General features: G+C 38.5%; 9 protein-coding genes, 2 long non-coding RNA genes, 2 other non-coding genes and 4 pseudogenes across 17 annotated transcripts in view; 8 read left to right on the forward strand and 9 right to left on the reverse strand.

The window, feature by feature from the left end:
* The window catches only part of LOC104092405 (E3 ubiquitin-protein ligase SGR9, amyloplastic-like), a 1613-nt gene extending 1446 nt beyond the window's left edge, over nucleotides 1-167 (reverse strand). Inside the window, exon 1 of one of the 2 annotated variants that reach the window (XM_009598000.4) lies at nucleotides 1-167. This exon is cut by the window's left edge and continues 466 nt beyond it. In XM_009598000.4, the coding sequence (XP_009596295.1) occupies nucleotides 1-91 (91 nt within the window). In that variant the 5' untranslated portion in view covers nucleotides 92-167. The other variant, XM_009597998.4, reaches the window with a different exon arrangement.
* Nucleotides 168-2268: 2101 nt separating this feature from the next.
* Nucleotides 2269-5823, forward strand: LOC104092406 (uncharacterized). The gene is made up of 3 exons (XR_011413422.1): nucleotides 2269-4012; nucleotides 4101-4244; nucleotides 5099-5823. It is a non-coding gene; the product is annotated as an uncharacterized lncRNA (long non-coding RNA).
* Nucleotides 5824-17887: 12064 nt separating this feature from the next.
* Nucleotides 17888-20816, forward strand: LOC104092407 (dirigent protein 17-like). Of its 2 annotated transcripts, none has more exons than XM_009598003.4 (2): nucleotides 17888-18047; nucleotides 19256-20816. In XM_009598003.4, exon 2 carries the CDS (start codon nucleotides 19305-19307, stop codon nucleotides 19794-19796), a length of 492 nt encoding a protein of 163 aa, XP_009596298.1. In that variant the 5' UTR covers nucleotides 17888-18047; nucleotides 19256-19304; the 3' UTR covers nucleotides 19797-20816. The 2 variants fall into 2 exon arrangements, with proteins under 2 accessions (XP_009596298.1, XP_009596296.1); XM_009598001.4 differs by having other exon boundaries at nucleotides 17890-18047; nucleotides 19281-20816.
* Nucleotides 20817-21561: 745 nt separating this feature from the next.
* On the forward strand, nucleotides 21562-25121 carry LOC104092408 (uncharacterized). Its single transcript, XM_070195067.1, has 3 exons — nucleotides 21562-21854; nucleotides 23083-23443; nucleotides 23628-25121. Exons 2-3 carry the CDS (start codon nucleotides 23093-23095, stop codon nucleotides 24876-24878), a joined length of 1602 nt encoding a protein of 533 aa, XP_070051168.1. The 5' UTR covers nucleotides 21562-21854; nucleotides 23083-23092; the 3' UTR covers nucleotides 24879-25121.
* Nucleotides 25122-25740: 619 nt separating this feature from the next.
* On the reverse strand, nucleotides 25741-27770 carry LOC104092409 (ABC transporter G family member 20-like; annotated as a pseudogene).
* Nucleotides 27771-30960: 3190 nt separating this feature from the next.
* LOC104092411 (ABC transporter G family member 20-like) lies at nucleotides 30961-34522 on the reverse strand (annotated as a pseudogene).
* Nucleotides 34523-48432: 13910 nt separating this feature from the next.
* Nucleotides 48433-51180, reverse strand: LOC104092412 (uncharacterized). Its single transcript, XM_009598007.3, has 4 exons — nucleotides 51020-51180; nucleotides 50632-50807; nucleotides 49154-49352; nucleotides 48433-48875 (listed from the first exon to the last, which is right to left on the reverse strand). The coding sequence occupies exons 1-4, from the start codon at nucleotides 51093-51095 to the stop codon at nucleotides 48643-48645; spliced, it is 684 nt and encodes a 227-aa protein (XP_009596302.1). The 5' UTR covers nucleotides 51096-51180; the 3' UTR covers nucleotides 48433-48642.
* A 3488-nt stretch (nucleotides 51181-54668) lies between these two features.
* Nucleotides 54669-55103, reverse strand: LOC104092413 (uncharacterized). Its single transcript, XM_009598009.4, has one exon. It carries the CDS (start codon nucleotides 55101-55103, stop codon nucleotides 54669-54671), a length of 435 nt encoding a protein of 144 aa, XP_009596304.1.
* Nucleotides 55104-60247: 5144 nt separating this feature from the next.
* Nucleotides 60248-62260, reverse strand: LOC104092414 (protein CANDIDATE G-PROTEIN COUPLED RECEPTOR 7-like). The gene has a single exon (XM_009598010.4). The coding sequence runs from the start codon at nucleotides 61821-61823 to the stop codon at nucleotides 60519-60521; it is 1305 nt and encodes a 434-aa protein (XP_009596305.1). The 5' UTR covers nucleotides 61824-62260; the 3' UTR covers nucleotides 60248-60518.
* Nucleotides 62261-65513: 3253 nt separating this feature from the next.
* LOC104092415 (phosphatidate phosphatase PAH1-like) lies at nucleotides 65514-73596 on the forward strand. Of its 3 annotated transcripts, none has more exons than XM_009598011.4 (11): nucleotides 65514-65671; nucleotides 65845-67192; nucleotides 67309-67919; nucleotides 68022-68095; nucleotides 69299-69383; nucleotides 70391-70477; nucleotides 70900-70972; nucleotides 71851-71894; nucleotides 71989-72117; nucleotides 72212-72310; nucleotides 73100-73596. In XM_009598011.4, exons 2-11 carry the CDS (start codon nucleotides 65995-65997, stop codon nucleotides 73157-73159), a joined length of 2460 nt encoding a protein of 819 aa, XP_009596306.1. In that variant the 5' UTR covers nucleotides 65514-65671; nucleotides 65845-65994; the 3' UTR covers nucleotides 73160-73596. The 3 variants fall into 3 exon arrangements, with proteins under 3 accessions (XP_009596306.1, XP_009596307.1, XP_070051169.1); XM_009598012.4 differs by having other exon boundaries at nucleotides 67315-67919; XM_070195068.1 differs by lacking the exon at nucleotides 70391-70477.
* Nucleotides 73597-74263: 667 nt separating this feature from the next.
* LOC104092416 (pentatricopeptide repeat-containing protein At1g08070, chloroplastic-like) lies at nucleotides 74264-76306 on the forward strand. The gene has a single exon (XM_009598014.3). The coding sequence runs from the start codon at nucleotides 74264-74266 to the stop codon at nucleotides 76304-76306; it is 2043 nt and encodes a 680-aa protein (XP_009596309.1).
* A 911-nt stretch (nucleotides 76307-77217) lies between these two features.
* LOC104092417 (ankyrin repeat-containing protein ITN1-like) lies at nucleotides 77218-80804 on the reverse strand. The gene is made up of 4 exons (XM_009598015.4): nucleotides 80536-80804; nucleotides 79707-80282; nucleotides 78738-79147; nucleotides 77218-78417 (listed from the first exon to the last, which is right to left on the reverse strand). Exons 2-4 carry the CDS (start codon nucleotides 80275-80277, stop codon nucleotides 77590-77592), a joined length of 1809 nt encoding a protein of 602 aa, XP_009596310.1. The 5' UTR covers nucleotides 80278-80282; nucleotides 80536-80804; the 3' UTR covers nucleotides 77218-77589.
* A 696-nt stretch (nucleotides 80805-81500) lies between these two features.
* TRNAY-GUA (transfer RNA tyrosine (anticodon GUA)) lies at nucleotides 81501-81597 on the reverse strand. The gene is made up of 2 exons: nucleotides 81561-81597; nucleotides 81501-81536 (listed from the first exon to the last, which is right to left on the reverse strand). It is a non-coding gene; the product is annotated as a tRNA-Tyr (tRNA).
* A 1841-nt stretch (nucleotides 81598-83438) lies between these two features.
* Nucleotides 83439-87826, reverse strand: LOC117275827 (uncharacterized). Its single transcript, XR_004506035.2, has 2 exons — nucleotides 87493-87826; nucleotides 83439-84094 (listed from the first exon to the last, which is right to left on the reverse strand). It is a non-coding gene; the product is annotated as an uncharacterized lncRNA (long non-coding RNA).
* LOC104092418 (premnaspirodiene oxygenase-like) lies at nucleotides 83542-86129 on the forward strand (annotated as a pseudogene).
* A 37785-nt stretch (nucleotides 87827-125611) lies between the features above and the next one.
* Nucleotides 125612-130722, forward strand: LOC104090929 (premnaspirodiene oxygenase-like; annotated as a pseudogene).
* Nucleotides 130723-139575: 8853 nt separating this feature from the next.
* TRNAK-UUU (transfer RNA lysine (anticodon UUU)) lies at nucleotides 139576-139648 on the forward strand. Its single transcript has one exon. It is a non-coding gene; the product is annotated as a tRNA-Lys (tRNA).
* The last annotated feature ends 4531 nt before the right edge of the window (nucleotides 139649-144179 follow it).

A 144179-nucleotide genomic window follows, 5' to 3' on the forward strand; every position in this document is an offset into this window, starting at 1 on the left:
AGGAATAGTGAGTTAGATTTGTGAGTTGCAAAGGTGTTAACGTAGAAAGAGCTGTCATGATTATGGCTTCTAAGTGTTTTTGATCTTCCATTTATGGATTGAGTTTTTAGGATGTGTGGGATTAATTTATAGAGGTGTGTATTTTACTTGATGACTATATCATGCATGAAATCATTACAAAGTGATTGCTATCGGTATATATTTCCCAGTCGCTCAATAATTAAATCTTTAATTTGCTAGGTGAGTTAATTCTATCCACATGAGAAAAAAGGGCAAAGAAAAGTCTAACAAAATTATGGCCATGTGATAGTGACACGAAAGGAGGAAAAACAAGACAACTGTATATAGTTCAAAACTATATAAGCAACGCCAGTTGTTTACAAACTATGGTTTACAAACTATCTCATGGCAAATTTGGTGAAATATTGGTATATTATTCGTAACCATAAGGATGAAATCTTGGCTCCGTATTCCTAGTGATTGCGGTAAACCAGTAATTAACAATTTCATGCAAAGCAGAAGAAGAAAAAGAAGGAAAAGTGTTACGTAAATGTTGCATGGTAGGGTATATATTGGGTATAACCGATAGTCCGAACCGATAAAATACTATTGGATTATGGATATCGGATTATTAGGTAAATAGTTTGATAACGGTTTAATATTATTTGACTATTGAGTTATCGGTTAGGATCAGTTTGCCTAATTTTATTAACGGTTTAACCGATAGCCCAATAACAACAACAAACAACAACAACAACCCAGTATAATCCCACTTGTGGGGTCTGGAGAGGGTAATGTGTACGCAGACCTTACCCCTACCCTGAGGTAGAGAGGCTGTTTCCGATAGACCCTCGGCTCCCTCCATCCAAGAACTCCCCACCTTGCTCTTAGGATAACTCGAACTCACAACCTCTTGGTTGGAAGTGGAGGGTGCCTACCACTAGAGCAACCCACTAGACCGATAGCCTAATAAGCTTTAACAAAATTATAATTTTACCCACTAAATATATAAAGCACCTTATGGTTTCATTCTCTCAATTCTCTCGGCAGTTACTCTTCATGTTCAGACCTTATTCTTTAGAGTATGAAACTTTTGGGTATTTTTTATTCTTATCGGGTAAACCGATAGGGATCGATAACCGATAAACTGATACCCGATAACCGATATTTTATCGGTTCGGTTATCGGTTTAGCATATTCATAAACCGATAATCGATATGCCGAACCGATAACATTCACAACCGAACCGAACCGACTGATGCTCACCCCTATTGCATGGTCCATTCTGGGTTAGATTAGATAAGTACATCTCTGTTCGTTTCAAAAAGATTGTCCTAGTTTGATTTGAAACAAACTTTAATAAAGAAGGAAAGACTTTCAAAATATGTTGTCTTAAATAAGTCATAACATTAGTTTGATAGTAAAACTTCATTTGTATGGCTATAAATGTTTCCTTTAAAGAAATATTGAAAGATGCCAATCTTTCTAAAGTGGATTAATAAAAAAATAATGTCAATCTTTTTAAAAGAGAGGGGATATTACCTAACAACCCAAAAATAATATGTGACACAGAAATTAAAGATATAAAAAGATAAAGGCCAAATACATAGACAGGCACAGGAACTTGGCACCGATTTTCATATGGACACGTAAAGTTTGGCTCTTTCCTATCAGGCACGCGAACATGCTTCCATGTGTGCCAATTAAACACATACCTCATATCCGGTCTTAAACTTTTGGAGCGTGTATGTAAACGCGGCTGCTGTGTAATATGTATCTAATAAAAATCCTCCACGTGTCTAAATAGTCCACATAAGCTCTGTTTGCCTTAAAACAGATTTACTCACTTCATTTTTACCCAAAATCAAACTCGTTTATCAACTCATCTCCCTTATATACATTTTCCCACTATCCATCTCTTCGTCGTCTCCCACCATACAATCCCAAAAATTATAGGTCGATTAGTGTTAAATTTCAATTTTCTTCCATCCTTACAAGTGTATTTTGTTGTTTAACTGACTATTAAGTGAGGTATTTGTTGAGGGGTCGATGCATGTATATAATCTAGAAGCCCATATTAATGAGCTACTAATATTCAGGAATAATCAATATTTTTAAGTACATGTAAGCTTGTATATTGCTTATATTTATTATTATTATAGTTATAGTGGTGATTTTAAATTTTTGCCTAAAAAGCTAGGGTTTTTCTTTTGTCCGATTGAGAGAATCTAAGCTCGGCTTTTTGTTTTTTATTTTTTTTGCAGTGTAAAATCTTTGTCATATCTTGAGAATTTATTCAAGACCGATTTCACCATGGTGGTAATTTTACCAATGAAGCCAAGCCCAAATACAGAGGTGAAAGAGACGTGGGAATCTACGGTATTGAAAAAGTTCACTTTTCCTTGGTTGAATCACAGTTTTATTCTAAAGATCTTGGTTACAATACTATTGTTGATTAGCTATGTTTTGAACCAAGAGACAAAAGACTTTGTTTTGTTGGAAAATGACACTCAGTTGTATAATATTGTCTCTCCTCTTAAACCTTTACAGTATTTGGACTTATTTATTGAGCATGTTATTAATAACTTTATTATAGTGGAAGGGGTGGTCCCATGTGGTCCTACTAGTGGGGCAGATGTTGAAGACAGCCTTTTAATTATTAGTTCTAGGGAAGCACATATTGGGTCAAACAATATAAATATAAAAGTACCTGCTGAAGATAACCTAAGTATGGTTGAAGGGGCACCAACAATAGAGGGCTTGACACTAGAAGATGTTGTAGTTTTTGAAGACTTAGATGGATTGAAGACGCAACAGATCTTGATCTTCTATCAGATCTGGATAGTGGTGAGTCTGAATTGGATGTCATACCTGATGTAGATAATAGTGAGGTTGATGAAGAGCTAAGAGAACTAAAAATGAAAGGAGGAGTAAAGAATAACAGAAAAAGAATAGAAAATAACCTACTGCAACACATGAAGTATCAATAGGAGAAGCTGGGCTAGATAAAGGATTTAAAAATATTGGAATAAATAAGAGAGACAAATATGCAGGGAACTTAGGTTGAGATGAGGACTATCTTGGTAGTTCAGACCTTGGAAGTAATGATTATAAGGATGAGTTAGATGTTGAAGATGAAAGGGGTGTTGATTTACCAGCTAGAATGAGAAGTAAAAAGGTTAGACGTGATCCTAAATATGAAATTACTATTTTTGAACTTGGGATGGTGTTTGAAAATGCTATAGAGTTTAGGAAGGCACTGACCAATTATGTTATTGAGTACGAGGTGCGGCTGAAATTAAAACCAAATGAGAGCCACAGAGTACTTGTGAAGTGCAGAACTGGAAGATGCAAATGGACACTGTATGCAAGCAAAGACATAGATTCTGGTGATTTCATTATGAAGAGGTAGAATTCATAACACAAATGCAATAAGTACACCAAGAATAGGTTGTGCACACCTAAATATATTGCTCACAAATTAGAAAACAAATCATATCCATACCTGGTATAAAACTGCGGGAGTTACAAGATCATATGCGAGACAAGATTAGTTTGTATATTGGAAGAACTGTTTGTTATAGGGCTATGTGTAGGGTAGTACAAGAGTTCATAGGAGACTGGAATATGGAATTTACAAGGTTGTGTGATTATGCTGATATTATCAGGAGACTAATCGTGGGAGCACTTGCTGGATCAGAACAGATACAAATATTGTACCTGGAAAGAATTTATTTGTATATTTTACATCTGTTTTGATGCTTTGAAGAAGGATTGGTTAGAAGGATGTAGGAAGATTATTGGATTTGATGGTTGCTTTTAAAAAGGAGCATTCAAAGGTGAATTATTGGTGGGAATTAAAAAGAATGGAAATCAACAGATGTTTCTCATAGCATGGTTTGTGGTGGACTAAGAGACGAAGCATTCTTGGACATGGTTCATCAACTTGCTAAAATCATATTTGGATCTGGGAGATGGAATTGGCTTAACATTGATGTCAGACATGCAAAAGGTGATGTATTTATATTTTCAAATTATTGTTTTACTTCATTTATTCCTACTTCATTCATTTTTAGATCTGTTTTTGCGTGTTATTGCAGGGAATTATCCCAACAATTGCAGAGTTACTACCATTTGCTGAACGCATAATGTATGCAAGACTTATTTGGTCCAACTGGGCTCAAAACTAGAGAGGCTAAGAAAGAAGAAACCAATTCTGAAGATGTGCCAAATCAACATATGAGGTAAAGTTCAGGGAAGAGTTACATGCTTTGAGTTTACTTGGTGGTCCTAAACTGTGTGAAGACTTATTGAAGTACAACAAAGAATATTGGTGCAAAGCTTACTTTAGTGAGTATTCTAAATGTGATGTTGTTGAGAACAATATGTGTGAAACTTTTTACTCTTGGCTAGTTGGACCTAGACATAAGTCAATTATAACAATGTTGGAGGGAATCAGACATAAAATAATGAATAGAAATAATGACATGAGGAACTTTGCTGAGACTTGGATAAGTGACATTTTACCAATGGCAGGGATGATTTTAGATGAGAATAAGGAATTGTCTAGGAGAAGTAAAATAAGATTTAATGGATATGATGGTTGTGAGATTGAAGAAGGTGATAAGAGGTTTATTGTTATTATGGTGGCAAAGACTTACACTTGTAGATCCTGGATGTTGAGGGGAATACTATGTCAACATGTTGTTTGTTCATACTATCACTTAGAACAAGAGCCAGAATAACATGTTGAATTTTGGTATAAAAAAGAAACATTCCTAAAGGCTTACAAATATTTTCTTCAACCCATGATCAATATGAAGATGTGGCCAGAATCTAACAGTCCAGTTATTGAGCCTCCAGAGTCAAAACCAATGCCAAGTAGATTAAAAAAATATAGGAGAAAGGCAAAGTATTAGCCCAAAAAGGCAAATTATGGCAAACTATCCAAGAAAGGGGTGAAGATGACATGTTAAAAATGTCATCAAGTAGGACACAACAAGAGAGCCTGCAAAAAAATGGTAATATATTATTCAATTAAGTTTAATAATATTTTACAATTTAATACTCAATCATTTATTTGGTGTTAACATTGCAGCCTGCTATGGGGCAGCCAAATATATGCTTCTAGAGGAAAATGATCTGAAACCAGTCAAGAAGGCACATCATCTAACATTGGACAAAAGAGGCCAAGACTAGTAGGATTTGGGATATATACAAACACTATGAGTGGAGAAACTGTTTTGAATGTAAGCAACAATTATTTGAAGCAAATGTTATTTTATATTTCATATTAACTGTGACTAATATGTGATATTTTTCAGCCTGGTAATCCATCTGAAAAAGTGATATCACATGGGAGACCTCTGAAGAATATAACTGAAACCAATATAGATATTGGATTTAAGCCAACTAATCTAAAATGGAAAGTCAAACAAGCAGTAACAACTAACCAACTCCAGCGGATGAGTGCATCAAGGAATACAAAGACTTCCAGTCAAGAAAGCACATTCTCATCTTTTCTGTCAAGCAAAAGGAGTGGAACCAAGTGACTTCATTATTTAATATGGTTTAGGTGCTTAATTAGTAAAGTATTGGGACATGTAGTAATGACTTCTTGAAAAATAACTTTATTTTGGCATGGCCTTTTGGTATTGTATTGGTGGCTACATGATTAGCCTTTGGTTTAGTTCTTATATTGGCTTCAAGGACAGCATGTGCTTTAGCTCTTGTATTTTGGTCTTGTATTGGCATCATGAACATCCTATTTTCTAGCTCTTTATGAGTTTGGTCTTATATATATAAGTCTTCATTTGGCCAATATTATATGATGTTATTGTCAACCTTCATATGCTTGTATTTTGGTCTTGTGTTGGCATCGTTTATCAATACCATTTATACAAATCTTGTAGCAGTCAAATATAGTATAAGCCATATAAAGTACACCCCAAGTTTGACACTCCCAACCTCGGGAGGCGCGACCGGCGCTCAACTGAGTGAACCCGGTCAAGCAAGCCTGATAGATACTTTCTATCAAACTCACTCATGATCAAGAGAAGCTATGATTTCATTAATTAGACAGAAGAAAGTTCATACATACAATATTAAACTGTTTCATTAGCTATTTCGCCTTTAAGTCTCAAAATATATAACATAACTTATTTAACATTTTCAATACCCATATATAACCTACATAGTGTCTATGGAGCCTCTAAAGATACAAAAGAGAGTAAAGATGGTGCCGGCAATAAGGCCCCGGCTATACCTCAAAAAGTGACCACAATATAAACAAAAGGGACAATATATGACCCCATAATGAAATGGGGCTCAGCGAGTCAGCTGAGAAGAGGATGAAACACTATCTGTGATCAACATTGTCTGCTAAGGAACCATCTGCATCCATTTAAAGATGCAGCGGCCCCGACAAAAGGGACGTTAGTACTGTCGAATAGTACAAGTATGTATAACTAAACACCATCTCAATAGAATGAATAATAATACAAGAGGAACAATCAAGAATTCAATAAGAGCTTCAAATAATAATAAAACATCAAGTTAAGGATCACACAAGTTTTCAAGTCAATTTCCATATTATAAGGTTGGGTGATCTTTAGTGCCAATATTTCATAATTCACAATACCTCTGTATTCTTACACGGAGTACGATCTCGACCCGATCGGCTAGGTCGTCTCATTTGAGACATCAATCTTAACCATAATTTACAATACAGTACCACTATGTGTGCGGCATGGCGCCCGATCACGGCCTGACCGGCTAGGCCGTCTCACCCAAAATGTTACCATTTTCAGTCAATCATCTCACATCATACTTATTTCATATCTTTTCAATTCATTGGCACTAGTGATCACGATTACAAAGTCATTCTTGGAACTTGGCTGTATTTCATAGTTCCAATTCCCTTTTTCCACATTCATCTATCATTATCATTATCAACAACAATAAGGCTTCTCATTCAAGACATTAATTCACATATTAGCACGTTGGGAATCTTAGGCACATAGAAGCTTTTTATACAATTTGGCATAACAACCTTTATTTCGATCTTGACATGAAGTCTTAATATTTATAACACATATTCCACATTTTGAACACATCCTCAAATGGCAAGATAACATGATAAAGTATTTAGAATGAGTATTGAACAAACATCCTTTAACACAAACACATTAGGAATGGTCAGTTTATACCAATTTCATGAACACCATGGGATTCGATTCTAAGAAGAAGGGGGTTTAGCCAACACACCTCAATTGAGCCTCTTAAAACTCTAAGATGTTCCGGAATATTAGCAACTTCGATCTATTTTAGCAATATAGCAAAATTGAAATCAAAATTAGGAAAACGATCAAAATTCTAGCTCACTTGAGCATTCTATCAAACACAATGTGTGTATTAAGGTTTCATGGCCCTTTTTATGAAAGACTCTACCAACCCACACCCCATTCTTTTCTATCTTTAACTTACAACCTCCCCACATACCTTAGGAATACATGCATGCAAGGTAAACACTCACATCCCCATGAATTACCTTACTAATGGCCCACTCTAGTTATATTTTGAAAATAAGAGTTTGGGTGATAGAATCTTACTTCTTATGAAGAAGACCTAGGTGCCTCTCTTGATAATCTTCAAGATAATCTTCAAAATGGTCCAAGGTAAGTGTTTTAACGGAATAGGGTCGGGTTTAAAACCCCAAAAATGAACCTCCTAAAAGGGTTCTGCGGTCGCATATGCGACCGCATAATGATTATGCGGTCTGCAAAATGACCGCGAAATTGAGTGCCAAAACTAGAAAGAAACTGACCTGGTATGCGGTCACTATGTGGCCTGCAGACTTGTTATACGGTCGCATAATGCGTCGCATAATAGTTCTGTGGTAGCATAATGCACCGCAAAATCTCCTTCCGAAAAAGTTTAAGGATGAATATGCGACAAGAGTGCGGCCCGTGAAACAGTTATGCGGTCGCATAATGGCCGTGAAATTGACATCAAAATGCCCCAGAAAACTATCCCACTCTGCGACTAGTCTGCGGTTCGCAGAGTGGTTCTGCGGCCGCAAAATGGGCCAGTAAAAATGCTTACTTCTGCCCAATATTTTCCTTCAACTCACCAACGCACTGTTCAATCCAAAAAGTCCGAAAGAATTTCTACTATTATTAATCTCTATGCCTACTTTGGCATCACGAAATCCGGGTTTTAGCGAAAAACCCTTTTTACGGGGCCTTACATCCTCCCCCACTTAAGATCATTCATCCTCGAATGAGGGTCAAGGTTCACTATTAGCATCTTATACAACTCGGTTTTCATACCACACACCAACAACCTAAAATTTGACTAACTCCCTAAATTTTCAAAACTTTCGCCAGAGTTTCCTTTGTAACTAGGCCTATTCACCTGTCAGAGAGCCCCAAAATCACATCCTAAAATATATACACAATCCAACGATGTAACATAACTCATAACAATACCAACTGTGGCCTCATGTAAACAACATATAATCAAAACGAACACTGTTATATTAACTGAACAAGTGATACAAAATTCATAGGTGACAAGTTTCATAAAACGGATTACACAACTATTCAAATAAATAAGGATACTTCTTCTTCATCTCTTCCTCAGCATCCCAAGTGGCCTCTTCAACCTGCTGGTTTCGCCATAACACTTTTACGGAAGCAGTTTATTTATTTCTCAACTTTCGGACTTGTCTATCAAGAATGGCAATTACAATTTCTTCATATGACAATTCTTCATTAACCTCAATGGTCTCAACCGGCACAATAGTTGACAGATCTCCAACAACCTTCTTCAACATAGACACATGAAATATCGGGTGCACTAATGACATCTCGGGTGGTAGCTCAAGCTTGTACGCCACCTCATCGATCCTCTGGATGATTTTGTATGGCCCGACATACCTCAAACTTAATATCTCTTTCTTTCTGAACCGCATTATTCCCTTTATGGGGGAAACCTTCAGAAATACCCAATCATCTTCTTTGAACTCTAAGTATCTGCGACGAACATCCGAATAGGATTTTTGATGACTCTGAGCAGTTCTCAACCACTCCTTAATGATATTAACTTTTTCCATATCTTGATGCACGAGGTCTGGCAATATCAACTCAGTTTCCCCAATTTTGAACCACCGAATGGGAGATCTACATATCCTACTATATAATGCCTCAAATGGGGCCATATGAATACTAGCATGAAAGTTGTTGTTATAAGCAAACTCTATGAGTGGCAAATGATCATCTCAGCTACCTTTGAAATCAAGATCACAAGCACACAACATGTCCTCAAGTGTCTGAATAGTCCGCTCTAACTACCCATCGGTCTATGGATGGAAGGTTGTACCAAGATTCACCTGAGCACCCAAACCTTGATGAAATGTCTTCCAAAAATTCACTGTGAACTGAGCCCCTCGATCGGAAATGATAGAAACTGGAGTGCCACGTAGCCTGACTGTTTCCTTGATATACAACTGAGCATATTGTTCCGCTGTCTCGGTAGATTCAACTGGCAAAAAATATGCTGATTTCGTGAGACGATCCACAATCACCCAAATTGAGTCAAACTTGCGCGGAGTTCATGGAAATCCTACCACAAAATCCATATTAATCATCTCCTACTTCCACATTGGAATTGCTATGTTTTGTGCCAACCCACCAGGCCGTTGGTGTTCGGCCTAGACCTATTGACAATTCGGACACCTTGCCACAAAGTCCGCCACATTCCTTTTCATGTCATTCCACCAATAGACTTCCTTGAGATCGTGATATATCTTTGTAGAACCTGGATGCACGGAATACCTAGAAGCGTGAGCCTCGATCATGATTCTTTCCGATCATCTACATTTGGAACACATAGCTGCCCTTGGTACCTTTGTGTACCATCATCCATGCCAAGAGCAAAAGCCGTAGTCTTATGTTTTTGAATCCCCTGCTTCAATTTCACCAAAAATGGATCATTGTATTGCTTCTCTTTGACTTCCACAACAAGCGATGATTCAGCCCTATTTTGCACAATTACCCTTCCTTCACTAGAGTCCGCAAGACGAACTCCCAAACTGGCTAGTTGGTGAACCTCCCTGGACAACGGCCTTTAACATGCCTCCAAGTGAGCCAAACTACCTATAGATTTCCGGCTAAGAGCATCCGCCACAACATTGGCTTTCCCCGGGTGATATAGAATATCGATGTCGTAATCCTTGAGTAACTCAAGACATCTTCTCTGCCTCAGATTCAGCTCCTTTTGTTTGAAAATATATTGAAGACTCTTGTGGTCCATGAATATCTCCACATAGACCCCATACAAATAATGACGCCAAATCTTCAATGCAAAAATCACCGCCGCAAGTTCTAAGTCATGAGTTAGATAATTCTTTTCATGATTTTTGAGTTGCCTAGAAGCATATGCTATAACCTTGCCGTGTTGTATTAACATACACCCAAGCCCAATTCTTGAAGCAACACAATATACCACAAACCCCTCTGTACCCTCTGGCAGGGTCAATACCGACGCAACAGTCAATCTTGATTTCAACTCTTGGAAGCTCCTTTCACAAGCATCAGATCATTGGAACTTAACTGCTTCTGAGTCAATTTAGTCAACGGAGAGGCAAGAGTAGAGAACCCCTCCACAAACTTCCTGTAATACCCTGCTAAGCCCAAGAAACTGCGAATATCGATTGGCATAGTAGGCCTAGGCCAATTCTTTACTGCTGAAATCTTTTGAGGATCAACCTTAATTCTTTCTCTAGAGACAACATGACCCAAGAATGTGACAGATTCAAGTCAAAATTCACACTTTGTAAATTTTGCGTACAATTGGTGCTGATAAAGAGTCTGCAACACTGCCCTGAGATGATCGGCATGGTCCTCCCGACCCCGTGAATACACACAAATATCGTCAATAAACACTATCACAAAGGAGTCGAGGAAAGGCTTGAAAACTCAATTCATAAGATCCATTAAAGCCGCTGGGGCATTTGTAGCCCAAAAGACATTACCAGAAATTCAAAGTACCCATACCAGGTTCTAAAAGTTGTTTTCAGAATATCTTGCTCCCTGATCTTCAATTGGTGGTACCCGAACCGTAAATCAATTTTGGAGAAGTACCTAGCACCCTGTAACTGATCAAATAAGTCATCTATTCTTGGTAATGGGTATTTATTTTTGATTGAGACTTTGTTGAGCTTCTGGTAGTCAATACACATCCTCAGTGATTCGTCTTTCTTCTTCACAAAGAGGACCGGTACGCCCTATGGCGACACACTCGGTCAGATGAAACCCTTTTTCTAACAAATCCTTCAATTGCTCCTTCAATTCCTTTAATTCTGTTGGTGCCATCCTGTAGGGCGGAATAGATATAGGCTGCGTGCCTGGCATCACATCAATCCCAAAATCAATCTCCCTATCTGGCGGAATCCCAGGGAGTTCATCACGAAAGACCTCTGGAAATTCATTCACAACTAGTACAAACTCGAGTGTAGGTGCCTCAGCATCGGTGTCCGTAACGCGGACCAAATGATAATTACACCCCTTGTTGATCATCTTCGTGGCCTTAAGGTAAGAAATAAACCCACCTTTTGGCATCATATTATCCCCCTTTCATTCAACAACTGGCTCATTAGGAAATTCAAGCCTCACAGTTCTAGTTCGGCAATCGAGATTGGCAAAACATGAATAAAGCCAATCCATTCCCATAATTAAATCAAAATCAACCATCCCCAATTCAATGAGATCGGCCACGGTATCCCAACCACACACTGTGACAACACAACCCCTATAAACCCGTGCAGCCACAATAGAATCGCCAATCAGAGTAGATACAGAGAACGACTCAGGAAGCTGTTCCGGTTCTATCATAAATTCCATAGCAACATAAGGGGTAACATAGGATAAGGTGGAACTGGGATCAATAAGAGTATATACATCATGAGTTTGGACAGTCAATATACCTGTGACAATATTTGGAGAAGCCTCTACACTCTGGCGACCACTCATAGCATAGAAATGGTTGGGCCCTCTTGAACTCTATGCACCACCCCTAGCTGCACCACGCCCTGTTGGTTCTTGAGGGCCTCGAGCTGGAGGGGGTGCTGAAGATGTAACAGCTATAGAACTAGATGGTTGTGTTGTGCCCCTGCCCGTACCCTGGTGGGATGAACGACATTCCCTCTGAATATGACCCCCCAATCCATACCCGTAACATATAGGTAAGTCCATGTAGCAGATCCCCGAGTTTATCTTCCCACACCTGGGGCATAGGGGCCTCCGCTTCTGCGGGAATCTCCCTCGTGGTCGGCCCTGATGGTGGGGTCCCCTGGTGCCCTGATTGGGCCTGAAGCGACTCCCCTGCTACTGACTGTGCCCCGCTGGCGGTGCACTGGCTAAAGACTAAGCATAAGATTGGGATGGCCATAATGACCCTCTCCTGAAAGCTGATATTCTCCCACCAAATGACTCCCCAAAGTTGCCTGCGGACCGGGCTTTGCTGGTACCCTCTCGCTCCCTTCTGTTCTTCAATTTACGGTCCTCTGTAGCTTGAGGAAATGCTACCATTTTTCCATAGTTCATATCTGAATTCAAGACCTCTGTAGAAACCTCATTGATAACCAAGGGGCTAAGGCCATGCACAAACCGGTGCACTCTAGCCTCCATAGTAGGCAATATGTGAATAGCATATTTTGACAGGCACGCGAACTTTGTGTGATACTCTCACACACTCCTACTCCCTTGCTTAAGATTCTCAAACTCTGTGGCACGGGCTGCCCTAGTCTCGGTATGCAATAAATGGTCTATTAAGGCATCAGTAAACTTGCTCCACCTCGTTGGAGGGCTCCCCTCCTCCCGAGAGTCCTCCCACAGCTCAAACCAAGAATATGCCACCCCTTTCAGGCGGTAGGCAGCCAACTCCACTCCTTCCGTCTTAGTAGTCCGTGGCAATCCTAAGAGCATATGCATCATGAGTTTGGACAGTCAATATACCTGTGACAACATCTGGAGAAGCCTATACACTCTGGCGACCACTCATAGCATAGAAATATTTGGCCTCCTGAACTCTGTGCACTACCCCTAACTGCACCACGCCCTGCTGGTGCCTGAGAGCCTCGAACTGGAGGGGGTGCTGAAGATATAGCAGCTATAGAACTGGATGGTTGTGTTGTGCCCCTACCCGCACCCTGGCGGGATGAACAACACTCCCTCTGAATATGACCCCTCAATTCGTACCTGTAACATATAGGTAAGTCTTTGTAGCAGATCCCGGAGTGCATCTTCCCACACCTGGGGCATGGGGGCCTCCGCTGCTGTAGGAATCTCCCTCCTGATCGGCCGTGATGGTGGGGTCCCCTGCTGCCCTAATTGGGCCTGAAGCGACTCCCCTGCTGATAACTGTGCCCCGCTGGTGGTGCACTGGCTGAAGACTGAGCATAATACTGGGATGGCCCTGATGACACTCCCCTGAAAGCTAATCTTCCCCCACCAAATGACTCCCCAAAATTGCCCGCGGACCGGGCCTTGCCGGTACCCTCTCGCTCCCTTCTGTTCTTCAACTTATGGTCCTCTGTAGCTTGAGCAAATGCTACCATTTTCCCATAGTTCATATTTGAATTCAAGGCAGCTGTAGCGGCCTCATTGATAACCAAGGGGCTAAGGCACTCCACAAACCGGCGCACTCTACCCTCCATAGTAGGCAACATGTGAATAACATATTTTGACAAGTGCGCGAACTCCATGTGATACTTCCACACACTCCTACTCCCTTGCTTAAAATCTGTGACACGGGCTGCCTTAGTCTTGGTAGGCAATAAATGGTCTATAAAGGCATCAGCAAACTCACTCCACCTCAATTGAGCCTCTCTCTCTCTCTCTCTCACTCACTCACTCTAGGACCCTCTCTCTCTCTCACTCTAAAAATATCAGAAAATATGTTCAAAATGGTCCAAGGTAGGTATTTTAATGGAATATGGTCAGGTTTAAAACCCCAAAAATGAAACTCATGAATGGGTTTTGCGATCGTATATACGCCCGCATAATGGTTATGTTGTCCACGAAATGACCGCGAAATTGGGTGGCAAAACTGGAAAGAAACTGACTTGGTCTGCGGTCACTATGCGGCTCGCAGACCTGTTCTGCGGTCGCATAATGCAACGCATAACGGTTCTGCGGTCGCATAGTACAACGCAGAACCTCCCTCCGAAAAAGTCTTAGGATGATTATGCGACAAAAGTGTGGCCCGCAAAACGGTTATGCGGTCGCATAATGGCCGCGAAATTGACATCAAAATGCCCTAGAAAACTGTCCCACTCTGCGACCAGTCTGCGGTCCGCAGAGTTGTTCTGCGGCCGTAAAAATGCTTACTTTTGTCCAACATTTTCCTTCAACTCCCCAACGCACTGTTCAATCTAAAAAGTCCGAAAGAATTTTTACTGTTATTAACCTCTACACCTACTTTGAGATCACGAAATCCGAGTTTTAGGAAAAAAGAATTTATGGGCCTTACACCTAAATACCATTATCATTGATTGAATACATAGTCCAAAATTTGGGTACACTTTATGTCCCAATTACAACCAGTGATACCGAATAAAATGTGTTGTTATCGCACGTTAAACGATCAACCAGTAATACCATTCCAAACCCACAACATAAATATCATAACTATCACCAAGCGATATTGTTTCCACCTTTTAGCATTAAGTGCAGTTGCATCATTCTTTTTGGCCATCTTCAACAACCCTTGTAGCTTGATTTGGAAATTGAGGTTCATACCACATAAACAATTTGCATCCACCTTTCTTCTGCAAAAAACAGACCAAAAAAAGATACAATTTGTAAAATCAACAAATAATGAAGAACAATTCAACAACAACGATAAACTCATGTGCTTACTTCGTCAATTATGTAGTGATAAAATCGACGACTTGGGTTTCTCTCTGGCCATGATGTTTTCAATAGAGCATTGATCCCACAGTGACAAATAATCAGTCCATTTTGTGATTTCATTGTCCTTTGGAAAATCGAACCAGACGAACTGCCAATTACATTTACATCGAGTCACTACAGAAAAAAGAAAGAAAGAAATATAAGAAAAACCCATGCCAATAAAGAGAAAAGGAAGAAAGAAACAGAAGAAAATCATTTACTTGTTCGAGCCTTCAGTTACGGGTTTGAAACAACATAAAGATATTGAGAAATTTCATCTTGGATCTTCGATCTCCTATGTTAGAGACGAATTCGCTTTTTTACCGTTGGAATCCTCCATGTCAGCGAAAAAATCAAACTTTACGCGCCTATTTTTGTTTAAAGTCACGTTATATTACAAGTCAGCAGTCTGTGTTTAATTGACACACATGGGAGGATATTCGCGTCCCTAATAGGAAAGAGCCAAACTTTACGTGTCCATGTGAAAATCGGTGCCAAATTTCGGTCCCTGTCTATGTATTTGGCCAAAGATAAAAGGTTTTGTTAGAAAGATGCACTATTAAGCATTGTATGTATGTGTGGGACAATGTTGTACTTATTGGAGGGCTGCCTATGGATGTGAGGTTGGTGGAGTAGAATGTACGGGAGTTGCTAGGAATGTCGGCCTTTGTCAAGAAGCTTGTGTCCACTTTAATCAACTTCAACAAGATGCTTTATTTTCATTATCTCTGTTAACAATTATAAGGTGAAAAAGAACAAGCAGAAGAGCAACATACATAAATCATCAAAGGGTTTGGTGGGATCAATATGATCTCTACTTTTAAATAAGGGTCTCGAATTCAAGTCCCGTGAATGTTTTCCCCTTAAATGAGTCTTATGCAGTATGAATTTAAATTAGTTAGAACCCCAATACAAGCATTCAGTGGAAGACAAAAAAAAAAAAAAGCAAATATATATATATGAGCATGGCTTACTCTTGGAATATATGTACACCAATTTACCATAAAAATAAAAATAAAATGATTCATTTCAACACACCACTTCTACCACATCAAACCTATATCATTGACTCAATTTTGTTTAATTCCCTTAGAAATGCGTAATGCTAACAATACTATGTTAAAGCAATAATCCTTACTGAATCGTACGTTCTATGTATTTTCTTATAAAAAGATAAGGAATCTGATTTTTCTGAATATTAGGATATATAGGGTGTGTTTGGTATGAAAGAAAATATTTTCCCATTTTTTACTGTTCGGTTGCATAAAATAGTTTGAAAAATATTTTTCTAGATATCACATTTTCCTGAAATTGAAGGAAAAATACTTCCCTAGAAAAAGTTAGGAAAATATTTTTCAAAAACTCCACTCATCCTCACATCTAACCCCCAACCCCATCCAACTTCAATTTTCTGTTTTTTTTTTTCGTTTTTTTGCGTCACCCACCCACCCCAATTTTTTTTGTTACTTCTATTTTTGCATTTTTAATTTTCTGTTTTCTGCACCACCCACCCACCTCAACCCCTCCCCTGAAATTTTTTATTTTATTTTATATTTTCAGTTCTTATTTTTTCATTTTTCAGTTTACAAGTTCAAAATTTTACAAGTTCCAAAATTATGAGTTCGGAAGTTTATGTGGTTGGAAGTTTGCGAGTTTAGAAATTATAAAATTTTCGGGTTCGAAAGTTTGCGGGTTCGAAAGTTTAGCGGTTCAGAAGTTTATGAAATTTGTGGGTTCGGAAGGTTGTTGGTTCAAAAGTTTATGGCTTCATGTTTATTGTATCTAAATTATTTATGAATGCTCTTGAGAAGTTATTTTCCTTAATTTGCGTACCAAACACCAGAAAATGAGTAAGATTACTTCTAATTTTTCAAAACATTCGTTATACCAAACACACATGTAGAGTAATGCAATCACAACCTTTATAATTTGCTTGAAACTCACATTCTTACTTACGCCAGAAGATTTGTCTAATGCTAATTAATTTCCTCGTCAAGATCACCAACATTACATAACCGTCTTTCTCTCATCAAACCGAGCAAAATTTCCAAATATCTTATTAAACTTCTTCATTTTTTCTCAATGATGTAATATAATGTAATAGAATTTTTTTGAACAAGCAATATGATATATTATTGAAGGAGAGCCGGCTTGGAGCAACAGTAAAATTGTCTCTGTATGACATATAAGTCATGAGTTTAAGCCGTACAAACAACAATTAATATTTGTATTGGGACATATTGTCTACATCACACCACTCGGGATGCAACTCTTCCCCAAACCCTACGTAAACGCCATATACTTTATGCATCGAGATGCCCTTTTAATATTTTTTTCCCCTCAATTTTCAACTGCCCTTTTAATATGATATAATATTATAGATGTACACACATTAGCACAAATAGCACTTGGGGTGCACTAGCAAAGTAGGGTGCTCTGCTTCTATTACACCTTATTGAAATCAAATAGCTTGGTGGGCGTTCGGAAGTATTGTGAAATTTCGGGAAAAAGTGAAAACAAAATTCAAGTTAAAAATGAAATTTGAAAATTAAAATTGTGTTTGAATATGAATACAATTTAGAGCCGTTTTTGAATTTTTATGAGTGTTTTGAAGTAAAAATTTTAAAAAATAATTTTTTGAAGTTTTTCAAATTCTAATTTTTTTTTCGAAATTCAACTTTAAGTGAATTTGAAATGGGCAAACACCAATTTCGAAGAAAAGTATTTAAAAAATCGAAAAAAAGAAATCTTTTTTATTGCCAAACGTGCCCTTAGACTCTTTGACTAAAATAACTAAAAAAATGTGGTTAACATTTTTAATCCCTTAAGTTTGTCAAGTTGTCAGTTGGACTAAAAGGTGTTCTACTTTGTAAACAAAAGAGACTAAAGATTATTAAGAGCATACTTAAAGGACAAATATAGACCTAACCCTCACAGATAGGGACAGTTTTGGCTAAAAACTGGGACCTAAATTCTGGTTTTTGGCCCGCCGCCCTCGAAATAGCTCTCCGGCGTCAAAACTCAAGCGTTCTTCTCTCCGTCACTTTCTCCGGCGAACACTTATCCTCTCTCTCTCGCCGGTGAAATCGAATTGTAAGTTCCATCCTTTTCTCTCGTTTTCGCTGTCCACTCTTCAATAATCTTCTCTTTCTCTTATGAAACAAAAACCCTAAACCCCTTTCCCTATGAATTCTAACTGTAGAGTACGAATTGTCATTTTAGTTAAAGTGATTTGCTTTGGATCCGCATAAAGAAAAGGAGTCCGATTTCTCATAGCTTTTGTAATTTACACTAGTTAACTTGCATTTGTATTTTTTCCCGGTGAAATTAACTGCTTCTAAGTTGTGATATTGTACTGATCTTTGAGTTAATTGATCTACCCAATCTGTCTTTTAATTTTAATATGTTTACATTTCTCCCTATAAACGGGGAAGTAATACTATGTTTGGATCATTGTTACCCATAATTTTATAATATATTGTATTGTATCGTTTTATAGATATAATGTTTGAATAGATTATATCGTTTGCTGTTGTTAAATAATATTTTTGTTGTTTGGTTTGAGTGTATCGTACTGTACTATAACCGATAAGTTTACTAAAATACCCCCAATTGTTTTAAATAAAATTTATCAAGAATTACACATAAAAATAATTTAAGACAACCTCTTTCTATTAATTTATCATTAATTACGTAGCTTGAAAACAAGAGCAAAAACCTGAAAAAAAGGTTAACTAATATTAGCAACAAACAAAATTTAAAATGATACAAAAGAGATAAATAATCGAACGGAGACTTGGATAAAAAGAACGGGGCAAACTAACTCTAAAAAAGATGGAAGAAGACAAAGTAGGTCAATAAGTTGGAGATTTGGAGTTAAAATAAAAAATAAATAAATGATAAAATAGAATTATAGAGTAATAAGTAAGGGCATAATTGGAAAAGAAAATAGGAAACGATCCCACCACAACAAATCGGTTATTTCATAAAATGGGGCTTTTGGTTGATCCGGAACAATGGATTTAACAATACAATACAATCAATTTTAAATAAACAATCAAAACAAACATTGTTTTGGGATAACAATACAGTACGATACAATGAGTAACAACCATCCAAACAAGCTCTAAAGGAAGCCACAGAAGAAGAAAAAAATAAATTAATCTAATTGGACATCTCTCTGTTTTTTTTTGCTTTGACAAATATCTGAATTGCTAAATGTTGAGATTAGTGGTCGAATCTAATTGGACGTTTCTTCTACTTCTTGTCATATGAAAGTGATAAGCTTCTTTTAATAACAGAAAATACTTGGTCATCTATTTATAGGGTTGATTAGAAGGATTGCTGGAAATGGATTTTACATGCAAAGAAAGTAATGCGGAGGACTATTTATCACCTGGAGTATTTGAGTTACCTGGAGAGCCGGCTGTCGTTATTAATGGGTTACCTCCCATTTCTTCAAGTGCTGATACCGTTTTACCCTGCCCAACAGTTACAAATGCAGAACCACGTAAGAATTCTGGTTTTGGGCAATGGCTTGAAGGAAGAGAAGTTCGCAAGTTGTTTGGGGACCAGTATTACTTTGGGAAAGTTACTGAATTTGATGAGGAAGTTGGTTGGTTCAAGGTGAAGTATGAAGATGGTGATTTTGAAGATCTTGAGTGGCATGAGTTGGAACAAATTCTTCGGCCTTTGGACATTACTATTCCGTTGAAAACATTAGCCTCAAAGATCATTAAGAGGAAGCAGAGATCTACTCAGAAGTCTGGAAAATCTGGGGGTGGAACTAGAAATCAAGGCATAAAAATGAAAAAGACAGTGTTGAAAAACGCTATTTCTTGAATTTATGTGAGAAACTCCCGTCATGTCAAACGTGGCATGGTATGTTTAGCTCCTATGGATAGAACAGCATATTTTCCATCTTCATGAGCAAGCCATGAGAATTTTGAAACATCATGTAGAGAATGGTTAGTAAGTATAGTCAGGTGAGTTGAGTATCCCTGTAGTTATATCGACTTCATTTAGCACATTCATTCAGTCTAGTCTATATTAGTCCAAAAGCATCATTTTTGAAATTTTTGGTTGAGTATCAAGTGAAGAATTGGTCCCCAATTTGCTTGGTCGCATCATCTCCGGGAGTCATTTCTGGAAAGTCGCATAATATGGATTTCATTGGTTGGATACTGAGTAAAGATCAGGGATGGTGTCTTTAAGATGCTGAGGACTGATGGCTCTACAACAGGGTTACTGTTGGACATTCGCTTATCCGTGGAAGGTTTCTGCCACATCTTCGTCTCTGGCTGATTGTAATAGTTGTTCCTTTTGTTGGGCTTGAACTTCATGTGGTAAATTGCGCAGGACTAATGAGATTCAATGACCTTCATCAGTTGAGTCTCCAAAGCGCTTTCAATGGCATTTCTTTCATAGCCCGATGTGCCAAGAAGAGTAATTAGATGTATAATCACGGAGATCTTGTATTAATGCCCTTCTTACATCGAGTATGTGAGGAAGAAGCCTCTGCTTGCTTAAGTTATGAATTTTAATGACGACGACTTAGAGACTCTCTGTTGGTGACACTTTTGATCGACGAACAAAGTTCCGCGGAATGCCAATGTCTGTGCTGCAGTAGGGCTATGCATGATTTCATGCCTATTGGTGTTTCTTATTTTTACTGCTAGTTGGAATTTGGCGCTCTATTTGCCATTGCTTAGTACATTTAGCTAATTTTTCTAGTTGACAGACGTCTTTTAGAAAGTAGTTTCTGTGGTCACTGGTCAGTCAACCAGATTACATTTGTTCAATAATTTTTATCTTGAAAAAGAGATGATACCAGTACCCCGTTAATTCATGTTTTGAGAATGATATATTGTGTAATTTACTTTGGAGAAAATGAAATACGAATACGTCTTTCAGTTTGATATTCTCATTTTTTGTTGTATAAACCAACTAAAATGAAGCGCCAAAAGAAAGAAGATCATATAAAATAGAAGTAATTTCTTAATAACTCATTTCAATCTAAAACAAACATAAAGTCATTTGCAAAAGAGAGAACTAGGTCAACGGACAATGGGTTTGGCAGACTGCAGCTCAACGGAGTCAAGTTTGGAGTTAAATTCAAAGTTTTTGGGATGCAAATTAGTGAAACTCCTCCAAAAAAAAAGGAGTTGTACTATGACCATGTATCAAACAAATTTTAAATATAATCATTTTAAAGATTTTCTATTGTAGAATTGTGATTCGTAATATTTTTTATGTAGCTCTAAAATTGTAATAATTATCTCAACTAGATACATCGATCCTTGTACTTTGATTGCAAGATTTTATAGGGAGGTTTTAGAGAGGAGATAAGATGAAAATCTTCCTTAGCCTAATCTAGAAAAGCAACTAAATTCCACTTCCCACCTAATTAATACTACTACTATTCTGTCAATGTCAACAAAAAAAAAGATAAAGAAAAAAGGAATAACAAAAACACACACACACTATTATATGTATCTGATTTCCACGACTACATCATCTAACGACTCAAATTATTCCACGTCAGCATCGTCTTCCTCCTCCTTTCCTTGCCTTTTTAACAAACGAAAACGCTTCGTTTTCTTCCTTTCTTGTTCACTCTGCCTCTCAACTCTCTTTCTCTCCATAGCTTCTTGTAGTTTCTCTTTATTTTTCTTTCTCTCTGTTTTTTCTTTTTTATAAGTATTTAATTTTCAGATATTTTAACAGTCAAAAATCAAAAAGGAAAATTTATACGATTTTCCCAATCCAAACAAGGCAGAGAACACGACTAATTTTTGTTCACTAATTTCTGCAGCAAAATGTGGTACCTTTGAATGTTGAAGCGTCGATACCATCACCCCATCACGTCAAAAAAGACTTCCCATTAATAAGTTAGTGAAGGTGAGATTAGCATTATTTTTGTATGTTGGTTTTATTTTCTTTTAAGTTTAATGTGGTAATGATGAGTATTCACGTCATGTTTTATGTGTGTGTACACTGACATACATGTATAGCATGTTGATGTATGCATGTAAGGGTTCTTTATAGGGATGTTTTTTAGAATAATGACACATAAACTTATTATATACTCCCAATTTTATATGCTCACTTTGATTGACAGAGATTAAGAATAGGGTTGGAATAATTTTTGTGGTTTAAGAGGAACCTAAAGTTATATATAAATGTACTTCTCTATTTTGGTGAATATTGAGACTATGATCATTTGGTTTTTTTAAAATAAAAGATTTGGACTTTATAGTACCCGTGTTATCAAAAGCCACCGCTTTGTCGCTTAAAGTGATGAAGCGAGTGAAGTGAGGGGTTCTCGTTTCACTCCCTTCACTTTAGTGTCATTGTTTACATTTCAAACAATGACATGCAAAGTGATCCTAACCAGAAACGGTCGATTATTTGAATCTCAACTTTGTGGAGTTAGATTAATATCAACATATGGTAAATTGGATGCTAAAATTCAATTACAATTTGATTGTTGTAGTACTAAATTCATATATATTTGGTATTTTTTATTTTCCGTAATTTGTGCGCTTCACTTTAAAGAAGTGTGCGCTTCATTTCTCACATTTCACTTCAAGCTCCATGAAATTTGTCGCTTCTTGCTCTTAAAAACACTTAATAGACTGAGTGTGTTTGGTATGACGAAAATCCATCTTCTAGGAAAATGTTTTCCACGGGGTGATACCAGGGGTGGATGCAGCCTAGAGTTACCGGGTTCATCTGAACCCAATACTATCGACGCAGAATATAAATTTGTGTATAAAAATTCATTAAAATTGCAACAAATAGTAGATATGAACCCATAACTTTAAAAATAAAAATGGGTTTAATGATAAGAACCTAAAATATTGAACCCATAAAATTAGAACCCTAGATTCGCCTCTGGGTGATACAGTATCGCATTGAAAGCTACGCAATTATGGACATCAATGAGAGAAAACAAATATAGGTTAGAGTAAGCAGAGAAATGTTCACATCTCAAGTGCATTAGCATACTTTTAATGATTCTGATAAGAAATGTGCTTGCCCTTCACATTGTGTAGTTAGAACCAGATAGATATTACAAGTATCAGGTGTTTAAGCTGATATTGGAGTTTTCTTTTTTTTTTGTCAGGATTTAGAAAATGAAGACCGTGAGTTGCAAAAACTTGACCAAAAAGACATCTGATGACATGCCTCATGACAAGAGAGACGTTCGTGCAGCAAAGATTCTGGTACAAATGGCCAAAGTGAAAGCCAGTTTTGCAAAGGAGTTCCCATCTCTTCATGTTAAAGATGGTGTGGTTAAAGGTGGCTGCCGATTCAGAACAGACAAGCCGATGAAGACAGAAAATGGGAAAAAATTAGACTTACAATCTGAAAGAGCTACTATTGCAGAGAGAAAAAGTAGAAAGAGGACATTCCATTCACTTGAAATATCAGATCATCTTAGTATAACAAGTAGATCATGCAAAAGAAATCTACAGAAAGCAAAGGTTTGTTCTATTTATGATCATAATGCTTTAGCTACAATGTTTTGATAACGATTATAGTTACAATGGATTGATAAGAAACTTCAGCAGCCTTTTAAATCAGATGATCATAATCTTTTAAACTGAACATATTCCAAGTTTATAATCGGTTAATAAAGTTGATAATGGAGGGAAGAAAAAATTGCAGGAAATGGAGGACGAGACTGGTGCTTCTAGGGACTGGATAAATCCCTCATTTCAGGAACCACTAAAGAAGCTGCAGTCAACTTGTATTGTCCCAACTATCCCTGATACATCCTCATTTTCCATTATACATCTTCTCTATGCTGTCCGAACTGCTTTAATTACACCACTTGGAAAAAACAACAGCCTCATTTTTGGCAAGTATGTTGAAACCAACAAGAAGAAACAAAGAAAGCATTCTGAAGGGGTCAGTTGGATTGAGAAGCATGGTGGATGTTTCTCTGGATTGAAAGGATTTGTCCGGAAGAACTTACCTTCTCTTACTACACATGAAATTGTGGAGCGTGTGAGATTGAATCCTTGTGCCTTTCATATTCTAGAAGCTGAGGAGCCGCTTCAGGATTTAGTCACTGGAGTTCTCAAAGTGTTCTCATCAAGAACATTACCAGTCGAAGCAAAATCACGAAAGGCACTTGTAATATATGACAGGCATAGCAAAAGTTGGTCATGGATTGGTCCGCTCCCTTCCTTTTTACTGCATTCTCACCATATTGAGGAAGAAACATCTCCTCAGGCTTGGGGTCTTCCACACAAAACTCTCGTGAAAATGGTTGATTCGTTTGCTTACTGGTTGAAAGAAGGGCAAGAGATGCAACTAAAAATTGGTAGTCTTCCGAAACCCCCACGTGAGTTGATGCAACATATCAACTATAGGGAAAGGTTAAAGGAATCGAGAGCTGTGAAGAGTCTTAGGACCATAAGTCCCTGCTGTGAGGCAGTGAGAGCTTATTTCCGTAGAGAGGAAACTCTAAGGTACACAGTACCTGACAGGGCTTTCTCATATACAGCCATTGATGGTCGGAGGTCTGTCGTTGCACCTCTGAAAAGTTATAGCGGAAAACCATCAACAAAGGTTCGTGATCACCATATTCTTAAACAAAATCGACCACCTCATTTTACTGTCCTTTGTTTAGTAAGAGATGCAGCTGCTAGATTGCCTGGAGGTGTTGGAACCAGAGCTGATATCTGCGTTTTGGTACGGGACTCTCAGTTCATTGTTGAGGACATTTCAGATTTGCAAGTTAACCAAGTTGTTAGTGGAGCTTTGGACCGTTTGCACTATGAAAATGATCCGTGTGTAAAATTTGAGAAGAAATGGCGTCTATGGGCCTATTTACATGGTGATCGACAAGAAGAAGATTTTGAATACGACTCTACATGTTCTGTGAAGAGAAGGAAGAGGGCAAAGAAATGACCTCTGAAATTTAAGGAAATGCTGATAATGTTTCAGAAAGTGCTAAGTTCAACCAATATATTCTTGTCTTTGTTGGAAGTGGTTCATCGGCCCTTTTCAGGAAGATAGTTAATGTAGGGTAACATATTTCAAGATTTCTGAGATCCTGTAAATAAAAGATCAAAGTTTTTCAGCTGTAGTGGATTGAATGCTCACATCTCCTATTTATATGCTTGGGCCAAATAATGTTTTTGTATTGCTGCATCTTCTGGATGCTTTTTGTTTAATATAAGTATCATTACTTCATTTAAAAATGTGCTAGTTGGTTTACTAATAACTGCATAAATGATATGATACTAGTGTTTGTAGCAATGAGAACGTTAACAATATTCGTTTAGTTTTTTCTATAAGTTGTGATTTTGTTTTCCTTGAGCTAAGGGTCTATTGGGAATAACCTCTCTACCTTCACAGTGTAGGGGTAATGTCTGCGTACACACTACCCTGCTCAGACCCCACTTGTGGGATTATATTGGGATACTCGTCATCAATCAAACAATAACAAGAGTATGTTTAGAGAGCAAATCTGCAAAACCTAGTGAGAACCTACAACTTTGGAAATATAAGAAGTCACTATATATATCATCAAATATCAGAAGGTTGATATTTAGCTTTTCGCTGAAAAGACTAAGCAATAACCTCTCCCATGAATTCTGACTATTAACAATGAATATAAATTTTCATATCACTTGAAATATGCATTCTACATGTAGTCAGAAACATTAGACTTAATACAATCCAAGAAAAGATAAAGGAGGAGGAAAGTAGAGAAAAATTAAAAGACAGACATCAAAGATTTTGCCATGATATTCGTCCTCAAAAAAAATACTCAGCGCCTCTTATTTTTGCTTCCAATCAACAAAGCAAAATAGAAGAGAATCCTGTAAAAAATTCTCAAAGCAATGGTGATCCACAAACTAGTCCATTTGTTTAAATCATTCACCCCAGTTTGCTTCAATATATCTGTTCCTGTTGTCAAACAAGTCGAGTTTGTTATGTTCATCTCCAATATCTTGCTCGTGTCTTGCAACAACTAAATCTTTAACGACTCAGTAACATCCTTCAATGGCGAGGCATCAAAAATCTGGATACCCTTTACAAAACACTTGTGTGGATCATCAAATTCATTCGGTAAAACCCCTTGATAAGGGTATTTCACTAGAGACATTTAGTGAAACCAAATCCAATAAGGGGCGATCTCATCTCGTCTTATGAAGAAGCCACTTAACAACAAAAAACAGCCAAAAATCCTGGTAACTAGTGTATAACCCACTATTCCATTGTAAATGAATCCGGAGAGAAATGTGATGAAGGAATTTGCAGTCCAAAATGAGACAAATATGAAGAGCAAGAAGAAAAGAAAACCCGAAAAGCCATGAGCAAGTCCCACAGACCAATAAGTTGTGACAGCAAATGCAAGGGAAAGGACTAATAGGGAAGGAATTGAGGTAATGGCATGGGAGAGAACATAAGAGGAACCGCGATAAGCATTATGCGCTGTCTCTCTCATGAAAATATCCCTTTCTTGGATGAAGACTAGCATGGCTTCAGCACAAATGTAATACATTGTGGAAATGGCAAAGGCAAAGAAACCGAACCTTTCTTGAATCCCTTCTGGGGAATTGTCCAATTTCTTGAAGAGAGTACCAAGAATGATCCCAGTTGCAATAGCACCACCAAAACGACCGTAAAACAGCTCAGGCATTCTCACGGAGTTAAGTATAGATCTTTTTGCTATCACAACCATTTCTATCCAGAATGGATTAGCAAATCTTGCGACATCTAAGGAAGAAAGATTGTGGTCGATATTCGTTCCTCCTGAGACTAATTTTCCCTTTGAAACACTTGCACTTATGGCATCTTTCAATGATGGTTTAGGTCCATTGGAAAAGCTGGTGCAAGTTGGATTCTCTTTGCCATGACCTGTTGAATTCCACCAAATTCTTGGTTCCATTTAGGGTTCCTTCTACTTCTTGTATGAAATCCAGAGCAAACACTGTTTGATTTGCATCTCTTGGAATTGGACTTCCCAATTCAGCAAAGAATTGAGGAAGTTTTGCAGGAGAGCCACTAAACACTAACTGCCCATGTGAAAGAAATATCAAACGGTCTAACAAACAAAGGATTCTATGACTTGGCTGGTGAATTGACATGATCACAATACTTCCACTTTGAGCTATCTTTTGCGAAACCTTAACCACCATATAAGCACTAGTTGAGTCAAGTCCTGAAGTAGGCTCATCAAGAAATAGGAGAATAGGGTCATGAATGATACCTGTTCCAATCGAAACACGCCTTCGCTCTCCGCCTGACACTCCCCTGTGGCCTTCATCTCCAATCATAGTATTAGCAGCATTTTGCAAATCTAGTTGATCGATCAATGCTCGAAATCTTACCTTCTTTCTAGACCAAGATAAAGTCTTCGGAAGATGGAATTCGGCTGAGAACATGAGAGTTTCTTCGACTGTCAACATAGGAAACAAGAGGTCATCTTGCATAACATAAGCTGAGATCAGTTTGAGAAACTTAGACTCCAAAACTTCACTATTCAAAGTTACAGTGCCTTTAAGACTTTCCCTTGCTATACGGTCTGCAAGGGCGTCGATCAACGTGAATTTCCTGAGCCACTAGCACCAAGGACTGCCATGATTTCACCTTCCCTTGCTTCCCCTGAAATGTCATTCAACAATTCCTTAGTGCGAGTCGTGACTTCATCTCTCCTCAAGCACTTAGGAAGTGACATGTAAAGTCGAACATTAACATTATAGCTGAGATTATGGAAGGAAAGAACAAATGGAAATGAAGTAGGATAAGGCAGAATATTGAGATCATGGCCGGGTTCAAGGACTTGTTCTGCATCAGAGTTACAGTTACTATTTTCTCCATGTGCCATAGAGACGCTGTCCTTGAGTTTTCGGCTAAATTCTTGAAGCTCCATTCTTGTAGGAAGCTGTTTTAGTATTGGGCTAAAATTTATGTCATATTGCCGAAGGAGCTAAGGGGTAGTTGGCAGCAAAACTTGCAAATGCAGAGATTAGAAAAAACATTAATACATAGTTGCAGCAAGCTCAAGTCCGGATCTTGTCTACCCTTTATACTCCATACCCTACCTTCCTCGTATGTATAATACAATATACATTAATTTAAACCCTTTAGTAGGTCATTTCATTAGAAGATGGTTATGGCTAAAAAACACTCTATGTAGAAAGTGTGGAGTGGGAGAGTTTTAGAGGGTTTTTAAGTTTTCTTCGCATTTTTAAACACTCTCTTTGTACAAATTTCCTTCATGTTGGTCATTTTATTACGGGAAAGGGGCCAAATATACTCCTATATTTTCGAATATTGTCTACATTTAACTTCTGTTATATTATCGGGCCAAATTTATCCCTACTGTTATATTATCGGGTCAAATTTACCCCTACCGTTATACTATCAGACCAAATTTACCCCTACAATCAGCAAACTTGAAAAAATTATCCCTCGGTCAATCAGGTGACCCAGAATCTCCCAAATTATTTTAATTAAGTCATTGATTCTTCTTTTTGGTTCACTATTTTCAAAATAATTAACATTTACGTGCTTTCTGAATTAGAGGGAAAAAAACAAGAGAAAAAAATATTAAATAATACAACAGAATAAACAAAGTATAGTAAATTAAAAAATTTAAATTATGTAACTTTTCTAAATTCTAAAAGTATTTACAGCATCTCAATTTTAATGAATTCGTTGCACCAAATGTATGGAGACTTTGCAAGTGATTGAAGTTGAAATTCCTCTGAGACTGTACATTGTCGAATTCAACTTTGCTTTAATTAAATGGCTAAACATTGTGCACTCTTAAGTTAGTTGATCGAACTCTATACTAACCCGACAATGACAAAATATATTTGAATATATATGTACATACATGATGCTTAGCTGCATATAATACACAATAAATAGACCTACTGAATTTTACATTGTGTATATGATTGAAAAATAAATAAAATTTTAAATCAATTCCAAAACCCATTATTACAAGAAAAGAAGTGAGTGCATTGGTAATTAAAAAAAATTATGAATAGTCTAGTAACTTTAGCATTCACATCAACAGTAATTTCTGAAAATAATGGAGCAAGCAGAACAACAAGTGATTTAAATAAAATGAATTTGGGTGATTTTGGATTACTTAACAGATCAAGGGCTAATTTTTAAATGCTTGCTGATGATACGGGTAAATTTGGCCAGATAGTATAACGGTAGGGGTAAATTTGGCCCGATAGTATAACGGAGGTTAAATGTAGACAATATTTGAAAGTAGAGATATATTTGGCCATTTCCCCTTTTAATACCCCTATTTGCCATTATACAACCATATACTGTATGTCTAAAACTAAACTTCAATGGCTCCGTAACCTCACAAAATTTTCTCCTTTTCTTGGGTTGTGGAGAAGCGCTCTTGAGTTAGCATCTTTGAGTTAAATTGCTCAAAAGACATATTTGAAACAACAAACCGTTGTTCGTCTAACCTTGCAAATAAATTCCTGTGTGTTTCAAGCAAACACAACAATAGGATAAACTTTGCTGGCACTAGGGCAGCAGGGTGCACAAAGCATCCCACATTCACACAGGGTCCGGGGAAGGGTCGCATCCCAAGAGGTGTGATGTATACCGCCTAACTTAATGCAAGTATTAATGGCTTCTTCTACGACTCGAGCCCGTGACCTGTAGGTCACGTGGAGACAACTTTACCGCTGCTGCACTAGATTCAGTACATATATAATTCAATTTTATACATTGACATCATTAAAAGTATTTTACACTATCATATGACCTAAGAAATAATTAGAATTATCGTCTATAAGAAGTGGAGATAGTAACCTGAAAAATAATGCATGTTACCTTGATATTGTTGATTGTGTAGAATTTTTTACAGTCGCCGTATATAAGTCAAACCATCTTATCATAGCACAGCCAATACAACTACAAGCTAGTATTAAGTAGGTAAATAGGTGCCCCTGCAGATAAAACTTCCCCTTTATTCTCCTCTTTGCAGTGTTCAGTTTATTTACAAACATTGAAATTACTAACATAAAGTTTTTATGAAAACTTTTAGTGTAGATTTTGGGTTTCCATAGCTCAAGAGATCTACTAACTCTCATATAAGTGCATATCTTGCTAATTGCCATCAAAAGCTCAAAATGCAGAGACTCAAGTTTGGGTATTTAGAATGAGCCTAAGTTTTTCATGAGATAAAAAGGAGTACATTAGTCAATTAAATGTCTAATACGGTTACCAACGCATTACTAATCTTTCTTGCACATGCCTTATCATTTCTTCAAGAAATCCTTCTTTTTTTCTAATATGCAGTTCATGTTTTCAGTCGATGCATCACATGGACTAGCAGGATAAAGTTATAAGAAAACTAGCATTGACCCATAAGTATGATTATCAACTATAAAAAGATAAAAGAGGTTAAGCTTTGGGAGAAGCCAAAAAAAAAAAAAAAAAAAATGGTGAATGTCAAGTTTGGGGGAGAATGGTGTGAATATATATATTAAGCAAAAGAGTGACTTACAAGTCACAAGTATGAGATGAGAGAGCAGACCTTTGGGATATAGTGCTGACATTATACACATGTTTTGATATATATTATGAAGATCGAAAAGTTTAGTTTTAGTATATGAAATTTGGGTGAACTACTTTGGTATGCTGGAAGCATATATAGACAAAGTCAAGACTTGAACTTTATGGGTTCTAAATTCTAGGATAGCGACATCAAGTGTTAGTAACTGAGTTCTTAACTTAATTTTCGTACATATTCAGTGGATTTCTTCATACAAATATAAAATTTGGATCTGGCCAAACCAATATATCTCCTTCCAGGCAGGCAATGTTTGCTGGGCAGATTAGGTGCCACAGTGCTTTGAAGCTGTGCACTGCAGCGCCAAGTCAGTATTAACAGATAGAAAATGTGCGTCGCAGCGCTCAAAAATGATTGCAGCATTGCACAAAAATGAACATTGCAATGCTAGCTAGCTAGCGACCCTGACTTAAAATTTCTGAATTATGTTAATTGGAGGCAAACATGGTGTTTCAACAAAGAAACATGTCCATAATGGACAAAATTCGTCTCTTGGCCTATAAAAGGTCTACTTTAAAGTTCAAAATTAATGTAGTTACATAGCTATCTCAAATCTTGAGACACAAACATAATGCAAATTTCAAACAAAAAAATCTCCACTTTTCTAGTTCAGTTTGACTACCTTGCTACTGCAAAGATATTGACATGATATTTTTCCTAAAAAAAGTACTCAGCGCCTCTTATTTTTGCTTCCAATCAACAAAGCAAAATAGAAGAGAATCCTGTAGAAAATTCCCAAAGCAATGGTGATCCACAAACTAGACCATTTGTCTAAATCATTCACCGCGGTTAGCTTCAATATATCTGTTCCTCTTGTCAAACAAGTTGAGTTTGTTATGTTCATCCCCAAGATCTTGCTCATGTCTTGAAGCAACTCTATCTTCAACGACTCAGTAACATCCTTCAACGGCCAGGCATCAAAAATCTTGATACCCTTTACAAGACACTTGTATGGATCATCAAATTCATTCTGTAAAACACCTTGATAAGGGTATTTTGGTGGAGATAAATAGTGAAATCATATCCAATAAGGGGGGATCCGATCTCGGTCAATGAACAAGCCACTTAACAACATAAACCAACCCAAAATTAAGGTGACTACTGTGTAAGAAACCATTTCAGAGTAAATGACTCCAGAGAGGAATGTGATAAAGGAAGTAGCAGCCCAAAATGTGGAAAACATGAAGAGGTAGAAAAAAACAAACCCCGAAAAGCCACCTGCTAGACCGACTAACCAATAAGTTGTTACAGCCTAAGTAAGGGAGAGGACAAATAGCAAAGGAAGTGAGATGATGGTATGGGAGAGAACATAAGAGGAACAGCGATAAGATTATATGCTGTTTCTCTCATGAAAATGTACCTTTCTTGGAGGAAGACTGGCATGGCATAAAGACATATGTAAAAGATTGAACCCACGGCAAAGGCAATAAAACCTAGCTTTTCTTGAATCCCTTTTGGGGAATTGTCCAGTTTCCTAAAGAGTGTGGCTAGAATGATCCCAGTTGCAACAACAGCACCAAAACAAACGTAAAACAGCTCAGGCATTCTCATGGAGTTAAGTATGGATCTTTTTGCTATCACAACCATTTCCATCCAGAATGGATTAGCAAATTTTGGGACGTCTAGCGAAGAAATATTGTGGCCGATATTTGTTGCTCCTGAGACTAATTTTCCCCTTGAAACACTTGCACTTATGGCATCTTGCAACGATGGTTTAGGTCCACTGAAAAAGCTGGTGCAAGTTGGATTTTCTCTTTGCCATGATCTATTGAATTCCACCAAATTCTTGGTTCCATTTGGAGTTTCTTCTAGCTCTTGTATGAAATCTAAAGCCACCTCTGCCCAATTTTCATTTTCTGGAATTGGAATCCAAAATTCAGCAAAGAACTGGGGAATGCTTGTAGGTGAACCACCAAAAACTATTTGACCACATGAAAGAAAGATCAAGCGGTCCAACAAACAGAGGATTCTGTAACTTGGCTGGTGAATTGACATGATCACAATGCTTCCACTTTGAGCTATTTTTTGCAAGACCTTGACCACCATATAAGCACTAGTAGAATCAAGTCCTGAAGTAGGTTCATCAAGAAATAGGAAAATAGGGTCATGAATGATACCTATTCCAATTGAAACACGCCTTCGCTCTCCGCCTGACACTCCCCTGGCCTTCATCTCCAATCATAGTATTAGCAGCATTTTGCAAGTCTAGTTGATCGATTAATGCTCGAACTCTTGCCTTCTTTCTAGACCAAGATAAAGTCCTTGGGAGATGGAATTCGGCTGAGAACATGAGGGTCTCTTCCACTGTTAGCAAGGGAAATAAGAGGTCATCTTTCATGACATAAGCTGAGATCATTTTGAGAAACTTGGACTCCAAAACTTCACCATTCAAAGTTACAGTACCTTTAAGACTTTCCCTTGCTATACGGTCCGCAAGGGCGTCGATCAACATGGATTTTCCCGAGCCACTAGCACCAAGGACCGCCATGATTTCGCCTTCCCTTGCTTCCCCGGATATGTCATTCAGCAATACCTTCGTGCGAGTCATGTCCTCATCTGTTCCTTCCCCTGGCAACTTGCCATCCCAGCTAGCTCTCTTCAAGCACCTAGGAAGTACTGTCAGTTTGCGTCGAACTTTAACACTATAGCTGAGGTTATGGAAGGAAAGAACAAAGGGAAATGAAGTAGGATTAGGAAAAAGAGAATCATGGCAATTGCTATTTTCCTCGATGGAGTCACCAAATTCTTGAAGCTCCATGCGTTTGCTTCTAGGCCTAAAAATGGCAGTGATGGATAGAGTCAAAACTTGTTGACTATGGGTGTTTTGTTTGGGCTCAAGACATGTGCACTGAGCTCATTTCACCGCATCTTGCCTGCCCATAATATGTATAATACATTCTACATAATCTCCTCCACCAAGAGACATTGTAAAGAGTGCTTATTGCTGTATAAAAAACAATACTATCTATAGAACGGGAAGTGTGGAGTGGGAGTAAGTGAGTCTGGAAGGGCTTTGAACATCAAGTTTTCTTCACATTTTCAATTAGATACTTTATGTGCACTCTTCAATGTAGTACGCCTATTTGCAGCACTATTCGGCCAACTTAATGCTTGTCGAAAACTAAACTTCAATGATTCCAGATCTCACAAACTTTTCTTCTTTTCTACGCTAGGAGATAAGCATTCTTGGGTACTACTTCAGAGAAAGTCAACATGCCCAATAAGGCATATTTTTGGGACAAAAGATCATTGTACTTCTAACTTAGCCAACAAATTCCTCTATCTATAATGCAAGTAATTACAACAATTTGAACTGTAGGGAACTTCAGCACTCCTTAGTCTCATGTCTCATCAGTCACTTCTCAATGGCTAATTCGGTAATGAACACATTCTTAAAGCTCTCCTGCACATGCCTTAATTGCTTCAACAAATGGATTTCTTGAATGTAGTGGATGTATTCAGTCGATGCAATCACATGGCCCAAGTGGACTAGCAGATAGCTTTGATTTTCAGATGAGTGCATTGTAAGCAAAAAGAACCAAAAAAGAGGGGGACTTCAAGCTTTGGGAGAAGCAAATGAGTGCATTTTAAGCAAAAAGAACCAAAAAAACAAGGGACAGTTAAGAGCTTTCATTAATACGTTTAATTTTATTAATTTAAATTTTGAATTTGATATCTGAAAATTTTAAGTGTCTGTTTACAGAGGGTTATGTCTGAAGGAATTCGTCTAAACACTAACGGGGGCATAAATTCCTTAAGAAGACTAATTAAACAATCAACACCTGTTTTCCTTCTGTGAGTTTCACATCAAAAGCAAGGAAAAAACGCGAGAGCAAGGAGTTGTGATTCAAAGCTAACATTAGTTCCCCGTTTTAAGCTTTCACAGAAACTTCAAGAGAAATGAGGAGTGTCCTAAAATTACCTCCCTTTTTCTTCTTCTCCTTTTCAGAATAATCTTATAAATTCTTTTGTTAATTATCTGAACATATTAAAGTGAAGTATACGTGGTCGTCAAGAGAAATGCGTCGCATCCAGTGCAAATACACTCACGCAAGTATACGTGGTCGTCAAGTAATAAAGTAGTGAATAAAGTATCGTTCCCACGAAGACTTATGATTAACTTTTGACTAATTTAAACTCGAATAGCTTATTGATTCAAGATATTCTTAACAAAACATATAATTTTCTAAATTACTAACTACAGACTATCAAATAATGAACTGCTAAGAAGGAAACACAACACTTAAATAGTTTTTGAATAACAATCAATAAGATATAATATTCCAGGGTCACGGGTCATCTAACATTCATGTTGCATTCTTAGTTTAAAATAACTAAATGATTTATCGGAATTGTTGATTCACAGAGTTAATTTCACTTGTAAGAATCTGTCGAGTTCTGACAAACCTATTCAAGTTAGCTTAATACCTATATGTCTATGGAATTAAGTTTAACAAAGAACGCATTTACAATTTCTATATTACAACCGAGCAAGGCAATTAGGTATATCTCTATCCTAATCGCGAATCCGTTCCCCGATGCCCGGATATGAGAACTTACTCTATTTACTCCTATATGCAATCTAGGGTTCCCACTTTCGAGTTCAACTCTAGATTCATAGATAGTATTTCACTGTTAGCTACTCAGCAAAATAATTAAAAATAGAATTAAATAAACAACCCAATATGATAAACTCAATGTAGTCAAATTAAACTTCAAAAATCAACATTCATGTATACCCATGACCCTAGAACAATAGGATTCTTAGCCACTCATATTCAGGCAATCATCCAAAATTTCATAAGAGTGCATAAAAATCAATAAAAGAAAGAGAGAATAAGAACTCCAGACGAATTCCTTGGTTTTTCTTCAACTTGGTCGTAGCTTCTGTCTTTTTCAATCTTGCTCTCCTCTCCCCGCCAAAAGAAGCGTTTTTAAGCTTATATATTGCGTCCAAAAGTCGTGGGCTAGAGTTCTCCTAACCCTAGCCCAAATCGGCTTCAGAGGTTGATGCTAAGGTGGATGCGACGCATCCACCTCGTCCTCCATTTCTTAACTTAGCATGTGAGGATGGATGCGACGCATCCACCTTCTCTTCAACTTCCGAATTTTGCATGCGAGGGTGGATGCGACGCATCCACCCTTTTCTTCTACTTTCCAGTTTTGGATGCTATGGTGGACGCTATGGTCCAACTTCACTGCTCAGGGTGTATGCACGATGATGTTTTTTTTTTCTAGATTGGATGCGACGCATCCAATCTCTCTTCTTCTACCTAGGACACCTTTTCTTCATATTTTTGCACTCCAAAAACCTTAAATAGTCAAACATAACTTAATTAGTCATCAAACCAATAATTAAACCATGTTGGGCATTTTAAAGATCAAATAACAACAAGAAGCGGTTAAAACATGGGTAAAGTAACATAGACATATATCGAAATATGCCAAACATCACTACCCCACACTTAAACCTTTGTTCGTCCTCGAACAACCATCATGTAGTAGACGAAACAGAATTAAGCTCTTATCATTCAAAGCACACTGCACCTATGATCATGGTAATTTGCAGCAATTAGGCTCTAGACTATGCATTACATATACTTCCCTTTAATTATGCCCTTCTTTAAACATATTCGAACAAAGACAACATGCTCACAATAACCCTAACCTCAAAGAACGACTCAATGTCACTATGCACTCATGGCTTGAACACCCAACATCATAGAGAAGTCTAATAACGTTACCTATCCCTCGTGAAATCATGTGCCCTCACAACAAGAACAAGAGAGCGAGTTCAATCCACACATTCGAATCTCATGATCAAATATATTTTAATGACTCACATATATCAAAGAAAATCGCTCACTCTCACAAAGAAGTCACATGCATGCAATTAGTACCATAGGCTTGCCCTTAATGTAAATATCTACTAATGTACGCTCGCTCGATCTAAAATCAATTAGGACTTTTTCATGGTTGTAATGTGGGCTAAGGGAAAGGTAGGATATATTTTAGGAATAGTGACTCAACCTCCTAAGCACTTTAACACATCATCAAATAACTTAAGCGCAAATTCTTCAACACCACATCAATTTCACAAATAATATCACCCCAACAATATTTCCTCTTTCTTTAAGCACTACTTTAATTCATACCCACTAGCAAGAACAAGACAACAATTTATTCATCTATATTTTTTTTATTTTATTTTTTTCGCTAGTGGTGTATTATTTTACGAAATAAGTGCACCCTTCTTTCTTGCATTGGTTCCACTCAAAAGTCACCCCACACTTAGTCCCTTCTTACTTCTTTTAGCGCTCATCTAACAATTAAAGTGCTTTAAGAGGTAAAAGGATCAACACAATGTCAATTAAGAATAAAAAGAGTATAGGCTTGTAATGTGGGTGCCAAATAACAGGTCTACAGGCTCAAAAGGGTTAAGTAGGGATAGATTTTATTTGTGATAAGCAATAAGCTCAAAAATATCAAAGAAAGCCAAAAATCATTTTTCAAACCGAGCATCACCTAAAATTTCGCTTCAACTCACATACCGGGCAAGTTCTAGACACAAGTACAATACATGGACAACACAAAAACCTCACCACACATGGCACATGACTCATTAAGGACAGTCACATTTCGACTCTCAAACAATGCACGCATTCACGAAGCCACGAGATATTAAACATTAAGCGCAAAGTGAACATAAGTCATGTAAACGAGACATAGGTATCACGAACATGCTATCCAATACATGAAGGCTTCATATAGATGAATTTAGTATTCACTGGTTTAATACATTCATCCATACAACAAAATATGAATAGTCCCCCACCCCACACTTAGGATTATGCGTTGTCCCCAATGCACACAAACAAGGTAGAGTAGGGTGAGAAGAACTCCCTCAAGTCATGGTGGAGGGCTCTTTCGCAGTTTGTGGAAGAGCATCTGCATCCATAGCTTCCATCAGGATCCCCTCCGGCCTTTCAACATCATCTTCACGCATAGGGAGGGCTGACATTGTCCTATCATCAACAGCTTAAGCTGATTCTGTAGCAGGTGTTATAGGGACCTCAGTAGGCCTGTTGTGTGGAGCCTCAGTGACTATAGGAGGAACAAGAGTGGAAGGTCCGGCAGTGGATGATGCAATCAGCTGTGAGATGTCTGTACCTGCACATTGAACCAGGGCTCTGAGAAGTAATGATATCTCCTTCATCATCGTGGCCTGCTCGGTCTGAACTCGGCTTAGATCCGCACGAGTCTGTCTCAACTCATCCCTGGTGACACTCAACTCGACACGAGTCGCTATCAGCTCAGCTCTGTTCTCTTGCATGTCTGCTTGCATCTGCTCAAATAATTGTTGAACGGTGAGCTTAGAAGACCTTCCCTTGCTTGGCTCTAGAACATGAGTGACATCGTATGGTCCTGGAGCTTTAGCCTCAATGTCATCATGCTCCTTGTCCCATAGTACTCCCATCTCTGTCAAGAAGGCTGATAGAGTATTAGCAAAGAACAACCTCCACTTGTAATTCAACCTGGTGCGCTGCATTTGATCATGCATGATGGCTCCTAGGTTGAGCGGTATCCCCTCTAATAAAGCATATAGTACTAGTGCGCGGTGACGAGGGACATCAGTTTTATGTTGGCATGGCATCAGGCGGTTACATATGAAGTTTAGAGCCACACGTGCTAACGCACTCATGAATTCCTTGGCTATAGAATGGTACTCCATGCTCCCATGCTTCCATTCTGCATCCTTCCTGGTAGGGCATAGGACAGACTTAATGTGTGCATAATCGGGTGTTTTGCATATGGAGTCAAACCTATCTGTAAGTGTGTGTGGCACCCTTAAGAAGTTATTCAGAGCTTCAGCTAACACATTAATATCGACCCCTCTTACTCGCACACTGTTGCCCTTGGTGTGACGCCAATTGGCGTAAAGCTCTCTAACAATGATGAGGTTGGCCTTGCCGTGACCTTTCAAGATGGGCCCCCATTGTTGCACCTCTCGAATTGAGTTTAGAAACTCTGAGTATTTTTTCTTAAGTGCTCCAATGTTGATCGGCTTTTCCGGAATATACTTCTTTGAAAATAGTATCTTCTTATAGGCACGGAATGCCTTCTCATTAACAAAGTTTTTCTCCCAATCAACTCGGTCTATGGGTTCACCCTCGTCTTCATCACTCATGTCGACAGGTAAGAGGTCATTATCCGAATTGGATTCAGACTCAGATTCTGTAGTAATCTTCTCCTTCCCTTTATCAGTCGGAGCTCTCTTTTTGGAGGCTTTTCTTTGGTATGTCACAGGCTCTCTTATCTCTATTCTTTTGCTTGGTGTAATACCCTTCTTCACTGTTCTCCTGACTAATGTATCCTCTTCCTCTTGCTCCGACTCATCACTTAACTGCCTAGGCAGCAGTTCCATTTCCTTCTCCGTCCGCTTCCTTTTTCTCTGTGGATTTGGGCCGCCTGCAGCCCTTCCGGTAGGCTTTTTGGGTGGTTGCTTGTTACCATCTTTGTCTTGTTGCTTTGACGGTTTACTTGTTGCTGTCATTTTACAACTCTAAGTACCTGCAATGCAAAGAAATCAACAATTAGCATATGAAATAGTGAAGTTCAGCTTTAAAGCCGTTGCAACAGCTTGCACTTCCAACTATTCGTAAAGTCATGCCATTCAATACTGTATGGAATTATAGCTCATGGTTTTCAGCAAGTATGTGATAATTCTCTGCAATTTTTTTTTATTTTTTTTTTTTTTTTTTTACAGAGAAGCATTGCGCTATATAGATATCGTTATGCCCAATATGAAGTCTATCCTAGCGATACTCACTAACCACGGTCAATTTCACATAGCACCTCACTCGACCCCACACTTATTATCAAGCATATACTAATGTTGCTCGGTTACTCAGACTTCACCGACGCCTAAATTTTCCTCATAGACAATTCGTCGAACATGTGATATGCAACAAGTGTGCCTAGAGCATTCTATCAGTTGGGTATTCGACTACCCTCCCAAAATTTGACGAGATGAAAGGAATTATAGTTTATCATCTCGCAACCATTACAACAACCAAGAACGACAGCCCTAAACCCCAGGCTTTTTCAGTTCCTTTCTTAATACATGTGATATTTGAAATTGTAAAACCTAATTGTTGCTATCATTGAAAGAGAGAAGAGAGAAGAATTCGGAGAGAAGCCAAAGAAAGAACGAAGGAGATGATGCGTACCTGTTGCGTTTGTATGCTTGCAAGTTGAATTAAAGGGATGTGTATGCGTCGCAAGTTCGCTGAACGACTTTGTGTGCGTTTGTATGCCTCAGTTTATTCTTAAGATATGTTAAAATATATAGTACTTACCTGTGCGTGCGAGCTTAGACGCGACGCATCCACCTTCTTTCTTCAAAATTTGTTGGACGCGACACGGACGCGATAGGCAGACTTCACTGCCTTGAGCAATTGGCCCGTCAATTTTTTCATGCTGAGAGGGATGCGACGCATCCGCCCTTTTTTCTTCAAAAATTGTTGGACGCGACACGGACGCGATAGGCAGACTTCACTGCCTTGAGCAATTGGCCCGTCAATTTTATCATGCTGAGAGGGATGCGACGCATCCGCCCTTTTTTTCTTCAAAAATTGTTGGACGCGACACGGACGCGATAGGCAGACTTCACTGCCTTCCGACTTTTTTTTTTTTAGTATAATCAGCTTCATATTGAAGCTGATTATTATTTATTTTTATTATTATTATTTTTTTTTTTTACACATAAGATCTAGTTCCTACAAAACAATGAACTAACTAACTTGGGTGGCCTCCCAAGAAGCGCCTGATTTAACGTCGCGGCACGACGCAACATGTTCTTCATGCCTCCACTAAATCCATCGTGGTTTTGTGACGTGAAATGTCACCACCCCAATAGTGTTTTACTCTTTGGCCATTTACCAAGAATGTCGCATTGGACCCCTTATCACACAATTCTATCGCACCATGAGGTTTCACGCTAACCACTTCAAACGGACCCGACCATCGAGATTTTAGCTTTCCTGGAAAAAGCTTTAGCCTTGAATTAAACAGTAGAACTTCTTGACCTGGTTCAAACTCACGATGTTGGATATGCTTATCGTGCCATCTTTTGGTCTTTTCTTTATACAATTTGGCATTTTCATACGCATGCAATCGAAACTCATCAAGCTCGTTGAGTTGTAGCAATCTCTTCTCACCGGCCAAGTCCATTTCCATATTTAGCTTTTTAATCGCCCAATATGCTTTGTGTTCAAGCTCGACGGGAAGATGGCAGGCCTTCCCATAAACCAACCTGTACGGAGAAGTACCTATTGGGGTCTTGTATGCAGTGCGATATGCCCATAATGCGTCATCCAGCTTTCCGGCCCAGTCCTTTCGATTCATACTTACTGTCTTTTCCAAAATCTGCTTTACCTCTCTGTTGGAAACTTCTACTTGACCACTCGTTTGGGGATGATAGGCAGTGGAAACTTTGTGCTTAACTCCGTATTTTGCAAGAATATTATTCAGCAATTTGTTACAAAAGTGAGTGCCCCCGTCGCTTATCAACACTCTTGGAGTCCCAAAACGTGTGAAGATGTGCTTCTTTACAAAGCTTACCACTACTTTTGCGTCATTAGTAGGAAGAGCAATGGCTTCCACCCACTTAGAAACATAGTCGACCGTCACCAAGATGTATCTGTGCCCGTTAGAATATGGGAATGGTCCCATGAAGTCAACCCCCCAAACATCAAAAAGTTCTACTGCCAGAATATTTTACAAGGGCATCTCGTGCTTCCTCGTGATAGTTCCAGTTCTTTGGCATCTATCACAATTTTTAACGAAGGCATGTGCATCCTTAAACAATTTTGGCCAATAGAAACCTGATTGTAGCACTTTTTGGGCGGTTCTATCCCCGCCGTGATGACCTCCATACGGCGAAGCATGACAATCATGCAGTATAGCCTTCATCTCTTCCTCAGGAACACACCTTCTCACCAACTGATCTACACACTGCCTATATAAGAATGGCTCATCCCACACGTAGAACCTTACATCATGTAAGAATCTTCTTCTATTGTCAGGTGTCCATTCTAGTGGCGTCACCCCACTTGCAATAAAATTCACATAATCTGCATACCATGGGGCTTCACCCGAGGAGACTGCCAATATTTGCTCATCCGGAAATGTTTCTTTGATTGGCCCTCCTTCAGCTACATGGTCCCGACTTTCTAATCTGGACAAATGATCGGCCACTTGATTTTCTGTCCCTTTTCGATCTCGGATCTCTAAGTCAAATTCTTGCAAGAGGAGGACCCAACGAATCAGCCTTGGCTTGGCGTCTTTCTTTTCGAATAAGTATCTGATAGCTGAATGATCTGTGTAGACGATGACTTTGGTTCCCACTAGATAGGATCTGAACTTGTCAAACGCCCACACCACTGCAAGCAACTCCTTTTCAGTGACTGTGTAGTTCATCTGAGCTGGATTCATAGTCTTGCTCGCATAATAAATGGAGTGAAAGATTTTATCCCTCATTTGCCCCAAAACCGCTCCGATTGCTATGTCACTTGCATCGCACATCAACTCAAATGGTTGTGCCCAATCGGGGCCAATGATAATTGGTGAAGTCACCAATCGTCCCTTCAGCTCCTCAAATGCTTTCAGACATGCATTATCAAACTTGAAGGTGACATCTTTCTCTAGAAGCCTGCACAAAGGAGAAGAAATTTTTGAAAAATCTTTAATGAAACGACGATAAAAACCTGCATGGCCCAAGAAACTGCGAATGCCTTTTACGGATGTCGGTGGGGGCAATTTTTCAATCGTCTCCACCTTTGCTTTATCCACCTGTAGACCATCTTTTGAAACCTTGTGCCCCAAAACTATACCTTCACGTACCATGAAATGGCACTTTTCCCAGTTTAGCACCAGGTTCGTCTCTTCACACCTAGCAAGCACTTTATCAAGGTTCATCAAACAACTATCAAAAGAAAATCCAAACACAGAAAAATCGTCCATGAATACTTCTACGAATCTTTCAACCATGTCAGTAAAAATAGCCATCATACACCTTTGAAAAGTCGCAGGTGCATTACAAAGACCGAAGGGCATTCTCTTGAACGCATACGTGCCATAAGGACATGTAAATGTAGTTTTCTCTTGGTCTTCTGGGGCTATAGCAATCTGATTATACCCCGAATAACCGTCCAGGAAACAGTAGTATTCCTGGCCAGCTAATCTATCAAGCATTTGGTCAATAAAAGGAAGGGGAAAGTGGTCTTTCCGGGTGGCATTGTTCAGTTTTCTGTAATCTATGCAAATTCTCCATCCAGTGACAGTTCTTGTAGGGATTAAGTCATTATTTTCATTAGCTACTACAGTTATCCCCCTTTCTTCGGCACACATTGAACGGGGCTTACCCATTTACTATCAGAGATTGGAAATACAATACCTGCATCAAGCCACTTAATCACTTCTTTTCTTACCACTTCTTTCATGATTGGATTTAGTCGGCGTTGGTGCTCTACACTTGGTTTGTGTCTGTCCTCCATGAGGATTTTGTGCATGCAGAATGCTGGACTAATGCCTTTAATGTCAGACATTGTCCACCCAATTGCTCGCTTGTGCTCACGTAGCACCCTTAATAGCTTTTCTTCCTGTAATTTGGACAAGTGAGAAGAAATAATAACAGGTAAAGTGTCAGAACTTCCCAAATAAGCATATTGAAGGTGAGGGGTAGGGGTTTAAGTTCCAATTTTGGAGCTTCTTCAATTGACGGCTTTGATGGGGGGCCACTTGGCCTGTTCAGGGGCTCAAACGGGATTATTCCTTGCATGTAAGCACATGATGCATCTAGGATATGCATCATCTCCTCAAACTCATCATCCATCTCCAAGCTATCAAACATCATGATTGCTTTTTCTAGAGAATCGTCTAGATATACACTCGTGTCAAGAAGATTCTCATGCACCTCCACTACAGATATCATAGAGAGCTCCTCATAGTGGCTGGGAAGTTGGATTGCCTTATAGACATTGAAGATTGCTTCCTCGTTGTCCACCCTCATAATCATTTTCCCTTCTCTCACTTTAATTATTGCATCACCAGTAGCCAAGAGAGGTCGTCCCAATATGATTGGGACTTGTTCATCAGCTTCGAAGTCTAGAATAATGAAGTCAGCTGGGAAGATGAATTTTCCAATTTGCAGCAGCACATCTTCAATCACTCCTTCGGGGTAGGCTATGGACCTATCAGCTAATTGCAACATCACCGTAGTTGGTCTCGGAGCTCCCAGACCCAATTGCTTAAACAAGGATAAAGGCATCAGATTTATGCTTGCACCCAGATCACAAAGAGCACGTCCCACGTCGATATTACCGATTCGCACTGGAATGGTGAAGCTTCCAGGATCCTTAAGCTTTTGGGGAAGCTTGTTTTGGACTCTTGATGTGCACTCCTCAGTAAGTGCAACCGTCTCGAACTCAGTCAATTTCCTCTTGTGAGCCACTATGTCTTTTATGTACTTAGCATACTTTGGAATTTCACGAAGTACATCCACTAATGGAATATTTAATTGAACCTGACTCAACATAGAGAGAAATTTGTTGAACATGCGATCGTCATTCTTTTTCTGCAACCTTTGGGGGAAAGGTGGTGGTGGCCTTGTAACCTCCATTCGCTCTGAACTTGCATCATTTTCCTTTGACTCTTGTATTGCCTTAGGTGTCAGCTCTCCCTCAGGTATGGGTTTTTCCTTTATCTTCTTTGGCACTTCCTCTAGCTCCCTCCCGTTTCTAAGTGTAACTGCATTAACTTGAGGGTTCTTTTCTGTATCACTGGGGAGTGAGCCTGTAGGTCTAGTATTTTGGTTTGCTGCTAACTGCCCCATTTGCCTCTCAAGATTTCTGAAATCGGTCCTGAGCTGTTGATTGTCTAGCAACAACTTTTTCAGCAAGTCATTCGTACTTTCTTCCATTTGTTGGGGTGGCTTCTGAGGTTGAGTAAAATTCCCTTGAGGCCTATACTGATTCTGTTGACTTCCGCCCCATGAGAAGTTAGGATGATTCCTCCAGTTTGGGTTGTAAGTGTTCCCATATTGCGCATGTTGATTCATAGGACCTCTGTTTTGTTGCCCCACATAGTATATAGATTCAGGATTCGTGGGGCACATGTCAATCATATGACTGTCTCCGCATAGGTCGCAACCAATAGACATCTGCTGTACATGTTGAATTTGTTGTGTTGTCATTCTGTTCATCTGATTTGCCAGTTTTGCTACATCGGCTCTCATGGCGGAAAAATCATCAAGCTCAATCAATCCGGCTGCCCTCTGTTTAATTCCCCTTCTTGAATCCCCCTCTCCTTGCCAATTATGGTCATTAGCAGTGAAGTTGTTTAGCAAGAGTTGTATTTCACTATACGGCTTTGCCATGCAACTACCCCCACAAGCTGAGTCAAGATTCATTTTTGATGCTTCATCTAACCCATCAACAAAAGTGTGACCCAATACCTCATCAGTTTGACAATGATGCGGGCAGTCTCTGAGTAGCTTCTTGTATCTTTCCCAAGCTTGACGAAGTGTCTCGCCATCCCGTTGTTGGAACCCAAGAATTTGGCTCCTCAGCGACTTTGTCTTCTTAGTTGGGAAAAACTTGATCAGGAATTTCCTTGCTAGATCATCCCAAGTGTGGATAGAGTTCGCGGGCTCCTTTTGCAACCATTCCTTAGCTTCCCCCAACAGTGAAAAAGGAAACAGTGTCAGCCTGACATAGTCCTTGGAAACGTTCGGATAATTGTAAGTGTCCGTAATTTCCAAGAAGTTCTGAATATGCCTCTGCGGGTCCTCATGAGATAGACCCACATACTGTCCTGTGGACTGAATCAGCTGTACCATGTACTGTTTGAGTTCAAAATGCCCAGTGATATCAGGCTTCACAATAGCCTGAGTCATATTCGCAAGATTGGGCCTTGCGGCTTCAATCACCGGACGCTCTCCATTGCCTGCCATCTCTATTGGTTGTGGCTGAACGGCGATGTCCAACTCTCTTTCTATTCTCGTTCTAGCTTCAAGTTCCCTTCTCACTCTATGTAGTGTTCGTTCGATTTCTGGATCAAGAGGAATGAGGTTGTTTGCACTTATACTCCTCTGCATTCGAGAGAAGATCCTGCGTTGATACAAACAAGGCAAACTGAAAATTAAAACTTGAACAAATATCTAATAAAAGCTTAACTTAGTCAAGTAGCTAATTTCTAAGTCCCCGGCAACGGCGCCAAAAACTTGTCCAGTGCAAATACACTCACGCAAGTATACGTGGTCGTCAAGTAATAAAGTAGTGAATAAAGTATCGTTCCCACGAAGACTTATGATTAACTTTTGACTAATTTAAACTCGAATAGCTTATTGATTCAAGATATTCTTAACAAAACATATAATTTTCTAAATTACTAACTACAGACTATCAAATAATGAACTGCTAAGAAGGAAACACAACACTTAAATAGTTTTTGAATAACAATCAATAAGATATAATATTCCAGGGTCACGGGTCATCTAACATTCATGTTGCATTCTTAGTTTAAAATAACTAAATGATTTATCGGAATTGTTAATTCACAGAGTTAATTTCACTTGTAAGAATCTGTCGAGTTCTGACAAACCTATTCAAGTTAGCTTAATACCTATATGTCTATGGAATTAAGTTTAACAAGAACGCATTTACAATTTCTATATTACAACCGAGCAAGGCAATTAGGTATATCTCTATCCTAATCGCGAATCCGTTCCCCGATGCCCGGATATGAGAACTTACTCTATTTACTCCTATATGCAATCTAGGGTTCCCACTTTCGAGTTCAACTCTAGATTCATAGATAGTATTTCACTGTTAGCTACTCAGCAAAATAATTAAAAATAGAATTAAATAAACAACCCAATATGATAAACTCAATGTAGTCAAATTAAACTTCAAAAATCAACATTCATGTATACCCATGACCCTAGAACAATAGGATTCTTAGCCACTCATATTCAGGCAATCATCCAAAATTTCATAAGAGTGCATAAAAATCAATAAAAGAAAGAGAGAATAAGAACTCCAGACGAATTCCTTGGTTTTTCTTCAACTTGGTCGTAGCTTCTGTCTTTTTCAATCTTGCTCTCCTCTCCCCGCCAAAAGAAGCGTTTTTAAGCTTATATATTGCGTCCAAAAGTCGTGGGCTAGAGTTCTCCTAACCCTAGCCCAAATCGGCTTCAGAGGTTGATGCTAAGGTGGATGCGACGCATCCACCTCGTCCTCCATTTCTTAACCTAGAATGTGAGGATGGATGCGACGCATCCACCTTCTCTTCAACTTCCGAATTTTGCATGCGAGGGTGGATGCGACGCATCCACCCTTTTCTTCTACTTTCCAGTTTCGGATGCTATGGTGGACGCTATGGTCCAACTTCACTGCTCAGGGTGTATGCACGATGATGTTTTTTTTTCTAGATTGGATGCGACGCATCCAATCTCTCTTCTTCTACCTAGGACACCTTTTCTTCATATTTTTGCACTCCAAAAACCTTAAATAGTCAAACATAACTTAATTAGTCATCAAACCAATAATTAAACCATGTTGGGCATTTTAAAGATCAAATAACAACAAGAAGCGGTTAAAACATGGGTAAAGTAACATAGACATATATCGAAATATGCCAAACATCAAACATATTAGATTAGTTAAGAATGTTACACTACTTAGGACCAAAGAGTCATTATTAACAAATCTACACAAATATTAAGTTTACCAAGACTATCCTCACTGCATTTCACTCAAAATTTGCAAGAGAATTATAGTACTTCCTTTGTTAGTCCACTCTAAACGGAAACAGAACAAACATGACAAGATGCACCAGCACCAGCAAAAAAATCCTGCTTATCAACTTACCATATATAATTAGCTAAGTTGGTAAGCTCAGGCAAAGCAAAAAGAATAATGAAAACAAGGACGACTAGTGGAACGAAGTACCGGAGTCCTGTCAGAAATTCCTGTATATCAACATTGTGATACCCATCAGCATATTGGAGACTCACCTTCAATACTGTAGCTGATGACAGTCCCCGAGAATTAGCCGCATGCAACACAATTGGTATTTACTGATATAGCCAGTTTTTTCTTGTCACATCAAAGATGATATCCTTTTATAGACTGACAAAGGCGATAAATCGATCTGTAGATTGGTCAAGGCAGTAAACGTGCCCCTTCAACGTAACATGACAACTACTCTCCATCATCTTGATGCTCGTTCAACCGAACCGTCTCTTCTGATTGGGCTAAGTAAGCCGTAAATACTCTTTACACCATGTGATAGTCTTCGCTTTGGAGCAAGCTCGCATAGTTTCTCCCAAAAGGTCACACCATTAAGAGTATCCTACACCTTATATGTTGCTTCTTTCTCTTCTCAACTTCCAATACGAGACTTTGTTCGGATACCCAACAATCGAGACATTGGTCATAAAAAAGAACAATAGCCTAATTCTCAATCCTTGGAGTACTTCTTTAGAAACATTACGAAGACACTTCTCCATCTCTTCAAACTTCTTTGGGAACCTTAGGAAGAAGGGAAACGGGTATGTTTTAGAGCTCCTGGAAGGTTGCAGTTTGTAGCAACTGAGCTGCAAGAGGCATGTAAACAAATACAGAGGAGGATATCGAAATGAAGAAGGAACACCTTGAAGAAGATAACAAAGTGAACAGAAAAGTTGGTTATACCATTCCACATGTGTATATTCTCCATTTAACAATTATGTATAGCCATCATGAAACTATAGCTAGATCATTTTGATGATATTAGTCATAACCACTAAGGAACGGTAGTAATAGTGAAATGAAATTACATAGTGAGGCTCAATTGTAAAGAATAATATCTTCTATTCAAAAGGCATACAGTCTCATAACTCCCCAGTGGTCACATACTTCCAAGCTCACGGTACTACCTACATTTGCTACATTCTCTTACAGTAAAATGAAACTAATTTTTTACCCCTTCAAGTTATACTCTACAACTACTTCAAGCATGTACATGTATGTTGGATATGACATAAAAAAAGATGTTATTTTTCTAAATAACATGACTAAGTGGCCCAATGCCTAATTCGTCCTCTATGTCATCGCCCTCTTCAAACAGCTTCAAGAAACGAGCTTGATCTTGCTGCCTCTTCTTTCGCTTCCAATATTTGTAAACAGTGACTGCTCCAAGAACTAAAACCATTGACGCTAAAGCACAGATAAGCAGCACTAGAGCCCAGTGCATTCTCTTTCCCCCTTTTTGTGAGCCAGATGAGTGATTAGAAGCTAGAGAAACAACGCAATAGAACTAACAATTAGTACTGAGCATATAAGTAAACCAACTCCACAAATTCGCGGAAGCAAAAAAATCTTCAATCTATAAATAGAGCCCAGATAAGAAAAATCTTAAGGAATTTCCTTTAACATCTAAAGATTAAAACTGCAGGGTATTAGTGACTTATTCTACATCACCACATCAACAGCCCGACCTCTATTGCATCAGCTAACAAAATGTACCAGAGAGAACTACAAAAAGGAATACCATAAGGAACTAGAAGACTAACCACCACCACGAGGGACACACTCTGGGCACAAAAATGTGGCATTGAGCTCTTTCTTTAAGAAATGAACATACTTCCCATCAAGATCAGTAAAATCAGAAGCACATAACTCCCACTCATCAAAAGTATCATCAGGCTTTATTGTATCCTTCTCATAGATCCCGCATCGTTTGCACTTTTTATCTGTAAGCTCTGTCAAAGGCTAAAACATAAAATGCACTCAACATCAAATTCTGGAAGGAGATATATCTTATGCCATGCACATCATATTAGTATAAACCTGGATAATCTCTACAACAACAGAAATTCACAAGCTCTAGAGCAACACGCATAATTTTTGAAATATACTGATAGAAGTTGAAAATAATGCATAACAACTTCCATGACCCACATGCTAATTTCTAGATGTGATTCCTCCCCATCATGCAACACAAATATCTCAGTCCCTGCTATCTTTTGTTTCTGTTAAATCATTTTCCATTAAAATATTCCCACATGTAGCACTCAACAACCATTAAACAGTTCCCAGCACGACTTTTCAAACCAACCACTAAATAGGAAACTATAATTTCTACACCCAAAAAGAGTAAGACATGACACTCCCTGCCAAATATTAACCCAACTGAAGCAGTTGCAGCCAAAAGTTGAAAAGAAGAGTTATGACTACAGTCCACAGGTGGGAGGGTGCTGCAGGTTTACAACTAAATTTTGTAATTTGCAATAGGTATCGTCTAACTAGGAAGTAAGTTAGCAAAGACCAGCTGTGTAGAAATTCCTTTGAAAATGCAATGAACCAACACTTTGGCAAAATGTAGGTAAAAGGTTCACCAACCTTAGGGAGTAACAGGTCCCCCCCCCCCCCCCAACAAAAGGCAACTCCTACATACAACCTGTTATGTTTTAGCAGGAAAATAAAGGCATATGCATTGCCATATTCATGTTTATTGGCTACATCGCAAATTCTCATCTTTTTCCCAACAAACAACTGCACAAGTTTTTATTTTACACTTAAGTCGTCTCAAGCACAATGCCAACATACTTTGTTAAGAAGAATAGCTTTTTGCAACTACGACTAGAGGCGGACCTATGTGTAATGTTGAAGGGTCACCAAACCCGTAAACTTCGGTAGAAATCTTGTATATGTATAAGTGTATACCTTGAAAAAGGTTAATTCAAATCACTTGGCACCCTAAACACTAAAAGCCTTTAGGGGCACTAGTTGAGTAGAATATTGTGCCCCCGTCGCCTTAAAATCCTGGGTCCGCCTCTAACTAAGACAGTAGTCGAAACTAGCACGCTATAAGCATTTTGATGACAAAATATTGTGACAAATGGTTATTGCTAGTAAATTTTAAATGTTCAAGTTATCCTAAACAATGAAAGGAAAGGGAATTGTAAAAGCGAAAGCTGGAAAAGATAGCAAAGAGAAAGTTCCATCGTAAGTAAATCAAACAATTGAGAGAGATTCAGTCATCATAAACCTGCCAAGACTCTTCGCCCTTGAAAGTATACAAGACATGTTTCTTCTTCACATCTGGCAAAATTGTTTTGTTCTCCCCTTTACACTGAAAAAATACTGTTGGTTTCGATCCGAATAATTCATGTTTCTTATATATTTGGATCGAATCAAGTGTAACAACTGCCGCTATGACTAATCCTGCAGAAATTAACACACATTAAAGAGAAAATATCAATATTTTTTCTCTCTTTATACAAAAATCAAGAAACCTAGTAGAATGCATGCAAAAGGATTCACATAGCCTACCCAATTATTTAGAATCGTGATTGATACAGACCATAAATGACCATTCACATTTATTCTGAATTTAATTAGCTTGAGGTCAACCAATTAATCACAATTAAGATTACCTGGAAGCCATCTGAGAAAAAGTGAGCTACACAAAATAAATACAATGAGAATTCTAGGACTTAAACAATGATGCATCGTTGCCTATACATATTATTCTTTACTTTTGGGTGCGACATAAGCTTAAGAAGGGAATTACACGAGAGGTGAAGAAGAAGGCTGAGGAGCAGTTCGCGCGTTGTTTAACAGTTGCCTTCTTATTTCGTTTACATTTCTGTTCTGACTTCTGAGACCAAAATTACTCCTACACTTGATGATAATATAAAAATATCATTTTGTTGCAAACAATATTGCCAAAGAAAAATAAATTTGTGCTTCATCAATTTGATGTTTACACTGTGATTAACAGCTTGTGTGCATGGTTGTTACCTATTGTATTGCATATGTATACTTTAAATATAATATTTATTTTGATTGTTACTTTAATTTTATTGTATCGTATCGTAAAATTTAAAAAGTATCATTTTATATAACGACAGATTTGGTGTGGTGTCATTGTTATATTATTTTTTCTCTCATTTTGCATTTCTTTGTTATTAAATAATTATTATTTTATCTTTATCATACTTTTTTATATAATAATTCTACTCCGTATTTTATTTTTTCTTAGTAATGTTGCAAGTTTATTATTCATATTTTTGATTTGTGACATCATGAAACTACGGTAAACGGTACAATCTATCCAAACATTATATTCATCGAACAATACAATACGATATATTATGAAACGACATCCGTTGTTTTAAAAAATCATAATATTGTAATAGTAAATACTTACTCGCATCTGTTGTTTACTCTAAATTAATTAACTATGATTAAGTGATAAAATTTTATGTGCAAACACATATTATGCTTCTATTAATTTGGTGTAAACACTCGACGCGAATTAGTTCTTACCCATTGCAATCCATGTTAAAAATACATGTATTATTATTCCCCACATAATTAACAATTTTTGTGTTATTAGAAATTAAATAACCAGTTATATCAGCCCATAAATAAGTTAGTACAAAATTAGTTAATTCATAAATTATTACCAATATTAGCCAATAAGCTATTTGTAGTCAAAAAAATATCAAAGTTTTGCTTTCTTTTGAGTGGGTATTATTGGAATAGATTTGATACATATTAAGAAGCTTAAATCTCAGTTTTGGGGATGATTTGATAGAGTTTTGAGGTGGTTTGAATTGAAAATTCGAAATAGAAGATAAATATGAAAAAAGATGGTAAAAATAGCACAGACTAACCAGTTTTGGACTGATAATTGAAAAATAGCCAATGTTTGTAAAGTCATTGAAAAGTAGCCATTTATTTTGCCGAAACACGAAAAGTTCCAGCATAATATGCGAGATTATGGAGCTCCTGCGTATAAACCTTCAGTATATTATGTTGGAACTCCAGCACACGAAAAGTTCCAGCATAATATGCGGAATTATGGACCTCCTGCATATGAACTTACCGCATATTACATTGGAACTCTAGCAACAACAACAACAACAATAACAACAACCTAGTAAAATTTCACTAATGGGGTTTGGGGAGGGTAGTGTGTACGCAGACCTTACCCCTACCCCGAAGGAGTAGAGAGGCCACATTGGAACTCTAGCATATTATGAAATTCCAGTACATCATGTTGGAAGCTCATATGTAAAAAATTCGAACTAAAGCATATTGTGCTGGAATATTTTCGAATTTTTAAGGGTATTTTTGTTCAGATTTTATCTTTACATGAAAAGTGGCTAAATTTCAATTAGTTTTGAAACTGTAGCTATTTTTCAATTACCAATTGTAAATCTGACTATTTTTTATATTTTCCCAAAAAGATGATATGTGTATCATTTGTGTATCATATATATATATATATGATATTTATATCAAATGTGTATCACATGTATATTCACGTATACATTATGTGTGAGTTATATGCGTGATACATGTATGTGTTGTAGGAAAAAAAAATTGAACTCGATTTTAACTACGAATTTTGATACCAAATCAGTTCAAATCACCTCCAATCTTCCTCAAATTTTATATTTTATCGCCTTGTTTGCTACCTCATCCATGAAATTTATTTTCCGTCTTGAATCTAATGTTGCTGATCACACTTAAAAATATAGAAGAAGATCTTTGCGTGTGATTCTTGGAGAGAACGAATCCTTATTTATTTAGATTTTCAATTTTTGTATGTGCTTGACTAATTTTGATAAGTTTATAATTAATGGCTAGTAGTTAGTAAGTTAGAACTTATTTGGGACATATCCGTAAGATTCCCTTAGATTTGTACAAAAGGAACCATAAGGTACCCTGCCATTTTAGATTTTGTTCAAGTATTGCTATTCCACATTATATTTTGCAAAAATAATATATAAATTTTTACCTAAATTATTATTATTTTTATAAGAATCAAAATACTAAACAAATGTTGTATTACTATGTATAGTTCTATGTCAACTGTTTCACTATAATCGGCTTGCCTGCCTTATAAACACCTTTAAATTTCTTTCGACATATATTCGGACATAACTGTCTTAAATTTTTTTAGATTAAACTTACATAGCCATATAGATGTACTATAATCACAATTCACAAAATCTCATATGTTAAAAAGCACTTAACTCCCCAAATGGTAATAGAATTAAATAAATAAAAAATAAGTAAATAACACCTTATAATATAATATAATATAATAGAATATATTAACTTATGAGTTTTTTTTATTAACTTATGAGTAAAGATTAAAATCATATCGTTATTACTGTGAGCAATTTTTTTCCTTTATTCTTTTACTTTTGTGATTCTGTGTTTCTTTTTTTCTTTTTTTTTTGTGGTTGATGATTTGGAAAAAAAATTGGGTTTTTTTTATGACACACTAATTACTGAAATGAAAAGGCTTATCATGGTCAATAGCCGTTGGAATCTTCAATTTAATCTTGCATTATCATTGCGTCTTTAACCCATTAATTACGGTAACAGCTCTACCTTAACTGGGGTAACTTTAGTCCTTTATTACTTCTTTGACCTTGCAAATTGAACAATGATAAAAATTTATGTGTACCTTATTTTTACATTAAATCAATTAATGCAAGAATTGTAATATTGCATACACATATTTAATAGTTGATTATGCTTAAATGATTTGTATTCTCACTTTAAATCTTAATTCTGTTAAATTGCTTGATTTGGGTAAAAGGTCGGGATTGAAATTCTTGTACTTTGTCATATGGAGAAAAATAAAAGAAAGAAGAATACTGTAAATTAAAAGGACCTAATAAAAAATTGACTAATTGCATAAACTATACTATTAGGTAAATTCTTTTTCATTTGGCTAAGCATTGGCTGACAAAATTGTCTGAATAAAAGTGGGTACAAGCTCAAATAGAAAATCGTCATTAAAAAGAAAAAAGAAAATTAAGCACTACTAAGAATTTTACACTTGCATATTTCCCCACCCTTTTTTTTTCAAAGTTCGAACTAATTCGTGCTCATGCTTTAATATTGGCCAAAGCAAAGGAGAAGATATACGCAGACGCTTTCTTTCTATCTCTCTCTTCTTTTTTTTCAGAACATAAAAAATAATCAGACAAGAAAAGCAAAAAAAAAAAATGAAAGGTGAAAGGAGGAAAAGAGAAAAATACTGTGATTACATTGACTTTAACTTTTATGGTCCACAACATCAACAGTAGCAGTGCATGATAACAGCCTTCGGAAAATACCAGACAACGCCGCACAAGAAACTTTCTTCACTTTCCTCACCACCGCAAACCTCCTCCGTCGCCGCCGTTGACCGGATTTTCCCTGCTTTTTGCCGCCGGAAGCCACCCTTTCTTTGACCTTTCCGAAACATTTCTTAGTTTTTTGAGGGACAGTTTCTTTTCTTGAAAACGTATAGGCGCTCCTTAAGTATAGTTGCCGGCATGACACGGTGTCCACCACCCTAGGCGGCTGCCACAGCTGCCGTCTTCTGCCGTACATCGCCGGAGAATCAGTCTTCAGGAGTTCGACGTGGGATTCTGGCCGGAAGTTGACATAGCTGGTAGCTCTGGCTGGAGTTGTTGTGTCACTGTTTGGTATAAAAACTGTGGCCATTTCAGCTTTTTGCTGGGTTTGGTTTTTCGTTTAGTAAATGGTCTGTGAATTTGTTGTAGTTCTTTTCACTTTGTAGTTTTTATATGTGTGGACAGTGGATTAATAAAAGCAAAGTTTGATATAGTTGATAGATGGAAAAAATGTGTGGCTATTTGCGTGCTGTTTAAATAGTGTAATCTCACACTATTAGCAGTGAAAGTGCATTAATCATGCAATTCTTTTTTACATAATTAGGTTGACTTAAAAATCAATTATGGAGAAATGATCGAGCATAGGGGTGGGTATTATACAACTTGACAAAGTATAGATAAAGTAAGTTGATGAAACCAATAAGTCGTACGAGAGGCGGATCCAGAATTTAAATTTAATGAGTTCAATTTCTAAAACAAGTTAGCATTGATTTATTGTACTGTTAAAATTATGAGTTCAAATATAATATTATTAAGATTTTAGTAAGTTTTTATATATAAATCCATATGACGTATTGAAAGTTATAGATTCAGTTGAACTCGTAGTTGAATCCGCCCTTGAGGTGTACAATGGTAATTCCTCCGGTCCACTTTAATTAATTTTTAGTTATTTTCAGACATATTAATGAATTCACCTTTAAACATTAATTAACAATGAAATTGATCATATTAACCTTAATTTGTTTATTGAAAATATAAAAAATACTCCTAAGCTCTTTACTCTCAAGGCAATGAAAAAAAGAAGTTAATTTTTTCTTGATAACTAAAAAAATAAATATTTTGGACCACAAAAAAAGGCCAAAAAATTAATTAAAATGGACCGGAGAGAATATATATATAATATTTACAATCCCATTGGACATTAATTATATTCGACCTGAATTTAAGATAAAGGGATGAAATGAAAATAACTCATTATTGATGAAAGATGATCAAGGTAGAGTTTTACTTTTTAACAAAACGAGGAATTGACCTTGTCAAGAAAAATGAAATAAATTAGTAAATTTTTAAATGGTGACAATGTAAAATTTAAGTCATTTTAAAGGTCATTATCCATAATTAATACTCACATGAAAAATAAGACAAGTAATATTCAACATCATGTCGTCCAAAAAATAAAAAAGAAAGGAGGAGTAACGCAATGACAGATATCCCAACCTAAACAATATTGCTTTATCCATTTCACGTGTATTTCTTTCTTGTTCTACTAGTAAAGAAACTAATTCAAGTTAACTGCCAAAAAAAAATCATTATCCTTAAATCGTGGGGTTTTATCTAATCCAGCTAAGTACATGTGGAAAACGTGACTAAGAGAAGCTGAGGAAAATAAGTTTTTTCTTTCTTATAAACAATATAATCATGAATTATATCACAAGTTCACAACTCACAAATGAAGACACCCTAGATTTCAACTCTAAAAAAGCGGGCGAGGTGCGCAAAGGGTCATTTTTAGGGTTGTTATTTAGGGATTAACTAGTACTTATTTTATTCTGAATTATTAAACTAAAAATTTTAATTTTAAGACAATTCAGGATATTTGTATCCCAAAAAATTTATCTGGAAAATTAAAATTCAAAACGAGTCTGCTAATTCCTAAATAATAATATTTAGAGTAGTTACCTAGTATCATTTCTACCAAAAAAATCTCATTTCTTCTAGATATTGACGTATGAGTGGCTTTAGCTGCTTATTATTATTATTATTATTATTATTATTATTATTATTGTTATCTAAACGGCCTTAGCAGTCAAAAGTTGCTGCAGCTTTCAGAATGGAAGTTCCATGCGCAATACAACTTAAAATAATTTTCTTTTTTCTTGTGATTTCTTAAACTGTCAATTTACGATAGTGAATGGCAAATAATTTCATATTCAAAAGAAAGTTAAGAACGTATATTACAGCAACAAACAGTTTTCCAAATTTTCCATTACTTTTCACTCGAATTTTATATATGTACGTGAATAACAAGTTAAATGAAATTATGTATTTATTTCATAACCTACTAAGTCTAAATTCTAATTGTGTCGCTGGTGTGTATCAAAATTATATTTCTCTTTAACAATATTACATTACATCAAACTACTTAAATCTTCAGTTGTACCTAAATACACAAGAATAAATAGAGTCAAGAGCTCTTTAAAGTAAAGGAGAATAGACTAAAGATGCAGAGATGGAAAATCCAAAGCAGGCATTTGCTGCTCATGAGTTAAAGATCATTCGAACTGCTAATTCCCCTATGACACTTACATGGGTGGAGGTAGAGTGTTGGGTATTTGTATTAGGAAATCCATCAAATATGTATAAATACTTAATTGCGAACCCAGTAACTAAGACGAGTTATGAGTTCGATGACCAGTTCAGAACCCATAAATTTAAAATCTTGACTCCGCCTCTAGACACTTGTATTCCACAACAATGTTTTCAGAGTTTAGGTTGCTCTCATTTCGCTCGCTGCTACTATGACAACCGCTTTTGCTTTGCTTTTTTTGATGATCCGTCACAACTCATAAGAATGCTGTTGGTCAGAACCTGGTAATCCTCATTATGAGATAGCAAAGGAACTTCTCAAGACATTTTAAAGGTAAAAAATCTATTAGGTGGGCTTTCTTGTTGCTGCTGTTGCTCAGATTTCACTTTCAATGTGCAAGCATCAACTAGTAGAAGAACAAAACTTGCAAATCAAACAGGCAGAAACCTCACTATCATTATCAAAGGAGTATGAGCTGATAGCGAACGTCTTCTCTGATGGAACACCTTATCAGTCTGGACCCCGCCAGTATGTTCATCTTTGATATGCTTCCATGTTTTACTTATCTATCAAGATTATCTTGTAACACCAAACAAAGAGATCTGGTTAAAATTTCATTGTTTTCTGTTCATGGAACCTATACTTGTATATGTGTAACCAATCATTTGCCTTGAGTTAAAGAGCACGGCATGCCCAATATAAAAGTCAGATGATCAATCCCTCGCCCAACAAAGTGGAAAAAAAAGAGAGTGCAAACCATAAAGAACTAAAGAAGTCCTCTATTGTCAGAAGTTAGCTTTATTGTTTAGGAAGTGATTGCTATGATTTAGCTGCTCGTACAAGTGGATCAAAGCAGAGCCCTGAAATATTTGATAGTTGCGCAAGAATAAGTGGATTGTGACAGCCCTAGCCAGCAATTAGACCTTTGAGAATAGCGCTGCGTTTTCATTGGTTATGTTGGAGGACTGTCACATCACCAAAACAATTAATAGGAAAACGGTACTACCTGAATTTCAAAAGAAAAAGAGTGTGTTTATGTCCATCTGTATAAGAACTAAAAACTTGTCACAAAATCAGCAGAGCAACAGAAGGGTAAATTTACTAGCTGCGAGGAAGTGAACACAAGTTTGATGCTAAACTTACCTTTTTTCAGCAGCACAATAGCCGATGAAGATTTCAACTTAAGGTTATGATGAGCCTGAGTTTTAACAGACAGCGAGAGCATCTTTCTGCAAGTTAAACAAGTACTATTTTGTTTATTTTTAAGTTCCTCTGTCACTACTAAGGGATTCATAAATTTGTAAGATGAAGGCAAATGTAGCAGCTTCATTACTTCCCTACACACCGTATTATGAGTTCCCTGACGAGTAGTAGACTAACCATATCAGCATAGGAAAACTGGAAAAGTATGGGAACCAACCAGAAAAGCGAAAGTCAAGCCAGAAGTTCCATGTAATCTTATCTATCATTATGGTCTATGTATGAAAGAGCATCTAGATCTATCGAAAAAAAGACTAGAGAAAGTTGTAGCAGCGTAAACAAGATTGTAATGGTGCTTTCTATTTTGTGTATCTGTTCCATCTTATAGACTATCACTAGATATTTAATGACATTCGTGTTTTGATAAAGATAACAGATAAAGATAGCAAAAAGGAGGTACACCTGCCCTCAGATATGATGGATGATCCCCGATTGTGTCTAACACAAAATGCAGAAAATACCTAATTATATTACCACTCTTGTTTCCGGGTCACATTGTTCAATTTAGCCAGCTTTCTAGTGTAGAAATAAAAAACCTTCAATGTCAGTTAAACTGTTTCTCACTTAAAGGCAGAATTGTCCTGATGAATAGCAGCGTGTCAATTAATGTACCCTATTGTATCGCGGTTCCATAAGCCTCATATCGGGAAGGGGTCTCAGATCTCAGTGATGGGAAAAAAAAAACTATAAGAATTCCCACCAACATACCATCCCTGACCTATTACCTTTCAGGCTTTCATTGATTCTTTGACAATAAGCGTTTTGGCCTATGTCACATAATCTATTACTCCTCATTGTTTCATGTAAAATGCTTTATAAGGTAAAACACGTTCTAAATCATTCTTCTGGGACATTGATGATAAATGTTATGGGCATGTAGTAGTATTGTCGAGTCATTACTGGAGGTGGAAGTGACAAGAGAGTATTGGAAGGTATCAGCAGTATGTAATTATCCATGGGACCAATTCGAGTTTAAAGTCAAGTGGAGATTAACTTACAAGTAATAGCACATTACGCCACAAGCTGTTTTCATTATTTTCTACAGAACATTTTCAACACCAACACTTGAAATATGAAAGCATTGTTATGGAAAAAGGTCAGTGAGTCTACCAAACAGATCCTACAACTTTTAACCAGATGCATAGCCCATAACTATCTTAATCACTAAGACAACCACAAGATATCATGTGCTCAACACCTCAGCAAAGCAATATAATTACCAAGCACAAGAACTATGAAATCCATCGATCAATGAACAATTTTGACATATCTTTGGTGTTGTCCAAATAGACAGACGAGAAGTGAACGAGACCATATCTCTCAGTTCTGGTTCTGATCCTCAATATGCCCATAGGCAGTAACTCCAAAAATGAACTAAGAAGCCATTGGACAACAGATATTATATCATTCAGAGGAAGGTGGATTATTTGGCATCCTAACAGTCATATAAGTGGACATAATTTGGCCAGTCCAGAGTGATGTAAAAGCATGACGCAAACAACAGAACACAGAAAAAGACATACAACAAGCAGTAATTATCATCAACTAAACAGTCTACATTCACAACTATACTAAATTTTTCAATGGAAAACAACACATTTTAACAATTTCATATTCAGATAAACAAACTTCTAGATGGAGGAAAGAAGAGAAAAAGGACCAACAAGGAGGAAACCATGATAAACCACTGTATCATGAAAATGAGGTTTACATGGTAATTTCATCGAAAGAACTTACAATATCCAAAAATGAAACAACTGTTCCATGATACCAGTGCTACTACAATAACCCAAAATATTGTTTAATAACAGTGAAAAAGTAAAAAACAGTAAATGATATATCATCCCAGCAAACCTAACTATAACTTCAGCGAACTCACAGTGTTAGGCTGCAAACCGTATAAAATGACAGGAGGAGACCTTCCACGAGATCTCAACTTCACAACTCAAACTCCTCATCCCGAAGAGCCAACTCTGCAGCCTCTTCTTCCTCGTCATCAAGAACAAAGTACTCATTCTTCTCCACTGGCCTAAACATGTAAAACATCACCATGTAGAACGCCAGACTGGCTATCTCCTCGGCAGCATTTGCCACCCATTGGTACTTATAAGCCGCAATCGTCCTCAACGCAAACACAACAATTCTCGTGAAGTACAAGTATCCTATCACCACAATGTAAAACTGCCTAAACAAAGTCAATTTCGCCAAATTCTTAGCAGCCTTTCCATCAGTTTTCGAAGTCTCCCTCAACGACCTAATTGACCAAACAATAGGGAAGATAATAGCACAACAACAAACAATATCGACAATCAAAAACACCTGATTCCAAGTAACCCAATCCCTAATAAACGGACCCGTTTCCCCAATCACAATCGAAGCCACATTGGCCAAAACCTGAAGAGGGATCACAATCATCAACACCTTCTTCTCCCTCTCTTGCAAAAACGGCTTCAAAAACGACCACCCAGTACCAATCAAAACGATCACAGTGAACAACAGAACAACACGAATCGATTGAAAAATGTAAAACAACACGTCCCAACCATGTGCAGTTCCAGTAACCTTAACATAATGCTTATCCTCCGCCGCGAAAACCAAGTTCAAAGCCTTCATTACAACTAAAGCAGCCATAAGCATATGAATCCGATGCACAGATTTCTTATTATTGAAACACACATACAACCATAACCCTAAAAATCCAAAATAAACAAACGAAAATAGAAAGTACAACGTGGGAAGCTGAGTTAGCCCAGCCGAAAGATAATCTTTCACTTGATTATCAAGGTTATACAATTCTGTACGGACGTCCATTGATACTTTTGATTCAGGGGCACAATTGGCAAAAAAGAGGGAATATTCATTGGGGGAAGTAACGGGGTAAGATCGGTTGAATGAGGAATTTGGTGGAGGCGAGAGATCGCGGAAAGTGAAGAGGTGATTGATGAATTTGGAATCGAGAACGCAGAAATTAGGGTTTTGTTGGAGCTCAAGGAGGACTTGAATTAGGGATTCTTCTGATAAGAGGAAGAACCCGAGACGCGACGGGTCGGGCGTGGCTAAGGTGGAGATAACGGAGACGGAAGAGACTGAGATTGCGGCTTGACCCGTATGTGTGAACCCGAACCGCTCGAAGAGGATCATAGCACGTGGATCGGAGGAGATTTTGAGGTTTTTTATCTCGCCGGTGGTAAATGAGACGAGACAAAGGAGGAGAAGCGGGAGGAGAAGGGGTAATTTCGTCATTTTGAAATGTTGACGCCGGCGAAGGGTAGATTTACGGGTGATCTGTGGAGGAGGAAAACGGCAACGCCGGCGAGGATAGGAGGAAGAGAGAAGTGAGGGGATTTTGGCAGTAGTAAGGGGAGAACGAAAAGAAATGAATAGAGTAAGATTTACAGGAAGATATAAGGAAATGACGGAATTAACCTTTCAGGCCTTAGATCTGGATCTAGTTTGAAGAAAAGTAAACAATAGTCTTGATTCTGAAGTTACCAACCAATGTATTGAAAGGAGATTAAATATTTTGGCATTTTATAAAAAAGGAAATTTAAGTTATTATCCTAATAAGGTAAAACCACATTGTAAATATGAGATATTGAGAAACTACAAATCAGAGTTAAAGTTGAGACACTTACAAAATTTTGATTATTCTCAGCAGGAAATAGTAAGTTTAAATTGGATAATTAGTTCTATCCTAATTAGTTTGTACCTAAATTAACACATGTTAGAAACATTACATATTGTTGGTAACATAAACCTGTAGCATCTTGCTGTATTTCACCTTCTAGAATTATGTCCAGTTGTCCATAGTTAATTGCAAGTTGTCTTAGTTTCACATCTCGAGATTTTTTCAAAGTCCAAATGACGAGACCCAAGGGCATTTAAAGAAAACTTGTTAACAATATGAAACCATATGGAGATTATACTAATGGATAAGTCAATCCCATTCTTTTACACGTTCATCTCTTTTTTATTCTTTCAAAAATCTCAGTCTATTGAATCATCTAAAGTACTTAAACCAAACTTAATTAATTAAGCTTATAGGCCATGTAAACACCAATCGTCTAGTCTAGTGGTTTCCTCAAGGAAGTTTCCCATACCTTAATACTAACACAACAAATCCAGTATAATTCCATAAGTGCGTTTGGAGAAGATAGTATATATGCCGCCTTACCTTACGAAGGCATATATGTTGTTTTCGATAGACTTTCGACTCAAGCAAAATACAACCACATCAATGTTTAAAAGAAATACAGTAGTGAAAAAACTATGAAAAAGAGGCAGTAACAACATCAAGATAATAAGATAATCGAACCAAGAGAAACAACATGTATTAATAAAAATCTAATGATAAGAAATACGACAATAATACTACAACTACTGGTATGGCAAAGAGATACGCTCGACTACCTACTAGCCTTCTACCCTAATTTTCGTTATTTATACCTTCCCATCAAGGGTCATGTCCTTTCTAAGCTGAAGTTGTGCCATATCCTACCTAATCACCTCCCTTAATACTTCTTAGGCCTATTTTTACCTCTCCTTAACCCACCAAGGCCAACCTGTCACACCCCATTACTGGAGCATTTGTGCATTTTTTTTTCATATGCCCAAACCACCTCAGCCTCGCTTCCCACATCTTGTCTGCCACAGAAGCCACTCCCACTTTGCCCCCAATATATCCCTTCATAATCTTGTCTCTCCTAGTATCCCCACATATCCAACTCAATATCTTTATTTTCGTTACTTTCATCATTTGGACATGGGAGTTCTTGACTAGCCAACATTCCGCCTCATACAACATAGCCGGTCTAACAACCACTCTGTAGAACTTACCCTTAAGTCTTGGTAGTACCTTATTGTCACACAAGACACCGGATGCGAGCCTTCATTTCATCCACCCTTCTCCAATACGATGCATGATATCATCATCAATCTCCACATTACTGTAACGACCAACCGACCGTTTCGAGTATTTGTACTTCGCTCGGTAGTTTGAGGGCATGAGTAACTCCGTATGATGTATTATGACTTATGTGAATCGTCGGTTTTGGTTTTCAGGTTATTCGGAATCGATTTGGAAGAATGAATTTCATGATTTAAGTTTTAAGTTGGAAGAGTTGACCAAATTTGACTTTTATGAATTTGACCCCGAAACGAAGTTTTGAGGGCTCCGTTAGGTCCGGATGATGATTTTGGACTTGGGCGTATGCCCGGAGTTGCATTTGGATATTTCTAGAAGGATTCGACGCTAATTGGCGAAAGTTAAAAATTTGAAGGTTTGGAAAGTTCATAAGTTTGACCGAGAGTTGATTTTGATGATATCAGATTCGAATTGTAGTTCCGAAAATTGAAATAATTTTGTTATGTCATTTGGGACTTGTGTGCAAGATTTGGGTTCATTCCGAGTTGATTTATTATGTTTCGGCACGAGTTTTGGAAGTTTAAAAGTTCAAAGTTTATTAAGTTCGATTCGAGGTGCGATTCATCATTTCGATGTTGTTATGTGTGATTTGAGGCCTCGAGTAGGTCTGTATTATGTTACGGGACTTATTGGTATATTCGGACGGGGTCCTGAGGGGCTCGGGTGAGTTTCGGACAAGGTTTAGATCATTTCATCGCATATTGAATTGTTGCTAAGCTGCTAGTTCTGGTGTTCCGCACCTGCGACTGGTTTTGCGCAGGTGCAATGGCCGCAGAAGCAAGCCAGGCGCGTAGAAGTGAGAATGCACTGCTGGGCAGGAGTCAGCAAATGTAGAGGAATTTGCGCAGAAGCGCGACCGCATATGTTGTTCTGAGCATCGAAGAAGTGACCATTGGAGGGTCGAGGTTTTTCTCGCAAATGCGAGCCTTTTTCCGCAAAAGCGAAGGTCGCAGATGCGAGCACTTGTCCGAAAATATGGAATTTGCTGGGCAGAACTATATATCGAGGTTTTTTGTTCTTTCATCATATTTTGAAACGTGGGACTCGGATTAAAACGGTTTTTGAAGCAAATTTCATCTCAAGGATTGGGGTAAGTGTTCTATACTTGGTTTTAATTATATTTCGTGATTCTATTTTTGTTTTTGGTAATTGGATTATGAATGATAAATAGAAATTGGGGGTTTTAACCTAAAGTTTCATAAAGTGAATTTTCGAGTTTTGAACATCAATTTGGAGTCGGATTTGAGTGAAATGTGACACACATGCTAGGTGACGGGTGTGTGGGCGTGCACCGTGTGAATTGTGACTCGGTTATTTCTGTGATACTGTGTAGTTACCTAATCTTATTTGTATCTATGAAATCTCTACGTGCTAGAGTAATTGAGCTGTGATCTATGTTAGAAACCATGTCTAGGCTATATACTTATCATGTTGGGACCCACTATGGTCATTTGTGCTGTTGAGTTATTTGCTTTCATTGCAATTACATACTCAGTCATACGTATTCATTTACATATCATATCTCAGTCTCTGTTACCATTTATTGATACATCACATTATCATTTCGGGCTGATTTTTTATGACATTGTAAGCCCGAAAGACTGGAGAGATTGAAGATTGAGTGAGGCCGAAGGCTTGATGGTGAGGATATTGATGGGATCGGGCTGCACGCCGTAACATATTTTATTGATTTATGTCATGATTGGCTTGTTATAGGGCTCCCCTTCTGAATTTGGAATTGTGATTCTCTATTTTTGTTGGTAAGTAGGAATTTATGACTCTTGGTTGGTTTTCCAAAAATTCATTCAATTCTCATCATCAGTACAAACTTCAAAGCTTTTGCTGAAAATCTTTGACGTGACATTTATATGTGTATCGTCACAACACCCAATAGATATCACAAAAACCATAAGAAAAACTTTACAAAATAGTCTGCTACTTTTCAAAGAGATAAATTAAGACACCGTCATAATAGTCTAGGTATCGACTTATATATATGTACGAAAATAAGAAAAACAAAAAATCAAGAGAGAATTTTCGGTTATCGTTTTTATTTCTCTCTCCAACCCCTCTTCAGCGCTGAGATCAATGTCGAATTGATCCACCTATAATTGAAGTTTGAAGATTTTCTGGGGTACATTTTTGTCACATTGACAATTTTCAATCTGTAAGTCTATTATATTTTCATGAATCCTTTGTTCCCATGCATTTCTATCGAAGGAATTCTCATTTGTGTTTTGTATTTTGAAGCTTATAGATGTTAGATGACCTTAAACATGTAATTTGCGGTAACATATTTATATGATCACACATTATTTTGCTTCTATATGTTGCATGCAGATGTTCTTGTTAAGCTTGGAAGTTATGTTTGTCACGTGGATTCTGGGATCAATATTAATTGGTCCGACTACATTGTAATATATCCTAAGTTTCTTTTGAGTTTTCAACTATTTAGTATCTGGGGTGAAAGTCATTAGGGGGGTGGAGAAAATGAATGTTGTTGGTAAAGTTAGCAGCTTTATAACACAAGGTGTGTACTCAGTTGCCACCCCATTTCATCCTTTTGGTGGAGCAGTTGACATAATTGTTGTGAAGCAGCAGGATGGAACTTTTAGGAGCACACCTTGGCATGTTCGATTCGGTAAATTTCAAGGTGTCCTTAAAGGGGCAGAAAAAGTTGTCCGAATTGAAGTTAACGGTGTAGAAGCTGGTTTTCACATGTATCTTGATAATTCTGGTGAAGCATATTTTATCAGAGAGGTTACCGCTGATAATGAGAGCGAAACAAATGGGGATTCAAAGGAATCTGGTAGTCAAAAAGGGGATAATGTTAACAACAAAGATATTATAAAGGATGGTGCTCTGTCCACACATGATAATAGTGACTCTAATGAAGCTGATTTACCATCGCGAGATGAAGGTGTGACATTGGGTAATGAGCTAGCGGAATTTGGTTCCAGGAGATATGAGAATTTGGATAATGTAGAGGAGGTGTTAGAATCACATGACTCCAGTTCTGAAGTTGTTATGGTGAGTGTGGATGGCCATATATTGACAGCACCAATCTCATCATCGGAAAGGAATGTGGAAGATGTCAAATTAGACACGCCTAGGTTTAATCTAGGCCCTGGTCAGGGGACAGATTTATTTGATGGTAACTCAGAGTTCATCACAGGTGAAGCTACATGGGCTGATGATTATTCGAGTGATCAGGAGACACCAAACGATGCTCCTGCAGATGCTTGCAGTGTGAAGAACGAGAGCAATACGGTTGAGCACCAGTTAAATGTTTCTGAAGTAGACGGTCAATTTAGAGTAAATTTGGATGTGAAGAACCAGGAAAATGGCCATGTGGAGGTTACATCATGTGGCAACAAGAAGGATAAGGTTTCTCCAGTGAAGATTCCGGAAGGGGTTGACGATTTGTTAAATCCTAGTACTGACCGTCCCTGCAGTTCTCCTTCACCAGATTTAAAGCTTCAATGTAACACCCTTCAGAAATGTGAGTCAGAGATTGATTGTAATGGTTCTGACGGCTCAATAGACCATCGTGCTGTTAGTGATAAACACCTAGAGGAACAGAATGATGTATCTTTAGCAGCTGAAAAAATAAAAAGTGACCAGCAAGAACCAGATGAATGTTCTCAATGTGAAAATGTGAAGCGTCTTATAGAAGCTTTTCTCAAAGGTACAAAAGCTGATTCAAACACAAGTAGGGTGTTCCTCTTGTTGTTAATTACAATTATAGCTTCACATTTAGTCTTTGATTTATTGCAACTTCTCATTAATTTCACTCTCTTATAGTAATAGCTACAGGAGTAGAGATATCTCTTTGTGGCAACTTGCTTTATGCTGGAATGGGTTCTAGTGCTGCAAGAGAAGCCTTTGATGCAAATCGCATATCTGAGGATGAATTCAGAAGTTCTTCAGCATCCATAATCAAGAACGAGAATTTAGTTGTCAGAATTCGAGGAAACTATTTTTCGTGGGATAGAGCTACTCCTATCATTCTTGGCATGGCCGAATGTGATATGGAATTGCCTGCTGAATGTGATGATGTCATACCTGTGGAACGGGAGGAGACCTCAAAATCGGGAGAGGATGATAGTGGGATCACTTCGGTTGCTTCTGGACGACAATGGACTCTCTGGCCAAATCCATTTAGAAGGGTTAAGACACTTGAGGACAGTAACTATAATTCATCAAATGAAGAGGTCTTTGTTGATTCTGAATCTAGCCCAATGTACCAGTCTATAGAACAAACAAATATCACCCAAGGAGGCAAGCAATCTCCTCAGGAGCAATTTGTGAGAACAAATATTCCCACTTCCGGTCAAATCACATCTTTGAACCTGAAGGAGGGGCAGAATATGGTAACCTTCATTTTCTTGACCCGAGTCCTAGGAGAGCAAAAGGTTTGTCGTCTTTCTTGCACTCAAAATATTTAGTTCTTATACTGTGGTCTACTGTATTTTTTGCTTTCTTATTTTCGATGCTCAAGCAACTTTCTAAAACAGGTTGAATCCCACCTATATTTGTGGAAGTGGAATGCACAAATAGTAATTTCTGATGTCGATGGGACTATTACCAAGTAAGATTTTGCACTAAAATTTTAACCTTCAAGATTCGTAGCTTTTACATGCTATCTAGGAGATTGTCTTTTGCATACTTGAACTTATAAGCCCTCTGAATTCATTAAAGATTTAATATATAAAAATAGGAGTTCCATCACATAATCGGGATGGGGTTGGTTATTTTTATTTTTTTGAACTGTGGCATAAGTAACAATGGAGTTGATTCTTGTTCTGCTTTTTCAGACAGCATATGGATTGTGCATTGTCTAATTTACTAGATTAGCTGAACATCTGACTGTGGTTGAATATTATTGCTTAATGCAGATTATAATCCTAAGGGGGCACTTGGTTTGGATTTAGGAGATATAATCTCCACATATAAATCAACATAAATTTATACAATGTTTTGGTCGGGATTTGAGGAGATTTAATCGCCGCATAGAAATCAGCATTACTTAATACAACGTTTGATTACTCTTTTTTGTTATCCTCATAGATAATACTTGCATAAGTTGTGCAGGAAGCTATGTATTATTTTATGCGGAATAAAATGTGGAATAAGATTTCGTTATTATTAATACTTGCACTAAAATGCTAAAATGACAGAAGTAACCCTCATAATAGTAATAAAATGTATATCTTGTTTGAAAAGTAAACAATGTTTTAATTATACATTGTAAACTAATATGTAATAATGGATATCAAACTAAACAGTAAACACTCAATAAGAAATAATCCATGCATTGTTCAATCCCTACATTACTAATCCATGCATTAGTAATCCTTACATTACTGTAGTACTAATCACTGCATTAATAATCCCTTTATAACTTGTCCCTAAACCAAACAACCCCTAAGAATCAGCCTATCATTAGCTGAACTACCCAAGAATAGCTATAACCTTAAGTTTATGAGCCTATCAATAAAGTCTGACAAAGTTAGATGCTGTAAAATTATCCGAAATAAGTAGAACTTAACTACCATCGATTTTTATGCATCTGTAGTTGAATTGTATAGCGAGCAGATTATTTGTGGGAGTTCCTATTGAGGAATGCACTGCTTTAAGCTTTATCTGACTATTATGTGAGAAATTTATGCTTAGTGGTCATTCTTTCTTTAGAAGTAAAAATGATAATCCAAATACCGTGTTTCTGTCAAATTTGACTATGGATGTGGATATCTATGATAACATACCTTTGAGGTACATGTTTCATGTCCAGGTCTGATGTTCTTGGTCAGTTTATGCCTTTGGTTGGGAAGGACTGGACACATTTTGGAACTGCCAGACTTTTCTCGGCAATCAAGGTACTTCTTTGTCTGATCCACATTTGAGATTTCGCATCCATATAGTCCATTATTTCTGTAAACCAGTATATGTACTTGTGTGTGTCTGTCTATGCAATGGCGGAGCTAGGATTTTCATTAAGGGGGGTCAAAACATAAATAAATAAACTCACCAAGAAGTCAAGGGGTATCAATACATAGTATATATACATATTTTTTTTATATTTACCTACACAATATAATTTTACGACGAAGGGGTGTCGGTTGACACCCCTTGAGTGCATGTGGCTCCGCCACTGTGTCTACATACATGCATATATATATGTGTATGTATACACATACATGCACACTTATGTATTTATCAATATATTTTCCAAATTGCTTACTTTCCAAGTAGATATAATTGTATGCCGAAGTTGAATGTGGCCTTATTTGAGGACTAAGAATCTGGTTTTTGGATTTATTCATGGACTAAGAATCTGGTTTTCAGAAAAAGTTCTTTATTATGCAAAAGTAGTGAATTTGCTTTTACTTACTGGGAGATGAGCTTCCTTAATTTCGGCTGTGATAACTGTTCCATTAGGAACCAGCTTACTATTCATCAACACCACCATATTATGATAACCGCTGTCTCTGCCTTTCTAAAACTACATTTTTATAATATGTAACAAGTCCCATGCAGTATGCCTCTATGAGATGCCATTCCTCGAGAAAATTAGCAGTTCTTGGGAATTCCTCTCTGAAATTCAGAGTGAATTGTGGTGGAATCTGTTTTATGTCATCTTTTTGAAAACCAATCATCAACATATGTCTAAGTATGATTCTTCTAATATTGTTATTTGTTACCTTCTCCGCTTTTATATTCTTCCATTTTCTTATTGTGCTTAAATGGATTATCATGAGTGGCTGACACAAATGAGGCTCAACATTTATGACCTTCCGCTTCTATTTTCACTTATATTGACCCGATTTCCTTAATAGTTTCTCATGGATACTTATCTTGATATGCATTAGCTTCTTAATCGCAGGAAAATGGGTATGAGCTTCTCTTTCTCAGTGCGCGTGCAATTGTTCAAGCATATCTGACCAAGAATTTCCTGTTTAATCTCAAACAGGTACTAGTATATGCATTCATGAGACATCAGCCACACCAGTTCTAGGCTTCTGAGTTATAGTGACATTTCCCCCAGATTCCCAGGGAAACAGTTAATTGAATTTTCCCCTTAACACATTTTCAAATATCTAGTTGGTCTCACAGTGCATTAGCTTGACCCGTATCTCTCACAACTTGGCCTTTTCTTTTACGTCGCTTATACTTTTTCTCCTACTATTCATTGTTCTCTCCCTGTGTGTGTGTGTTTCTTTTTTTCTCGGAGGAAAAGGAGAGGCATAGAGAATCATTTTGCTCCTGGTACTTGTCGTTCAGCTATATGCCACCTTGAGTTTCTTGGATGTGACCTCTGTTCATCTTGTCATTTCTTTGGGGGTTTGATTGTCCAATGGATCTCTCTGACTGTAAATGTTAAATGCTTTGTAGGACGGAAAGACCCTACCCAATGGACCTGTTGTGATTTCTCCTGACGGTTTATTTCCATCGTTGTACAGAGAAGGTAGGCCGCGTTCTTCTAATGTCTCCTCATGTTTGTAGTCTGAATCAAAGTGCTTGATCAGTGCATAAGAGTTGAACATGTTTCTTGATGTTTGGCTATGATGAATGTATTTCAAAATCTTTGGCTTTCTTTACGGTATAATTTACTGACTTTTGCTGCAGACAATTACATTTTGAACAGCACATATGCTTAAAAAAAGCATATATGTTGCTTTGCCACAAAAAGAAAAAGGGCAAAATACATAAACCAAGCCTATAAAGTTTGCCTCAATTGTCAGTTTGACACTCCAACTTACCCAATGACCAGATAAACACATTTTCTTGGCATAAATGTATCTCATGCACAGTCGTGCTGATATGGCGAGGTGCATGTATTTCACTCAAATTTGAGTGCGTGAACCCCTTAAAACTTTTTGCCTTCTTCTCCACACTCTGACTTTTACATCCATTTCCCTACCTTCTTCAGCCTGCCATTAGCAGTAAAATAGCCATTAAGAACACACCCATACCCAGATATGTACCTAAATTAAAGAGGAGCTTTGTTGGAGTTAAGTTGCTTTCTCTCTGTACTTGTAGTTATCTAACATATACTCTCTTGAAAATTTACTACTCCTATATACTAAGCATATTTTAGGTGTATTTTCTGGTAAGATAATGAATATTTTGAGTACATGTTTTGAGCATAAAAGAATGCTTGTGAGCAATAATTAGCTCCAACATAGGCTCATCTGTTTTTCTGCTTATCACTCTATTTGGTACCATGTCATGGTTTTCAAAATTGAGTTTGAGTGCATGTTGAAGGGAACCACTTTCCTACTTTAAGAAGGAACACGTTTAAACTGATTTAATTTACTACTCCTTCTCTTTTCGTCGTGACAGTTATAAGAAGAGCTCCTCATGAATTCAAGATAGCCTGTTTAGAGGTATGCACCTCAAGCTGACACTTCTTCAGGTGGACTCCAATTCTTTTGAATCTTCCAGCGGTTGCCCTTTCTAATTTTGTTTTGTGCTTTTCAGGATATCAAAGCACTTTTCCCACAAGATTACAATCCATTTTATGCAGGCTTTGGGAATAGGGACACTGATGAATTCAGTTACAGAAAAATTGGGATTCCCAAAGGCAAAATTTTTATAATCAACCCAAAGGTTGGTAATCCCCGCCATATGCTTTTCTGTCGACTACAAGATTTATCGATTTAGTCTACACTGTTTGCCTAACATGTTGAAGTGGACTTTACAGGGGGAGGTATCAATTAATCATCAAATTGATGTGAAATCCTATACTTCATTGCACAGTCTTGTTGATGACATGTTCCCACCGACATCCAAGGTTGAGCAGGTAAGAAAATATTCACTCTGTTCTTGTTATATCGTCCTTGTTAGTTTGCATGTAATTCTAGTGTTAAAAAGACAAGATAATTGATACAATTTAGCTGTGCGATTGCAATGCTGTTTGAGTTAAGATTCATGCTCTAATAATAAATAGAGTTAAGCCATCCGATAAATTTGCTGCTGACATACTTAACATAGTCCGTCTATCGCTAACAACCTCTCTACCCCACCAGGGGAGGGGTAAGGTCTGCATACACACTACCCTTCCCAGACCCCATTTGTGGGATTATACTGGATTGTTGTTGTTGTTGTTGTTGTTGTTGTTGATACTTAACATAGTCCGACGTTGCAATGAATGCATGGCACTCAGACCTTTTATTAAAGGGCAGCCCAATGCACAAAGTATCTCGCGTTCATGCAGCGTCCGAGGAAGGGCCGCACCCCAAGGAGTGTGATGTAGACAGTCTACCTTAATGCAAGTATTAGTGGTTGTTTCCACGGCACGAACCCATGACATATAGGTCACACGAAAATAACTTTACGGTTGCTCCAAGGCCATTCATTCAGACCTTTTATTAGTTACACATATATTTCTGCATTTTCTACATTGTTTTAACACCTATAAAATCAAGTTAGAAAGAACACAATTTACGTGTATAGTTAATCTTTTTCTTTTTCCATTTTCCATTGCGAACCACCTTTTCATTTACTGATTATCTTGGAGATTTGACTAAATTTGTTGTTTACTAAATAGGCATCTTTGTTACATTGCTCTGGATTTTCATTCTGTGTGCAGGAAGATTTTAATGCATGGAACTTTTGGAAAATGCCCCTCTCAGATATAAATTACTTGTAGAGATTTGTTTTCACAAAGATGGATCTATTTTATTGATCTGGAAAGTTGAAAACCTGTAATTAAGCCCAGTATACATCAATCACTTCTAGCTTTGTGAAAAAGAGGGCTGTCATTATTGATTTTTTGGTCTCGTATTCAGTGGCGGAGCCAGGATTTTCATCAGGGAGGGTCAAAAATCAAAATATAAAGAAATAAACTCACCAAGAAGTCAAGGCATGTCAATATATAGTATATATACATATTTTTTTAAAATTACCTAGTTATACAATGTAATTTTCCGACGAAGGGGACAACCCTTGAGTGCTTGTAGCTCCGCCACTGCTCGTATTAAGTGTATAAAAACAGTTTTGTACTCGCAATCAATTAATATTGTTATTTCATTTAAAGAATAAGGTCCTGAGGGAATAAAAATTGGCATTTGATGCCTCTTTCCACTATGCTGTGCTCTGCCCTTTCTGATTTTCTTTCTCAATGTTAGAATGTGCATTTCTGGCCCTATTACAGGGCATGTCACTTTAAACCAAATGAAAAAAAAAAAAAAAAATTTCCTGCAATCTATGGTTAGTAAGGATCCATATAAACAATACCAACTTATTTGGTACAGAGGCGTATCTCATGGTAAACAGCTTGTATATGTTTATTTTTTGGTTCAAGAGGAAAACATTTTCTATATTTCACCTTTTCAAAAAATGACCCTATACTTTCAAATCAAACTTTATTCAAATTTCAAATATTAAAAAATACATGGAATCTATGTCCAAACGCCTATTTAACGGAGAAATGTATAAACAACCATTCTTAGGGCTGCTATTTAGGGATTAGCTAGTAGAGTATTTGTTTTGTACTGTAAATTTAAACTAAAAATCTTGATTTTAAAATAATATGTGATATTTGTATCCAGAAAAAATTAAACCGATAGTAGGTATTGACTAATTTTTAAATAGCAGGCCGGGTATCTAGCGTTGTTTCTACTTAATATTATATGGCGCCGTGTAGCTCTCAAGTTAAAAATTGCTTCGGCTAATATAACATTTTTGGCAATTAACCGAGTTAACAGCTAACGGTCCAGAGCGAGAGCCTGAAATACTGCCTTTGGTCCCGCCAATGAATGATTCTCGGAATGGGCTATGGCAACAGAAAGATATCGCCCTCTCTCTGCTAAAGTCTTCACACAAGCTCACCACATTGAATCATCTAAAGTCTCTCCATGTATACCTCCTCCGCACCGGCCTTCACCACAGCAGTTTCGCCGTCGGCAACTTCATAACCTATTGCGCTTCTCTTGGAATCATGTCATATGCAGCCCAACTGTTCGATCAAATGTCCGAGCCAAATTCCTTTGTCTGGAATACCCTCATCAGAGGCTTCCAACAGAATCATTCCTCGAAAAATACCCTTTATTATTTTGATCAAATGCGGGCGCACGGTGTCCAGCCTGATAAATTCACATACCCTTTTGTCATTCGCGCTTGTTCGGATTTATTGGAGTTTGCCAAAGGACTAAGTCTTCATGGCCAGTTGTTTAAAATTGGAGTCCATTTTGATATCTTTGTGGGTACTAGTTTGATCGAATTTTATACTGCTATGGGGAACATGAGCATGACTAAAAAGGTTTTTGAGGAATTGCCGGTTAAAGATGAGGTAACATGGTATGCCATGTTATCTTGTTATGTTAACAAATTTAACGACATGGAAAAAGCTCGGGATTTGTTCGAGAAGATACCGTGTAAGGATCTTGTAATTTGGCATACCATAATTCTTGGGTATGTCAAAGCCGGGGACTTAGAACTAGCGAAATGGTATTTTGATAGAGCGCCTGTTAAGGATTTACTCATGTACAATACTATTTTAGGTTGCCTTGCCAAGAATGGCGAACTTGATTGTCTCTTGAGATTGTTCCATGAAATGCCTTTTAGGGATTTGGTATCTTGGAATACAGTAATTGGAGGGCTCGTACGTGATGGGAGGATTAATGAAGCTATGAGATTCTTCCATCAAATGGAAAGAGTGAATTTGTCGCCTGATGATGTTACCCTGGCGAGCTTGCTCTCTGCTTGTGCACAAGCTGGAGCTCTGGATACTGGGAAATGGTTGCACTCATATATTGATAGGAGGTATAATGAGTTAAATGCTGTGATTGGAACGGCATTGGTAGATATGTATTGCAAGTGTGGGGATTTGGAGAGTGCTGCATATGTCTTTGATAAGATGCCTGAACGTGATGTGGTAGCTTGGAGTGCAATGATCATGGGGTCCTCAATGAACGGGCAGAGTAGAACTGCATTGAACTTTTTTTACCGTATGAAAGATGAATCTGAAAGGCCAAATGATGCGACAATTTTGGGGGTTCTGTGTGCTTGTGTGCATGCAGGGTTGGTTGATGAGGGAAGGAAATGCTTTTATGGTATGTCTCAGAAGTTTGGTTTAACACCAAAGTTGGAGCATTATGGTTGTATGGTTGATCTCCTTGGTCGAGCTGGTTTGTTAGACGAGGCATATAATTTGATACAATCTATGCCATATGAACCACATACGGGTGCCTGGGGCGCCTTACTAGGTGCATGCAAGATACATGGAAATGTTGAGCTTGCTGAAAAGGCCATAGAACACTTGATCCAACTTGACCTTGAGGATGGGGGCTACCTAGCAATTATGTCAAACATATATGCCAATGCAGGAAGGTGGGAAGATGTCTCAAAAGTCCGAAAATTGATGAAAGTAAAAGGCATTGGTAAGTCGCGAGGGATTAGCTCCATTGAGGTTAATGGGGTAATACATGAATTTGGTGTCCAAGAGAAAAGACACCCTCAAGCCAGAGAAATCTATGATATGATAGATGAAATCTATAGGCGACTCAAGAAGGCTGGCCATGTCGCGAGCACTAGTGAGGTATTTTTTGACGTCGAAGAGGAGGAAAAGGAAAAGGCTTTGTTTTTCCATAGTGAGAAAATGGCTGTTGCTTTTGGACTTATTGCAACTGATAAAAACACTATCATTCGTGTAGTGAAAAACCTTCGCATTTGCGCTGATTGCCATGCAGCTATGAAGCTGATTTCTGCTAGTTTTGAAAGAGAAATAATAATTAGGGACCGCCATCGTTTCCACCACTTCAAGAATGGTTTTTGCTCTTGTGGAGACTATTGGTGAATCTACAAATTCCTCTCCAGTTAACAAACAGTGCTGAAAGTTCGATGGTACAGGCATCCTAGTACCTAGGACAGGCTATGGAGCAAACAAATGTCATGGGTGGTTTTCAAGCCATGCCCCATGAGCCCCATGATCCTGGTTGCACCCCATGGCTCCTTGGCAAGCCTCCCAGATCCTAGTGCATGGACGGCCCCATGGCTCTGGCCGCGCTAATTGACAAGTGCACCTGCGACTATGTCGCACCACCCGTTGTGCACGCCCATTCCCGTAAGCAGGCAATGCCGGAAACGCCCATCAGTAGGCAGCATCCTTAACTCCAGCCTGTGCTTCGCTAGCAATCACTTGCCACATATCCCATGCTGTGTTCCCAGGCCCCACACGAAGTGCATACATGATAAAGTCAAAGACATGGACACAGCCCCTCCAAGTGTCGTAATGGACCAGCTTACTCTTCTGAGTCTGCCTTCGCATGATGCTATACAAGTTGCTCGGAGTCCTTTGAATAGGTCATATGGCCATTTCATACATAGCTTTACCTTCTTACTTTGTATAGCTTATATGGCACATTCTTGATGGTTTTTGTGCCAGCAGCATTACGAGGAATTATTTTGAAATTATCTAAGTGCTACTAAATCATAAGGGAAAAACATTCTCATGTACACAAGATGAAGGTACTTAAGCTTCTTTTTTGAGAGTTTTTTTTTTTGGCTCTAGCTTCTAAAGTACTTGTGCTTCTCTTTCTGTTGAAAATTTGTCAGATTCTTGTAGGATTAGTATTCAGTTAGTTTTCCAATTTTCTGTTTTCCACAATTACCATATTCTATCAAAAAATCAAGAAAAGATTTACAGCATTTTTCCTACAAAAGATGACACTCTGAGATCAAATGGAAAGAAATACACCAACAAACGAATAAGTCAAAATTTTATCGACGAAATTTTTTTTATGAGAAATGAAAAAAGAATACGGGACAATGCATATTTGCTTTAGTAGAAATTCAAATAATATGTACTTCTAACACAAACAAAAACCTTCTGCAGTAGTGCTTGTACTCAAGAATAATCAGAGCCACAATCAATTTTTCTGTGATTGCTTTCTCTTCTCTTCACCTATCATTATATTTCACCCCAAGTGCAAGAAAACAAGCCAGTTTTCAGAGATATATTCATTTACAACACTGCTGAGGTGAAGCTTCAGTATTTCCAGCACACACTTCCTGCAACAGATTACTATTCTTTGTATCTTGTTTGAGATAACAAACACACTCTGAAACCACTAGCTTGAATCAGAGTGCAAACATTGGATTAATTTCTGAATCGGATAATTCCGAGTGATGCCATGAGTTGGTTCTAGTCCTTGCAAACTTATCCCTCTTCCTGTTTTTGCTAGTCCTTTTAGACTTCACAACAAAATAAGTCATGGCGCCTAAAACCCCTGCCATGATAATTCCTGCAAAAACTGTAACAAGAATTGCAGCCCATATATTACGCCGGCCAATAACTACATAAGAGGCAGATACAAAAGCCAGAGTAGTGAAAACCGCGGCCAACCACATTAACTTGTTAATCACCCCAATAACCCTTATATCAGATTTTGTCTCACCCCTGACTACTGTGATTTGTACAACCACAACAGCCAACGATGTGAAGAGTGCAAGAGCATTTGTGATATAGAAGATCTTAAATGATGGGGTGTTAGACGCCACAGCGTACCCAGAGTCAAGGTCACCACCAGGAACTGTGAATATAGCAGCAAAAGCTACTGTTGCAAAAAGAGAAGCTACAATAGTTACAGAATTGGTAGCATTGTTAATTCCTTCCCTGTGCAGCTTCTGAAGTTCCTTTGCAATACCTGTCATGTTTTTGTTAGTCTTTCGCGCTTGTTCAAGCTGGGAGTGTACATTTTTCTTAATTTCTGTCACAGTCTTTCTAAGTTCATCGCGAGGCTGATTCAATTCGTTGGCTCTCGAAGCACCATAACGAGTCAAGCACTCTTTTAGTTCTGTCGATTCTTCAGACATAGGAAGCCCTTCGGCTATGTCTAGAGCTGTTTTATGATCTCTTGTCAGTGCATTGACATTTGTGTCGTCGAGCAGCAAAAGCTCGTGCACTATCTGCATTGATAAAAAGATGGATTAAAATAGCAGATTATGCCATCAGAAGAAGCTACACAATGCAATACTTTCCAGACAGAGGCGAATCCAGGATTTGAAGTTTATGAGTTCCTGTTGTAATCTCAAATTAATATAGAATAATAACTGAGTTCACAGTTAGATATTTATAGATATTTAGTGGATTTTTATTTATTTATATAAATACAGGGTCTATGCAAAAGTTACTGGATTCCCGGGAACCCATATACTATACTCTAAATCCGCTACTGTTTCTAGAGCTAAGGAAAACAAGATGCAAACACCAAAGCAACAACGCTTACCTCTGAACGCTTTTTCCGTGTGGCAATATGCAATGCAGTGTTGCCAAACTTATCAGGCAGCATTACAATGGCTGGATCTGCTTGCAGAAGCAACTTCACTACTTCACTGCTAACACCTTTTACAGCCATGTGTAAAGCAGTCTGTCCTTTTTTATCGGTTCTTCTTGCCAGTTGCGGATCCTTTTCCAGCAATGCTTTAACAATGTTCACATGGCCTTGGCGGGCAGACAAATGTAACGCGTTTTTGCCATTGGATCTTGGTATCTCTAGCAAGCTAGAATCCTTGGAAAGCAATTCATTGACAACCGATATATGCCCTTTTGTGGCTGCAGATACAAGAGGAGTTGCATTTGATTGGCCAACTGTCTTGCTCAACTCTGGCTCATGCTCCAATAGTAACTTAACAATAGCTGCACATACATTTTTCAGTAGTTAGGTTCTTCTCAGGCTTCAATGGACTATCTCCAACCTTCTCAACTACTTGATCAAATACTCAGAGAGACAAAATACGAGCTAAAATATCATTTCTAGGATAATGCCAATCAGGCCAAAATAATGCAGAGCAGTCCGGTGCACAAGACATCCCACATTCACGCAGGATTCGAGAAAGGGCCGCACACAAAGGGGTGTGATGTAGACAGTCTAATCTAATGCAAACATTAGTGGCTGCTTTCACTGCTCGAACCCATAGCCTATAGGTCACACAGAGACAACTTTACCGTTGTTCCAACGCTCCTCTACATGTTAAAAATGATGCATTGAAACTTAAAAACCAACTAATATAAACACCGTCACTGAAATGGACATTGAGCCTAATTTGACCTCAAAAACTAATTATGAGCTAAGAATTGTCTCAGAGAAGATTTTAGATGAGATGATCACACAGTTTTCGCTTGCCTAGTAACAACATCAAGCAATTCAATGCTCTTTAAGGAAAATTCTTCAAAGCCATAAACAAATGTTCATTACCTTGGTGGCCTTGGCTAGCAGCAATATGCAAGGGATCAAAACCAGAACGATTCTTGGTCGTGATCCCCTCCTTTGTACTATAAGGAAGCAACTCCTTAACCACGTCAATATATCCCCGTTCAGCAGCAGTGAACAATGCCGTTTCCCCTAATTCATTTACCTCATTCACCATTGCCTCCCTTATCGCCGCCACCTCTGCATCAAACTCTGCTCCGCTCATTGTTTTCAACATCTGTGCATCAATTTCCTCCAATATCTCCCTCACCGCCCCCACGTCCCCGCGCTGAGCCGCGAGGTGTAGCTCCGTGTCGTTGTGTCGCCCCGTCACCTGCTTCACATACTTTTTTTTACCTGAAGGATCTATCCTTTTCCCTGAATTTGATAAAAGTAATGCTTTCCCTGAATTTGACACAACCAATGCCTTCCCTGAATTTGATGGTATCAGAGACTTGCTTGAATGTGACACCACGAGTGCTGGTGCACGTGGCGATGGCGACGGTGATGGCTCGCCGGTATAATTCATGTTAGAAATTGGATTTGGGGCCGAAGTTAGCCCCATTTCCAAATCCATCTCACCTGAATCACGTAAATTCAAATACCATGCATTACGTACACAATATGTAATAATCTTATATTGTAACAATAATAACAACGTCTAAATCCCAAACTATCTGAATCTACTACTTTTTAAAAGCCTTTCTTGTTTTTTTACCGTCTTGCTTATCAAATTATTATTTAACAATATATAATCGTATCAATCAAATTTTTATATTTTTTTGGGAAAAATAAGTACGTTAAAAAAAGAAGAAAAAAATGTTGGTGCCATTACCTTGTTGGTTGATGGAAGCCAATGTATTTAGAAATTTTTTACGAGTCCATGAATGGATTTTTTAATTGTTTTTTTTTTTTTAAAGAATGGAGAATATTAGGGAGTTTTTGCTAAAGAGAAAGGCGGCAGCGGCTGACGGAAAAAGGGAAGAGGGCGACGCCGCCGGTGGTGATGGTGGTTAAAACGGTTGGAGTGAAATGATGTTGACGCCGCCGTACTGATTACCATATTCTTAACGACCAAAAGGTTCGGATTTTGTTTGTTTGTTTGTTATATTGGCTTCTAACTTTTGCTTGACTTTAGTGGTTTATTAGAAGTACACATTTTAAGTAGTGGACTGTAATTACCAACTCATAATTTAATTTATATAAGAAAAGAAATTATCGTATTATCTTCATTTGAGAAAAAAAGGATGTTTATATAAGTATTAGTATTATAACCGTTTTTATCTTACTAATGAACAGAATATTTGAATAAAAGAAGAAAACTAGTCAAATTCGAAACTGTTTTAATAAGTCATCCTTGTAACAAAATAGGAGTATATTTAAGATTTATATTTGAAACAAAAATATAAAAGAAATTTTGAAAAGCCACTTTTTGAGTGTAATTAATTAGAGCATGCAATTACATACAATCTTATCCTCTTCTTACTTTTGGAAAGTCATATGCAATTGAATTCAGTGTAATTACACAATCTAGATAAGTTTGTTTCCCAAGAGGTACTCAAGAATAATAGAGAAAAATAAAATGTACTCTTGGGGAATTGTCTTCGGATCTTAGCAAAAAACTACTTAAACAAGAATATATAATTGAGTATGTGCAGTTGGTATTGGATCTATTACTTGAAAATTAAAAGAGGGAAGAAAAGGAAATATGAATTAATAAAGCACACGAGAAAGAAAAGAAAAATGGTTTTTCACGTTATGTTGATAGATAAGGAAAAGTATAGCTTATTTAACAAAACATCCGACCTACCGGATTCGAACCAGTGACCTAAGGATTGGCTGTGGGCATTTAAATCCCGTCTACAGTCCTCCGCTCTACCAACTGAGCTAAGGTCGGATTGTGATTGTAATCATCAATGTATCATTTGTTTCTTAATTATCTACAGTTTCAACTTTTTCATGTTAGCAATCAACATTATTTCTTATAAAATTGGATAATCAATATTATCAATTTTCTTCTTTTCTCAGATTCCGTTTGAGAGTAATATTCTACTTTTCTTAATGACTTCAGAGGTTTCCAAGTCCTTTGGCAATAAAATAATTCTTCATTAAATCTTGATTAACTCGTGATCTTTTTCAGAAGTCTTTGTCAATAAAATAATTCTTCTTTCAAGTTTCAACTCTTGATTTCTTCCCAAACTAACTAAAATCCTAGATAAGGTCTCTATCTGAAGTTCTCAAGTCAACTTTCCTTTCCTTATTGATAATAGATTATTCATTAATTAATTGGTAATTAGGCTTGAGTAAACAAAGTTTAACAAGAAAGCTGATGGTTAACTCCACTTAAATGGGAACTCAGTCAAATGCTATATAAATGAGTGAAGCTTTAGAATATGGATTGAAAAGGAATTAGTAAGTACTCTTCATATATGAATGAAGCACATTGTTCCTAAATCAACAATAAAATGAAAACTTGATTTCCAATTAAAAGAAGTCTATAATGCTTCTTATAGAACAAGAAAGTAAACATTATTCAATTCGGGTAAATTTCATAAAAGGTCACACAATATAATTCTGACTTTTTTTAATCAAAGTTACATAACTTTGTTTTGTAACATTATTAATTATATACATCATTATTATTTCAGGTTGCTCCGTTAAAGTTCATCATTAAATATTTACAAATATAAAGGAGTAGAAAATTATTTATCATTTGTTCCTCATTTTTGGTCTGATCATCCAAATTTGCTTTGTTGTCTTTTATTTCAAAATTAGACATTTATAATATCAGCCATGACGCAAGTTTTTGAAATATCAGATGGTGTTGCGGAGATTAACATGATAATAGCTAGAAATTTTGGAATTTTTCTTTGTTTATTTCAAATAAAACCAAAGTTTGTACTTTGTTCCGCCGAAAAAATATCATGTCATGCGTCTGCATACAATATGTCGATACTGCTTGAAAAATACGGCAAGATAAACATCAATTTGCAATTAATAAGAGTAAAGCACTATTTAGTTAAAACCTCAATTTGCATTAAAAAGTAAAGCATTAGTTAAAACCTCAATTTGCATTAAAGAGTAAAGCATTAGTTAAAACCTCAATTTGCATTAAAGAGTAAAGCATTAGTTAAAACCTTCGCTCCACTGAAGTGTGACTATAGAGTCAATACTGATTGCGTATACAAAATCTTATGTATATTAATGTAAAATACGTATAGTGAAAGGTGAAGATGTAATTAATTATCCTGATTGCAATCTTAATCACAATTGAAAGTTTGGAACTGTAGATTCGCATAAGATTTTCCATATCATTGCCTGCTGTAATTTAATGGTTATTGCATCATGCTTTAACGTTAAATTAAACACTTCTTCCTTATTCTATTGATAACAATCAGGTGTTAATTCAATATAATACCACTAACAGCTGGTTTATTGCTTTTATCAAACGTTGTTAAACAAATGTAAGTCTAAATAAAGGTCTCTATCTCGAATTCATCTTTCATTAACTTTTTACCAAGAGGAAATGACTTGCACGTATAGTCATAGTACTATTATATTTACGGAAAAATGACACTATATAGCCGTTCTCAAAAGAATAGCCGAAAAAATACATATTTTTTGTATATATATACATTCTGTATGTTATATACAAAAATTATACAAATTTTATACATTTTTTTGGCTACCATATATAAATAGTTTCTGGGGCGGGCTAAAAGCGAAAAAAACCCTATATTTATTATGGTATCATTTTCTCTAATATTGGGATTATATATAGGCCAAAAGAAAGCCTAGAAAAGTACAGAAGTACCAACAAATACATCTCTTTTGCTTGCTAATGGAGTTTCAGTTTCCATTCAACTTAACTTTCTTATTCCTTTTCCTATATCATTCTTCTTTCTAATACTAAGTAAATGGAAAAAATCAAAAAACTTAAGCAAGAAACTGCCTCCAGGTCCGTGGAAGTTGCCAATTTTAGGAAGTATCCATCACTTGGCATTGGAAGGTGGACTTCCCCACCATGCACTTGCAAACTTGGCCAGAAAATACGGGCCTGATCTCATGCACCTTCAACTAGGTGAAATTTCTACAGTCGTGGTTACTTCTCTCGACATGGCAAGAGAGATACTAAAAACTCATGACCTCGCTTTTGCATCGAGGCCTAAACTATTGTCCCTCGAGATAATATTTTACAAGAGCACAGACATTGCATTTAGTGCTTACGGTGATTACTGGAGACAAATGCGCAAAGTCGCTGTCTTGGAACTGCTCTCTGCCAAGAATGTTCGGTCCTTTACTTCTATTAGGCGTGACGAGGCTTCTTGTCTCGTACAAATTATCCGGTCATCGCCAACCGACGAGCCAATAAATGTTACTGTAAGGATCTTGACCTGCAAAGCAGCATTTGGAGAATTGTTGAAAAACCAAAAAAAGTTCATTCTAATAGTAAGGGAATTGGAAGAATTAACAGGTGACTTATTAGTGTGGCTGACATTTTCCCTTCAATCAAGATACTTCATTTGCTAAGTGGAATGAGGGGTAGAATTTTGAGTACTCACAAAAGAGTAGATGTTATTGTTGAGGATGTTATGAATGAGCATAAAAAGAATCTTGCAAGTGGTAAAACAGGCAATGGTGCATTAGGAGGTGAAGATCTAGTTGATGTTTTACTAAGACTAAAGGAGAGTGGGGAACTTCACATCCCAATCACCAATGACAACATCAAAGCAGTTATGATTGTAAGTTTTCTTACTTACAGGGAAAATCTTCAAATTATTCTTATTACCAAGAAAATCACGGGTTTTCTTTTCTTTCGTTTTGTTTCAAAATAACCAAGCCAAACCATGAAGCTAAACAAATCTATCCTAGTAATTAAACAGAATTTCTTCTATGGAATTACAAGCTAGTTACCAACAAGTACTGTGAAGGTTTCGAGTTTGAGACTTGATAATAAAGAATACCGGGACATTTTCCTCTTTAATGGGCTTTTTTTAAACCAAGTCAAATAGTTATGCTAAACGAATTTCTCCTAGTCAAGAGGGTTTCTTTCATTAATGGAATTACAAGTGACCAACATAATTGACATATATTGTTAGTTAGATGGAAGTGGAGCCTTGGCGTAACTGGTAAAGTTGTTGTCATGTGACCAGGAGGTCACGGGTTCGAGCCGTGGAAACAACCTCTTGCAGAAATATGCAGGGTAAGGTTGCGTACGATAGACCCTTGTGCTCAGACCCTTCCTTAGCGCAATCGGGCTGCCCTTTTTATTGTTAGTTAGATGTATAAAATATTACTGCATAATATAATAACCACTTAGTTGAATAAACTATTCACCTAATATTGAGGAAATTGAACGTAAGGCTTTAAAAATTCCTCGGCCTTTCAGGACATGAACACATGTAACAAGAAACTAGCTATTTGATTTTCTAGACAATAAAATAACTTACTAAAGCATGCCTTGAACTTTTGATAAGTACTGCCTTATTTGATATATTAAATAAACTCATTCTTTATTAATTTTTAATAAATGTAGGACCTGTTCTCTGCTGGAACAGAAACTTCAACATCAACAACAATATGGGCGATGACAGAAATGATGAGGAACCCAAAGGTGTTTGCAAAGGCACAAGCTGAGATAAGAGAAGCATTCAAAGGAAAAGAAACATTCGATGAGGACGAGATTGAGGAGTTGAAATACCTAAAACAGGTTGTTAAAGAAACCTTGAGACTTCATCCTCCACTCCCGCTTTTGGTTCCAAGAGAGTGTAGGGAAGAAACAAACATCAATGGATACACTATCCCATTAAAAACAAGAGTCATGGTTAATGTTTGGGCAATTGGAAAGGATCCAAAGTATTGGGAAGACGCATGAGATTTTAAGCCGGAGAGATTTGAGCAGAGCTCTGTGGATTTCATGGGGAATAACTTTGAGTATCTTCCTTTTGGTGCCGGAAGGAGAATGTGTCCTGGAATTTCATTTGGTTTAATAAATGTTCACCTTCCAATAGCTAAATTGCTCTATCATTTTGACTGGAAACTCCCTGATGGTGTCAAACCTGAGGATTTGGACATGACGGAATTTACTGCAATAACTGCAGCAAGGAAGAGTGAACTTTACTTAATTGCCACTCCTTATTATCCTTCTCAGGAATGATATCTGATACAGCAGTGAGGGTCTTTTTCTCCCTTTTTTTTTTTTTTTTTTGGGAGTTCTTTATGTGTTTCCGCCCTTGTGTGAATTATGTATTTAATGATACACCACACCCTACTATCCAATATATCCTGAATTTTTAACTCTGTAATTGTCGTTCATTGAATTCAGGGCAGAGCTCCTACAGCTCCTACCAATGTCTTTGAACTATTAGCTTTTTGTATTTTTTTTTCTACCCTCTCCCCAGGAGCTCCAAACCCGCAACCTTAGAGTTAGAGGTGGAGAGTGTTTACCACTTAAGCAACCCCCTCTTGTCAATTGTCAGCTTGTTTCAAGCTTGTATATATCAGCTTGCCTATACTTGTGCAATATATTTTTGTGACATTCAATAAGTTCACTGTTACCTATGGGATCTGACATTTGTATTTTAACAAGCTTCACCATCCAAAAATTATATGAAATTGCTTAGTAATTTTTTACAATCTATTTAATATCAGACATATCAATAAGCCCTTTTGTTATTAAGAAGTTCAATATTTTTATCACGGTCTTCTTCAACAAGTGCATTTCCTGAAATCAAGCACAGGGGCACAAATCAATGCATGGCTAAGCTTGCATGTTACTTAATTTTAAGCCCAAGCTTTCACAAAACAATTAACTTTTCCATGTTTTGATTGATATTCATGCTAATACACTAATTAGTGTTTTACAAGATACTTTTGGGACTAGCTTCGAAGCTCACTCCAGGGCAGGACACTTAGAAATGGCCCGAGGAACACGTACGGGCGCTTGTGTCGGGAGCCATATGTCCCAAACGCCTATGCGTAAGCTTGCCCAATGCCCAACATCCGAAACTCATCCAACATCTGCTACACAAATATGTTTGAAATTTGCTAATTAACATTATCAACTCTCAAAATTCTTTAGTAATACCTTGACTACTTAACTCATCAATCCCAGTAATAAAATATGAAGTTTGAGAATTGCACAACTCAAGTTTTGAGCAGTAGTATCACATTCTATTATTGAGAATATCTTGAATGTAAGTTTCAAGTTTTTCATTTCTGTTGGACTTTATAGATGAATTTCATAACTGGTCGAAACTCCAAAGCCAAAGTAAATACCACGAAAAAGAACTGTCTTGTTTGGTCCGAATTGTTCATGATAACAAGGGTTTGGTTATCATACAGGGGAATCAACCAAATGGTCCCTAGAGATCCCAGCCCACTATTCCCTCCAGTACCTTTCCCTAAAGTTTTATCCAATACATCACTCGATTTCTCACACGTGGCGCCTACAAATTTATGGACCAGATTTTTCCAATACTCAAAGTTCACACAACCATGAACTACAGACTACCCCTCTTTCTCCTTCCTCTCCATATTCCAATAACCAATGTCATCGCAATTCGAAAAACACAAATGATAGTGTCCTAGGAAAACTTGCGAAATTATTGAAACACCAAAATAAAATACAGAAAAATTATGATTTGCAACCATTTCGTAGCTTCTGAAACATTACAACTCAGCATATTGAGGTTGAAATATTAAATCTTTTTCATTCTAGAAAGATTTGCCCCTGGAATATTATATGAAATAAAAAAAAACTACTTGTATTTACAGGAACCCAAGAGCTCACCGAATTTAGAGAAATGGCAGCGAAAGTGGCCTGGGCGTCTTTTTCAACAGTATCGGAAGCAGCCAGAAAAGTTGAAATTGCCGAAAAATTAGTGTTGGTCACTTCTTTGTTATAGAATCGGGTAGCTTTAGTCACTGTAATGGAGAAAGAAGTTTGTGTATTCGAGAAATCTAGTCCATAATTTAATATACGCCACGTGTCAGCAATCAAGTGATGTATTAGAGAAAACTTGAGGAAAAGGTACTGGAGGGATACTCAGCCAAGGATTTATATCTACTACTAGATGGGTTTAGCCCGTGCAAAGCACAGGCCCAACATCCCATATTTTTAGGTAGCAGACTTCTTTCACTTTTCAATCCTCTAGTTGGTTTAAGCAAGGACAACAATTCAGAATATTGTACATTTATATTCTGATATAATTAGTCATTGCTTCAACCAACATACTCTTGTAGCAAAAAAGTCAAGTAAACATAACAAAAAGTAATAACTAAGTATGATAACTTGGACAGTAAAATAAACCTCAAACGTAAAATATTCTTTATTTACAAGGGTTTACTCGAAAAATGGATAGAGTTGAATTTATACGTAGTTCCGAGGATATGTGACGTAACTTAACACAAAATGTAAGGATAAATAAAAAGTGTAAATATAGATTGGGGAGAATGCTAAAATAGATAAGGTTATCAGGAACAATGAATCTCAGGATTCAATAAATAGAATCAATCTAAGAAATCTGAAAGAACGGTTCTTTTCTGTAGAAGAATATAGCCCTTTTATTACAATGTAAGCCTTCCAAAAAACTTGTCTTACAGAAATAGTAACCAAGCCTTTTTATAGTGGAAGGATTTGGCTCTAAGCATAATAAAATAAACATTCAGAGGGAGACCCATGATAAGTCACATTTTCCATAATTTCTGCCAAGATTCTCTCTAGTGGGATTGCAACGGCCTTTGTCTGCGAGCTCGATCTTGCTTAGAACCCTCGATTTTGGTATTTCGGCTCGAACTCATGATCTTGGTTTGAGCCCGATCCTGGCTCGAGCCCTCGAATTGATTCGAGGTCAATGTCGGTTGGTCTATGGATTGTCAACATGGTAGATTTTGATTCGATCTTGGTAATGATATCAAACTTGACACGGATCGGCCTCCCCAGGTTCGAGGATAGTTTGCTCCACCTTCAGGATCTCACTTTGATAAATCATCATTTGAACTCGATCGGACGTGCTAAGGCCGAAACCTATTTCGACCGTATACAGATAGTCCCCTCGTTTCTCAGAAAGAATGTAGCGAGAAACGATATGATTTTTTAAAAGCTCGATCGGATTATATCCTGTCATTTCCATCGGGTTCGACCATGATGCATCTAGTAGCTGTCCCGTCGGTTTAGTCTTTCAAGGCATTTAATGCATGCCAGGCAATGGTCGGCCACTGTTGATATTGAACCGCCATCGCTTGGACCTATAAATAACCCTTTCTTTTATCTTTTACCATTTTTACATCTTCTATCTTTCAAATTTCCCAAGTTCTTCTTCGTACTCTCCATCTTACCAGTAAATTTGTGATTTCTTTCCGCATAAATCCCTCTTCAATTCTACCAGATCTTTGTCCCTTTCTTCTACTCCCCACCTTTGAATTCAAAAATGGCGAAAACATCGCAAACCATTCCTCAGAAAGAGAAAGCTTCATCTTCACAGTGTGCCGCCGATGAGACACCGGCAGAACCACGGCGTGAGGAGTGTGTTCCCGGGGCGTGTGTCCTTACTTCAGATTTTAAGGTCGATAAAGGTTCATCGGTCCCTGGCCAGTGTAAGCCTGTATCGAGGTACATGTGTTCGATAACCGAAAAGCACCTCGAACAGCTAAAGAAAGATTGCAATTGGGGTGAGAAAGAAATAATAATTCCTACATCCGACGAAGATATCACTTCTTACGTGAAAAAGGTTTTTGAATGTGTATACTTACCCTTTCACTTTGGGTCCCTTTGATTCTGTTATTATTGACTTCTATCGACAATACTAAGTAACCCTAGGCCAGGTCCATCCTTCTTTATGGTGGATCGTTATCCTGATCCGATATTTTGTGAGCAAGATCGAGGGGATGTCGTTCACCCTCGATCATCTTATTCGATTGTACCGTCCTCAACTTTTTCGAGGGGGGTTAATAAAACTCCAGCATAGGGCTACCAAGGCTCTGTTCTCGAGTATTGACGAGGACATGGACCGGGGTTGGATGGGCAGGTTCGTTCGAATAAGGACTTCGGACCTGATCCCGACTGAAAAGATGCCTTTTCCCGATGAGTGGAATATGAAACGTAAGTGTGATCTTTCTGTTACTTCTATTTTCTTCTTTCATTTATTATCTCATCGACACTCCCCATTCTTCTTGATGTAGAGGTTCCCTGGATGCCCGGAGCAATCCCCGATCTCAAAAACTGGGTACGAACCCTTATTTCGATCTCCACATACGCCGAGCGCTCATGGCGTGATTTGTCAAAGGGTCGGTGGGAGGCCAAAAATCATGGTAAGCCCATTTCTCGGATTCTTTGATGATCCGAACGAGGCGGTTTTCAAAATATTTTATTCAGGTTTCCCATATGCAAGTTTGGGTAAAGACGCAGTTTTGAGGCCCTTGCCCAATGAAGAGGGAATTTCAGCCTATGTCCCAAAGTCGGTGAAGGAAAATAAAAGGAAGAGAGTCTCGGTTCCCGAATATCCAAAACCAAAGAAGAGGACGGCTCGTAAGCCGAACAAGAATATCATTCCTTTGACCGTAGAATCCGTTTTGCGTCTAAGGGATAAAGATGAAGAAGAAGAAGAAGAGAATGATGAGTGTGCTCTGGCGGTCCGAACGAAGAGAACCATTGATGCCTCATCGCCGGCTGGATCGATGATGCTCTATGAGGCTCCGCCTCGAACTGAAGATATACTGGAGAAAGATTCGGGTAGAGTCCCCGAACTATCAGATATCAAAGATGCATCTCACCGGAGTTAACCGGCAGGGGATATGATCGAAGAGCCCCTCGAACCCCTTCGAACCGAGGGGAACGCTCCAGGCGAGCCATTTGGGGCAGCAGCAGTCGAGGATTCGCCTACCTTTCTCGCTTTTTCTGCAGGGGTGATTCGGGAAGCTCAAGCTCTGGGAGCCCTCGATCTAGACAGGCCTCACGATGAAGAAGATCCCTTTCGTGACCTGTTTACCGGCATTGAGGACGTTGTCGGTGCTAGTGATGAATCGGATCTTTTTCACGGAGTACGGCAGGCTTTGAATCAGGTGAGCTTTTAAAACTATTTTGTCGGTACTATCTTCATGTTCGTTTTTCGTTAACTTCACTTCTTGTTTCTTTGTAGGCAGCGGCAGTTCATCGAGAACAATGTTCTCGGTCCCAGAATGAGTTGCATCAATACACGGCCGACCTACAACGGGCTACTGACGAGAGGAACTCCCTTGGACTTTCCTTAGGGCAGAGAGAGGAGGAAATAAAAGACCTCCGTGCTGAGCTGGCTAAGGCTTATCGAGATCAGACCGATTTGTCTGAGCAGGTAATGATGCTTTTGAAAGCCTATGGGCTTGATACCGGAATGATAGCTAACATTTCGGTCTCACAGCTGCAGCAAAAAATCGAGATGATCGGGAAGCTTCGTGAGGAGGTCGACGTGATAAGAACGGAGTCTTTGCAGTGAAAAGAAGGTATGGACCGCTTTGCTACCGAAAAAGAGACTGCTCAAGCCCAGTTATCATCGTCCGTAACCCAACTTCAGAAGATGAAGGAAAAAGGCCTGGTTCAATCAAGGAGAATTAAGGAGCTTGAGGCTCGGTTTTCCTCTATACTTGCCAAGGCCGAATCCGATGCCGAAAAGGCAAAGGCCGATGCGAATATGCTCGTGGTCGTCTATCGGGCCGATGCTGAAGCTGCCCAAGTCCAGGCAAGAGAGGCAGCCGAGTCTATCGATATTCGAGTGCATTGGGTCGCCGAACTTGCTAAGTGCCGATCCAGCAGGGAAACTCTCGACGAGATCCATGCCCGTGGCTTCGATCTCGCTAAAGAGATAAAAAGGGCCAAAGAACTCGAAGCCGATGCTGAAGCTCTGGTTTCAGATGACGATGGCGATGGCGATGATAATGACGATGAGAGCAAGAGCGGATCCGAAAATGGGAGGAAGCCTAATAAAGAAGAGACCGCTCCTGGTCGAGAAGTTTAGTTCTTAGTTTTTACGTTGTAATCTCCCATGCAGATAAATTTGTATATAGACATATCTCCCTTTTTGCCGACTTGCTTCTGTTTTCGTTTCCCGTCTGGCGAGGACTTTATTCATGCCTTATGAATGTTTTCACAATGATTTAAACAATTTAATCAAGTTTGGACTTCGTAGCTCCTGTAACCGAGCGAGCGCTTACTCAAAACTTGGGGCAATGTAGCCCTTTAGGCTTATTAGTTGTCAAGGATTCGATCTTGAAGAAATATAGCCCGTAAGCATAATGGTCGAGTGAGTGTTAGCTTGAACTCGAAGTAATGTAGCCCGTAGGCTTAATGGTCGAGTGAGTGTTTGCTCGAACTCGAAATAAAAAATAGCCCGTATGCTTAATCGAGCGAATGATTCGAACTCGAAGTAATGTACCCCATAGGCTTAATGGTCGAGTGACTGTTTGTTCGAACTCGAAATAAAAATAGCCCGTAGGCTTAATCGAGTGAATGATTTGAACTCGAAGTAATATAGCCCGTAGGCTTAATGGTCGAGTAAGTGTTTGCTCGAACTCGAAATAAAAATAGCCCATAGGCTTAATCGAGTGAATGATTCGAACTCGAAGTAATGTAGCCCGTAGGCTTAATGGTCGAGTGAATGTTTGCTCGAACTCGAAATAAAAATAGCCCGTAGGCTTAATCGAGTGAATGATTCGAACTCGAAGTAATGTAGCCCGTAGGCTTAATAGTCGAGTGAGTGTTTGCTCGAACTCAAAATAAAAATAGCTCGTAGTCTTAATCGAGTGAATGATTCGAACTCGAAGTAATGTAGCCCGTAGGCTTAATGGTTGAGTGAGTGTTTGCTCGAACTCGAAATAAAAATAGCCTGTAGGCTTAGTCGTTGAGTTTATCTTAATTATGATTGCATAATAAATCTCAAAATAGAGGAATTTTCCCTTGGATATAAGACGCCGATAAATAAGAGAACTTTCTTCGCACGTTATTACACGCCTGGATTCGGGCCAATCTATATGATCATGGTTCGCTTCGATCATTTGGCTCTTACAATTGTTCCTATTGGAACCCTGTTGTTGTGAAATAACTTTCTTGCGAGACCTCGGATATTGTTGTAAATGCTGCACGATTAATGGTTGCCTCATTAAAAACCTTGCCGAAAAATCCATTTGGGATAAAACCGGTCTAAGGGAAAAAGAGTGCAACACGTGCTTCCTAGTGAGAGACCCGTCTTAGCCCTTGTTCGGACTTCTGCAGGGGTCAGTTTTGAGATATAAATGGATATGGAAAGGTTGTACCTTAGTAGTAGTACCGTTTTAGATGTGATACATTCTAGCTGCTTGATAGTTGTTTGCCGTTTATAATGCCGAGCCTGTACGATCCCTTTCCGATGGTCTCGAGCACCTGATATGGTCCTTCCCAATTCGATCCTAGTTTCCCTTCGTTCGGATTTCGGGTACTGATGGTAATTTTTCTCAACACTAAGTCCCCAGGCTTGAAATGGCAGAGCTTGGTTCTTCAATTATAATATCTTTCGATTCGCTGCTTTTGGGCGGCCAATTGGACGAGAGCAGCTTCTCGTCTTTCGTCTGATAGTTCGAGGCTTGTATTCATAGCCTCGTTATTTGATTCTTCCATCGTGAATCGAAATCTGGAACTGGGTTCACCCACTTCGACTGGTATCAATGCTTCGGACCCATATACTAAGGAGAATGGGATCGCCCCCGTACTAGATTTTGACGTTGTCCGATATGCCCAAAGAACTTCGGGCAGGATTTCTCTCCATCTACCTTTAGCGTCGTTCAATCTCTTCTTTAAGTTTTGAATGACAGTTTTGTTTGTTGATTCAACCTGCCCATTCCTGCTGGGGTGGTATGGAGTATCCTTCTTATCTTGTGGTCTTCGAGGAATCTTGTTACTTTGCTGCCAACGAATTATTTTCCATTGTCGCATACTATTTCGGCAGGAATCCCGAATCGGCATATGATATGATCCCAGATAAAGTCCATAACTTCTTTCTCTCTTATTTTCTCAAACGCCTGCGCTTCAACCTATTTAGAAAAATAGTCAGTCATAAATAAAATGAATTTGGCTTTACCTGGGGTCGATGGCAGAGGGCCGACGATATCCATTCCCCATTTCATGAATGGCCATGGGGATAGGACCGAGTGGAGTTGTTCTCCGGGTTGGTGGATCATCGGTGCGAACCTTTGACATTTGTCACATTTACGAACAAATTCCTTCGCATCTTTGCCCATATCAACCCAATAATACCCTGCTCTAATTATTTTTTGAACTAACGTATCGGCTCCAGATTGATTCCCGCAAGTGCCCTCGTGCACTTACCGTAGGATATAATCGGTATCTCCCGGACCCAAGCACATTGCCAAGGGTCCATCGAATATTCTTCGGTATAGTATTCCGTCCGGAGCCAATGTGAATCGAGCAGCTTTAGTCCGTAGGGTTCTGGAATCCTTAGGGGTCCAATGGGAGTTTTCCGCTACTCCAAGTATTCAATATACTTGTTTCTCCAATCCCAGGTTAAGTTTGTAGAATTTATTTCGGCGTGACCTTCTTCGATTACTGATCTCGAAAGTTGAACAACATTCCCTGAATCATCTACCTCGACCGATGACCCCAAATTTGCAAGCGCATCGGCCTCATTATTCTGTTCCCGTGGTACATGTCGTAAAGTCTATTAATTGAAATGGTGCAAAGTGACAAGCAGTTTATCTAAATACCTTTGCATCCTACCTTTTCGAACTTCGAAGGTTTTGTTTACTTGACTCACCACCAGCAAGGAGTCGCAATTGGCTTCAATGACTTCTGCTCCCAAGTTTCTAGCTAGCTCGAGACCTGCAATCATGGCTTCATACTCGGCCTCGTTGTTAGTCAACCTGATAGTTTTAATAGATTGCCTAATAGTGCTACCCTTGGGTGGTTTCAAAACTATGCCCAGCCCGGACCCTTTTACGTTCGAAGCCCCGTCCGTAAAAAGGATCCATATCCCAATGATGTACCTGATTTCAATAATTCTTTTTCGACTTCGGGTACGAGTGTTGGCGTGAAATCGGCCACGAAGTATACTAAAATTTGAGACTTGATGGTCGTGCGGGGTTGATATTTGATATCGTACCCGTTGAGTTCGACGGCCCATTTGGCCAGTCAGCCTGATAACTCGGGTTTGCGCAAAATATTACGAAGCGGGTAAGTGGTTAACACACATATGGGATGACATTGAAAGTACGGCCTTAACTTTCTTGAGGTGCTTATCAGTGCAAGCGCCAATGTTTCTAAGAGCGGATATCTAGTTTCCGCTTCTCCTAAGGTTCGACTCGTATAATAAACGGAGAATTACGTACCTTGCTCTCCTGGAACTAGGACACCGCTTACGGCGACTCCTGATACCGCCAAGTACAAAAAACATTTTTTGTCTGTTTTTGGAGTGCGAAGTAGTGGTGGGCTTGTTTAGATATCGCTTTAGTTCCTCTAATGCTTGTTGTCACTCCGGGGTCCAAGCAAAATCGTTCTTCTTTTTGAGTAGAGAGAAACATTTTTGACTTCGGTCAGATAATCTTGAGATGAACCGGCTTAAGGCTGCAATCCGACCTGTTAGCCTTTGTACGGCCTTCACGCTGTCCACAACGATGATGTCTTCGATGGCCTTGATTTTATCGGGGTTAATCTCTATTTCCCGATGTGATACCATGAAGCCGAGGAACTTGCCCGAACCGACCCCGAAAGCACATTTCTCGGGGTTGAGCTTCATGTTGTATTTCCTTAAAATCTTGAACGTTTTCTGCAAATGGGTCAAATGGTCCTCTGAGCGCAGGGATTTAACTAACATGTCATCAATATAAACTTCCATTGATTTTCCTATTTGTTCTTCGAACATTTTATTTACTAGGCGTTGGTAAGTAGCCCCTGTATTTTTTAGCCTGAAGGGCATCACATTATAACAATACGTTCCATATTTGGTGACAAACAAAGTCTTTTCCTGGTCCTCCGGGTTCATCTGGATTTGATTATACCGGGAATAGGCATCAAGAAAAGTGAGGGTCTCATGGCCGGCCGTGGCATCAATCATGCGATCGATGTTAGGCAGCGAAAAGGAATCTTTGGGGCATGCTTTGTTCAAATCCTTATAGTCCACACACATTCTAAGTTTGTTCCCTTTTTTTAGGGACTACAACTACGTTGGCTAGCCATTCGGGATATTTCACCTCCCTAATGGACCCTATTTTGAGAAGCTTGGTTACCTCGTCCTTTATGAATGTGTGCTTTCTCTCTGACTGGGGTCTTCTCTTTTGCTTCACCGGTCTGAACCTGGGGTCCAAACTTAGCCGATGCGTCGTTATGTCCGGCAGGATCTCTGTTATATCTAAATGGGACCATGCAAAACAATCGATGTTATCGATAAGAAATTGAATGAGTTTCTTCCTGAGTTCGGGGCTCAACCCCGTTCCTAAGTATACCTTTCGCTCGGGCCAGTGCTCGATCAATATGACTTGCTCTAGCTCCTCGATTGTTGATTTGGTGGCGTCGGAGTCATCGGGCATCACGAAAGATCGAGGGACCCTTTGGTCATCATCCTCTTCGATTTTCTGGTTGTATGGCTGGGTCGAAGCCGATGTCTGTGATTGCTATTTGGTGTCCCGTTCTCCTTCCGGGCCCGATCCTTTTATCGGCGAAAGTGCGAACATTGGTTTAGCTTCGTCGATGGCGAACATTTCCTTTGCGGCTGGCTGTTCTCCATACACCGTTTTGACACCTCCCGATATCGGGAATTTGAGGTCCTGGTGTAGGGTCGAAGGCACAAATCTCATGTTGTGGATCCATGGCCTTTCGAAAAGGGCGTTATATCTCATATCGCCTTCGATCACGTGAAACTTTGTTTCCTGGATGGTCCCGGCCACGTTTATTGGTAGGATTATCTCACCCTTGGTGGTTTCACATGCCATGCTGAACCCGTTTAGGACCAGAGTTGTGGGTACGATCTGATCCTGTAGGCCGAGCTGCTCTACTACCTTCAATCGGATGATGTTGGCCGAGCTACCTGGATCGATTAACACATGCTTAATTTTAGTTTTATTCATGATTACGGATATTACCAGTGCGTCGTTATGAGGTTGGATGACCCCCTCTGCATCTTCATCGTCAAAGGACAAAGTCCCCATGGGTGCGTAATCTTGAGTCCGAGATCGTTTTTCCCTCACCGTCGATGTTTTAGTGCGTTTAAGTACTGGTCCCTAAGGAGTATCGATGCCTTCGATGATCATGTGGATGACGTGCTGCGGTTCTTCTTGCTCGTTTTGCTTGCTGAAATCCCTACTTTTAAAATTGTTCTTCGCCCTATCACTTAGAAATTCCCGAAGGTGCCCTTTGTTAAACAAGCGAGCTATTTCCTCCCTTTGTTGCTTACAATCTTCCGTTCTATGGCCATGGGTACCATGATATTCGCACGTTTGATTGGGATTTCTTCGGGCAAGATCGGTCTGCATGGGTCGAGGCCATTTAGTGTCTTTGATGCGTCCGATCGCTGACACGAGAGCGGATGCACCAACGCTGAAGTTATATTCCGATAATCAAGGTGCTTCTATAGGATCGGCATATTTATCGAAGCCGTTCTTACTCATAAGCCCCCGATAACTTTGTCCTCGATCAATCCTTTGATTGTTATGAATTGCATTGCATGCTGAACCGTTGTTCAGCCGATCCGCGACTTATGGTCGATATCGATCTCTGTTCGACCTTCATTCTCTGTCGATCTCCTTTTGGTTTTTAGTAACTGTCCTGTTCTGATGAATGGGTCCGTACGGAGCTCCCAACTGATCATCCTCGACCCTAATTTTCGATTGATATCGGTTGTGTATGTCTGCCCAAGTTATCAATGGATACTCGATCAAATTTTGTTTCAGCCGATGTGATGCTGTCGAACTTAGCTCGTTCAACCCTTGGGTGAAAGCTTGTACGGCCCAATCGTCCGCGGCCGGGGATAATTCCATGCATTCTATTTGAAATCGGGATATGAATTCCCTCAGCATTTCATCCCGCCTTTGCTTTACTTTGAAGAGGTCTGATTTCCTTGTTGCAACCTTTATGGCACCAGCATGTGCTTTTACGAACGAATCTGCTAACATGGCAAAAGAATCGATGGAATTCGGCGGTAAATTATGGTACCAGATCATCGCTCCCTTCGAGAGGGTCTTCCCGAACTTTTTCAACAACACGGATTCGATCTCATCGTCCTCCAAATCGTTGCCTTTTATAGCACATGTGTAAGAGGTGACATGTTCGTTAGGATCGGCCGTACCGTTATATTTGGAAATTTCGGGCATACGGAATTTTTTGGGGATTGGATTCAGTGCCGCACTCGACGGAAAAGGCTTTTGTATGAATTTTTTCGAATCAAGCCCCTTTATTATTGGTGGAGCCCCCGGGATTTGATCGACCCTGGCATTGTACATTTCCACCCTCTTGTCGTTGGCTTCGACTCGTTTTGTGAGTTTCTCGAGCAATTTAGTAATTTCGGGAGTAATCCCCGATTCTTGCTCGTTAGATTTCACTATGGCGGGCTCTATTCTGGGGTGACTTCTCGAAGTGGATTGGAATCCGGCCTGCTTTGTGCGCGAGTTTGGCTCTGTAGCTGAGCTATCGCTACTTGTTGGGCTTGTAGCATCTCGAAGATCATACGTAAGCTGGCCCCGATTTCTCCCGCGTTTTGGGTGTCTCGGGCTATGGATCGAGTACCGCGCTGAATGCTTCTTTCCGGTTCGGAACACTGGTTCGCTTCCAAAGCTATTTGTGAATTGACATCCAATGGTATTCCAGCTCGAATTTCGGGTACTTCGATTCGAGCCTCGGGTGCCAAGCTATCGTTAATTGGCCTTCCGGCCCCGGGTGCCAAGCTATCGTTAATTGACCTTCCGGCCCCGGGTGCCAAGTTGTTGGTTTCATCTTGAAGGCCGGCTTCATAATCTATCGGTGAAGCCAATTGATTGGTGGTTATTCGTAGCTGATCCGAAATTCAAGATATTTTCGGAAATAAGTGCAAAGCACAATGGCGTATTTTTTTAGATTTGTATCAAATGACCACTGTTATCCTCGGCCCCACGGTGGGCGCCAAACTGTTTATCCGAAAAATGAATAGCGTTGAATTTATACGTAGTTTCGAGGATATGTGGCGTAACTTAACACAAAATGCAAGGATAAATAAAAATTGTAAATATAGATTGAGGAGAATGCTAAAATAGATAAGGTTATCAGGAACAATGAATCTCAGGATTCAATAACTAGAATCAATCTAAGAAATCTGAAAGAACGGTTCTTTTCTGTAGAAGAATATAGCCCTTTTATTACAATGTAAGCCTTCCAAAAAACTTGTCTTACAGAAATAGTAACCAAGCCCTTTTATAGTGGAGGGATTTGGCTCTAAGCATAATAAAATAAACATTCAGTGGGAGACCCATGATAAGTTAGCTTTTCCAAAATTTCTGCCAAGATTCTCTCTAGTGGGATTGCAACGACCTTTGTCTGTGAGCTCGATCTTGCTTAGAACCCTCGATCTTGGTATTTCGGCTCGAACTCATGATCTTGGTTCGAGCCCAATCTTGGCTCGAGCCCTCGAATTGATTCGAGGTCAATGTCGGTTGGTCTCTGGATTGTCAGCATGGTAGATTTTGATTCGAGCTTGGTAATAATATCGAACTTGACACGGATCGGCCTCCCCAGGTTCGAGGATAGTTTGCTCTACCTTCGGGATCTCACTTTGATAAATCATCATTTGAACTCGATCGGACGTGCTAAGGCCGAAACCTATTTCGACCGTATACAACAAGGTAATGTAAATTCAGAAGCCTCAAATATGAAGACACAAAAACTGAAAAGTAAAATACCCGCCATGCAAATCATACCTCCCAAACATTTAAGTTGCAAAAACAAAAGAAGTCCAGTGCTTAGGGAAATAAAGAACGAAATATTTTACTTTACAATCACAGAAATCAAGCATCCAAGCTACATCACATATACTTGAAGCTAAGGAATTCAATATGAAACAGTGAACAATAACAAATATCTAGCTCAGACCAAAAAAAGGATGTCCACATACAATGGACAATGACAGAGAGTCAAAGTGCACTTCACATTTCTGCAATGTTTGGAAAATTGCCAAGCTTGGGAAGAATTTGGAGCCCGTTTGAATGATCTTGTTTTAAGTGACTTTTAAGTCATAATTTATGAATTTTAGCTTTTGGCTTTAGGCTTGTTTTTGTCATTTTAGCTTAAAAACAAGTGCTTAAAAGCACTTTTTTACTCTATCCAAACTAAGCCTGTTTAACGGGCCGGGTTGACCCGTTTCCGGACCGGTCCAGACTGGTTGTAACTCGGCCCGGCCCGGCCCGGTAGTTAGGGGGCTGGGTTAGGGGGGTTGGTCCGTTTAAAAAGAAATCCGATTAACCGGACCGGTCAAACCCGGTCAACGAATAATACTGTTGAACTGGTTAACCGGACCGGCCCGGACCGGTTCAACGGCTATAAATCTGAATTTTTTTTTTTTTAAAGTCATATGACCGTTGGCCTTCAAATTTGACCGTTGCCCAACGGATATTTTGCAAGAATAACCCTTTTTGGGCAATTATTTTTAAAAAATAATACTTTTAGTAATTACTTATTTAGCCCTTTGAAAACTATAAATACACCCCCCTCTTCTTCATTTCTTCTCTCATCTCTCATTTCTCAAACTCAAATTTTCAATTCAAGTTAAATCATGCCCCGCGATTCTAGAGTGCGCTCATATGTTTGGGAACACTTTGAGGTGGTAGAAGAAAATGAAGAAGTTCACAAAGTAAAGTGCAAGAACTGTGGTCGTGTTTTAAATATTCGTCGAAAGTGGGAGGGCACAGGCTGCTTAAGATATGAAAAGTTGTCTTGAGTGTTCTTCAGAAATTCGTATTTAAGATTTTAAGTTGATTTTAGATAATTTGTGTTATTTTAAAATTATTAGACGTATTATGCTTAATATTTTAGTTTGTTAGATTAATTTGAAGTATTATTATGCAATGATAAGTGCAAGTTTGAACTTTAATTTGAAGTATTAAATGTAAACTTTAATTTGCAAGTTTGAACTTGCAAATTATAAGTGCAATTTTTTTCCACCTTCATTATATTCTATTATCTTAAATTCTTAATGAAATATTTAAAATTTCAAATATAAGATTTTAAAACCTTTGCATCCTTTTATTCAAACACTCTTTTTATAAGATTGTTTTTTTGTTTTATATTTTTACTTTATATTAATATAAATTACGATAGTTATACAAAATATAAAAATAAATATTAAAAAAAATACTAACCCGGCTCGGCCCGGCCCCTTGGACCCGTTACCCTTCCTGTTTATTTTTTACTCGGATGGACCCGGACCGGTTAAGCCCGTTATTGAAAACCCCGTAATCGGTCCGGATTGGAAACCGATCGGTCACCTTTTTTCCCGCCCCGGCCCACCCGTTAAACATCCATAATCCAAATACTACAAAATGACATAAAAGTTATTTTAACTTAAAAGTACTTAAAATAAGTCAATACAACGGGCTCTTGGTCTTTTGAATCGGTTAGTGTCCAAGTCGAAAATTATTCTTTTGCATAACAAGCCAATCTCCTTTAGCATTTACCAATCATTGTGTATTCGCACAAAGTCCTGCATATCAACAATATATTATCATTAAAATCTTAAAAAAATTCAAGTACTAAAAGCTAAATCCTACAAGTCTCCATTGAAAATAACTTACAAGCTGCTGAGAAGCATCACAAACGTTACTCTAAAAGAGAAGTGAAAATGCAAATTAGAGCCTCAACTGTGGTACTGATATGTTCTAAAATATTTCCAATAAACTGGATTCCATTGAGAAATTTAATAACTAAATAACACACAGAAAGTACAACATTACATAAGTGGAACACCTATTCAAATTTTTATGACAGATCTTGCACCGTAGGACAAAATTTTCGAGTCCATCATAAGAATCTAAGTTAGACATTGGAATAAGGTAAGTCAGTTAAAGTAGCGACTACCATGTACAATGTGAAATAATAATTTATCAAAAGAATCTTAATGTGCAATCACCATGTACATTAGCGAATAACATAATCAAAGTGATTCAGTACTAGACTCTTATTTTGAAGACAAGCAACAATTACAGCCATACTTTATTGGCTGCATGCAGGGATCACTTTATTCAAAATTTAACATATATCAAGTAATATAACCTTTTCATTGTGAAACTATTCATAAATAAGATATCATGACCAGCACCATAAACTCGAACAAATATTGCCTTTTAATGTCCATGTTGTTTGTTATTGCTTACAATTGGTGTTTCATCTATGATTGTTTCACAGTGTCTCAAGGTAAGACTTGTTTGAACCATTCAAAAAGCATATCTATCCCCATTGATCCCAAATTTCTGACCAAATTAAATTTGAAGATCTAAATGATGCAAGTGAATGCAATCATGTAGAAGAGTCTCTGTCAAATGGTAATAATAAAAGGACTCAACAAAGATAAAAATGACTCATTACAATTGTTTACCCTAAAAATTGAGCAACAATTAAACTTATATTGTGGTTTTAAGGATATGTGATTTAACCCAGTACCAATTGATAAACAACGAATTAAATAAATAAATTGGACAATAAAATAAATCAAACCGGTCTGCAAATAATGCCTCGACCTCGATTCGAGATAGTCTCGAGATTAGTTGATAAGAACAGTAGAGGATGGAACAAACATCGATGAACAATGATGAACAAAGAAAACAACGTATATGTATATTCTTATCAGTGAATAATAATTGTCCCTCTTACAAGTGAATGGAATTCCTGTTTATATAATAGAAGAATCCTAAATAAGGTACAACTCTCATAACGGAAGTAGATCCCATGATTGGCACTAATAACTGCTTTGATTTGATCTGTTCTAGGATTTCTGCCATGATCTTCGACCGGTTACTGATATCTCGCCATTCCGTTATTATGCCTTACTCGACGTCAGTCATGCTTGATCTCGATTGTTGCTGGCCTCGATCTCAATGAACACTTCGATCTCTAGGCTCGATATTCTATCTTCGAGCTCGAGCCCGATCTATTATGAGGTTACCCTCAAGGCAACTCCCCTGCCAACGAAATCTAGTATGCCCGATTTCGACCGTATACAGATAGTCCCCTCGTTTTTTGGAGTGTAACGAGAAGAAACGAATTTGAGACTTCGATTTAATACCTCGATCAATTATGACGTCAACATCGTGACGTAAGCGACAAAAGCGATTGAAGTGTCGTGTCTATACAATTTCCAAGGTCATTAATTAACGCTAGTTGATGGTCGGCCACCAGTGCTTTCAAACCATCAAAGTGGCTATTATAAATAGACCACCTTCATAATCTTCTCAAATTTTACTTTCAAACTTCTTCTAATCTTCAAAAGCTCTTCTATTCTCTTCAAGTTCATCAACTTTGCCGGTTTCCGTTTGCCAATCTCTTATTAAAACACAAATTCCGCCTTCTTCTTCTTCCTTAAACCTTATATAGCAATGGCAAAAACATCAAAGATCATTCCTCAAGAGGAAAAGGCCTCCTCATCGCTGCCGGTCGGTGACAAAACACCGGTGGAGCCACGTATCGAAGAGTGCATCCCCGGGCCTTGTGAACTTACTTTCGACTTTAAAGTCGAAAAACCCTCTTCGGTTCCTGGTCGATGCGAGCCCATGTCTAGATACATCTGTTCGATATCCGAAGGCGATATCGAGCAGGTGAAAAAAGACTTCCACTGGGAGAATAAAGAGGTGGTGATTCCTACCCCTGAGGAGGACATCACCACTCATGTGAAAGGGTTCTTAAGTGTGTATACTTACCTTTTCATACTGGGTTCCGTCGATCTTGTCATAATCGACTTCTGTCGCCAATACCGGGTAACCCTAGGCCAGATCTACCCCTCTTTTTGGTGCATTGTTATTTTGCTCAGATTCTTCTCGATCAAGGTCGAGGGGATGTCTTTCACCCTCGATCATCTCATTAGGCTATACAGCCCCATCTTTATCGGGGCAGACTGATAAGGCTTCAGCGCCGGGCCACGAAGGTGTTGTTCTCAAGCATAGATGAGGATAAGGACCGAGGATGGATGGGCCGGTTTGTCCTAGTGAGGACCTCCGACTTAATCCCAACCGAGAAGATTCCATTCCCCGATGAATGGAACATGAAGCGTAAGTAGAACCTCACCGATAATGTTTGATTACTTGTTATGTTTCCTTTACCTCTTCTCATCTATATTCTTCTTTATGGTGCAGCTTCCCCCTGGTTTCCTGGTGCAGTCCTGGACCTTGCAGGTTGGATTCGACAACTGGTTTCAACCTCTTCGTATGCTGAGCGCTCGTGGCGCGATTTAGCCAAGGGTCGATGGGAGGCCAAAAATCACGGTAAGTTCCCTTGTCCGTGTTTGATGCTTTTCTGTGAAATACTTCCTTTTTACTCAATTTCTTCTCATATAGGTCTTGGAGACAATGTCGTCATGAGGCCGCCTCCCCTCGAGGAAGAGGATATCCCAAAGCCGACCAAAGACAAGAAAAGGAGAAGGGCCTCGCCTCCAGATACCCCAAAGCCCAAGAAAAGCAGGGCTCAAAAGTCGAAGACTGATCCCACCGTTCTGTCTGCCGATATAGTCCAAACACTACGATATGAAGACGAGGAGGGAGAAGAAGCTACCTGCTGGTGGCTCGGAAGAGGGGAGGTATCAAAACTGTTGAGTCGGTGACGGTCGAAGAGGTTCACCCGCAGACCGAGGTGATCTCGGAGGAAGGTCCGAGTAGAGTCCCCGAGTTATCGGGCTGTTGATGATGCCTCCTGCCATGATGAGCAACCGGCAGGTGTGCCCGAAAGGTCTAGTTCTGAGGCCCTTCAAAGAGAAGAGACTCGCTCGGGGCAATTAACATTGATGATTCGCCGCCCGGCCCCACGTTCTCTGAGGGGCAGTTTCGGGATGCCCGTTCCATGGGGACCCCGATGTTAGGATAGCCCCCGAAGGGGATGATATATTTTGCGGCTGCTTCGCGGGGGTCGATGATGTTCCCGACCTGGACGCATCACTCATTTTTTATGAGGCTCGGCGGCATCTGAACCAAGTGAGTTTTAGACCATGTTACCATGTTTGCGTTTGTTCTTATTTCTCTATGTTTGATTTCCTTCCTTTCTGTACAGGCTATGACACTCCATCGAGAAGTGTCCTCCAAATACCGAGTTGAGCTAGCCCGATGTGAGGCTGATCTCAAAAAGCTTATGGAGGAGAGAGACGCCCTCAAACTCCTCTATGTGCAAAGAGAAGAGGAGATCATGTGTATTCGAGCCGAGTTGACAAGAGCTCATCAAGATCAGACCGAGCTCATTGAACGGGTAATGTAAATTTTTGGGAGCTTGTTATGTATTAACTTGATATTGGCGACTAACATTTTGTTCCTGTAGGTTCAGCAGAAGGCCGAATTGGTTGAGCAGCTTCGTGAGGAGGCCAATATGAAAGAGGTAGAGACTTTGGGGTGGAAGCAGAACATGGACCATCTCGCCTCGGAGAAGGATGTGGTTCGGGCCCAACTATCTTCGGTTGAGCGTCAACTCCAAAGTGTGAAGGAGGAGAACTTGGCCCGAGCCCGGAAGATTGAAGAGCTCGAGACTCGGTTGGCCGCTGAGCTTGCAAGGGCCACATCCAAGGCAGAGGCGCTCGTGGCCTCCTACCAAGCCGATGCTGAAGCCGCTAACACTCGGGCAAAGGAAATTTCTGATGCTGCTGAGGTTAGATTGTCCCATGTTGCCGAGCATGCTAGGTGCCTGTATCAAAGAGAGACTCTTGAGGAGGTACATGCTCGTGGCTTTGACCTTACGGCTGATATCGAGAGTGCGAAAGTTTTGTAGGACGAGGCCGGAGCTTTGCTTTCCGATAATGAAGACTCTGCGAGTAGATCCGAGAGCGAAGGAGATAAAGATGAAGCTCCTGAAGATGCGGCTCCCGAGGAGGACTAGGCACTTAGGATTGTTTCTCCTTTTTTTGTGTAAGACCCTGTGTGGTCTTTGTAAATACTTTGCATATATGAAAGATTCCTTTTCTTTCTGTTTCGTCTCCGATTTCTGATTTATGATAAATTATATTTTGCCTTTGCCTTGTGAAAACTTTGTTGCAATCGGGTTGTTGTAGCCTCTATAATCGAGTGAGCAATAGCTCGAACTCAGAGTAGAACAAACCCTTAGGTTTTTTAGTTAAGCGAGGGAGAGTCCCCAAGCTCAACAATATGTTCGAGATTTTGATTTCGGATGGCTTGATCAAAGCCGTAATTGTACTGTTTTTATAGCCGAGTTCGAATAAGTTTCGAACTCACAGTAACAGACCCCTTAAGGTTTTATATCAAATAATGATGAATCCTCGAGCTATATTCAAGTCAGTTTTATTTGAGCTCGGAATAGCGGAACCCTTAGGTCCGAATTGAGTGAGAACAAAATCTCGAACTCTAAGTGTATTGGCCCTTAGGCTCTTTAGATTGGGCCGATATGGCCTCTAAAAGATGGCTATTTTCTCTCTTTTTCGGCTTAGAAGACTTAGTAAAAAATTTCTTTATGCCTTAACACGTATTCTTTACCTATTGGGGGTTTTGAGGGTTCGATATCGATTGAAACCCCTTTGCTTTTTGTGCCTTTGCACATTTGTGTTAAGATAATTTGATACCTCTTAAGGATTTTTGAGGGCTGATTTTATCGAAGCCCTTTTGATTACTTGCCGAGGGTAACCTTTTTTAATCGGTTTTTCAAAGAATTCGAAGGCCAATTTTTATTGCGAGATTCGGACGTCTCCGATCCGCCTTAATTTGGCCGTAGCATTTGGGTATGTCCCTTGGGATTATTTCCCAATAACACTTCGAACTTGTTCGAAGTGTTAGTCCCCGAGAATGATGTCCTTGGCCTATACATCGAGGGGTGCCTCTTTGAGGTCATATGAATTTGAGTTTAGATTACTCGAATATGTCGATCGTCGACGGCAGTCCTCGAGTGTATGAGGTATATTTGCACTTGGCCCTTGAGCTATTTCTCACAAAATCATAAGTATGGAGCTTGTATAGTAGAAAATTTTCTTTGAGACACAAGATGTTTGGTATAGAAAGAATGCTTCTTTGTATAATTTATATATGCGTACATGTTTTGCCATCGGGGCTCGACTAATCAATATGGATACGGTTCATTCGACCATTTGGCCCATTACAAAGTTTCCCTATCGAGACCCTTTGGCACGAAGTATTTTTCTCGAAAGTGTAACATCCGAGGGTGATGCCCCCCAGTATTAGAGGTTGATTGTAAAGGAGCCTTGGATACTGTTGAATTGTCCTCGGGTAGCACATAATTGTTGCCTCGTTAAAAACCTCGCCGGAAAAACCTACTTGGGATAAAAACCGATCTAAGGGAAAAAGAGTGCAACGCGTGCTTTACAACCTGAGGTCTTGATGTCTTCGATCGAAAATCTTAGCAATAATATCGTTTAAGAAGCGATATGTTCCAATTATTTGGCAGTTGTTCGCCATCGTGCCGAGGTTATAAGATCCCTTTTCGATGATGTCGAGGACTTGGTAGGGTCCCTCCCAATATGGGCCGAGCTTTCCTTCATTAGGATCTCGAGTGTTGATGGTGACTTTCCTCAGGACTAAGTCCCCGACTCTGAAGTGGCGAAGGTTGGTTATCCTATTGTAGTATCTTTCGATTCGTTGCTTTTGTGTAGCTATTCGAACGAGTGCGGCTTCTCATTTTTCATCCAATAATTCGAGGCTAGTATTCATAGCCTCGTGATTCAATTCATCTATTGTATGTCGAAACCTAGCACTGGGTTCTCTGACTTCGACTGGAATCAAGGATTCAGAGCCATATACTAAGGAGATCGGGGTTTCTCCCATACTGGACTTTGATGTTGTTCGATATGCCTAAAGGACTTCGGGTAGAATTTCTCTCCATTTCCCCTTAGCTTCGTTCAACCTTTTCTTTAGGTTTTGAATGATAGTCTTGTTCGTCGATTCGGCCTGTCCGTTCCCACTAGGGTGGTACGGCGTTGATAATATCCTTTTTATTTTGTAGTCTTCGAGGAATTTCGTCATTTTGCCGCCGATAAATTATTTTCCATTGTCATACACTATTTCGGCAGGTATCCCAAATCGGCATACGATGTGATCCCAGATGAAGTCTATAACCTCTTTCTCTATCACTTTCTCGAACACATGTGCTTCAACCCATTTAGAAAAATAGTCAGTCATAAATAAAATGAACTTAGCTTTACCTGGGGCCGATGGAGAGGGCCGACGATATCCATCCCCCATTTCATGAATGGCCATGGGGATAGGACTGAATGAAGTTATTCTCTAGGCTGATGGATCATCGGTTCAAACCTTTGACATTTATCATATTTTCGAACAAACTCCTGAGTGTCATTTTCCATGCTATCCCAATAGTATCCTGCTCTAATGATTTTGTGAATCAGTGATTCGGCGTCGGAGTGGTTCCCACAAGTGCTTTCATGGACCTCTCGTAAAACATAATCGGTGTCTCCTGGTCCTAAGCATACTGCCAATGGTCCATCGAATGTCTTTCTGTATAATCTTCAGCCAATGTGAATCGAGCAGCTTTGGTTTGTAGGGCCCTCGACTCTTTAGGGTCCGATGGGAGCTTTCCGTTCTTCAAGTATTCAATATATTTATTCCTCCAATCCCAAGTTAAGCTTGTAGAGTTATCTCGGCATGACCTTCCTCGATCACGTATCTCAAGAGTTGAACGACAGTCCCCGAGCTGATCTCATCTTCCTCGACCGATGACCCCAAATTTGCAAGTGCATCAGCCTCACTGTTTTGTTCTCTAGGTACATGTTGTAAAGTCCATTCCTTGAAACGGTGCAAGGTTACCTACAGCTTGTCCAAATACCTTTACATTCTATCCTCTCGAACTTCGAAGGTTTTGTTTACTTGGTTCACCACCAGTAAAGAGTCACACTTGGCTTCAATGGCTTCTGCTCCCAAGCTTCTAGCTAACTCGAGACCTGCAATCATGGCCTCATACTCGGCCTCATTGTTAGTCAACCTAGAAGTTTTGATAGATTTCCTAATAGTTCTACATGTGGGCGGCTTCAAATAGATGCCTAGCCTGGACCCCTTCACATTCGAAGTACCGTCTGTGAAGAGGGTCCATACCATCGATGATGTACCCGATTTTAACAAGAGTTCCTTTTCAACTTCGGGTATGAGGGTTGGCGTGAAATCGGCCACGAAGTCTGCTAAAATTTGAGACTTGATGGCCGTCCGGAGTTGATATTCGATATCGTACCCACTGAGTTCGACAACCCATTTGGGGTTCCTTCTGTTTATTTTTCCTATTGGCGTCCCTTTCTCTGAAATGATTCTTGGCTTGATCGCTGAGGAACTCTCGAAGGTGGCCCTCATTGAATAGACAGGCTACTTCCTCCCTTAATTGCCTGCAATCCTCGGTCTTGTGATCATGCGTGCCATGATACTTGCATATCAAATTTGGGTTTCTTTGGGAAGGATCAGTTTCTATGGGTCTGGGCCACCTAGTATCTTTGATCCTTCCGATTGCCGATACAATGCCCGATGCATCGATGCTAAAGTTATATTCCGATAACCGAGGTGCCTCTGTAGGATCGACATACTTGTCGAAACCACTTTTTATCATAAGTCCCCGAGAATTCTGTCTTCGATCACTTCTTCGATCGTTCCGGGCGAAATTGTGTCCTGAACTATTGTTCCTTCGATCTGCGGTATATGGTTGATATCGGTATTTGTTCGATCTTGGATCCCGGTCGACGTCCCTCTGGTTTTTAACTGCCGACCTGTTTGGATGTACTGAACGTCTGAACCGGAAGGGGCTCCTAATTGGTCGTCCTCGACCCTGATCTTCGATTGATATCGATTGTGCACATCTGCCCAAGTTACAGCTGGATAATTGATCAAATTTTGTTTCAACTGACGTGATGCTATCGAACTCCGCTCGTTCAACCCTTGGGTGAAAGCTTGAACGACCCAATAATCTGTGACCGGTGGTAACTCCATGCGTTCCACTTGAAATCGGGACACGAACTCCCTCAGCATTTCATTATCCCTTTGTCTTACTTTGAAAAGGTCTGATTTCCTCGTTGCGACCTTTATGGCCCCGGCGTGTGCCTTTATGAAAGAATCTGCTAACATGGCAAATGAGTAGATGGATTTTGGTGGCAGATTATGATACCAAATCATTTCTCCCTTCGAAAGGGTCTCTCCGAATTTTTTCAATAGCACAGATTCGATTTCATCATCTTCTAAATCGTTACCCTTGATGGTGCGTGTATACGAGGTAACATGCTCGTTGGGATCGGTAGTTCCATTATATTTGGGCATGTCTGGCATACGAAATTTCTTTGGAATAGGCTTCGGAGCCGCACTTTGAGGAAACGGCTTTTGTACAAACTTCTTCGAATCCATCCATTTCAAGATTGGTGGTACCCCCGGTATCTGATCAACTTGCGAGTTGTATGTCTCCACTTTTTTATCGTTGGCTTCGATTCTATTCTCCTCTGATTCAATTCTTTTGGTGAGCTCCTCGAGCATTTTCATTACCGCAGGATCAGTCCCTGATTCGTTACCATTTGACCTTTCCGGTACTAGCTCGGTACGTCGAGTAATTTCTGGCTCGACCCTATTCGGAGCTCTATGTTGATTTTGTAACTGAGCAATAGCGGCTTGCTGAGCCTGAAGCATCTCGAATATCACTTGGAGACTGACTCCTTCGTCTCTTCTGCCTTGTGTTTCTTGTTCACTATTTCGGCCTTCTCTGCGTACACTCCCATCGAGATCTGTGCCTAGGTCCACATTTAGAGAAACGTACGAACTGACATCGACTTGGTTGGTAACCGGTGCTCCCCCGAGATTAGCTTATGGAACCTCGACTCCTAGAGCAATCACATTTTCGTTTTTACCGTAGAATCTGAGGCCATTGTCACCGTGTATGGATATGTTTTGTGAGTTTGACATATTTTATCCTGAAAGCAAAGATACTTGACAAAAACAAGCGTAAAATAGTGTGTTTTACTAGAATCAGTACTGAACAATCACTATTATCCTTAGCCCCACGGTGGGCGCCAAACTGTTTATCCTAAAAATTGGGTAACAATTAAACTTATATTGTGATTTTAAGGATATGTGATTTAACACAGTACTAATTGATAAACAACGAGTTAAATAAATAAACTGGACAATAAAATAAATCAAACCGGTCTGCAAACAATACCTCGACCTCGATTCGAGATAGTCTCGAGATTAGTTAATAAGAACAGTAAAGGATGGAACAAACAGCGATGAACAATGATAAACAAAGAAAACAGCGTATGTGTATATTCTTATAAGTGAATAATAATTGTCCCTCTTACAAGTGAATGGGATCCCTCTTTATATAATAGAGGGATCCTAAATAAGGTACAACTCTTATAACAGAAGTAGATCCCATGATTCACACTAATAACCGCTTTGATTTGATCTGTTTCGGGATTTTCGCCGTGATCTTCGACCGGTTACTGATATCTCTCCATTCTGTTATTACATCTTACTCGACGTCAGTCATGTTTGATCTCGATTGTTGCTGGCCTCGATCTCAATGAACACTTCGATCTTTAAGCTCGATGTTCTATCTTCGAGCTCGAGCCCATTCTATTATGAAGTTACCCTCGGAGCAACTCCCTTGCCAACAAAATCGGGTATGCCCGATTTCGACTGTATACAATAATACTTTTCAGATCTTCCAGTAGAATAATATATACACCAAACAGACAAAAATTAAATTAAAATCCCATAATGTATATAAGTAAAATGGAAGATAATAGATAAATCTCTTTAATTGGTAAAACAGACTTATCACCTATAGATATGGTGCTTTTGGCACTTCTTTGTCTAAATTTGAAGTTGTACCCTTCTTGCTCTCTTCTTGCTTCCACCACGCAATAAGAACTTTTAAGAACAAACCGGAAAAAATGGAATGTACTTTAGTATCTTGAAAGAAGAAATATAAAAATAAAAGTTTCAATTGAAAATATCTTAGCAGCTTTGGGTGGTTAAGGACCAGAAGCAGAGGGAATATAATTTTTGGGTTTGACATATCTATGATAACTGAGATTATCTCTTGGAACGACTAATAGCTTGTGAAACTAATCCATAATTCGTCAACCTAATACAGGAAATAATAATCCCTAAATTAGTAGATCTTAATAATAATAATAATAATAATAATAATAATAAATAAATAAATAAATAAAATCTAAAGTTGTTAATTGCAAGAAACTTAAACATTCTAAAGGATGTGACGTTAGCTTCTTCAACCATCTTGTCATAATCCGTGTGATCAGTTAGTTATTGACATATATAAGGATAAGAAATTCACAACCATGCTTTAGCCGTGCTTTTTAGTAAACAAGCACAATATGAAAAATAAATCTCATAAAATACAAAAGTGACTTCGCTACATTATTTCCATAACTTAGCTAACCATTTTAATTAATTCCTCCATCCACAATAAAAAACAATTCAAAGAGTATAACTTTATTTTTCCATTAAAATAAGAGAAGATTGATTAAACTTGGACATATTAAAATTGAGCAAAAACAAATATCCACTTTAAATTTATATTATTATGTAGTGCGTTATATTTATTGATCATAATATGCCACAAAACGACTGTTTACCCGAAAAATAGGATAGAGTTAAATTTGTGTATGGTTCTAAGGATATATGATATAATTTGATACAAATCATATAGAGAAATAGAAATACGTGTATTCCTGACTATAAGAATAATGAGAAGAAGAACGAATAAGATAAAGGGAAATAAGCACAAGGGGATATCTTTCAATATGAGAAAAAATCTTTTGTTACCCTGCTTTTCTGTTTACAATCCATCCCCCTCTTAAAGTAGAGGGATCCTACTTTATATACATTAAAAAATACGTAGTGGAAAGCCCATGATGTATTGTCTTTTTCCTACTTCCCATCTGGATTCTCTCCCTTAGTGCGGCTGTAACGGTCTTGTCTGTGAGCTTCGATACTGACTCGAACTCGATATCGGGTCGAGCCATTGGCCTTGACTCGAGCTCGATCCTGACTCGAAGTCTTGATAATCGGGGTGGGTATTGGTCGGTTTGTGCGTCTCCGACAACCTTTTACCTCGTGGTTCGATTTGGTCATGGGCCCGATAATGATACCGAACTGATCCTTGATCGGACTTGGAGCTCGAATCCTGAAGCCCTTTCTTCGGACCTCGACCTGACCTTACGTAGATACCTTTCGATCGAAGTATTGCCGTCTCGATCAGTCCGTACGACTAACTCAATCGGTTTTGACCGTACACAGATAGTCCCCTCGTTTCTCGAAAAAGAATATGGCGAGAAACGATATAATTTCCCAACAGCTCGATCAGATATATACTGACGCTTACACCGATCCCGACCATGACGTATGCGATAGCTGTCCCATCGGTTTGGTTTTACCAAGGCAATTAATGTGTCAGACGGTGGTCGGCCACCTCTGATATTGAAGCGTCATTGCTTTAATCTATAAATAACCTTTCCTTCCATCATTCATACTTTTACGTCTTCAATCTTCCAAATTTTCTAAGTTTCTTTTCTTCTCTTCTGAGTTTTCTGCCTGTAAATCTGTGAGTTTTACTGTGAACTCTTTCTTAAAACACCAAATACTTCCGTTCTTTTGTTCACAAAATTTTAAATGGCAAAAATGTCTAAACCTATTCCACAAAAGGAGACCGCTTCTTCATCTCGACCTGCTGGTGGCAGGGATGTGGAAGAGCCCCGCCCTAAGGAATTCATTCCGGTAGGGTGTTCGACTGTGAGCGATTTTAAAATTGAAAAGCCTTCTCCGATACCGGGTCAGTGTGAGCCGATGTCGAGGTATCAATGTTCAATTACCGAAAAAGTTCTCGATAAAGTCATACAAGAATGCAACTGGGATAATAAACTCGTAGTAATCCCATCGCCTGATGAATCAATTACTACCCCCGTCGAAGGGTTCTTAAGTGTTTACACTTATCTTTTCACGTTGGGACCTTTAGACCTTGTCATCATTGCCTTTTGTAAGAGGTACGATGTGACCCTCGGCCAAATCCACCCTTCCTTTTGGAGGATAGTGATTCTTCTTCGATTTTTCTCGAGCAAGGTCGAGGGGCGTATTTTCACCCTCGATCATCTTATGCGCCTTTACAGTCTCCGACTCTATCGAGGAGGGTTGATCAAGCTTGCTTGTCGAGCGACAAAAGCGCCATTCTCGAGCATATACGAGACCCGGGATCGTGGTTGGATGGGCCATTTTGTTCGAATTAAAAACTCGGACCTGATCCCTGCCAATGACTTGCCATTTCCCGAGAAATGGAATATGAGCCGTGAGTGAATGTTTCTCTTTGCCCGTTTTGATTTTGTGATTGCCTTTTATTTCGTTGATCCATTTTTCTTTCCTTATCACAGTCGTAGCTCGAATGCCGAAACCGATCCCGGATCTTAGACAATGGGTCGAAAGTCTGGTGGTTGTCAGAGACCGTACTCTGAGCGTGCTTGGGTCAAATTATCAAAGGGTCGATGGAAGGTCCGCAGTCATGGTAAATCTTTTTGTCGATTTGTCTCTTCATCGATTTGTATGGTAAATCTCCCTCTTCCCTTTTGTAGGACTCGGGAAAGATGTAGTCATGAGGCCCCCATCTGGTGGCGAAGAAGTTCTTGTTCTGAAGCAGGTAAAAGAAAGGAAGAGAAAAGATGTATCGGGCTCCCCGAGCTCGGAAAAGAAGAAACCGGCTAAGAGATCTCGAAAGCTGAAGGGGGGCTCTGGTGTTATGTCTTCGGAAGTGGCCTACCATTTAAGGGACGAGCCCGAAGAAAGAGAGGAGAATTTAGCCTGCGTACGAGATAATGTTGTGATCCAACAGTCTTCCAATTTGGTGGAAGCAAATCAGGGAACCTTGGCCATAATCCCAGAACAAGAAGAAGCCGAGATTATCCCTTCTCGAACTAAGATGATTGAAAAGGACACCGATGGTGGATCTTCTCGGGCAGTAGAAGATATTTCAAGGGATGAGTTCGGGATAGTTGACATTGGCGGATCCCCTCAGATTTCGGATGCCATGATTTGAGAGGCCGTCCTGTTAGAGGATCGGTCCTATGAGGGTATCTAGGAGTCCACCGATATCCATGGTTTTCTGGAGGGGCTCGAGTCAGGTGCCTCGGAGGAGGTTACTGGTTTTGGTGGAATCCCGGTACCCAAAAAAGTGTCGTGGTCGGGTTCTACCGAGCCCTCATCGATTCATAAACTGGTGGACCAATTTTTGGCCCCGAGTATCGATCCCGACCGAAGACGGAAGATAGTGCTCTCCGTACCAGCGGATACCCGAATTTTTTCTTCCCCTGTGGGGATTGCCAACTACCTTCGGTCCTTGGTGACTGAAGAAGATCAATCAGTGATGAATGCGGTGAGGCCCGCCTGTCTCTTCAATGAGGCCCAACATGCTTTGAATCGGGTAACTCTAATGGCATTTTTGCGGCTTCTTTTACATAGAGTTGTAGGTAATTCTAATGTTTCTTCTTTTGTTTGCAGGCTTCGGTGTTGCATCACGAGGCCTTTCTTCGAATCCGGGAGGAGCATGATGCCGAGGTTCGGAGCCTCACTGAGAAGAGTGACTCGTACAAGATCCTTAGTAAAAAACTTCGAGCAGATTTGACAGCGGCTCGGGAAGAGCATGAGGAGATGGCTGAGCAGGTATTTCGAATATTCCATGATAGTGAAGATGAAAATGAGATAACCACTAATGATTCGATTTTGCAGGTTCGGCAGAGGATCGAGCAGATTGGACGGCTTAACTCACAGGTAGATGTGCTACTGGCCGAGGCAGAAGAATTTAAAAAGTGTATGGATATCCTTGCCTCGAAAAAGGAAGCCGTCGAAGCTTAGTTGGAGCTGTATGATGCCCAACTTATCCGCGAAAGAAAATGCTTTGGGGCTGATCGAAAAGATGAAAGAGCTTCAGCATTGGTTGGATTTGGCCACTTCAGATAAAGCAGATTTGGCCAAAGAATTTGAAGTGGCCAGATCTGAGGTGATCGAGGCCAATAAAAGAGCTGATGTCAAAGTGGCTCAGTTCAGGATCGATGTCGAGGTTAACCAAGCCAAAGCTGAGAGTATGGTCTAACATGCAAAATGGCAAGCTCGGAGAGAGGCTCTTGAGGTGGTCAGAGCTCAGGGATTCGATATTGAGGCTGAGATTGAAGTCGCCAGGGCGGAGGAGAACAAAGCTCGGAGGTTGGCCTTTCCTGAGGAGGACTCCGATGACTCGGGGGAGTCTGAAGATGAGGACGATGCCAAGAATACGGCCTCCGATGAAGATTGAGTCATCTAAGGCCTTAGGTCGTTTGCTGCATTCTTTCGATACTGCTTTCGATTTTTGTATAAAGAACTTTCTTTTGGCAGAGTAGCCGCCTCTGTACAAAAAAGTTTTAAATATAAATCTTTCTTCCTCTTGAGGCAAAATAGCCTTTCAAGCTAAATAGATAGTTTGAATTTTAATCTTTGTTGCCTTCGGGCCTTGTGGGTAGTTCCCTTTGCTTTATCGGGCTTGAACATACTTCAACTTTAAATAGTCAAGTGTTCGTTTGAATTCGAAGAAATGAGTAGTTTTGCTCGAAATAATGTAGCCAGTAGGCGCAATGGTCGAGTGAGTGCTTGCTCGAACTCGACATAAAAGTAGCCCGTAGGCTTAGTAGTCGAGTGAATGATTCGAATTCGAAATAATGTAGCCCGTAGGCGTAATGGTCGAGTGAGTGCTTGCTTGAACTCGAAAAAAAGTAGCACGTAGGCTTAGTAGTCGAGTGAATAATTCGAACTCGATGTAATATAGCTCGTAGGCTTAATGGTCGAGTGAGCGCTTGCTCGAACTCGAAAATAATAGCCCATAGGCTTAGTAGTCGAGTGAATAATTCGAACTCGAAATAATGTAGCCCGTAGGAGTAGTGGTCAAAGTAGTTCGTAGGCTTAATGGTCGAGTGAGTGCTTGCTCGAACTCGAAATAAAAGTAGCCCGTAGGCTTAGCAGTCGAGTGAATGATTCAAACTCGATGCAATGTAGCCCGTAGGCATAATAGTCGAGTGAGTGCTTGCTCGAACTCGAAATAAAAGTAGCCCGTAGGCTTAGTAGTCGAGTGAATGATTCGAACTCGATGTTATGTAGCCCGTAGGCGAAATGGTAGAGTGAGCGCTTGCTCGAACTCGAAAATAAAAGTAGCCCGTAGTCTTAGTAGTCGAGTGAATGATTCGAACTCGAAATAATATAGCCCGTAGGCGTAATGGTCAAAGTAGCCCAAAGGCTTAATGGTCGAGTGAGTGCTTGCTCGAACTTGAAATAAAAGTAGCCCGTAGGCTTAGCAGTCGAGTAAATGATTCGAACTTGATACAATGTAGCCTGTAGGCATAATAGTCGAGTGAGTGCTTGCTCGAACTCGAAATAAAAGTAGCCCATAGGCTTAGTAGTCGAGTGAATGATTCGAACTCGAAATAATGTAGCCTGTAGGCGTAATGGTCGAGTGAGCGCTTGCTCGAACTCCATCATGTTTGCATAATAACTCTCGAACATAGAATATCGGTAAAGAAGAGGGATTTCTTTGCAAGTCATTATATATGTGTTCATGTTTTGCGTCAGGGATCGGGCCAACTACATAAGCATGGTTCGTTTTAACCATTTGGCTCTTACAACATTTCCTTTTGAGACACTGTTTGTCATGAAATAACGAAGTAACTTCCTTTGCACTGAACTTGATAATCATCACAAATGTGTTCAATGATAAAGCCCCCCAGTATACGAGGTTGATTTTAAAGAGGCCTCGAATACTCAGCAGTAGTATAGTTTCCGCTATATGGCTGGTATCGATCTCTGGTCGACCTTTGCTTGGTAGTTCTTTTCGTAACGGACCTAGAAATCAACTAGATACCTTCAACTCTTATTTTGGATTGATATCGATTGTGCACATCGGTCCAAGTAATAGCTGGGTACTCGATCAGATTCTACTCCAGCCGTCGTGAAGCCATCGAGCTCCGCTCGTTTAAACCTTGAGTGAAAGCTTGAACAACCCAATCGTCTGTGACTAGTGGCAGATCCATTCGCTCCATTTGAAAACGAGATACGAACTCCCTTAGCATCTCGTTATCCTTTTGTACTACCTTGAACATGTCCGACTTTCTGGTTTCGACCTTTATGGCTCCGGCATGTGATTTTACGAAGCAATCTGCAAGCATAGCAAAAGAATCAATAGAGTTAGATGGTAAATTATGATACCATACCATTGCCCCCTTTGATAGGGTTTCGCCGAATTTTTTCAATAATACATATTCGATCTCATCATCTTCCCCTTGATGGCACACGTGTAAGAAGTGACGTGCTCGTTGGGGTCGGTCGTTCCATTATATTTGGGTATTTTGGGCATACAAAATTTTTTGGGGATTGGTTTTGGGGCTGCACTCGAGGGAAAAGACTTTTGAATGAATTTTTTCGAATCTAGCCCTTTTATCATTGGTGGAGCTCCCAGGATCTGATCGACCCTGGAATTATATGTTTCTACTTTTTTTATCGTTGGCTTCGACTCGTTTTGTGAGTTTCTCGAGCAATTTAGTAATTTCGGGAGTAGTCCTCGATTCTTGCTCATTTAACTTCACTATGGCTGGTTTCGTTCTGTGGGTGATTTCTCGAAGAGTATTGGGCTCCGGCCTGCTTTGTACCTGAGTTTGGCTCTATAACTGAGCTATCTCTATTTGCTGGGCTGGTAACATCTCGAAGATCAACTGTAAGCTGACTCCGATCTCCTCCACGTTATGGGTGTCTCGAGCTACGGATCGAGTACCGCCTTAAATGCTTTTTTTCGGTTCGGAACGTTGGTTCGCCTCAAGAGACACTTATGAATTGACATTTAGCAGTACTTCGACTCGAGCTTCGGTGACATCGTTAATTCACCTTCCGGTCCTGGGTGTCAAGTTGTTAGTTTCATCTTGAAGGCCGGCTTCGTGGTCGATAGGTAAAGCCATCAATCGAGGGTTTGCCATTGTTGATTTGAAGTTGTAAACTAGTGTGTATTGTAGATTTGTATCAAACAACCACTGTTATCCTTAGTCCCACGGTGGGCGCCAAACTATTTACCCGAAAAATAGGATAGAGTTAAATTTGTATATGGTTCTAAGGATATATGATATAATTTGATACAAATCGTATAGAGAAATAGAAATACGTGTATTCTTGACTATGAGAATGAGAATAATGAGAAGAAGAACGAATAAGATAAAGGAAAATAAGCACAAGAGGATATCTTTCAATATGAAAGAAAATCTTTTGTTACCCTGCCCTTCTGCTTACAATCTATCCCCCTCTTATAGTAGAGGGATCCTACTTTATATACAATAAAAAATACGTAGTGGAGAGCCCATGATGTATTGTCTTTTTCCTACTTCCCGTCAGGATTCTCTCCCTTAGTGCGGCTGTAACGGTCTTGTATGTGAGCTTCAATACTGACTCGAACTCGATATCGGGTCAAGCCATTAGCCTTGACTCGAGCTCGATCCTGACTCGGAGTCTTGATATTCGGGGTGGGTGTTGGTCGGTCTGTGCGTCTCCGACAACCTTTTGCCTCGTGGTTCGATTTAGTCATGGGCCCGATAATGATACCGAACTGATCCTTGATCGGACTTGGAGCTCGAATCCTGAAGCTCTTTCTTCGGACCTTGACCTGACCTTACGTAGATACCTTTTGATCGAAGTATTACCGTCTCGATCAGTCCGTACGACTGATTCAATCGGTTCTAACCGTACACAATGACATAGTCCAAAGTGCCAATCTCTGCTCAGAAAAATAAAAAAGACATTACCATAAAAAGCAATCAAAATAATTGACAGAACATAAATGCCTTATTGTCCTTTGAGTGTTTAGTTCACAAAGCCTTTTCCTATTCTCATTGAGTTCCTTTAATACCATTTTTTAAAATTAAAACTCACCTTGCCGGTGGGGGTTTAGGCATAACCCCAAACCTATATATTAGCATCTAAAACGAGAACACATGAAGAAGGGGGACATAAAACCTTACCTCTCCATCTACATCAAGTAAGTTAGGCATGCCTAACTTTATACATGTTTTTAATGACAAAATTATACATGTTATCTCCACATCATGTTGTAACATCTCCAAGAACAAAGAGAGATCCTAGTGCAAAGAAAACTAGGTTAAAGAAGTTAAATTTCCAAAAGAATTGGGAGACTTACAGGAAATTCCCTTTCCTTTGTCTCTTGATCCTAAAATTAGGCATCTGGATTTGATCCATCCTTGAGCAACCTCTAGCATCCCTTGGAAGGTCTTTCCAGTTATAAAAAAAAATAGCATCTCCATTTTGTATGTTACTTGCAGCTTTAGCGAGAACATCTGCTACAGAGTTTGCTTCTCTGTAACAATGTTGGATTTTGTATTGGTGAATTTGCAAACTATCCTTAATCTCCTCCACCCATTGAGACAATTCCCAAGGAATTCCATTCTTGTTAGTTATCATATTTACTACCAGGAGTGAGTCTAACTCCAAAATGATGTTACAATAACCTTGTTGATTGCACCAGTTAACCGCAAATAAAGCAGCCTGAATCTCTGCTTGATTATTAGTGCATAAATGGAGCTTTTTAGAAAAACCCATAATTAAGTCTCCATTTGTATCCCTTACAATGCCTCTTATATCTGTTGTTTGATTTCCTGAACTACTGCTCCCATTTGTATTAACTTTAATCCAGCTACTTGGAGGTTTCTCCCATGTGACAAGTTTAATAGTTAAAGAAAGTCTTCTACTGTCCAGATCCTTGCAAAGAGTATACCAGTTCCATTTCAAATCAATTTGTGCTCCAATTTTCTTCAAGTGTATCTTTAGATGGAAGAGAATTTTACTGCATATTCTCTCCATAGTTGGATATCCTCTGCCATATCTTGCTCCACATATAGCTTTCCAAATTTCCCAGCAGATGTAAACTGGTGTTATGTGATACAAAGTCCTGATATAAAAATTTAAGGTTGTCTGATTCTTCCATGTGAGTGTTATTATATAGAGGATTTGGGGATTTGAATGAAAACCTAAAGCCTTGGATAAGAAAGTTCATACTGCTCTAGCTTTGGGAGTAATATTAAAAATATGTTCAATAGTCTCTTCCTGTGGCTGTCTACAGCAAGAACACTTAGAATCCAGACGTTGCCCAAATCTGAAGATAATTTCATTAACTGGAATTTTTTTATTCCAGATCCTCCATATTGAGAATGAGATTTTGAAAGGTATGCGTTTAATCCAAGTGTCCTTCCACATTTGATGATGTCCACCTCTTTGTCTTAGAAGATCAAAGGCGGTTAAGCAAGAGAAAAAATCATCAGTAGACAGTCTCCATAGGCTCCACCCTATTTCTAATCTCCATCAGCTCCCTCCAACAACTAGAATCAGCACATTATTTTTTCTTGGCTACCGGATGTCTTCTCTGACAATATTTATTGATCATGAATTTGGACCATAGATTATAGTGAGTCCTCAACCTCCACCACTTTTTAGCAGTAAAGGTCTTGGCTATATCCTCCAATCTTCTGAAACCAGCGCCTCCCTCTGCATTTGGGAAACACAGCTTGTTCTAAGCACTCCAATGGTACTTTAATACCATTGATTGCTAACAAATTAACACAAAATAGTCAATGAGCATAGGCATGTGCAAAATCAGTTTAAAAAAGAGACTAAGGCTCAAGAAATACTACAATTGACTTTAATAAATTTTATTTTTTTCATTGAGTCCAGCGGTGATGGAGGACGAAGAACAAAAGGGAAAATATCGCGAACAATACCTCATTGTAGACCTCTCAGATTTCTAAAATGTTGCGATCTCTCAAAGAACATCTTTGAGGTTGTCTGGACAGAACCAAGAAATTTGGCACCAGATATTCAAAATAAAACATGCCTAAGTAGAATTAGTTAAGAAAAGAGCTAAATGCACAAGATAAACATCGAAAACTTCTATTGCAATTAGCGGTGCAAATATAATTTATGGAATTCGAAGAGAAAAAGGAAAAATTCTCAAATAGGGAACACTTACCTGTAAGTCATAAATATATGCAGCAGTACTAACTATAAGTCCAAATAGTTATATCAAAACTCATTCCATCATTAAGCAATTAACAGAGGTGTTGATAGTTTGTTCTGTCTCCAGAAAACAACAACAGTCAAGAAAACTCCTCCATCAAATTGGTAACTGTTAAGAGGTCTCAAAAAAGAAAAGAAAGAAAAGAAGATTGCAGAGAAAAAAAGAAGAAGATTTGAACAAGAATTGAGAGAAAATCATACCATAAAATTGAGATCATAACAGACAGATACAAGATGAATAGAGCAAAATTATTTTTGAAAGAGTGATGCTTCTAGACTTGGTGCGTTGAAATAGTGAAATGGTAGACCTAGAATGAGCACGCTAAAAGTACATGACTGAGCAAAATGATAATTGATATGTGAAATGTCAGTTATTCCCCTGGTCGGCCATCTTCCCTCTTTTATGTAATAGATTTATTGTAATTTTAGTAAATATTTAAATATAAATTTATATTTCGTGTCTAAAGGACTAGCTTCAGATGAATCCATACGACGCTCTACTTATATTAGTTATATATAAATTATTGCCTTCCTCAACATAAGAAAAGATATTAGTATAGTGGTAAAGGAGGTTTGAAAATTAATTTAGGTTATAGGTTTAGATCTGGAGAATGAAGTTTTATTAGCTTTGAATAACCTTGCATAAATTTCTAGGTGTTTTGATAAGATTCGAACTCCACGGGAATACTTTCAATTATAGGTGTCAAGGGGCCGGGCCGATCAGGATTTGAGGAAAAAGGAAACCGACCGGTTTCGTACCGGGTTGGTTCCGATTATATTTTTTCGGGTTTACCGGTTCCGGACTTCCTCAATGCAAAATTTAACCGGAACGGTTCCGGGTCTAATGGATCGGGTCGGGCCGGGCTTATTTTTTTTTTTGTATTTTGTATAACAATCGTCAACTTTATAAAATTAAAAACAAAATCAAAAAATAGCCATTGAACCGGTCGGGGCTGGTCCGGTTAATCGGTTCCCATGTGACTTGATTATAACGGGTCGTACCGGTCCGGTTAACCGGTACCAAAAAACTATCCGGCACAGACCGGTCCCCGTCCCAACCCAGCCCTGCCCGGCCCCTTACTACCGAGTTGGTCCAGTCCGGGCTAAAATCGATCTGGGCCGGTCCAGCACCGGGCCAGCCCGGCCCGTTTGACAACTCTATTTTCAATCAAGTGATTTCAAATTGTTAATGCAGCAAAATTCAACCAAATATATCATATATAATAGCATTTTTTAAAGGGCATGCGTATATACGGTATATTGATATTGTTTAAGAAATAGAGATTTTTACCTTCCTATACATTATTTGAAACTTTATTATCAAAAATGTCCACGTTTAGTTAATTACCCGACCTAAACAAGTTTTATTTACAATATATATACATTCCACCTTAAAGGCTCCCAATTTATTATTAGTGCCTTCAATCAAGGGATTTAGTTATACCTTTTTCCTTTTTTCTCTCATCTTTCCCCTTTTCTCTCCGGATATTCCACCCTTGAAGCAATTTAGTGATTAAATCAGTGGACAACTCTTTCATCTGGTTGATCACGTAATCATGTCTTAATAGTACTTACAATTTTGTGTTATTTCTTCTAATTATTTTTCTTCTTCTTCTTCTTCTTCTTCTTCTTCTTCTTTTTAACCCTTCGGTTTTATGTTGGAATTTAGTAAGAATTCTTCTATAATTAACAGGAAGATTAGGTTAATATTTGGGGATAACTTTTTACAAGTTCTTTTTATCAGGATTCAGGATAAAACCAAAATTCTAATTTAATCCTTAAAAGGGAACCAGACTCTATTCCCTGTCCATCAAGTCTATTTAATTATTATCCAATTAAGAACTTGTTGAAGTTGCTATTCAAAATACAAAATCAGAAGAGCACCCATTTCCAAAGAATTATATCCTATGATTTTCACTTTCTTTAGGTATGAGTAATAATTAATAGGACAGCCCTAGTTGGATAGTATATATTTGGAGGGTATTATTCTACAAATCATACTCAACAATGGTTATACTTTTTCCTACAAAATAAGATGGAATCCTTCTGGCATGTAATGCTGAAGATAGATAAGTTTACCTTTTATGAGAAGTCGATCTAAATTAAGTTGCAAGGTATTTCATGAAATTAAGTAATGTTTTAAACAGTTTTAACACGTTTAGGCAAAGAGCTTAAAAGCACAATATAAAAGCACAAATAATCTACATCTTATCTACAACTTTCATACATTATTTCTACATAGTTAAATACAACTACAATATCATATACCTAAAATATAATTTTTATACAATATGTCTTTTGTATATTTTGTATCTAATTTATACATAGTAAAAATAAATTTCATACAACTAATTATATATTATACAACTTATCTACAACTTTCATATGTTATTTCTACCCAGTTATATACAACTACAATATCATACAACTTAAATATAATTTTTATATAATATTGTTCAACTTTCATACAATATTTAAATAAAAAAATATATGTAAACAACAAAATATAATTTTTCTACAATTTTACTACAACTTTACTACAATTTCGTAAGTATAATGTATTCCATGTCTTCTTCTTCTTCTTCTTCGAATTTCAATCTGAAATTCAGCCAAAATCAAGTCTAATCTTTACCAAAACACCATAAAAATGAGATATAAACTCTAAACAATATTCCCAATCGTTTGAAACAACACCCAATCAAAACAAATAATGGTTTTTAAAAATTCAAATTCGAATTCAAAGCTTCAAAGCTTTTTAATGGCTGTCAATGGTGGAATTGCTGCTCTCTTACTGGAATTAGGGCTGGTCTTTGAAAGTATTTTTTTCTTCATTGAAAGTTAAGCAAGCAACAGACATTAATGGAGGTGTGTGGTAGAGTATTTAGAGCTTGAATCTATAAAAATGGAAAGAGATTTTTGAAGAAGAGTGAAAAAATATAGATTGATTTTTGAAGAAGAGTGAAAATAGGTGTTAATGGAGGGATACTAATTATTATCATTAAATGCCTAAAAATGTACATAATTGGTAATTGGGTATATAATATATAATTGTATTAAAACTTAAGTAGGGAGGGTAATAAAGATTAAAATAGTGTATAGGAATGTAAAAATTCCTAAGAAATAATGCAAAGTAACCATCACGTTAGGTTAGCTAGTAAATATTAATTTAAACCTATCGACCTAGGTTAAAACTCATTTATAAGTCAAATTATGACAATAGGTCCACATCACTTATTGTGTGTTATGAGACTGCATATTATTACAAAATAGGAACTACAGATTCGCCTAAGATTTTGCACATCATTGCTGGCTGTAATTTAATGTTTAATGATTAATCATGCTTGGACAGTATATTAAAGTCTTCGTCGTTATTCTATTGATATCATGTGTTTAAATTATTATTAAAATTAATTAACAAATGATTTATTGTTTTCATGAGAGTGCGATAATAAATAAATATAAGTCCGGCAAAATGTCTTTATCTCGAATGCAACTTTCATTTACTTTATTACAAAATTTGGAGACATTTTGCAAATCTTAGTATTATAATCTTGTTTGGAACTAAAGTATATACTATTTACCTGTGGATTATTTTCTCTGATATTGGGATTACATATTAGGCCAAAAGAAAGCCTACAAACAAAACTTGAGAGTTGTATATATAACATTTGGATATCTAATGGAGTTTCAGGTTCCATTCAACTTTATTTTCATATTCCTTTTCCGGTCATTCCTCTTTCTACTAGTAGGGGAATGGAAGAAATAAAAAACCTTAAACAAGAAACTGCCTTCTGGTCCATGGAAATTGCCTATTTTAGGAAGTGTCCATCACTTGGCATTAGAAGGTGGACTTCCCCACCATGCACTTGCAAACTTGGCCAAAAAATATGGACCTGATCTCATGCACCTTCAACTAGGTGAAATTTCTACAGTCGTGGTTTCTTCTCTTGACATGGCGCGAGAGGTACTAAAAACTCATGACCTCGCTTTTGTATCGAGGCCTAAACTATTGTCCCTCGAGATAATTTGTGTCTTGGAACTACTCTCTGCAAAGAGCGTTCGCTCCTTTAGTTCTATTACGCGCGACGAGTCTTCTCGTCTAGTGCAACATATCCAGTCATCAACACCCAACGAGTCAATAAACATTACCAAAAGGATATCATGGTATGAGAGCTCCATCACTTGCAAAACAGCATTTGGAGAATTGTTGAAAGACCAAGAAAAATTCAAATTCATTGAAGTAGTAAACGAAGTGTTAGCCTTAGCAGGTGGCTTTAGTGTAGCTGACATTTTCCCTTCAATCAAGATCCTTCATTTGCTAAGTGGAATGAGGGGTAGAATTTTGAGTACTCACAAAAGAGTAGATGCTATTGTTGAGGATGTTATGAATGAGCATAAAAAGAATCTTGCAAGTGGTAAAACAGGCAATGGTGCATTAGGAGGTGAAGATCTAGTTGATGTTCTACTAAGACTAAAGGATAGTGGAGAACTTCAAATCCCAATCATCAATGACAACATCAAAGCAGTTATGATTGTAAGTTTTCTTACTTGTAGGGAAAATCTTCAAATTATTCTTATTAATTACCAAGAAAATCACGGGTTTTCTTTTCTTTCGTTTTGTTTCAAAATAACCAAGCCAAACCTTCGAGCTAAACAAATCTATCCTAGTAATTAAACAGAACTACTTCTATGGAATTACAAGCTAGTTACCAACAAGTACTGTGATAAAATGAATGAGATCATTTCACACTTAAGGAGAGGTTTCGAGTTTGAGACTTGATAATAAAGAATACCGGGACAGTTTCCTCTTTAATGGTTTTTTTTAACCAAGTCAAATAGTTATGCTAAACGAATTTCTCCTAGTAAAGAGAGTTTCTTTCGTTAATGGAATTACAAGCGACCAACATAATTGACATATATTGTTAGTTAGATAGAAGGGGAGTCTTGGCGTATCTGGTAAAGTTGATATCATGTGACCAGGAGGTCACGGGTTCGAGTTGTGGAAACAGCCTCTTGCAAAAATGTAGGGTAAGACTGCGTACGATAAACCTGAGGATTTGGGCATGACTGAGTTTACTGCAATAACCGCAGCAAGGAAGAGTGAGCTTTACTTAATTGCCACTCCTTACCATACTTCTCAAGAAGATATTTGATACAGCAGTGAGGGTTTTTTTCTCCTTTTTCTTTTGGTTCTTTATGTGTTTCTGCCCTTGTGTGAATTATGTATTTAATGATACACCACACCCTAATATCCAATATATCCTGAATTTTTAACTCTGTAATTGTCGTTCATTGAATTCAGGGCAGAGCTCCTACAGCTCCTACCAATGTCTTTGAACTATCAGCTTTTTGTATTTTTTTTCTACCGTCTCCCCGGGAGCTCCAAACCCGCAACCTTAGAGTTAGAGGTGGAGAGTGTTTAAAGCAGTTATGATTGTAAGTGTTCTTGCTCACCTAAAAAATCTAAAACTATTCTTATCGAGAAAATCATGGGTTGTTTAAATTTGGTCTCCCAGTTGTTCATGAATTTTGGTTTTGGTCCTCGTAATATTTAGAGACTTTTTCGTATATATACGAGATTTTAAATATATTTATCCGATTTTGTCTAAGTTTTCCTATTTACATAACATACCTAAAGTTTTTTTTACAAAATATATACAAATTCGGTCAAAATTTACAATCTATCTACAATTTGAAAACAATTTTTTTGTACATAATCCGGTCAAAAACTACAATTTTTATATCATTTATATACAATTATGTTAATTGTATATATTTTGTATGTCGTTTCTACACCCGACATATAAAATATATACAATTTGTTTGTGTTTCTTCGTCTAGATTCAATCTGAAATTCCAACCAAAACCACCTCCAATTTTTAACTAAACTCCAAAGGATATTCCCAATCATTTGCAACAACAGCCAATCCATGCAAATAATAATTTTACCAAACTCTATTTTTGAATTCAAAGTCTGGAAACTTTTAATGGCTTTCAATGGAGTTTCTTTCCACTACCACATGTCAATGGAGATTCGTCGTAGTATCTGACAACGAATAGCAAATACAATAATATAATAAACAAAATATATGACTAGCAGTATATAATTGGACATTACAAACTAACCCAGATCAGCAGTTATTTAAAGTTCCAGTGATGATACACAAAGTTATCAAACTTAAGCTTCCATCCGCAAGAAAGTTCATATAAAAATGGTACAAAAATGCCAAGTACGGAAACATCTGTATCTAGAATTTTAAGTATTAAGAATATTTCTCCAATTTCATTAAATAAGAAACAACTTAAGAAAGAAGAAAAAAAGTAACATTATATAAGAAACATCGAAACATTATATCCTAAATATCTACGCATGTCGGGTTGAGTTTGGGGGGGAATGGAAGAAGAAGAGGGAGAAAAGGGGGAAGATTGGAGTCTTTTTTTTTCTTTTTTGATAATCGTGGAGTCCGGACCAGCTTGCGCGCACCTCGACTAATTCCACGGGATATCTGCCACCTCCCATCAGCAACAAGTATCAGGTAACTCTATCCACCAAGGCTTTGATAGATGAGAAGAAACCTCCGCTGGGATTTGAACCTGAGACCTCATGGTTCTCACCCACTTCATTGACCACTAGGCCACACCCTTGGGTGCAGGGGAAGATTGGAGTCTAATACATTATTTTGTATATAATTGGTAAATCGTATATCAACTTGTAATTAAGTTAAAACTTCAATAGTGAGGGTAAATAAGTTTTAAAAGTAGTATAGATAAGTAAAAATCTCTAATATTTTTCTATGACGGTAGTATCCGGACCAGTTTGTACGCATCTCGACTAATTTTACCATGTATCTATTATCTCCCACCAGCATAGCTACCAGGTAACTCGGTCCACCAAGACTTAGACAGATGAGAAAAAATAACTTAATGTTTTTGTCTCCATTGATTTGAATCCGAAGCCTCATACCTCTCCATCTACTTCATTTAACCTGACTTAAGCCCTTTTAACCTTCAAGAATTACACGCAATGACTTTGAAAATTGATGGTCTTGATTTTTGTACCCCCGCTTGCTCATGGACAAACCTTTAAGGTCAAAAGTCAAAAGTGTTATCCATACGACAAGCAAGGAGTAACATTTATTAAACTTGAAGTTCTGCCCATAGGGCAACCGGGGTCAATAAATCAATAGTAACATTGAAGTATCCTATAAGTGCAAATCACCCTTTACCTTCAATTAACTTAAATTTATATTTTGGTCCTTTTGTATGGAATACTTAAGACTAGTTTAGAACTATGTTAGCCTCAAATATGGAGTAACAATATAAATATTATATATGATAATCGTGGTGTACGAGTCAGCTTGCCCCCACCTCGATTAATTTCATAGGATACCGGCTCCCTCCCACCAGCATAGGTACTGAATAATTCTGTCCATTAAAATTTGGACAAATGAGAAGAAATCACCTAGTGCTTTTCCTCTACGGGGATTTAAATCTAAGACCTCACGATTCTCAACCCATTTCATTAACCACTAGGTCACACCTTTGATAAAAATATCAAGGTGAATCAAATATGATAGTATAAGAATTGAAGGTTTAGTACTTAATAGTTCGTCAAGAAAAAAAGAATAAAAATATGGTACAAGACATCGATTATTGAATGGTTTAGCACTTAATAGTTCATTAAATTTGTGAAAGCATGTACTATCGGAATAAACTGCTTAGTTGATACTCCTTTTCATGTATGACTGTTCTTTCATTTTCAATCCGTTGCAAAAAGAATCACAAATTTCTATATTTATAAACTCTTCAACTTGAAACTTTATATTTTACCCTTAATCACATGCTTTTATATATAGCTATAGAAATAACATGACATATTTAAACCACAAGTGTTGAGGATACTTTTTGTGATGTGCTAAAAATCTTTCTTTATTACACTTGGTAGCCAATCAAACCCCATCACTTAAAATGAAAAGGATGATGTATAACTCATACTTTATTAAGTATCGATATATGTAGGACATGCTTACTGGGGGAACAGAAACTTCAACATCATCAACAATATGGGCGATGACAGAAATGATGAGGAACCCAAGGGTGTTTGCAAAGGCACAAGCTGAGATAAGAGAAGCATTCAAAGGAAAAGAAACATTCGATGAGGATGAGATTGAAGAGTTGAAATACCTAAAACAAGTTGTTAAAGAAACCTTGAGACTTCATCCTCCACTCCCTCTCTTGGTTCCAAGAGAGTGTAGGGAAGAAACAAACATCAATGGATACACTATTCCATTAAAAACAAGAGTCATGGTTAATGTTTGGGCAATTGGAAAGGATCCAAAGTATTGGGAAGACGCAGAAGAATTTAAGCCGGAGAGATTTGAGCAGAGCTCTGTGGATTTCATGGGGAATAACTTTGAGTATCTTTCTTTTGGTGTCGGAAGGAGAATGTGTCCTGGAATTTCATTTGGTTTAATAAATGTTCACCTTCCAATAGCTAAATTGCTCTATCATTTTGACTGGAAACTCCCTGATGGTGTCAAACCTGAGGATTTGGACATGACGGAATTTACTGCAATAACTGCAGCAAGGAAGAGTGAACTTCACTTAATTGCCACTCCTTATTATCCTTCTCAGGAATGATATCTGATACAGCAGAGCAGTGAGGGTTTTTTTCTCCCTTTTTTTATTTTGGGAGTTCTTTATGTGTTTCCGCCCTTGTGTAAATTATGTATTTATTAATGATATACCAAACCCTATTTATCCAATATATTCTGGAATTTCAACTTTGCGATGGTCATCTATTCAATTATGAGGGGCTGTCATCTTGTTGGAAGCTGTATTTATCAGCTTACCGATGCATATGCAATATATTATTGTGATGTTCAAAAAGTTCAGTGTTATCAAGGGGGACTGACACTCGTGTTCTAACAAGCTCTACCATCCAAAATTATATGCAATTGCTTAATTGATCTTTTAATTCAAATAAAATTAGTCATAGCAGTAAGCCCTTTTGTTTTTAAGAAGATACAAAATTGATCTTTTAATTCAATGTGTGCTTTAAAAGGTGTAGTGTGGAACAAAATGATTAGAATTTTTTCAATGAAGCAGAGCATTCCTGCAGTGCTCTTTATATCCCTATATAGCAGCAAAACTTCCCATTTAACATCAGTCTCCTCAGCCTCAAAGTCTCAACTCGCAACACATAAGACAAAAGCACATACTACAGGTACGCATTTCATTAGGAAAAAAGAAAAGAAAGTAGAAAGTCACAGGTATCATTCTCTTTTCCAATTTTGCTTAAAATTGATTACTACAACATGTCACTGAATATACCTCTACAAATTTAAAAGCCAGAGCACTACTACCCTCAACTAGAAAAATCTTCTTCAGTGTCTCCATTTGAACCTTATTTGCTCCAACTCATTAAAATCAGTGTTTTAAAAGGCATTTCTGAGATTCGCCCGGGATCGCCCCTGGGCTGGGCACTTACAAAACGCCCTGAGGCTCATGTATGGGGCTTAGTTCTGTAAGGCTTACGCCCCAAGCTCGCCTAACAGTTCTAACACAAATCACGTGTTGAATTTCCTAATTAATATCGTTGACCTTCAAAATTCTTTAACAAATTAATGATAAAAGTTCTATTCATCGATAGAAATATGAAGATTGAGCATAACTCTAATAATGAGACATGATATTGCGAATTTATATCTTCACTTGTAATTGGTCGTGTCTTAGTTCATTTGTCCGTCCTTGTTATACACTTTTCTTAATTTGATATCTTAAACTAATTTATATTTATTCATGAAGGAGTAATATTTTAATTATCGTACTAATAAGATTTTATTAATTATTTACTTTTAGAAAGATAAAATGTGGAGTTTGATCATTTGTTTTAAAGAAATTATAAGTTTTTAATTATTTGAAAGTTAAAGACGTTATACATGATTTGTATGCATTAGTTATACTTAAGAATCATGTTGGATATTATTCTTCTATGAGTTCCTTTAATTTTTTTTTAATTTTTGACTTTTAATTTATATTTTATATTTTTTGTGTTATTATGTTATTTTATTAATTTATAAATTAAATTTTTTAAAGATCCATGGGGCTTACGCTCTCCCCCTCCCCCCGCCTCTAGGCTTACGCATTACCCCATATCAAGTAAAACGCTCCGCCTCACGCCCCCGCCTTTTAAAACATTGCTTGTAAGTAGCGTATAATAGATTGTTTGACTAGTTTTTTGTGGGGATGGAGCATATATATTTCACATATTTATAGTTTTCTTCAATTTTTATGTAATTTTACCTGTTTATAAATATTTATTGTCATTATATTATTTTATAAAATATTAAAAATTAAATACTTATGGGGCATACGCCTCGTGCCTCGGGGCTTACGCCTCGCTGAGGCATATGTAAAACGCATCATCTTACGCCCACGCCTTTTAAAATACTGATTAAAACTACTTACATCCCTAAACCATAGAAAAAAGTAAATCTAAATATCGAACACGCAAACAGCAAAAATAAACTAAAACGTACAATGTAACTAAATTCTAACCATACCTCAATCATCCAATCTCAGCTCCAATCAAAATACGAAGCCTCAATCTAGTTCACTCTTTGATCCATATCTCTCATTCTCCACTTTCTGCGCAAAAAGCTTTGTTCCAATCAAATTGTCGTCAAAATACATAGCACAAGGATGCCCTTGTGGTACCAATCTCCGGTACTCCTCGAAACAGTTCTCAGCCTCATCTTTTTACCTCAACAATGTATGTATTATTCCTTGACACAAATAAGGTCTAAATTCCTTCGGCTCCTCCTTCACTAAATCCTTGTAAACCTTCAATGCACCATCATATTTACCTTCAATTACTTAAATTTGTGCATAAAATTCCTCATGTCACTCTTTTTACTCTCCTTTTAACACATCTTTATTCCCTCCTCAACTTTTCCTTTATTTCTTTCGACTGAACCCGAATTTGGTCAATTCATGCTCTCCATTGTAAACATGTAAATGTGATTTCAATGTTTACAATGCTCTCCATTGTAAACATTGGTCAATTCATGCTCTTCATTTTAGTGATAAAACGAGTCCGGACAAAAAAGAAAGGAAACGTAATACATGCTCTCCATTACATGTGAAGATTGAAAATGAAGAGATATTCTTGATGGTCAGTTTTTTTCATGCTTCATACAATCTCTGATTCATGCATCTCGAAATGAAGACGAGTTTTCGTTCCTTTGCACCAAAAGGTCAAATCTTTTGGCGGTAAAGTAAAATCTGCATGTTAGACTCTATAATGATCTTCACTGGTTTTCGTCTTGGATAAAATATAATCTTCAGTTTAGACGGTATGATAGTCTTAGCATCAGACAAAGTAAAGTTTTCAGCTTAGACGGTTGTCTTCGCCTTTGCAAAATATAGTCTTCACCTTAGCCGGTGTAATAGACTTTGCCTCGTATAAAGTAAAGTCTTTAGCTCAGACGATGTAATAGTCTTCACCTCAGACAAAGTAAATTTTTGGCTCAGACGGTGTAATGATCTTCACCTGAGATAAAGTAAAATCTTTGGCTTAGACGGTATAATGGTCTATGCCTTAGATAAAATGAAGTTAAATCTTCAAACAAGATAAAGTCTTTAGCTTAGACAATGGAAAATGATAGATTATAGCTATGATCCCCAATTCCATACTCATTTTAAAACTCTATGGGATTGGGGAACGGTGAACATTATGAAGCCTAAAACTATAATTAATATTACCATTTAAGGCTTCACAAACAAAAGAGAAAATATTATATGGGATGCCCTTCACCCAATACAACAAACAGATTAACAAAATATCATTTAATGAATTCTGGATTCGCAGATTACTTGTTCATCGATAGTTGGTCAAACGGGGAATATCTCGTCAACATTTTAAAAGGAGAAGAATGAAAATTGTCATATTATAGCTATGATCCCCAATTTCGTGCTCATTTTAAAACTCTATACGAATGAGGAATGATGAGCATTATGAAGCCTAAAACTATAATTAATATTACTGATATAGGCTTCACAAACAAAAGAGAAAATATTATACGGGATGCCCTTCACCTAATACAACAAACAGATTAACAAAATATTATTTAATGAATTCTGGATTCGCAGATTACTTGTTCATCGATAGTTAGTCAAACGGGGGAACATCTGGTCAACATTTAAATAGGAGAAGAATGGAAAGTGATAGATTATAGCTATGATCCCCAATTCCGTACTCATTTTAAAACTCTATAGGATTGGGGAACGGTGAACATTATGAAGCCCAAAACTCTAATTAATATTACCGTTTTAGGCTTAACAACCAAAAGAGAAAATATTATACGGGATGCCCTTCACCTAATACAACAAACAGATTAAGAAAACACCATTTAATGAATTCTGAATTCGCAGATTACTTGTTCACAGATAGTTGGTCAAACGGGGAACGTCTGGTCAACATTTGAACCAGAGAAGAATGGAAAGTGACAGATTATAACTATGATCCCCAATTTCGTACTCATTTTAAAATACTATGGGATTGGGGAACGGTGAACATTATGAAGCCTAAAACTCTAATTAATATTACCGTTTTAGGCTTCACAAACAAAAGAGAAAATATTATTCGGGATGCCCTTCACCTAATAAAACAAACAGATTAACAAACAATCATTTAATGAATTCTGGATTCGCAGATTACTTGTTCATCAATAGTTGGTCAAACGGGGAACATCTGGTCAACATTTAAACAGGAGAAGAATAGAAAGTGGCAGATTATAGCTATGATCCCCAATTCCGTACTCATTTTAAAACTCTATAGGATTGGGTAATGGTGAACATTATGAAGCCTAAAACTCTAATTAATATTACCGTTTTATGCTTCACAAACAAAATAGAAAATATTATACGAGATGCCATTTACCTAATACAACTAACAGATTAACAAAACATCAATTAATGAATTCTGGATTCGCAGATTACTTGTTCACCGATAGTTGGTCAACGGGGAACATCTGGTCAACATTTGAATAAGAGAAGAATGAAAAGTGACAGATTATAGCTATGATCCCCAATTCCGTACTCATTTTAAAACTCTATAGGATTGGGGAATGGTGAACATTATGAAGCTTAAAACTCTAATTAATATTACCATTTTAGGCTTCACAAAAAATAGAGAAAATATTATACGGGATGCCCTTCACCTAATACAACAAACAGATTAACAAAACATTATTTAATAAATTCTAGATTCGCAGATGACTTTTTCACCGATAGTTGGTCAAACAGGGAACATCTAGTCAACATTTGAAGAGGAGACTAATGGAAAGTGACAGATTTTAGCTATGATCCCCAATTGCGTAATCATTTTAAAACTCTATAGGATTGGGGAACGGTGAACAATATGAAGACTAAAACTCTAGACTTGCTTTGCTGGGGAAAGCTCAAGTGAGAACCTGCTAGAAATGTGGGCCTCACCCGTTTACTACTCGACCTTAAGTAACTACAGTTAGGATGATACATCCAATAGCCTATTCTTGTAGCAGCCAATGCTTCGGATCCTGCTCCTCTATAATGTTTTGCCCCATATTCTGGGTGTGGTCTGATTAATCCAGATGATAAGGGAATGACTGATGAAACTATCGATACCTTTTATCGCGTAAGTCATACCAAGCTTGGTGAAAGATAAAAAATGGTACTAGCTAAATAGAATCATCACAGAAATTTCTTTAAACTCTTATACAAAGGGGAAAAAAGTTACAGTTGAAAGATCACTGGGTTTAGGAGGAGGCTAGGTTAACTGAAAGATGGTTCTTAAATTGAAGTGACGAGGTTGAAAAGAGGGAAGTAGGGCTCCTATTGACTAAAGATTGGTTCTTTGCTTTCCTTTAGAATGAAAATTTCTATGAAGTCCCTTCTACTTACTTTGTTTGATTCAAAAGGTGAACAACCCCCCTTCCCCCAACTAGTTGTATGGGGTGGGGTGCTTGTGAAAAGCTGCTTTGGATATGAGTAATTCCTAAAAAAAAGGCAAAGTCTGGTATTTGATAAAGATCATTCTATCAATTCTCCGGGTATGAACTCCTCCTTTGAGGAAGGCCCCTGTTGTGGCAATTCAACCCAGACCTATTGCTTTCATGGAGATCCTTTCTTCTCTGACCGCCTATTGGTCTAATTCCTGCTTCCCCTTAGTATCGGTAAAGGGGCTGGTAAGCGCTTCCCAAATAGATTCCTTTCTCTTCCCCGGAAACTTAACAAAGGGAACTACATAAGAGTCGATTTAGCTCGTCTCTATCTGGCAGTTTAAGCCTAGGCCCACCATCCAAGAGATGCATGATAAGAAAGCTCTCGATCTCGGCTAGCTTCAGTTAGTTAAATAGACTAGGAAATTCATAATACAACTATGCCAAGCAAAATATTGATTCCAATACTACGGAGACGGGTCTTGCTGATCGAACTAATCTACTTTAGGGACTCACCTAGAAACTTTTAATAGGAAAGCTCGTTCTGCCACTTCAATATATTCTTTCGCAGCAGCTTGAACTCAGGGCGTAAGGAATATCCCGCAAAAGACAGCCTGGAAAGACAAAAATATGATTTCAACATAAAAAGCGATGGATGAGCGGTAATGGCTGGGGAAGGGGGCAAGTACATCCTTTTGTTCTCAGTTCGTGAGAATTGCTTCCATCACTAACCAGTTCAGCTCGGCTAGTGGTCTTTTGTGTTTGAAACTTGAATCCGGACCTGTTCGACAAGACCAGATCTATCAACAAACCTAGGTCCAATATTTGCGTGAAGTAGTAAGACGAGTGAATGAAGGCATTGTAAGCAGTAGTGAATACTTTTTCCATGGAGACTAGACAAGCAGATGCCCTTGCAAGACACTCAAGATCTATAGTTGCTTGGCTTGGTTGGAATGCTTGCCTTGGGACAAAAAGGCTAGGCTTTGAAAATAGTTACTCTACCCTACGTCGAGCAAGAGTGTGCTTCCTTTCCCTAGAAGGATCGATGTTGAATGAATCATTCCACATAGAAATAACAAAAGTGGAGTTTTGCACAGGTCAAAGGGGAAAGCAAGGAGGAATTCCTCTTTGGAAAGGAAAATGGCAGTTCTTAATGAAGGACCTAGTCTCAAGGGGCAAGCTTCCCGGTGTCCAAGTGTCAAGTCCCGAGGGCTTGTGTCCGCCGAAAGCTTCCTTTTTTCTTTTGTCTTTCCTTGCAATGAACCAAGATGAGAGGCAGGGCTCGGCTTCAAGGTTTAATTTAAAGTCAGTAGTCAGTCCAACTGCACGAGTTAAAGGCGAAAGTAAAGATTACGTGCAACCAGGTGTAACGTGTCAAGGGGGAATCAGACTACACTGTCACTGTTCTAGAAGAGGCTTATGAGGGTGCAAGATTGAAGATGAAAATAATTCTAATTTTCCCCACTCTACCTAATTTGGCAAAGAACTCACGAAGATATCTTGGAAAACCACACGACTGCTCCTAAAAGACTTTCTTTCCGAAAAATACAGCCCCTACCATTAGTCGTCTGTGGAGATCTGGGATTCGATATTGAATCAATCCAATATTTCGTTCGGTCACTTCAGCAGTCATAAAAAAACCTAATTCTATTGAGTTGATTCTATCTCCTTGACTTTGTTCACATTCAGTAGCAGCTTGCTAGTGTCCTTTCAGGTCAGGAACTCCTGCAATAGGCAGCTAGCCTATTGGAGCCTCGCCTAGAGGGAGGCGCTAAGGGAAGGGCGTAGCATTAAATCTGCCTCGCCTTTCAGAGGTTTTACACCCTTCTGTTGAGCACCAATTGGAAATCCAATCAGACTTCTAAAAGAAAAGTGAGCACAGGTGAGAAGACCCCACTTTCCCGTATTCCTCTCCCCACGAGCAGAACATCAGAGATGCACAGCACGTGAGACTTGCCTAACGAATGATGACTTTCGATTCTTCACTTCAAGTAAGAGTCGCGGGAAAGGAAAAGCAAAAGGTTGTATGCGTTCGTGCTCCACATCCGTGAAGCACCCTTTGGGCACATTAATGCGAGAACCAATCCAACTAATCTGATTTCTAGGTTTCGTCGTAAACCTAGTTGGTTATTTTCAATTACGTAAATCAATAATTCAAACCGCACTCAAAGGTAGGGCATTTCCCATTTTCATAGGGCAGAAAAGGAAAAAGTGAAATCTAGAAAAGTATTCTCTAACGGTAATGTAATTGAGTGAAATTCACTTTGTATAGTACAAGAAAGGAATTTCATTTGTGTATGTACTCCCGATAAAAAGAAAAAAGGTACTCTATTCTATTACATACATGGATCGGGTTGAAAAACCAGTCCTAGTCTCTCTTGGAATCATGAATATAACAATAAAGAATTAATTGTACTAATCCACATATGTCTCTCTCCCATCAATCGATATAGTTGAAGTAATGAAAAAATCCCCTACTTGTTTGATGGGAAATGCGAAATAAAAAAGAAAAAAAAGATCCCCTATTGGGAATGAAATTATGCTCCCTGTCCCCCTTTCACAGAAAATGAAGAGATGAATTGATATATTTATTGAATCCGTCGGGATAGACGGAGCTCGAACCCGTAGCTTCCGCCTTGATAGGGCGGTGCTATGACCGATTGAACTACAATCCCAGGAAAGTCTTGGCCCAACTCTGCTCGGGGGTTGGCCTTTTACGGCTTATTTCACTTTTTTTCTTTTTCTCTGCCCTTGAATTGAAGTGATGAGGTCGGAAAGAGGGAAGTAGGACTCCTATTGACTAAAGGTTGGTTCTTATTATTTTTTAACCAAGTGTTCAAATGACACCGTTTGGGGTATTCTAACTCATCAACGATGTATTATCTATTAATACATAATTAACTAAATAAAAGTGTCCCCTCTCGGATATTTAAGTTTTTTAGATGAGACAGTTCATACAATTCAACATAGTAGAGCAGGCAGAGGTCCAGGATTTGAGAATCTAGGTCTTGTGGATCAATGAAGAATTATGGATCCTCCCGACCATAAAAAAGGAGTTGATAGAGGGAGGAAATATGCTCTTGAGTAGTAAAACACAATTCGATATTGAGGAATTCCTGCACCATGACCTCGTACTCCCTAGGTGAGAGTCCCTGGGTTTGTAGGCGCTATCCATTTTTGGGGAGCTGGGCAGAAGGAAAAGAGGCTCCTAGTTAAAGGTAGCTTGTGTCGCCCAGGAGGTGAGAAGAGTTGAGAACAAAGTGGTGAATGGGTGCGTAACGCGTGGAAATCTGCCGAACAGTTCGGGCCGTCCAGATCTGGCATCTTTGCCATATCTTGTTAAGGGTCCTCTAAAACCGTAAAATGGTTCGGGCTGTCATTTGCCAGAACTGTCATCACCTATGGTTGATTAAGAAAAAGAACTAGAAACATGAGACCTGGTTTTTTTCCAATTTCTGATTCCAGAATGTCGCTACAGATTTGATCCCTTTATCTTAGAGAATCTCAACTAGACGAGGTAGATATAAAGGTAATGTTGACACTACAAAAAAGGAAGTCATTGCATAAGTAATGAATGAGATAATTTCTTATGAGAATCCTATTTGACTAGACAAGTCTCCTTTACCAGGGTTCTTTTGGGGTGTATAGCTCAATTGGTAGAGCATTGGGCTTTTAACTTAATGGTCGCAGGTTCAAGTTCTGCTATACACAAACCAACCTTACAATTAACTATGAATAAGGATGCATAGTAGCCTTCAAAGATGACTCTTTGGTTTTTAGACTCGCTTCGGTGACTTCTCCCTTTAAGTGACAAAGGGGTGAGCCACTCCAAGCGGAAAGTGATAGTGAATCCCGAACTTGCCCACGCTCGTCCAAACCGGCCCCAAAAAGTGATCGGAAAGTGAAGCCCTTCCTTCCAATCCAAGCCGGCGATGGCGGCTAGCTAGTTTCTTCTCTCCTTATTAGTTTAATGCCAACTCCGCTAGGTATAGGTAGGGAGTCTTCTACAAGTCACATTACTGGTCGATGACCTGATTTTGGAAGCAGTCAAGATTGGCTTATACTTCATCAATGTCGCTTTGTAGACGGCTTCGCTTCCTCCTCGCTTCTTTCCTAGTGACTAGCTTCTCAAGTGTGAGGCTTGGTAAGCAAGCTATCCTCAGCATCGGTAAAATCTCTATTGTTAATAGGCCAGAATGGTAGGGAAAGAGGCCCTCCCTACTTCAATGGAAAGGGGGGGATTGCCGTTTGACAGCTGCTCCTCTACAACTACCTTTCACCCAACATAATCACAAACGAAGATAAAAAATTATGTAGATAGGAGGATGAAACAAACCAACCCATTTGTCCTGATCGGAAACCGTTTGAAAAACAAAATAGAGAGAATGGTGGCTCATTTTACCCAGGGGCATTGTCGGAGAACAATGTCGGGGACAGAGTGAGAACCCTAGAGCTGTGAGATGTGTCTTCACTGGTTATCCGACATCACAAAATTATTTTATCCCATTACAAAAATAAAGTATGTCTCTATAAATATTACTTCATTTTTAAATCAACCCGATTTTCATGACCCAACGCATACGCTATATCGTCGAGTATTGCTTGCGAAGCAACCGCAACTCGTTTGTATGTACTCTCCAACCATTACAGTCTAGTAGCTTTCACTCCTTCTCTTGAAATGTGTGGTTAGTTTACCTAACAACTTTCAAGGGAGATCCTTTCTAGAAGTTATCCATCTACGAATTAGTGGTCCAACTAGGCATTTTACGTATGAATTCGTGCTTCAAGTATGTGCTCCTTCCCTCTCTCCATAAAGGAAGAAGAAGGAAAGACTAATTCATTTAGTAGTTTTCTATTTCCATTCTGCCTTCACCATGCCTACCTTGTAAAAACGATACTCCAACGGATGATTTTTCAGTTTCGGATGTAAAGGCTCAGGCTTCCATTTTTGTTCTAGGTTTTCTTTATTCGTCGGGGTGCTTAGTTCCTTTCTATTCCCAGAGCTGAGGCATTATAGTGCAGCTCCTGCTGAAGGCTGCTTTGTTTGTGAAGATGTGCTTTTGTTGTTTTCTTGCTGCCGGGGATTCCAAAGTGTGTATATCTTCTTTACATTTAAATGACAAGGGGGTGACAAAGGGTATACTTTCTTCTCTATGTCGTTATCTCATCAATGAGCGCAGATTAATAGCGAAGCCTACCCTTTTGTGCTTGTCAATCTCAATCCTATTCTTCATGTATAGTTTTCTTTGATCACAGATCGACAGGTGATCCGTCCTTTCTCCCCCTTTCGTCATAAGGCATGGTCTTACTCTGAGAAACAAATTCCTGTGTTTAGGTCCCTATTAAACAGAATTCGTAAACTATGCAAAGGCTCTTTGAATACTTTTTAAAAAGTTTTTATCAAAAAAAGAAAAAATTATTCTCAACGCCCTTACGAGGTAGGGATGAGTTAAACTACTCGTGTTGGCATGGAAGTCAGCCCGATAAACCAAGAGATCAGAAGAAATAACCAATCGATGAAAGAACATGAAATTATTTTGTTTCAATAAAGGTGTGAGAAACGGTTGGGGGCAATGAATTAGGTGAAGTGGTTGGATTTGCGAGTCTTTTTCTAACATTTCTAGTACCAACTAATTCATTCAGGCGAGACATCTTACGATGTCATGATGCGCCCATTCCTATGGCCATTCCTTTAATGCTTTTGGCTCTCGGGAGTCTCTTTGTAGGATACTTGGCCAAATTGTGACCTGTTAGCCCATAAGTAAGTACTGTGATGAAGTGGTTGTTCCTCACTCGACACGATCGTACAAGGTCACAATTCACCCAACAAGATCATTCGAGGTGAACAAGAATTGGGGATCGGATGCGGGCGAAATTCCCGCAAATGGCTGAGATGTTTCGTCGACTCCATCCCCCTTTGTGGGGGTCCTACAGACTCATGACTATGGCAGGGCGGTATGCTCTTCTCTCTCGTGACTGTCAACCTTGCAACTCTATTGAGTAATGCCTGAGTCACAACATCAAGGTTTGAACCAAATTGAGCAAGGGCGGCCACTCCGCGATATTTCACGAAGAGAAGCTTGGAGTTGGAGGAGGCTGAATATATACTTATTCTTGCCCCCTTCCCTTATGTTGTTGATAGGCATTCTATTCTTCACGTCAAATTGAAAATAAGTCCACCTTTTGATTGCAGCTAAGGCGCGAATGGTGTTTAGCAACCTGAAGCAAATATTTTTCCTATCTCTAAAGGGGTTCGACTCAATATTTTTGAAGGAATCCTTTAGCTACTAATCTAGCCTTGTATTTATCTCTTTCCTTTCTTGGGTTTCCTAGATAGAAAGAAGGCGCAGTGCACAATAAGGTAATTGATTCTAGTCAATCGTTTAGTTCGCCTAAATCTTAAAGAATGTAAAGGTTCTTAGTACTGCTCTTTGAAATCTATCTCCTAAGACTCTTGCATGAGCAAGACGTTTGTCTTTGGGACTCCTAACTTTTCCAGTATGTTCTCCAGGTCTACGTTGGACTCCCTAAGATACTCTAGGGTTTGATTGGTCCCCTTGTTCAGCTATTCTAGTGGTGACATCGGGCTTGGTTGTGGGAGAATCGATTGTTCCGCGGGTGGATACAGTGTGAAAGCAAGTGATGAAATCATTGCTTCTAAGTTCATCATTGGGAAGAAGGGCATGTTCTGGTATAACTGGCCCATCAGGTTGTTGATCTTTTTCATTGACAGGGGTTGTTGGGTACCCGTGTATTGGGCATGTAGAAGAGTCGATACTCTAGGGTTTGATTGGTCCCCTTATTCAGCTATTCTAATAGTGACATCGGGCTTGGTTGTGGGGGAATCGATTGTTCCACAGGTGGATACAGTGTGAAAGCAAGTGATGAAATCAGTGCTTCTAAGTTCATCATTGGGAAGAAGGGCATGGTCTGGTATAACTGGCCCATCAGGTTGTTGATCTTTTTCATTGACAGGGGTTGTTGGGTACCCGTGTATTGGGCATGTAGAAGAGTCAATAGCCATAGTTGGTGGCCAAAGATAGTTAGGCCCTGGTGGAGGAGATGGGTAGCTAAGAAAGCTAAGTAGCGTGGGTTCTGAATAGTGATTGCTACTGGGACAGAGCCAATCGTCATCTGAAGGGATTGAGATTGTCCCTATAGCGCCATCTCTAGCTAGGATTCTGACGTTATTTCCGGTGGCTGTGGTATGAAGGATATCATGAGTGGAGTGTGGTGTTAGTGATGGTTGGGGGTATTTTGATTTTTCATTGATAGCAGTCTCTTTGGTTTCTTCACCGGTTGTGGTTGATGGAATTAACATCATCTCAGCACTTTGGATATAACCCATATCGTGACTGTAAGGTTTCATTCTGAGGCGTTTCAGATATTTGCTCAACCTTGGAGGAATGACATCTAGTGTCACCTCATTTTTCAGAGGAATTAATTGATTTTCAGTAGTTACTCTATTCCCTCTACTGGGTGACGCAAAATCGGAGAAGTTTCCAAAGTTAATAGAGTGTGGAATTGGTACATTGTTGGGTTAGATATCGTAGAAGAAGGCTGGCCCACTTTAGATTTGACTTGGGCTGTCAAGGCATCCTTTTCCAAAATTGAGATGCTTTTAGATTGTGGGAAATAACTAAATTTAGGAGGGACAGGGTAAGAATTTGGGGTGGGGCTCATTCTATTTTCCTCCCTGTGGTAGGTATCTTTTGTGGGACTTTGGGGTTTACCTATTTTCCCCAAACTAGTATTTTTGATACTGGGTCAGAAGGGTTTAGATACCTTTTCAACCCAATGATATTTTTTTATTGGTGAGCATGTGTGGTGCACACGCCTGTAGTGTGATTTGGGTATCAGCACACTAGGCCCATTTTTGGGCTCATATCATTATTATTCCTTATTGGATCCAATGGCCGCTCGCGAGGGCCCAAATGGTTAACTTAATCCCTTTTGGGGCATTTTTGTTGGTTTCCATGGTGGTTTTGGGTTTTGAGTATAGAAACGTATGTCAGAAGGCATTGAACCTCTTTACCTGGACATTGATTTCCTCTGTCGTCTTTCCCCGCTTATATCTTTAGGGTTGGCCTCCCTTGTGTTGATTACGCATATTCTTTTGAGAATGAAAATGTGCGCCATTGGGAACTTTGATCCTTTGCAGTGGCCTCTCTACTGGAGCTGCTACTAGGTGTGACCTGGTCCTTTGTTTAGGTGGGTATGGTTACAAAATCACAACTCCTTA

The sequence above is a fragment of the Nicotiana tomentosiformis genome, chromosome 2, assembly GCF_000390325.3.
Source record: "Nicotiana tomentosiformis chromosome 2, ASM39032v3, whole genome shotgun sequence".
Lineage (NCBI taxonomy): Eukaryota > Viridiplantae > Streptophyta > Magnoliopsida > Solanales > Solanaceae > Nicotiana > Nicotiana tomentosiformis.

What these genes read in the sequence shown, in the direction of transcription:
- LOC104092407 (XM_009598003.4), top strand. Translation starts at nt 19,305, where the DNA reads ATGGATTTTACATGCAAAGAAAGTAATGCGGAGGACTATTTATCACCT.
- LOC104092408 (XM_070195067.1), top strand. Translation starts at nt 23,093, where the DNA reads ATGAAGACCGTGAGTTGCAAAAACTTGACCAAAAAGACATCTGATGAC. An exon ending in GAAATCTACAGAAAGCAAAG is followed by an intron (nt 23,444 to 23,627) that starts GTTTGTTCTATT and finishes AAAAAATTGCAG; the next exon opens with GAAATGGAGGACGAGACTGG.
- LOC104092412 (XM_009598007.3), bottom strand. Translation starts at nt 51,095, where the DNA reads ATGCATCATTGTTTAAGTCCTAGAATTCTCATTGTATTTATTTTGTGT. An exon ending in TTTTCTCAGATGGCTTCCAG is followed by an intron (nt 50,808 to 51,019) that starts GTAATCTTAATT and finishes TAATTTCTGCAG; the next exon opens with GATTAGTCATAGCGGCAGTT. An exon ending in GTGTGTCCCTCGTGGTGGTG is followed by an intron (nt 48,876 to 49,153) that starts GTTAGTCTTCTA and finishes TTGTTTCTCTAG; the next exon opens with CTTCTAATCACTCATCTGGC.
- LOC104092413 (XM_009598009.4), bottom strand. Translation starts at nt 55,103, where the DNA reads ATGGCCACAGTTTTTATACCAAACAGTGACACAACAACTCCAGCCAGA.
- LOC104092414 (XM_009598010.4), bottom strand. Translation starts at nt 61,823, where the DNA reads ATGACGAAATTACCCCTTCTCCTCCCGCTTCTCCTCCTTTGTCTCGTC.
- LOC104092415 (XM_009598011.4), top strand. Translation starts at nt 65,995, where the DNA reads ATGAATGTTGTTGGTAAAGTTAGCAGCTTTATAACACAAGGTGTGTAC. An exon ending in GAGTCCTAGGAGAGCAAAAG is followed by an intron (nt 67,920 to 68,021) that starts GTTTGTCGTCTT and finishes TTTCTAAAACAG; the next exon opens with GTTGAATCCCACCTATATTT. An exon ending in TTTTTATAATCAACCCAAAG is followed by an intron (nt 72,118 to 72,211) that starts GTTGGTAATCCC and finishes TGGACTTTACAG; the next exon opens with GGGGAGGTATCAATTAATCA.
- LOC104092416 (XM_009598014.3), top strand. Translation starts at nt 74,264, where the DNA reads ATGAATGATTCTCGGAATGGGCTATGGCAACAGAAAGATATCGCCCTC.
- LOC104092417 (XM_009598015.4), bottom strand. Translation starts at nt 80,277, where the DNA reads ATGGATTTGGAAATGGGGCTAACTTCGGCCCCAAATCCAATTTCTAAC. An exon ending in TGCTAGCCAAGGCCACCAAG is followed by an intron (nt 79,148 to 79,706) that starts GTAATGAACATT and finishes ATGTATGTGCAG; the next exon opens with CTATTGTTAAGTTACTATTG. An exon ending in CACGGAAAAAGCGTTCAGAG is followed by an intron (nt 78,418 to 78,737) that starts GTAAGCGTTGTT and finishes TTATCAATGCAG; the next exon opens with ATAGTGCACGAGCTTTTGCT.